The 144,179-nt window shown below is 38.9% G+C and overlaps 7 protein-coding genes across 15 annotated transcripts; 4 read left to right on the top strand and 3 right to left on the bottom strand.

The window, feature by feature from the left end:
• The first annotated feature begins 26,520 nt into the window (after positions 1-26,520).
• cacng8b (calcium channel, voltage-dependent, gamma subunit 8b) lies at positions 26,521-37,225 on the top strand. Of its 2 annotated transcripts, XM_053626055.1 has the most exons (5): positions 26,521-26,672; positions 30,099-30,323; positions 33,758-33,841; positions 34,477-34,617; positions 35,838-37,224. In XM_053626055.1, the coding sequence occupies exons 2-5, from the start codon at positions 30,101-30,103 to the stop codon at positions 36,665-36,667; spliced, it is 1,278 nt and encodes a 425-aa protein (XP_053482030.1). In that variant the 5' UTR covers positions 26,521-26,672; positions 30,099-30,100; the 3' UTR covers positions 36,668-37,224. The 2 variants fall into 2 exon arrangements, with proteins under 2 accessions (XP_053482030.1, XP_053482025.1); XM_053626050.1 differs by lacking the exon at positions 26,521-26,672 and having other exon boundaries at positions 29,803-30,323; positions 35,838-37,225.
• Positions 37,226-44,404: 7,179 nt separating this feature from the next.
• Positions 44,405-47,649, bottom strand: cacng6b (calcium channel, voltage-dependent, gamma subunit 6b). 2 transcript variants are annotated; one of them, XM_053632583.1, is made up of 5 exons: positions 47,385-47,649; positions 46,733-47,120; positions 45,790-45,864; positions 45,363-45,500; positions 44,405-45,121 (listed from the first exon to the last, which is right to left on the bottom strand). In XM_053632583.1, the coding sequence occupies exons 2-5, from the start codon at positions 47,088-47,090 to the stop codon at positions 44,901-44,903; spliced, it is 792 nt and encodes a 263-aa protein (XP_053488558.1). In that variant the 5' UTR covers positions 47,091-47,120; positions 47,385-47,649; the 3' UTR covers positions 44,405-44,900. The 2 variants fall into 2 exon arrangements, with proteins under 2 accessions (XP_053488558.1, XP_053488476.1); XM_053632501.1 differs by having other exon boundaries at positions 46,733-47,649.
• Positions 47,650-56,851: 9,202 nt separating this feature from the next.
• On the bottom strand, positions 56,852-74,774 carry u2af2a (U2 small nuclear RNA auxiliary factor 2a). Of its 2 annotated transcripts, none has more exons than XM_053626018.1 (11): positions 74,470-74,774; positions 73,821-73,971; positions 71,527-71,633; positions 71,129-71,280; positions 70,884-71,000; positions 69,019-69,157; positions 66,580-66,659; positions 66,255-66,377; positions 61,025-61,111; positions 58,641-58,892; positions 56,852-58,537 (listed from the first exon to the last, which is right to left on the bottom strand). In XM_053626018.1, the coding sequence occupies exons 1-11, from the start codon at positions 74,516-74,518 to the stop codon at positions 58,403-58,405; spliced, it is 1,392 nt and encodes a 463-aa protein (XP_053481993.1). In that variant the 5' UTR covers positions 74,519-74,774; the 3' UTR covers positions 56,852-58,402. The 2 variants fall into 2 exon arrangements, with proteins under 2 accessions (XP_053481993.1, XP_053482002.1); XM_053626027.1 differs by having other exon boundaries at positions 66,273-66,377.
• Positions 73,904-83,045, top strand: isoc2 (isochorismatase domain containing 2). Of its 4 annotated transcripts, none has more exons than XM_053626044.1 (6): positions 73,904-74,370; positions 78,270-78,394; positions 80,682-80,894; positions 80,986-81,056; positions 81,167-81,284; positions 82,784-83,045. In XM_053626044.1, coding segments are annotated over exons 1-6 (594 nt in total). In that variant the 5' UTR covers positions 73,904-74,369; the 3' UTR covers positions 82,850-83,045. The 4 variants fall into 4 exon arrangements, with proteins under 4 accessions (XP_053482019.1, XP_053482020.1, XP_053482010.1 ...); XM_053626045.1 differs by having other exon boundaries at positions 73,904-74,374; XM_053626035.1 differs by lacking the exon at positions 73,904-74,370 and adding an exon at positions 75,547-75,944.
• A 118-nt stretch (positions 83,046-83,163) lies between these two features.
• Positions 83,164-95,374, top strand: foxj2 (forkhead box J2). 2 transcript variants are annotated; one of them, XM_053626007.1, is made up of 10 exons: positions 83,164-83,616; positions 83,988-84,310; positions 84,453-84,527; positions 85,047-85,133; positions 85,232-85,342; positions 88,014-88,170; positions 90,473-90,697; positions 90,804-90,893; positions 90,991-91,359; positions 93,880-95,374. In XM_053626007.1, exons 2-10 carry the CDS (start codon positions 84,002-84,004, stop codon positions 93,987-93,989), a joined length of 1,533 nt encoding a protein of 510 aa, XP_053481982.1. In that variant the 5' UTR covers positions 83,164-83,616; positions 83,988-84,001; the 3' UTR covers positions 93,990-95,374. The 2 variants fall into 2 exon arrangements, with proteins under 2 accessions (XP_053481982.1, XP_053481972.1); XM_053625997.1 differs by having other exon boundaries at positions 90,792-90,893.
• Positions 95,375-95,600: 226 nt separating this feature from the next.
• On the bottom strand, positions 95,601-125,079 carry epn1a (epsin 1a). Of its 2 annotated transcripts, XM_053625976.1 has the most exons (13): positions 124,587-125,079; positions 116,874-117,027; positions 112,139-112,240; positions 111,722-111,880; positions 111,487-111,615; positions 105,558-105,678; positions 105,255-105,397; positions 104,362-104,433; positions 103,839-103,922; positions 100,277-100,535; positions 98,118-98,282; positions 97,033-97,281; positions 95,601-96,698 (listed from the first exon to the last, which is right to left on the bottom strand). In XM_053625976.1, the coding sequence occupies exons 3-13, from the start codon at positions 112,205-112,207 to the stop codon at positions 96,211-96,213; spliced, it is 1,938 nt and encodes a 645-aa protein (XP_053481951.1). In that variant the 5' UTR covers positions 112,208-112,240; positions 116,874-117,027; positions 124,587-125,079; the 3' UTR covers positions 95,601-96,210. The 2 variants fall into 2 exon arrangements, with proteins under 2 accessions (XP_053481951.1, XP_053481960.1); XM_053625985.1 differs by lacking the exon at positions 104,362-104,433 and having other exon boundaries at positions 124,587-125,078.
• A 6,446-nt stretch (positions 125,080-131,525) lies between these two features.
• sbk3 (SH3 domain binding kinase family, member 3) lies at positions 131,526-140,218 on the top strand. The gene is made up of 4 exons (XM_053625964.1): positions 131,526-132,035; positions 135,249-135,393; positions 137,616-137,818; positions 138,645-140,218. The coding sequence occupies exons 1-4, from the start codon at positions 132,030-132,032 to the stop codon at positions 139,416-139,418; spliced, it is 1,128 nt and encodes a 375-aa protein (XP_053481939.1). The 5' UTR covers positions 131,526-132,029; the 3' UTR covers positions 139,419-140,218.
• The last annotated feature ends 3,961 nt before the right edge of the window (positions 140,219-144,179 follow it).

Raw genomic sequence — 144,179 nt, 5'->3', positions numbered from 1 at the left:
TTTAATATTTAGTCAAATAGTAATTTTAGTATGAAGCAGGTACTGGGATTTGTTTTGGCATAAATATTCTTGTGGTATAAAAAGTAACATTTGTTTTGGCATTATGGTATGTCATTTATATTACTCAAACACTTAAAGTGGTGCTTGAAAGTATGTGAACCCTTTAGAATTTTCTATATATCTGCTGCTAAATATTATACCAGTGAATTCTAAAGGAAAATGTCAGGACATGGGTCTGTGAACTGAATCTCAAGAGAAAGTGGGTCATGCAGCAAGACCCCAACCACAAGTCGTTCTACCAAAGAATGGTTAAAGAAGAATAAAGTTAATGTTTTGGAATGGCCGAGTCAAAGTCCTGACCTTAATCCAATAGAAATGTTGGGGAAGGACCTGGAGTTCATGTGAGGAAACCCACCAACATCCCAGAGCTGAAGCTGTTCTGCACTGAGGAATGGGATAAAATTCCTCCGGGCCGATGTGCAGGACTGATCAACAGTTTCTGGAAATATTTAGTTGCCATTATTGCTGCACAAGGGGGTCACACCAGATACTGAAAGCAAAGGTTCACATACTTTTACCACTCACAGATATGTTATATTGGATCATATTCCTCAATAAGTAAATGACCAAGTTTAATATTTTTGTCTCGTTTGTTTAATTAGGTTCTTTTTATCTACTTTGAGATTTACTTTACTTTACTTGTGTAAAAATCTGATGATGTTTTAGGTCATATTTATGCAGAAATATAGAAAATTCTAAAGGGTTCGCAAACATTCCAGCACCACTGTAAAAAGACGCATTTATGTATGTACCGCCCCCTGGCGACTAGATCCACTACTGCAATTCTCAAGTCTTTTTCTGTGGCTGTGTCCACTGTCCTGTAACACATCACTGGCCTTGTGAATACACACAAACAGACAGACACACACACACACACACACCTCACTCATCATGTCCAGTCCACTATATCTAATGTACTAGAGAGAACGGTGTTTGTTAGATCCAAACAGTGTAAACAATTTAGTGATATGTCAGAGCATATGTCAGATCACTGATATTAATTAACTGTGTGAGTCAAAACAGGAGCTGAATGGATCATTTCTTTTCCTGGAACTGGCTAGGATTAAACAGCATATGGTATGTGCATGTAAGCATCATATTTCCTCTCGCCAAATGTGAACATATTTGCACCTGATGCTGGCACGATGACCTCATGAGGGCAGGAGGTGTGCAGAAAGACAGACAGAGAGAAAGAGATAGAGAGAAAAAGAGAGAGAGACCATTTTCTTTACACATGAAGAAATCATGTGGTTTCTAATTAAGCAGAGCAAACTCGTTTACCTTTGTGTGTGTGTGTGTGTGTGTGTGTGTGTGTGTGTGTGTGTGTGTGTGTGTGTGTGATGCAGTGCTTGATGCAGCGTATAGTGCAGTGCTGAGGATGGTTGAACCACTGCAGTCCTTTATTACAATGCACTGCACTGCGCTATGACCTAAGAGAGGGATAGCGAGAGAGAGAGAGAGAGAGAGAGAGAGAGAGAGAGAGAGAGAGAGAGAGAGAGAGAGAGAGTGTATGTATGTGTGTGTGGTGTTTAGAAGGAGTGACTGTGTTTGCGTCTATGTGTGCCTCTTATACACTGGGGCTGTTACATTAAAACATCAAAAAATATTTGTCTCTCTACTCTAGTACTGAGCTGCAGTTTACAATTGCCCAAGGCCACCAGGCAGGTCAATTGATCAAAGTGTGTGTGTGTGTGTGTGTGTGTGTGTGTGTGTGTGTGTGTGTGTGTGTGTGTGAGAAAGGTTGAGTGGAGCTCTCTATTCAACACCACCATTACTGCATGAAAGAGCTGTCACCCTGGATTAGCCAATCCCTGCTCTTAACTCTCTCTCTCTTTCTCTCTCTCTCTCTCTGTCTATGTGTGTGTGTGTGTGTGTGTGAGAGAGAGAGAGAGATAGAGACTCTGTGAAGGTCATAGTTCATTGCCAAACGCCACTGCAGTCTCTTCATATGTGACTTTAAGCATTTGACAGTGTGTATAATGAGCAGTGGGAGCTTATGTCAAGCGTTTTCTCCTTGAAAATGACGGCAGGGCGCCATCATTGCTACTTAACCTCATCTTCCTCTTCTCCTCCTCCTCCTCCTTTTACCCCCTCCTCCAGTCTGGATGCAAAACATCCTTTTGCTTTTTACAAAAATAACACTTCAAATAGCCTGACTTAGCAATAAAGGGAAACTGCTCCTGCTAGATCTGCTAAGGCATTCTTGAGACATCTGTCGCATTAATCCCCCCCCCCATCTCTCTCTCTCTCTCTCTCTCTCTCTTTCTCTGCGGAATTTGACTTCCTGTCACACCATCGCCATCAGAGTCAAATATGAAGCTTGTCCACTTTCTCAGTTGTGTTCCTTAATTTAGTGGTCACTACCAATAGGCTCATTGAGGATGATTCATTCTGATATTTAACACTCTCTCTCTCTCTCTCTCTCTCTCTCTCTCTCTCTCCATCGTCCATTCTAATAGATAACTGAGTACTGAGTTGTAAATGCGCATGAGTGTGTCACTGAGCATCGGATGCAGGAAATGTGAACGAACGAGAAACAGTTGCACGCGCGCATGCGCCAATGTCTCTTCTCATCGTTTAAGGGTTGTGATGCGACAAGTTGCTTACGTCTCTCTCTCTCTCTCTCTCTCCGCGGGCGGGGTGTACGCAGTCGCGCTGAGGACATACACACACAGACACACACACGTTAGCTGCGTGCGCGTGGAAAAAAAAAAAATTGTTCCAGTGACGCCAGGCCGCGCGCGCGCGCTCAGTGTCTCCTCCACACCGCTGTCCAATTCTAATGCGAGTAAACTTACTTCATCATTAGTGGCCGAGATTGGATCATCTCGCGTATAATCTTCCGCTATTTATTTCACTCGAGCCGTCAGTCTCTCTCTCTCTCTCTCTCTCTCTCTCCCAGTCTTCTCTGTTTCAGACAGCGACGTTCTTCGAAAGGGGGTAAGATCGCTGTTTTCGCCTATCCTCTAATAATTACAATCGTTTTGGGGTGATCCGGGATGTGGTTCTTGACATACTTTTTTTTTTTCTTTCGCATGCTTGTTCACCAGTGTAGAAACGCACCGTGCAGTATATCCATCACATACAAACTGCAAGCTTGCAGACTGTCAGTCACAGCGTGCACTGTGCAAAAATAAATGCTCCGACTAAAAAAATGAATGGACAAATGTGTATGTGTGTGTGCGCGCGTGTGTAAAATCTGCACGTCTGCACGTGAATCCGCGCGTCAAAGAGCCTTTTTAAAACCATGCATGCAAAATCAAGTCATTCTGTCCACATCCAGCGTCACTAATGCACCTCTATTACTAGTTTGTTTTCATGCTTTTCAAAGTCTGTTTAGTTCATTAACCAGTGTGGTCACGGAAGGAACCTATGTTTTAGCTCCATGCTGTGCTCAGAGCGTTAGAACGCATAATACCGCGCGCGCGCGTGTTTTGCTCTCTGATAGTAAAGAACGCAGTGCGGCTCGAACAGCGCAAAAACGCCACTCCAGTCCAGCAGCCGCTTCCCGCAAACACTACAGCGGCCCACTTGCGCTCTGCATACATCCCTTCATCACTTCATCATGACGTCAGCTTGGACCGTGCGCTTTAGGTGCGTCACGTGACCCAAGTAGGAACATGCCAGCTTGTCAAGGCCTTCTTCGTCCACATTAAGGAATCTAAATATTTAAATACTTATTATTTTTTTTAATGAACATAAGATGCTGAAGCACAGTACTACCTCACAACCTCACTGCAGCCATGTATTATACAGTGTTTAAAATGTCTTCGGGTATTTATGCAGTGTCGAACAAATACATTTAACAAGACCCTTGTAAGACCTTCCAGGATTTTGCGATCGCAGAAATTAACGCAAAACCAACCAAACGCTGCAATTATCAAAAAAATATATGTATCTGGAGGGGCTTGCAATTTTTCAAAATGACTGCAGATTTTCCGCATATTTGGGCTTCATGTGACGTCATCATAACGCGCATTCATTCAAGCGCTCTTCGAATCACATGCATTGAGCACGAGTACAGCTAAAAGGTCTCATTTACAAACGTCACTGTAAAAGACAGTGCAAAACACTTTCGTGCAATTGCAATTCCGCCAATTCAAGTCATTTTCGGTAAAAAAAAAAATGTAAAAGCACAAAAAAGTCATCAAATTTCATCGCAAATTTTGAAAAAATCAGCAGCAAAATCGAGCATTTTTGGCTGCAATAATCACAAAAAAATTCCAAGGGAAAGTACATCTGTACCTTAGATTTAAAATTAAGGCCCACTTGACTTGGCCCACTCACATTTATTAATATTTTTTAAGAATCTATTTGTATTTTCATTCTTGATATTTTGAATAACACTGGACATGGTGACAGTTCTTAGTTTAACACTCCGGCATTTGCACACCTCTGTTGTTTCCATTCGCATTTTTTTTTTCACATCATGTTTTGCCAGTTTCTCTTGTTGTGGAATGTGCAACTTAATTATGCTTTAGTCAAGCTGCTCTGTGATATGGAGCTAAAGAGTCCAATCAACAGGCCCTCTTCCCACTGATTTTTTCTACTCGATATACATAATGTACACAGTGAATGAAAAGGAGGAAGAAAATCCCTTAATCAGCCCAAGCATTATATATGCTTGGGGATGAGAGTTTGGATTGAGATCAGCTCTTTTCTTCTGGGGCAAATTTCAAAATAATGAACTCTGAGCAGGAAGTGTTGAGCAATCAAATGTGATTCCCGGTGTAGCTCAGGTGACAGTGACAGCTCTCCATATGTGCAAAGAACTCTGTGGGTGCTGAGCTCTGGTGGCATTTCGGTATTTAGTTTGCTTGTCATCCCTGGTTGAGATGACACAGTCTGTACCCTGAGTCCCCCCTGATATTCCTCCTGTCAGAGCATAGCAGCTCTACTGCAGTACTCTGATCAATGGTGTCTATAGAAGGGTTGGGTCGACAAGGAAACGCTCTGAGCTCCAGGATCATGTTTGTTAGCAGATTCTAACCTGGCATCTGGACATGACCAAACCTTTCTCTAAAGAAATCATGTTGCCATAATTCCAGTTCCATAGTTCTGTGGCTTAAATGTGAGAGAATGGTTTGTTATTTTGGTTTAAAATGCCAAAAACACTTTCAGTGACAAATGATGGTTATTACATACTCATAAAAGATTTATTTTGTGCCTGCCATTGGTATTTGCTATTGCTTTGATACAGTCTTATCCCCATTCACATGTCCTGTGGTTGACATTTCTAATTTGTTTGCTATCAGATGAACTGTAACCATAACAGTGTTGCATTAACAGAATATGTCAGACAGATATTGATCTGAAGATTCCTATCACAAAACCAAGATGAGTTCTTACATTCTGTTAATGTACACAGTGAATAAAAAGGGGGAAAATCCTTAATAAGCCCAATCATTCTAAGAAGTCTGGGGATAGGAGTATGGACTGAGGTCACTACAGTCATGCTCGAGTCTCTTTGTTCAAGGATTATTGTGTGAGATCAGACATTTTTGCTGTATTGGCTTCAGTGGTAATATCTTATGAAATCCCATTGCATAAAGAGCAGTGGTTCTCAACATGGGGTCTGGGGACATAAAGCAAAGTCAAAGGAAAGAGTACATGATTTTTTGTTTAAAAAATATATATATCTTGTTACAGTGGTGGAAAACACAACCCATAATTATAAAATGTATTAAATTGATTAAGGAGGTCTTACAGTGAGTAGCTTGTTTGACCGGTCACCATAATTAAATGGGTTTAATGCAAACCTCAATCACTCAAAACCAAGTAGGCCTTTAAATAATGTCAGCTTAGATTATGGAAAATTCAGGAATAAAAAGCATTATAGCTCAAATAAATAAGAAACAGAAAAATAAATTGCACATACTTAAACAATGAGCATAATATTGCCATAGTTGGATTATATGCAAAGAAGGTCCATGGCATTTGCTTTATATTTAAAAGGAACTCCTGATCTAAAGTTTCTCATGACAGACACTTACTAACACGTGCAGGCTTCAGTTTAATCGCTTTTGTCAAAAATAAGTCATCTTAGCAAGTGAAAATATCTTGAATATAGTTACATTTATCTAGTGTTTCTTATTAGAAGATTACAATAAAACAAACATAAGATGATTAAACCTATTTCTAGACATTATTACTCATTTCAAGCTTAAAATTAGTAAAATGATCTACCAATAGAACAAACTTGAAATGAGTACAAATGGCTTGAATTAGGATTCATAGTCTTATATTTGGTTTATTGTAATCTTATAATAGGAAATGCTAGATAAATTGGATTATATTCAAGGTGTTTTTACTTGCTAACATGTCATTTTTTGCAGTGTCTCTCTCTTTCTGTCTGCCTCTCAGCTTTAGTTCCCAATCTGAGAAATAGAGATCAATGCTTTTAATGTGGACATCTGTTTCTTTGCCATGTTTTCCAGATAAAAGCTCATCTACTTATTTATTAAGCACCAAAGCAGGGGAATAAGCGCAGCTCTTTAAGATGACTCAGCACTTTTGTGTGTGTGTGTGTGTGTGTGTGTGTGTGTGAATCTATATAGCAGAGAGAGATAAGAGTTATGACTTCCTTTCTCACGCATACACACTCACACACACACACACACACACACACACACACTTTCATATACCAGTTAGCCAAGCAGCTCTGATAATTAACTCTGCCACAGACCACAGTGTCTACAAGGATTGAGTTTCTCCCAGAATGAGATTTCTCTGCTTTAAATGAATTGAGACACACACACACACACACACACACACACACACACACACTCAACTGCGCAAGCACACACACGTTTGTCTTAACTATTCTTGTGAGGATATGACATATTAATGCAGCTAATTAATGCTACAGCATGCCTAGACCTAACTATAACCTCAGAAACTAAAAGGAAACTGTTTGGCTCATTAAGAGTTTTTTATTTAGCCAAATGTCAGGTATTACTATCCTTGTGTGGACATTTGGTCACCACCACATTTGGTAACATCCCCCCTCCCCCCAACACACACACACACACACACACACACACACACATTTTTCAGACATGGTTACCAAGACATCCTTGTAGAACACAAGCCATCTGGTAGTGAGATTATATTTCAGGCACACAAACAGTCAACACTGCTCTGTTTATTTTCACAGTATACATGGAAGCTCTAGAAGCATACAGTATATTCACCAGATATATACCACTGTTAATAATTAACACACTGTTAATGAATGTGCATATGATATAATGTATCAGTGGTGTCTCGATACTATTCATTTTCCATACAGACAAAATAAGCATTGACAAAATGTGTGCCTTGGGTTTCCATTTTCAGTTGATTAAAACATTCAACATTATAAAAGTACAATAACTGAAACATAGTAATGACACAGTGCTTGCTTGATCCATTCACACTCTTAGCAGCATGTAATGAAACAAAAGCTGTCTGGGAAACACATAGAATGTAATGAAATGAAACATGGCTCATTAAATATTAGCTCAGAACAACATTTCAGAAAAAGACCTGAAACTGCTAAAGCTTTTACAGTTCAGAAATTACAAATGGAAATGCATTTTTCTTCTCTTCTTTAACCCGGATTGAATTAGTCAGGGAATGCTGACTTAAAGCAACCGCAGACTGAGACAGTGTTTGTGTCTTCGCCTGTCATGTCGGCACAGATGCAATAGTATATTACTTTATATTTATTAATGCAATGATTAAGCTCAAATGTTTTTTATGCCTCATGTAATATAAGCAGCATTTTATGACAAATAGCCTATGTTATTATGCAATATGTTGAATGGATTGTTTGGTACACATATGTATAAAACCGAGAGCCTCGTATATGATATGATATGATATGATATGATATGCCATATGGTTACACCCCTATATGATATGCATGGATACTGAATGTGCAGGTGCTCTTGTATAAGATATTAAAGCTGCTAGATGTAATATCTGGGAATTTTGATGCACATTCTAGTGGAAACATGGCATTGCACATTATTCACATAAGAGCATTGTGAAACATGGGTTGTCTTGTGTCATTCTACACTACATGGATTAAAAACATCAAATCAGTGTATTTGTCACAGTTACTGAGTTCTGATGATTCTCCTTTAGCAAGAGCTTGTCTTCTATCTAGAACACTAGTGCTAGCTGGTTAATTTGCTAGCAGTGACTGTTATTGTGTATGTGAACCGCTGATGCTACAGCGTTAAGCTAGCTAACCATCTAACATTAGCTATCTAACAAAAACATAAGGATTCAAGCATACTTGAGCTGTCCACTGGGCTTTATGTATCTTGAGGTCACAACCCTTGTTGTATAGGCTTGGAAAGGCTTCTCCAGTATGATGCCGGAAGTTCTATAATAAGCCATACTGGAAATTTATGGGTGCGTTTTTGACCATACTTCTTCCAGGCGCAATGATGTCAGAGGACGTATCTGAGCTGGCATTTGAGCCTGACAGCCCTGAGTGTGGATTACTGTGACTCACTAGTATAGAATTCCCTGGGTGATTTACAGCAGCTCAGAAAGTAATTTTTCCCATTTTTTTTCTACTTACACACAGTGGGCTGTATTCAGAGTCTGTATCTTAAGAAAGCAACTTAAATCCAAAATTTATATCAACATTTCTGCAGGGAAAGTTACTCATATTCAGAATCAGGTTACACACATGCTTAAGTCAATTTTCTGGGCTACCTACAGTATTTAGATAATGCAGGTCGTCTGTGTGGTTCAGTTCTGCAAGGTTGCCAAATATTGCTTGAGTATATATGTGTAGACCACTGCTTTTAAACGCAAATCCTTGACATTAAGCATGAAAAAAAAAACTGGACTAAAGAAGCAGGTTCATTTTCGGTGCTGTCAAATGTAATATGATGTAACGTAAAAGCAAGAAACAAAATGATCCTATATTCTCAGGATCTGCTGATTAAACAGTCTGTTTCAGATTACATTCTTCTGATGTATTTCTGCTGAATTTGCTGAAACATAGTACTCCCTCCAACATGCTTTACAGCTGGGATGAGGGTTTGGGGCATATGCAGTGTCTTTGCATCAAACATCAAACATAATTATACAAGAATTTACAAAAGAGCTTAATTTTTTGTGTTCTGGGTTTTTTTGTGGTCTGGTAGCATTCCTTTATGTATTATATTGGCCTACAATGAGGGTCTGATTGATCCAATTTTGTTGATATACTGTGGTTTGGAACAATATTCAGATTTGATGTCAATGCATCAAAACAGGTATAATTTCAAGTCTGCTTGGATATGCAGTATATATAGATATAGTAGTGGTAGCTCAGTGGTTGTGAGTTCATATCCCAGCCCCATTAAGCTGTCACTGCTGGGCCCTTGAGCCCTTAGCCCTTAACTGCTCATATGTATAAATGAGATAAATGTAAGCTGCTCTAGATAAGGGTGTCTGCCAAGTACCATAAATGTCAATCTTGGATTGTTTTTTTGCTTTTCATTTTTGCTCTACCTGGCAAACATTCATTTTCTACATACTCTCAATGAGATTCAGATCACAGCTCTTGCATAAATAGCTTTCACTGTAACACTGGCTTATGGCCATTTGTTCTTCAGTCCAACAAGCCTCTGAGTCCCTGCTGCTGAGAAGCTGTAGAGATGCTATTACCATCCCACTTCACTGTAGGGATGTAGTTGGGTGAGAGACACCCAGTGAAAGATTTGCACCAAATATAACTTCTGCCATTATGGTTAAAAAAAAAAAAGTTATATTTAACTTTCCTGCCAGATTTTGCTATGTAAAATTGTGTGTTAAACAACAAACTTTAAATCCCTTGTTAGCTTAAAGCCCTAAAACTTGTTCTTCAGTTATATATCTTAAAACATGTTTTATTTATAACTACTGAGAAAACTAATAGGAAAAGTATGTAGAGGGGGGAACATAGATCTAGACACACTGGTGGGAGTTTAAGAGGTTAAAGATCTTCCTTATTGACACTTTTCATGAAAGTACTGTTTTGTCAAGTCTTCTGGAACATGAGTGATGTTCCTGATATTTCCTTATTGTCACGATTTCCCCTTGAAGCAGCGTGCTCTAAGCGCGAATGCACGAGCACCTGCTTTTCCGTTGTTGACCGTAATGACATCTGGACACGTGTGTTTTGTTTATGTTTCTGTCATGTCTCCTCCCTGTTCTGTCATTGGCTGGGATTTCACGTGGGTCTGTATTGCTCTCAGCTGCAAGCAGTTTAGACGCTGATTATGTCCGCATATATACCGCGCGCCTCCCAGCACTCAACGCGGAAGATTAATAATAATATGTTAGCGTTAGTTTAGTTCGTATCGTAGTCATAGTCACAGTTCATGTTTAAAGTTAGTTCGCGCTGGATTATCCGCTTCCAGTCCCTCGTCATAGTTCGTTTCTTGTTTTGTTTATCGACCTAGATTCCTGCCTTGCCCCGTGTATGCCTGTTTGCCAATCGCCTGACCTCTTGCATGTTTGTGGATTACGTTTTGGATCACGTTTTGGATTTGTCTGCCTGTCTCTCTTTCTAATAAACAACTGTTCATCCTGCACTTGCATCCGTCCTATCTCTGCACCGTCACGATTCGTGACAGAATCTTCCGCCCATACATGGATGCAGCACGAGGACGAGAGAGAAGTCACGCCACAGAAACCAGGGAAATAGTAGGACAATACCTCATCGGGGAACGCTCGGATTACTGGCCGCATTTTTCATCTGTGCAATTTCCCCAAAGGTACGCCGTTGAATTGCCGCCAGAGACAGCGGGATTGGGGAGCTACCCGCTGGAGTTCCTCTTCAGCTGCCAGGTGTATTTCTGCAGCTTGGCGTTTCCCAAGCCTACTAAGAGAGAGTGGATCGGGTTCCTGGTGTCCAGGTTTTGCGGTCCGGCCCGTGACTGGGTGGAGCAGCTGGTGATTGCTGGGTCGCCAGCCCTCCATGATGTCACTCAGTTTGCAGAGCTGTTTATGGAGGAGTTTTCACAGCCTGGACAACTTCGTGGTCTTGATTTACTGGGGTGGAGAGTCAATGGACAGCATTCAACCTCTATTATGAGGAGATGGACAGGGCAGTAACCAGCGATCCACTTCAGTTTCCGGCCAACGCGGGGGCGAAATCTCCGAGATGTATGACCGAGGGCTGCGGGAGAGAGACTCAGCTTCAATGTCCCACCTGCAAGAAGCTGGGCCTCCAGGAAGCTTTCCTCTGCTCTCAGGAATGCTTCAAGAGCAGCTGGCGGGAGCATAAGAAACTCCACCGGAGAGCCCGTGCAGAGACCCAGCCCGGGATCGACAGGGTGACCTCGGAGTGCCCGTCGGAGGTCCTAGCACCAGAGCCCCAGCCGGAGGTTAACCTGGCGACCTCAGAGCTCAAACCTGAGCCCCACGAGGTGGGCTCACCTGCCGAGCTCCGGCAAGAGGTCAGCGGGGAGGCACCAACACCAGGCTCTGACGTCCAAGTCCAAGTCAAGTCTCAAGCTTCTGAAGTCCAAGTCCAGTTTCAAGTCCCTGAGGTCCAAGTCCAAGTCAAGCCTCCAGTCCCTGAGATCCAAGTCAAGCCTCCAGTCCCTGAGATCCAAGTCAAGCCTCCAGTCCCTGAGGTCCAAGTCAAGCCTCCAGTCCCTGAGGTCCAAGTCAAGCCTCCAGTCTCTGAGATCCAAGTCCAAGTCAAGCCTCCAGTCTCTGAGATCCAAGTCAAGCCTCCAGGCTCTGAAGCCCAAGTCAAGCTTCCAGGCTCTGAAGCCCAAGTCAAGCCTCCATGCTCTGAAGGCCAAGTCAAGCCTCCAGGCTCTGACGTCCAGGCCAAGCCTCCAGGCCCTGACGTCCAAGCCAAGCCTCCAGGCCCTGACGTCCAAGCCAAGCCTCACGTCCCTGACGTCCAAGCCAAGCCTCATGTCCCTGAGGGCCAAGCCAAGCCTCACGTCCCTGAGGGCCAAGCCAAGTCTCACGTCCCTGAGGGCCAAGCCAAGTCTCACGTCCCTGAGGTCCAAGCCAAGTCTCACGTCCCTGAGCTCACGTCCAAGCCTGCTGATCCAGTTGACCAAGCTCTGCTGATATCTCAGCCTAATGACCAAATGCTGCTCACGCCCAAGTCTACCAACCCGGTCGCCCAAGTTCAGCCCACGCCCAAGACTACTGACACGCCCAGCCAAGTTCTGCTCACGCCCCAGTCTGCTGACACGCCCAGCCAAGTTCTGCTCACGCTCCAGTCTGCTGACACGCCCAGCCAAGCTCTGCTCACGCCCCAGTCTGCTGACACGCCCAGCCAAGTTCAGCCCACGCTCAAGACTACTGACACGCACAGCCAAGTTCTGCTCACGCCCCAGTCTGCTGACACGCACAGCCAAGTTCTGCTCGTTCCCCAGTCTGCTGACACGCACAGCCAAGTTCTGCTTGCGCCACAGTCTGCTGACACGGCCAGCCAAGCTCCGCCCACGCCACAGTCTGCTGACACGGCCAGCCAAGCTCCGCCCGCGCCACAGTCTGCTGACACGGCCAGCCAAGCTCCGCCCGCGCCACAGCCTGCTGACAGGGCCAGCCAAGCTCCGCCCATGCCCGAGTCTGCTGACACAGCCAGCCAAGCTCCGCCCGTGCCCGAGTCTGCTGACACGGCCAGCCAAGCTCCACCCGTGCCCGAGTCTGCTGACACGGGCAGCCAAGCTCCGCCCGTGCCCGAGTCTGCTGACACGGCCAGCCAAGCTCCGCCCATGCCCAAGGTTCACCTGGTGACCTCAGAGCCTCAGCCTCCCTGTTCAGCTGTGGACGTCGCTCAGCCCCCCTGTTCAGCTGTGGACATCGCTCAGCCCCCCTGTTCAGCTGTGGACGTCGCTCAGCCCCCCTGTTCAGCTGTGGACGTCGCTCAGCCCCCCTGTTCAGCTGTGGACGTCGCTCAGCCCCCCTGTTCAGCTGTGGACGTCGCTCAGCCTCCCTGTTCAGCTGAGGCCGTCGCTCAGCCCGCCTGTTCAGCTGAGGCCGTCGCTCAGCCCGCCTGTTCAGCTGAGGCCGTCGCTCAGCCCCCCTGTTCAGCTGAGGTCGTCGCTCAGCCCCCCTGCCCAGCTGTGGTCGTCGCTCAGCCCCCCTGTTCAGCTGAGGTCGTGGCTCAGCCTTCCGGCTCCATGGCAAACGTCGTTCCCCCCTACTGCTTCAAGGAGACCCACGCTCCTCTCCCTAGCCGCACGGAGACCCACGCTCCTCTCCCTGGCCGCACGGAAACCCACGCTCCTCTCCCTGGCTGCACGGAGACCCACGTTCCTCTCCCTGGCCTTATAGGGGACTTCGCTCTGCCTTCCAGTTCAGCTGGGGACGTCGCTCTGCCTTCATGCTCCGCCGAGGACTTCGCTCAGCCTGCCTGCCCGGCTGTGGTCGTCGCTCTGCCTTAATGCTCCGCCGACGACTTCGCTCAGTCTGCCTGCCCTGCTGTGGTCGTCGCTCTGCCTTCATGCTCTGCCGAGGACTTCGCTCAGCCCGCCTGCCCTGCTGTGGTCGTCGCTCTGATTTCATGCTCCACCGAGGACTTTGCTCAGCCTGCCTGCCCGGCTGTGGATGTCACTCTGCTTCCCTGCTACGCCGAGGACATCGCTCCGCTTCCCTGCGCCGCCAAGAACACCGTGCAGTTTCCTGGCTCTGCTTGGGACATTCAGTCCAGGGGGCCGGGTCCGCCAATGAAAGGGGATGACTCATGGCACTCCGGGAGCAGTGCCTTTGGGGGGGGGGGTTCTGTCACGGTTTCCCCTTGAAGCAGTGTGCTCTAAGCGCGAATGCACGAGCACCTGCTTTTCCGTTGTTGACCGTAATGACATCTGGACACGTGTGTTTTGTTTATGTTTCTGTCATGTCTCCTCCCTGTTCTGTCATTGGCTGGGATTTCACATGGGTCTGTATTGCTCTCAGCTGCAAGCAGTTTAGACGCTGATTATGTCCGCATATATACCACGCGCCTCCCAGCACTCAACGCAGAAGATTAATAATAATATGTTAGCGTTAGTTTAATTCGTTTCGTAGTCATAGTCACAGTTCATGTTTAAAGTTAGTTCGCGCTGGATTATCCGCTTCCAGTCCCTCGTCATAGTTCGTTTCTTGTTTTGTTTATCGACCTAGATTCCTGCCTTGCCCCGTGTATGCCTGTTTGCCAATCGCCTGACCTCTTGCATGTTTGTGGATTACGTTTTGGATCACGTTTTGGATTTGTCTGCCTGTCTCTCTTTCTAATAAACAACTGTTCATCCTGCATTTGCATCCGTCCTATCTCTGCACCGTCACGATTCGTGACACTTATGTCCTATTTTCCTTTGCATCCCCTGCTGTAAAGCACATCCTCCTCTTGTGATTGTGCACTCTTATCAACTAAATCAAAGAAGTCAAAGAAGTGCTCTTTTAAACCTCTATGTTCTTGTAAAGAAATTTGATTTCTAGGTTGTGAGTATAACACTGAATATAAATCAGTATATTCAATAGCCTTGCCTGTCCAAAATACTGTTCAATTAGACAGAAAAAACTGAAGATAACTAGATCCGACCAAAAAAATGCCTAGCTAATCCATTTGCTTTCTCAATTAATATTTAAGTACATAAATTTGTTAGTGGTTAAGATAAATATTATTTTAAGTGCTAATATTGGTTTTTATATAGCTGAAAGCAAAACATAATTCTTTTTAAAAGTTTAGGGGGCATGGGTCATTTCCTGGTGTAAGAGAGAGAGAGATTGAGAGAGAGATTTAGAGAGAGAGAGATTATTATTCCAAGTTGCACTTGATCAACGTACTTCTACCACGTTGACTTTCCCTTGAGTACCGAGAAAACAGGCAGCAGGAAGGTTGCAGGTACAGCCAATGTTGAACATTGCATTTTCACAAGTAAGGTGTTAGAAATAACACATTATAATCAATTTGAAGCTATATTTCATTTCTTTGTTTAAGAAATTTATTGGATCCAGTTAGTCGAAAGGAAGGATTTTCAATTAGACATCTATATCCTTAGAATATCAGATGATATCAAAAAGCTTATTTGACCCTGATGGCTAATTTAATATCATTCAGTCCATCATAAACTAAAAGCCTTACAAAGACATTACTTATTCTGATGTTAATGTGTTACAATACTTCAGGATTCTGGTATATATAAAGTTATCTACCTTCTAAATCTACAGTGGTGTTTGAAAGTTTGTGAACCCTTTAGATTTTTCTATAGATCTGCATAAACATGAAGTCCTAAAAGCAGACAAACAACCCAATTAAACAAATAAGACAAAAATATTATACTTTTATAATATTATGTAATTCATTTATTGAGGAAAATAATCCAATATTACATATATGTGAGTGGCAAAAGTATGTGAACTTCTAGGATTAGCAGTTAATTTGAAGGTGAAATTAGCATCAGGTGTTTTCAATAAATGGGATGACAATTAGGTGAGCACCTGTTTTATTTAAAGAACAAGGATCTTTCGAAGTCTGATCTTTTCAACACATCTTTGTGGAAGTGTATCATGGCACGAGCAAAGAAGATTTTGAGGAAAGTTCAGAAAAAGAGATGTTGATGCTCATCAGGCTGGAAAAGACAGACTGTGTAGAAATGGAGGAAATTTGAGACCATTGTTACCCTCCCCAGGAGTGGTCAACCAACAAAGATCAGTCCAAGAGCAACACATGTAATAGTCTGCGAGGTCACAAAGGAACCCAAGCAACTAAAGGTCTAAAGCAACTAAACGTCTAAGCAACTAAAGGCCTCTTTTACATTGGCTAACACAGAACACTGAACAACAATGGTGTGCATGGCAGGGTTGCAAGAAAAAAGTCACTGCTCTCTAAAAAGAACATTGCTGCCCATCTGCAGTTTGCTAAAGGTCACATTGACAAGCCAGAACCTTATTGGAGAACTGTTTTGTGGACGGATGAGACCAAAATAGAATATTTGGTTTAAATGAGAAGCATTATCTTTGGATAAAGGAAAACAATGCATTACAACATAAGAACCTTATCCCATCTGTTAAACATGGTGGAAGTAGTATGATGGTTTGTGCCTGTTTTTCTCCATCTGAGCCTGGACAACTTGCCATCATTGATGGAACAATGAATTCTGAATTATACCAGCCAATTCTAATGGAGAATGTCAGGACATCCGTCTGTAAACTGAAACTCAAGAGAAAGTGGGTCATGCAGCAAGTCAACGATCTAAGCACACAAGTTGTTTTACCAAAGAATGGTTAAAGAAGAATAAAGTTAATGTTTTGGATTGGCCAAGTCAAAGTCCTGACCTTAATCCAATAGAATTGTTGTGGAAGGACCTGAAGCAAGCAGCTCATATGAGGAAACCCACCAACATCCCAGAGTTGACGCTGAGGAATGGGATAAAATTCTTCCTGGCCAATGTGCAGGACTGATCAACAGAAATGTAATATTTTACTCAATAAATAAATGACCAAGTATAATATTTTTGTCTCATTTGTTTAATTGGGTTCTCTTTATCGACTTTTAGGACTTGTGTGAAAATCTGATGATGTTTTAGGTCATATTTATGCAGAAATATAGAAAATTCTAGAGGGTTCACAAACTTTCAAGCACCACTGTACCAATATTATCTAAATATATCAATATTTTAATGGATTATACAAACTCATTCAGGCATACTCAAAATTTAATTTAGTAAACAGATGGATAAGCATAAATAATTAATACAGCTTTTCCTGATGATGGTTATGATACCTGATTGATTCTAGGTATAGGTAATGGCAAGATACAATATACAGCTCTAAAAATATTCTGAGATCACAGATACGTGTAATATTCAAACTTTTATGCAAACTTTTTATTATGCTCTGAAAGTATTCTTGAACAATCTTGGAGGTTCTAAACATGTTTCCTTTGAGGGTGTTAAAAATGTGTGTTGATACAAGGTCTTGATAAATTGTATCATTAACTAATTAACTCTAATAACATTAACTAAAAAATCTAATATTAAACCGTTAATTGCAGTCAAATTAATATAAGCCAATCATGGCTTCATTAGTTTATATTATTACATTTCACGCTTTAACGCAGTGTGTAGCAATGTAATTACAAAGGGCCTGGCTCAGTGTATAATACTTAAATTGCACACATTCAGACCTTGAGACTTAAGTGCTATTGAGGAATATGCATGGAAGGCTTAAAGGCAAGGGCTTGTGTTTGAAGGTGGTGGTCTAGACGCTATTGAGAAACCCCATATTGGATGCTTTTACTCAAAAAAAATCTGGTGATTCGCATTTTCTGAATGGGGCAGCCAGTAAACTGACTTAAGCAGTCAAGTACATAACCTATCTCCGAATGCCTGTAACTTTTCCCAAGTCATTTTCCTCATTTTGTCCCCAGTTTGGTCTTGCCAGTTCCTACCCTCTAGCTAACTTGTCCCTATCACATAATATCTACCAGCTGGAGAGGGTGGGACAAGCATGGGCAATATCTACCCTGTTCTGCATACATGTGCTCACAGATGCCTGTGAGTGGCTAGTGTCACTGTCATTGACAGGGGAGAGACAGTAATGACATCCCAGTAATTACATCATATCCCAACCTGAGATCAGAGCCAATGCTGCTGTCTAGACTCCTGGCCAAAGATAGCTGTGGCATCTTCTTCTAGAAGAACAATAGGGCAAACACTTTTCTGTTGCCCCCCATGGAAATATTAACCTAACAACACTGAATAAGGCCCTAAGTGCTTCAGTGACCATTTATTGACCAGTCTTATAGTGAGATTGTAAAAATATTATTGTGTTATTTCATTATTTTTAGACGCATATAATCTGAGCTCAGTATGTTCGATCTGGTAAACATATACAGTATCTCACAAAAGTGAGTACACCCCTCACATTTTTTAAAAATATTTGATTATATCTTTTCATGTGACAACACTGAAGAAATGACACTTTGCTACAATGTAAAGTAGTGAGTGTACAGCTTGTGTAACAGTGTAAATTTGCTGTCCCCTCAAAATAACTCAACACATAGCCATTAATGTCTAAACTGCTGGCAACAAAAGTGAGTACACCCCTAAGTGAAAATGTCCAAATTGGGCCCAATTAGCCATTTTCCCTCCCCGGTGTCATGTGACTTGTTAGTGTTATAAGGTCTCAGGTGTGAATGGGGATCAGGTGCATTAAATTTGGTGTCATCTCTCTCACACTCCCTCATACTGGTCACTGGAACTTCAACATGGCACCTCATGGCAAAGAACTATGTGAGGATCTGAGAAAAAGAATTGTTGCCCTACATAAAGATGGCCTAGGCTATAAGAAGATTGCCAAGACCCTGACACTAAGCTGCAGCACGGTGGCCAAGACCATACAGCGGTTTAACAGGACAGGTTCCACTCAGAACAGGCCTCGCCATGGTCGACCAAAGAAGTTGAGTGCACGTGCTCAGCGTCATATCCAGAGGTTGTCTTTGGGAAATAGATGTATGAGTGCTGCCAGCATTGCTGCAGAGGTTGAAGGGTGGGGGGTCAGCCTGCCAGTGCTCAGACCATATGCCGCACACTGCATCAAATTTGCCTGCATGGCTGTCGTTCCAGAAGGAAGCCTCTTCTAAAGATGATGGACAAGAAAGCCGCAAACAATTTGCTGAAGACAAGCAGATTATGGACATGGATTACTGGAACGATGTCCTGTGGTCTGATGAGACCAAAATAAACTTATTTGGTTCAGATGGTGTCAAGTGTGTTTGGCGGCAACCAGGTGAGGAGTACAAAGACAAGTGTGTCTTGCCTACAGTCAAGCATGGTTGAGGGAGTGCCATGGTCTGGGGCTGCATGAGTGCTGCCGGCACTGGGGAGCTACAGTTCATTGAGGGAACCATGAACGAATACCAACATGTACTGTGACATACTGAAGCAGAGCATGATCCCCTCCCTTCGGAGACTGGGCCGCAGGGCAGTATTCCAGCATGATAACGGCCCCAAACACACCTCCATGGCAACCACTGCCTTGTTAAAGAAGCTGACGGTGAAGGTGATGGACTAAACCCTATTGAGCATCTGTGGGGCATCCTCAAATGGAAGGTGGAGGTGCACAAGGTCTCTAACATCCACCAGCTCTGTGATGTCGTCATGGAGGAGTGGAGGAGGACTCCAGTGGCAACCTTTGAAGCTCTGGTGAACTCCATGCCCAAGAGGGTTAAGGCAGTGCTGGAAAATAATGGTGGCCACACAAAATATTGACACTTTGGGCCCAATTTGGACATTTTCACTTAGGGGTGTACTCACTTTTGTTGCCAGCGGTTTAGACATTAATGGCTGTGTGTTGAGTTATTTTGAGGGGACAGCAAATTTACACTGTTATGCAAGCTGTACACTCACTACTTTACATTGTAGCAAAGTGTCATTTCTTCAGTGTTGTCACATTAAAAGATATACTCAAATATTTACAAAAATGTAAGGGGTGTACTCACTTTTGTGAGATACTGTATTAGCTTAGAGTTTGTACATGTTTGTAGTTTCTCCATGGTGCTGAATTATGAATTACAGTCCAATTTAGAAAAATTTAAATAGTTATAGGCAATGAAATGCCAACAGACCATAGACCAGTTCAGCTTTGGGAATTACATAAGCAAAAGCAAAGACCTGTTCATAATTCCGCACTAAAGTAATCAGTGTTGAACTATTATACTGGTTATTATTAAGCTCACAGTCATTATGGTAATTATACTGTTGCCTATGATAACTAGTGCAGGTTAGGATTATCTACCAAAAATGGGTGTTAAGTATATGACATGCCAGCGAATATAAACGAAGAAACGCTTCTTAAAAACAAGCGATTCATAACCCAGTGTCAAAATTAAACTGCATACCACAAAAGTGCAACCTTGTTCATTCTCATTAACCAGGTGGGACCTGTCCAGACACTTATCTATGCATAAACACCTTTATCTGTTCTAACAGAACAGAGTGCATTGGGATATATACACTAACTGAATGAGCTTGTACATGTCCAGTATCTCAGTGAGAGCTGTAAGAGATGTGAAAGAAGGGATCATCGTTTACATGGAGTGCCGAGGTTAAACGAAGGTCGGCAGCACCAAGCAACTGTGTGTGCTCTGCTATAGACATAGAGGAATCAAGATAAATAGCAAAGGAGGGGAGGACAGGAGGCGATGAGCTGAAGGTGACCGCATGGTAAACAGTACTGAAGAGCTCAGGTGTTGCGTCCTAATCCTGCATTACAGCATTCATCTTTTTGCCCTGCTTTATATCTCCCCATACACACACCAGGAGCGCTGCCTGTTAACAGGGTGTGGAGGACAAATGCTTCCTCCTAAATTCATCTAGACATTTGGAATGAAGGTTGTGTTATATGATATGATTTCATGGGTTTGTCCACCTGCTGTTGATGGCTTGATATTTTCACATTTTCTCTGAGCTTAGAATCTCTTAGAAACAATACATACGTATGTTGAATGTATGTAGGGAAGAAAAAGAGATTGATTAAGATTTGATTATTAAAAGCTACTGTTATTATTTTAATGTGATTCACTGAACAATTTACTGAATTCAAGTCATGATGCCAATGACAGGTACTAAGTTTGGTCTAAATACTGTAATGCATTAAGGATATATGATCGCCATCATGATCGCCATCAAATTCATGGCATGAATCGCCATCAAATTCATCCGTACTTTATTTGAGAACGGTCTGGTTATCAAAAGCCCTTGATAACTTTCTGCCAGTATGTTCTGATGATTATCTCTTTCGAATTTTGTAAAAATTGGATGAACGGTCTAGGAGGAGTTTGAAAATGCAGGTTTTTTGGAAAATTCAAAATGGCGGAAAATCTAGTAGGTTGAAAAACCATAGGGTCCATTTGACTCTGCTTGAGCCAAGGAATCAGGTGGAAAAATTTTGTTTCTAGTACTTATGGTTCAAAAGTTATTAGCATAAACATGAGTGTAAATTTTAGCTGTTGGTGGCACTAGAGGTTTTGAGATAGAGACTCCAAAACCGTTTAATGTTGCGACTGTCTGTGTGCCAATTCTCATAACTTTCCCACAAGCAGTTCTGTGGGCTGTCATAGACTGAAGAGCGGAAGAAGAAGAAGAAGAAGAAGAACAATAATAATAAAGAACACTAACGAGTACAACAGGTGCCTATGCACCTTCGGTACTTGGCCCTCAATAATAATAATAATAATAATAATAATAATAATAATAATAATACATCAGCTGTTGTAAATAAATTAGAATTAGAAACTGTTTCATACTCTTTCATAAAGGTGATGTAGGAGTGGTCAGTCTTGACCATGACTGTAGCAGAGGGTTTTGTTCTAATCATTCTGCTTCATTACTTCTATGAGTTGGATTATTAGAGCTTTAGGTCTCTAAAATGACACAATTTTGTCTAAATAGACTCCCAATTGTCAGTTATCATGAAAAATTGATTACTGTGCATGTTTTGACACCAGATATTTTAGATCATTTTTATAATTTCATATCCAGTTTTATGACATCCATTCAATGAAAGAGAAATGGGTGATGAGCACAAGAATCAGTCTGGCTGCCTTGGAAGACTTTTTCTTTCATCTTGTACCCTTCTGTGGATATAAATTCATATTCACAAACATGTGGAGTTTGCGGTTTTCCCTAATGCAAATCTATGTGCTTTCTGCAACACACAGATGCAGACTTCTTTGTAGTACAGTATGAACGTTCTGGGTTGTTCATACATATGCATGAAAGTAAGGTTCTGGAAGTGAAAGCAGGTGTTCTGCCTTATGTACACACTGTATACACAGAACAGAAAAACTGGGAGGTGCGTACACATGCAGGGGATGATGAAAGCCCCATTATACACACCGTCAGTCAGTGAGAGTGAGCAGGAGAGATTGTATGATAATAAAAGTGTTTAATATGTCTGTTTTTTAAATATCATTTTAAATCCAGGATGCCAGAAATAAGTTACTATTTTAAGAAGTATGTTGTTTTTTACTATTCTCCTAAAAATAATAGAAGGGTTTGGTATGGAAAATTAAATATTACATTTAGAATATTTTTACATGAAGCACCAGACATGAGCAGTGAAAGTGATGACATACAAGTGTGTGAAACAGTGTGTCTAGTACATTTCACACACTGTTATCCTGGTAAGATCAAGCCAAGCCTACATTTCATGGCACTTCATGGACTCTAAATTCTCTAAATTCTAGTAATGTAATTGCACCGCTTCATCCTGAAGAACAAACAGTAGAGTTGCTTCAGGTTTTTTTAAGGACCAATAAGGACATTTTCCCTTACGTTTATAGCTATTATAGCAGCCGTTTTATTAGCTACCATGATAGCTATAATTTATTGGAGGTGTAAAGCAATGCCAATATCTGTATCTGTTTAGTGCCCCAAATATTCAATTAAATTTTATTTGTATAGCACTTTTAACAATGGTCACAAAGCAGCTTTGCAGAAATATATCAATTGTGGATATACATTTTACATTTATAATTTTATCCCTAATGAGCAAGCCAGAGGCAACTGTGGCAAAGAAAAATTCCCTGAGACGACATGACGAAGAAACCTTGAGAGGGACTCATAGAGAACCCATCCTCATCTGAGTGACACCGGATAGGGCGATTATAAATAATTTCCAGTCTTTAGTGGTATACTATATTCAAAAAGTGTTAATTGTGTTAACAGGAACTTGAGTATGAGGCATTTCTGAATTGATGTCTGATTTCAACTTAAAGTCTGTTGCATCAAACTGAAGTTAATAACTGTTCAATGATGGAGACATGCGATGCAAACTATTCTTGGCAATTGCAGTCCTAAGGAAATCCAAGGAAGAACATCCACAGCCAACCTTATGGTTATTATTATGTGGTACCATCCACTGTAATCTCATGGGGATCTTTAGGCTGTCCATGTGGGGCTATCCTGAGCAGCAGTGAGTTATAATCATGTGACGAAAACTCCAAACAGAAGTAGGGCATCGGGATGGATCAGGCAGGTCCAGAGAGCAGAAGGAGTCAGGATCACTGGTACCTCAGGATAAGCATGTGTAGCTCGAGAGAGAGAGAGAGAGAGAGAGAGAGAGAGAGCAAAAAGAGAGGTGGGACAGAGAACAGATTATTAGGTATGCTCTTGCCTTGTAATGGTTGAAGAAATGTACATTGTGCGAAAATGTGCATTGTGTAATCTTCATTCATATCTGCATCTGTATTTAGATTTAACTGCCAAGTGGGTGTGGCCTAAAACAGAGATTTTTTTTTTCTTTTTAAATTACATATAACCCTTCCCACTATGTCTCTGGATACACTTGAAAACACACAAGTATTAATGTCAGCATGGTCTGTGAATTCTGTCTCTGACAGTTCCTCAACCTCTACTACATCACTCAGAGATGTACATAAGTTCATAATTTTTCTCCACTAGGGGCCGTGTTTAATCCTGCTCTCACATTTAGAATTTTTTTGTTTGTATCTGGCCACAATATTTTCTAACAAATTTAGTTGGTTCTATCTTCAAAAATGTAAAGAAACCCATAGTCCTATTTAAACTGCACTAATAGATACTAAGGATGCATGCATAGGAAAGCTGTAAATGCATCACACAGTGCCACACACAAGGTAATTAAAATGGTCTTTCTTTCTCCTGTGAGCTTGTGCTTCATATCTGACCACTTGCTCGTGCCCATATAATAAAGTAAAAACCTCCCGCTCATGCAAATTTTTGTTGCATCTGTCAGGATTTCAGACCTGTAGCACATGTTTAATCTCAACCAGATGCCCCATGAACCTATGTTTCACATATATGTTCATTACAGATAATGTATTCATATTCGGTTACAACCCTATCGTTTATAGATTTGTTTTTCCAACATAGTTTCTTATTTAGTAGCTTGAGTGCAAATATATTATTTCATCTTGTAACAATATATCCTCTGTTTACCAACTGTTCCGTCCAATTGATTCACTCTGTTACATCCAACCCTGAGCCCTGTGAAGCATCTTGGCCATAAAGCTGGTGGAAACACACTGGCACTGAGCACAACTTGTTCTAATTGATTGGATCAGGTATCATTGTGGTTCTCAGTAGCAGATCCTATTAGCACCTCTGTTTATGGACAGCTGAAACCAAACTCACTTCAGTGTATCAGAGCATACTATCTGCTCTGGATAAAATACATACATTCAGAGATACATGGCTGTATGGTGCTAGACAGTGAACCTCCTCCTTTTTAAAGTATTTGCATTTCGATTTCATGATAGCTTGCAGAATTATAGTGAACGCAATGGAGGAAACCGGAGTACCCGGAGGAAACCCCTGGAGTATGGGGAGAACATGCAAACTCAGTGCACACGGGGCGGAGGTGGGGTTTGAACCCCCAACCCCGGAGATGCGAGGCAAATATTCTAACCACTCATCTAATTTACATTAAACACTCCCCAGTTTTGCAACACTGTGCCAACATTTAGGAAAACATTTAGAAAAGGGAAAACATTTAGCAGGCTATGGGTGTTAGAGGTTGAAAAGAATATTTGAGAATAATAAATTGAATACAATTTCATATGATTGTATCATGTACGTTCCTTTCTTTATCGGTTCCTACATTAATTTCATACTCCAGAATTGTTAAAGATGGGTAAAAATAGGGTATACTTTTTGTATATACAGTTTTAGAAGGAAGAGTGCCAGTACAGTGATTTGGTGCGGAGGCTTACAATGCAGACAGGGTGTAACCTATTTAAGGGATGTGCCATATTGCATTATGAATTATTAACAACCAAGAACTGATTTGCATTATATCTGCCAAATTAAGTTGCTAAGTTATGTACACTGTGTCATTAAATGTCCTTGGGCTTTGCAGTTGTTGGGGGTTTTTTTGCGTTGGTTTTTTTTTTTGCACGTTTTGTGTGTGTGTGTGTGTGTGTGTGCGTGTGTGTTTTCTGATACAGGTTGATTAGCTTATATTAGTAGTGCTCTCTCTCTCTCTCTCTCTCTCTCTCTTTTTGTCTCTCTCTCACTCACACACACACACACACACACACACACACATGCAATGAACAACTATATACACAGTCCCCTCCGAAAGTATTTAAACAGCAAGGTTAATTCTTTTTTGTTTTTGCTATACACTGAAGACATTTGGTTTGATATCAAAATATGAATGAGACAATAGATCAGAATTTCAGCTTTGATTTTCTGACATTTACATCTAGATGTGTTAAACAACTTCCCTGATACCTTTGGTGTCAGACCAGCTCATTTTTAGCTGAGCAAAATTATTGGAGCAGATAGTCTTAGAGTAAATTAAAGTAAATAACAATATTTGTTTGTAAATAATATTTGGTTGTGTATTTCTTGCTTGCAATAACTGCATCAAGCTGGTGACCCACTGACATCACCAAAGTGTTACATTCTTCTTTAGTGATGCTTTTGCAGGATTGTACCTCAATATCTTTCAGTTATTGTTTGTTTCAGGGGTTTCTCCCTTCAGTCTCCTCGTCAGGAGGTGAAATGCATGCTCAATTTGCCATGAAAGCACACACTATGACACTAACACCACTATACTTGCCTGATGAGCTTGTATGTTTTGGATCATGAGCAGATCCTTTCTTTCTCCACACGTTGGCCTTTCGATCACTTTGGTAGAGGTTAATCTTGGTCCCAGAACTTTTGTGGCTCATCTGTATATTTCACTGCAAATTCCAATCTGGCTTTGTGATTCTTATTGCTGATGACTGGTTTGCATCTTGTGATGTGGCTGCTATATTTCTGTAGTTGAAGTCTTCTCCAAATGACCAACCTGTCCGATGTCTGGTTGTTAGTATACCGGTGGATTCTTTCTTTTTTCCAAATTGTTGCCTTGGCCATGCTCAGTGCTTGCAATGGCGCTGTCATTCTTTTCTCAGTTTCAAAATGGCTTGATTTTCTCCCATAGGCAGTTCTCTGGTTCTCATGTTGGTTTATCCTTTTTTATCAACAAATGCAGTCTTCACAGGTGAATCCCAGGGCTCAAACCAAGAGTGGACATTTAGACCTATTCATTGTTTAAACAATCAATCTAACAGGGCACACCTGGGCAATAAGATACACCTGTCAGTCACATGTTCTGATATTTTTAATCACTTGAAAAATGACTGGGCTCTAAAAAAATGTTCTAAGTTGCTTAACACATCTAGATGTAAATATCTGGAAATGAAAGCTGAAATTCTGATCTGTCGTCTCATAGTCATCTTTTGATCTCAAACCCAAATGTTTCAGTGTACGGCAAAAACAAAAGAATTGGCCTTGCCATTCCAATACTTTCATAGGGGACTCTATTCTCTATTTTTTTAAACAATTTTATAAAATACTTTTTTTTTTCATTCTATTTTTTTTCCTCTTTTCCCCTTTATTTTCAGACCATGACAAGTAATTTGAACAAATAAGAGAATTTGCACAAGACCAGAACCAGCGACCATCCTTTAGCAGACACAAGAAAGAAGACGAAGTAGAGAAAAGCAAGGGGAAAGAAACAAGTGCAGGGAGAACAGGAGAAGTGTGCGAGGACAGTCGATGGACGCTGCCCAGACCAAGGGGACAGCAGATTCTCATCTAGCAGGGCAAAGAAAGATTTCAAAATTGAGTCGAAGGATAGAAACTTGCCATCAGGTAAGCTTGAAGATGTAAACATGAATGTTCTTGCTTATTATCAACAAATATTTATTCATTATTTGATTATACACATAATTATATAAAATTGTGTTTTATTAATATATTTGCCATGCTTCATGTGCTGCTCCCATGTAACAACATGTTTTCTGTAGTTTCATGTAAGTTCTAGCAAGGAGCTGTATTACTTTCAGCTCCACTGTATGAATATTTGCCATAACCACAATATTTCACCCTGATATGGAAGTGGATGTAATTTCCATGAACCACACACTCCTATTCATTGCTTATTACTATTTATTGGCTAACAATATAGCTTTGGGTTGTGTTTAGTGTGAGTAACTTCAATACATATGCGAAATTATTTATATTCAGACTTATACTATGTGGTTCCTTAACTTGATTTTTGGATGGCCAATTCAGTTTTCTGAAATTAAGTAGTGCTTAAGTAGTACTCTCAGGGTATGTTTTGCAATTTTGTAATACCCTTAAGGTTGATAATTACACTTATAACTATGTGGTTTTATGTAATAACATTAGTGTGTTTTAAAAATAACTGTCTTGGGATTTCTACTCTGATGACTTTCTATTATGTTTTTTAAAATGGATTTAATTTCTTTTTACACTTGCATTGTCTTTCAATTGGCATACAATACATTGGCTTTCTTGGTCAATGCTTAGTAGTTCTATTTCACCATTCCTAACTGCCACGGGCAGTAAAAACCACCATGGTATCTTGCTATTCAAACTGCCCTACTCACCACTCAGTCTCTCACTGGGCTGAAGCCCCTCATGACTTTTCAGCATGCTTTCTAATGTGGAGTTCACCACTGAGCTTGCGAAGTTAGCTGGACTCTGCTAAAAAATGCTAACATGTACACTGTCTGCAGTTTATTTCACTGTTGGGTCTCCCTCCCTGGGTGCTACTGGTTTAGTGTCCCTGTGGCTAAGGTCAAGTGAGCCTCACACACTGTACTGTGCAGTGTTTGCACAGTTGTCTGCTACTTCAGCCACAGTTATCAATGCACAGTACTGGGGCTGGAGTTGGGTCTCTGTGTGCCCTCATTTTCCTCAGTGGGTAGGGTTTAATCATGGTGTCTCCACTCAGTGTTTTTCACATGACCCATCAACTAGTGGGCATGTGGCTAAGCACCACTACCATGTTTGAGTGCTGCTCAGAGACAGACTGTTACATTAACTGGATTACTCACACAACAACCAATGTTTAACCCTAATTTTCCCCATCAGGTTGCATTCCTCTCTGACACAGAAAGTTTCTTCCCTTTTGGACAGAAGCATGATCAAAAGAGTAGACCCCATTATTCAGAATTCAATGTACTTTCTCATTCTGAAGAATGATGATTCAGAAGACTGATTATAGTGATCGTTTGAGTGTAGATTTACGAGGGCTGAACTGGTTCCTCAAAGCCCTCCTTTTTTGCATGATAATCCTGTCAGTTATTCATGCCATAATACCAAAAAACTGGCTCAGATAAGTGGATCTGTACATTGCCTCATCATCCCACAACACAGATGCCTTTTGAGATCTGCAGTCAAAAAACAGGCATTCCAGTTCAAAGTTCAAAACCGTTCAAGACCTCATTCCAGTTCAAAGTTCAAAACCATTCAAGACCTCATTCTGGAGCCACAGGTGATGTCGAGATTTATGCAGATGGCCTGAGACATCACGATACTGCCATAGTTGGATGACTGGCTGTTATGTGCCGCTACCAATGAATAGCCCACTAATAACAGGCAGGTCTCTATGTACAGTACTTGCTCCTGTTGAGGATGCTTGCATCACTGATTTCAGCTGCAGTGGTAGTTCTCTTATGCCCTCTGGAAGAGACTTTCAGAAGTGGGTTATCAGGCTACAGCTAGACCCCTGTGGCTAGACCCACAGATAGAGATGCATCCTCTTCTCAACATGAGGGGCATGAGTCTAGCTTACTAGAGGTGCATGGCTTTTCTCACAAAATTGGGTCCACTTGGGAAGTGTGCCCCACAGAATAGAGGTATTCACCATGGATGCCTTCCTCACTAACTAGGTGTCATCTGGAGCACCAGTGTGAGATCAGAACACATCAACCATTGTTAGGAGATTGCAACTACAAATCCTAATGCTGCACCATTGGTGGTCAGGAACCAAGAGAGCAAAATTGGCTGTGCTCTTTGGTTGGGAAAGGAAGCATACTCTCTCCACCCTGTCAATCACAGCAAACTGTAAGTTCATGTAAGTAGAACAGTGTTGATTGGTAACTGTTTTATAATAGGGGAGAGCTGGCTGGTGGGTAGAATATGCAGGTAACCAAGTTGGGGAGAAAATGGGAGAAAATATATTTTTTTTAATTCTGGAAGTGAGGGCAGTGTATCTGGTCCTCAAGTTCTTCTTACCAGTTCAGAGACATTTCCAAATGTTGCTCCAATCACGACAGTCAAATAAATCAATCACCAAGGAGGCACATGATCAGATTCTGCTCTCCACCTTGCCCATTGTGGGACTGCACAATGGTATTGAACAGGATGCCGAACTGAAATGGGTTTCTCTGGAGTACTACTGGGACCAGATGGCAGCTATTTGATCTACTGGTCATCTGTCATAGAGAAAAGACTCTGGGCGTTCCACTGTCTAAACACAGAAACTGGCCCAACAGTGATACTGGACAAGTGACATCATCACAATGGCCTATAGGTGAGCAGGATATCCAGCTCCTACTGCAATATGCCACTCTAAAAGGAGCATCCTCTTCATATGAGCATTATATGTGCTGTGGCACTCCAGGAAGTCTGTTTTTCTCTGCTACCTATCTACCTGAGTGTCACATTGCACCTTTTCCAGGTTCTACATGGTTAACCCCACCCCTAATAACATGGTTTAAGAACAGCAGTAATTTTCAAACACCTTTCTCGTCAGTCCAATAGTGGGTGAGTTTCTCATTACATTAGGCATAGGTTATCCAGGTGATCCTCAACACCCATAGTGAAATAGAATTATAATTACTTACATGTGGTTCTATGGACACTGGATGACCACCAGAGGTTCCTGTCATTCAAAACTACTGTTGATCCAGTGGGAACTCACAGAGCAGGTTCCAGAGAAAGCTGTTGGAATCTATCCCAGTGATTCTCACCACGTCATGTGGATAACCAGTGCTCATAGATCCACAACGTCCACCACCTGAAATGGTTGCTATTGCTGCAACTAATAATTCAGTTGGTTCATTGTTCATCTTCATTTATTAATATTTCTGTTTAGAACTGTGTACAGAACTATGCCATGGAAACCACTAAAATTTATTTACTTTATGTGCAATTATGAAATATTTTACAATATTTCCCCCCTCTTGTTTTTTCTTTCTCTGCTATCTCCATGCTGCCGGCACTACCTCCCTTCTTTCTCTGGACTTTTCCATGTGTCCACTACAGGCATGGTGTGTGAGAAGGGGATCCAGATCCTTCTCACAATTGTGGGGGCATTTGCCTCCTTTGGCCTGATGACGGTGGCAATTGGGACAGATTACTGGCTCTACTCTCGTGCTCTGATCTGCAACAGTACAGCCAATGTGACGCAGGATGACCCACACAACAAGGACAAGAAAGACCCTGGAGCCCTCACACACTCAGGCCTTTGGAGGATCTGCTGCCTTGAGGGTTAGGGGCTCTACTACATATCTCTGGGATATGTAGTCTTTCAGATTGGAGGAGTTTCAGTGTTTATGTTAGATTAGCCAGAGATTTTTGGAATATGGGCAGAAGTATTTCAAAGAGGGTAGAGTTTTTGTAGCAGTTGTTTGATGGAGTGACGTACCCAGGCTGATTTGAAATCTTGGGAACAAAAATATGTAAAAAGGTTATTTAAAATAACTTGAGATTTCATTCATATTGGAGTATTTTTCAAACCAGAGACACCAAATTATGTGTTATTTATGTTTTGTACAGTAAATAGACAGTGAGCCATCACAGTAGGGCATTACAATTCTTTACAGAATGAAACAAGACTTTGGATTGCAACATTTTGGTTTCTATTATTATGACTTAATCTAGTGTACAATATTTGTACAGGTTAAACAGCATCCATGGACCTGTATGAAACCTGTATGTTTAGTTTCTAATGTAGACAGTAAGAGGAAAAGCAAGTGAAATTCTAATTAAAATACTGTTTGGGGGTTATCTGAAGAACCAGGCAGTCAAGGAGTGCAGAGTTGTGTTTTAACAGTGAATGTTCTCACTTAGCCTCACATCACATTTACTCTCCTTTCAGTCTGTACCCAGCTATTGTGCACTGCTAATTTAGCCGTATGGCTAATCTCCATAACAACAAAGCATTCAATTAAAGATAAGCTCTCACTTTGCTGCTGCACCTCTTTTTCTCTCTCTTTTTCTCTCTCTAGAGTTCTCTCTTTTGCTTTCATCACTTCTCCAATTTCTTCCCCTCTCCAAAACTCTGTGCAGCACATTTGTGTTTTTCTCTATCTCTGCAATTTTCACTATGTCCTTCTTTATTAGTCTTCTCTTATCCTCCTTCTCTCTGTAGATGCTGTATTGCATGGTTGGCACAGTTTAGAGGTCAAGTAATCCTCTATGTCCACAGGGTTTGGAGGCAAGATGGATGCTAAGTAGTAGTGCCTCTGAGATTAGGTGAAGTGGAAGGAGGACAAATTTGGAATCTGCATAATAAATGCCAAACCTTCTAACCGCTAACTCTTTCTGTCTAAGGACAGTGAAGTGTGGGGATACATACAAGACATATAACTTAGATATTCCAGGGGGAAAAAACATAATAACCTTGTCTCCTGTCTCTTGGTTTCTGTTAACACTAGGACTTGAGATTGGAGTGCATGAGGCAATGAGTTGCTTTCATGTGTTTTAGCTTATAGCTCAAAGCTCCCAGAGGACTGAGTGCAATGTCATGAACACACAGTCAAGATCTTATTTCCAATAAATGACTGGTGCTTTGGACAGAAGTGTCACTATGGATCAGCCATATAGCCATCCTGTCTCCAGAGAGCCACAGGATCTGTAAGCAAGAACCAAACTGGAGAGCTCAGTTTCTCATCCATGGGCTGTGCTGACTCTTTTCCCTTTTTGTGCCTCCTATTTCTTTCTTACAGACTAATGTCCATGAGGAAATTTTTAAAAGACAGAGCGGTGAATCGAACCCAAGACCTTCCCTCACACCTGTCCATACCTCCCTCCGTCTGTGTTTCATCTCTCCATCACACTTTCACTCCATTCATCACCACCAGTCATGGTGTCATCATATTGCGTCAGTCTGTGTGTCAGCAGTAGGCCCCCAGCACTGGAGCGGGTAGCTATCCAACTGCCTGCATGACTCCAGGGCTCCACTCTATGTGCATGTGTATATACAGTATTTGTGGATGAGTGTTGTGCAGAGTCCTGTGTGTCTGTAATCCAAAGCTCTGTGTTCAATTTGAGTGGAACATTCAACAACTGAGATCGTAGGTGGTGGGTTTAGTAGTTTGGTTCATATTTCAAACTAGACAAATGAACCATGTATAGATGCCAATGAATTTCTGGATTTATTTAAGGGACATGGATATTTTATGTTATCTGTTATCTATCACCCATCTCATATTTTTATGAAGTTAGAATGTTAATTTACCTATCAGTTGTATTTCCTGATTATCTGATTCAAGCAAAAAATATATATATATTTTTGCTTGTAAGCATTTTCCCTGCTGTAATGTGCCTGATTTACCTCATCATGTAATTACCATCATTAGATAAGAGCTGGGGAGTCATTGTGCAGGCTGCTGTTGGAATTGGTAATAACAGCCATAAACAGTATTGCTTAGGGTTAATTTTATAGTACTATGCAAGTTGAAAATAGCTATTGATATATTCCAATTTATGTATATTTTAAAAATGTGTTAACAATATTATGTTTAAATTGGCCTGACCAGGCATTAAAATCACCTGTCATAGACAATGAAAATTAGTGTTACCCATATTAAAAACCCATATTAAAATCATTATTGTTACAGTTAACCCATTAAACTCAAAGGACACGACTTACAGTCATGTGAAAAAATAAGTACACCCCATGGAAATTGTTGGCTTTTTTGACATATTTGGACAAGAAAACATTTGATCATCTTTGAAAGAGTGCCTGTTAATAAAGTTGATATACTTGATCAAAACCACAAGGAAAATTAGCTTTTTCAGTCATTTACTCAACAGAAATATTAATAGATGTGATATTCTTTTGAGGAATTTCTGCAATCTCTTTCTGATTGTAGAAGCATGCACTTTGACACCACAGACTTGCTAGCAGATCCTGTAATGAAATTTTAGGGTTCTTGGAGACTTCTTTTTGCATCAGACGGTCTGCTTTAGGGCTGAATTTGCTGGGATGGATATCGTTTAAAATCTGCACCATTTGGAGATTATTATCCCTACAGTGGAATGATGTATTTCAAATAATTTTGAGATCTTTTTTAATCCCTTCCCAGACTCATAGGCATCCACAACCTTTTTTCTGAAGGCCTTACTAGATCTTGGCATGATCACAACATACCTCTATAACAAAGGGAACACCAGACACTAGATATGAGAGGGGTATAAATAAGACAGGTTCCACCTACACACCTTATGCAGGTTCTAATCACTGGCCCCCAATCTTCAACACCTGATTCTAATTTTTACGGATTTTTATGGGGTGTACTTGCTATTTCCATGAGACTGATTTGTCCTTTCATTAATTTAAACTGTGAAAATTACTACTAATTTTATGTTTCATTTGGTAGAGTGTATCACCTTTATTAATAGGCAGTGTTTCAAAGAGGAACCAATGTTTGCTTTTCCAAAAATGTAGAAAAAAAACAATTTCCATGGGGTGTACTTATTTTTTTTTTATATGACTGTACGTTCCTCACTCTCAAAACTGGTTAGGTTGGTATAGACATTTATTAATCACATCAATTAATACAGGTCTCCTTCACTTCCACTAATAGCTATATGTGCTACTGTGTAATTGAAAGAGGAGATACAGAATTAGACATGTTAACAAATTAAGATATGTAGAGCAACAGCAACATGTTGATCACCTGTAGTCTTTCATGTAGGTGTGAAACGAGGGGTGTGCTCTCAGATCAACCACTTCCCAGAAGACGCAGACTTCGACCACGATGGAGCAGAGTACGTCTTGCGTAAGAGACATTCCTTCCCTTCCTTTGTGGTAATACAGTGAGCGAAAGTGAAGGGTGCTAAGGAGGATTATGTAAAAGAGCTGTAGCACAGGATATGCATTGTTTGTCAAATTTCGTTTTGTAGAAATCACACTAAATGCTCGTTAATGCTTAAAAGATAACAATCCTGTATTTTTTTGCAAATTGTGGGAAGTCTGATAAATGACTTCAGGGGAGCTCTGTCGCTGTTGATTATGGCTGATGCACACGCAAACACTCATACATGCATGCGTGCACACACATATTAGCTGGCATTCGATTGATATTCATGTCATGTCCTTTAGCTGTGCCAGCAAAGCTAGTCCCAGATGGGATTTTGGACTTTGGAGGAAAAACAGCTTCTCTCCTGAGGCTTTTTCAGCAGAAAAAAGATGAAACCACATTGCAGAGACATGATTTAATTACACAGAATAATTAACACATTTTTTTATATTCAGTTTGTCGTTGTTTGGACTGATCGTAAAGCTCTGTTTCACATCCCCCTCAACCTTGTGATCTATTTTTTGCATCATTTCTCTTGCTATATAAAAAGTTTACGTTTTCAATACCTAATTCAATCTTTGCATTCCCCCCTCACCATCTTTCTCCATCGCTAGGAGTGGTTCGGGCTTCAAATATCTTCCCTATTCTTAGTGCAATCTTGTTGCTGATGGGGGGAGTGTGTATTGCCGCTAGTCGCTTCTACAAGAGCAAGAGGAACATCATACTGGGAGCTGGCATTCTTTTTGTAGCTGCAGGTTTGGAAATCTTCTCATTGTTGGGGTCTATTTGATGTCTAGGTACACTGAAGTGACAATATTAGACACATTTAACTTTGATATATACTCATTGGCTGTTTTGGTTTGACTAAACCTAGTAACCACATCGTCTAAATGAGATCTGGTCAGCAGTGGTCCCCTTTCATTGATTTCTGTATAATAGGTTGGATACAGTAAGTAACTGTATACTTACAAATTCTCCTGTATAGTGGGTGAACCTGATAAAATGGCCATTGACTGTTTCAAAGGTTGGGATGATTACAAAGACCCTGAGTAAAGTCCAAAGAGATCCTAGTAGGGCTGTATTCATGACCGCCATTGGCAAGTCCAAGACCAGTCAAACCTGAGTCAAGACCGAAGTTTAAGGGGGTTGAGGCCAAGTCAAGATCAAGTCCAAATGAATGCAAGACCGAAACCAAAACCGAAGTCAAGGCTGATAAACCAAAACCAAAACAAATGATTTTCAAGGTGAAGTCTTCACTTCGACTAGTTAGCTTCATTAGTGCATTATGCCATGATTAGGCTATGTTTTATAGAGAAAGGAATTACCTCTTGTCAAACCTTTGTGCATGTGGGAAAAAAAAAACACAACCGTGATTTTTACAAACTCCCAGTTAAGACCAGTATTCTATTTAGTTAGACTAATGTCCAAGACTGACATAATCCAAATACAAATGCCAATAATACAGCCCTAGATCTTAGGGAATGAAAATTGTCCAGAAGAATGAAAAAGTCAGTTAGGGGCCCAGAACATTAACCTGTCACTGGAGCTAAAAATTAGTGTGAAAGAAATCTAGTGAAAAAGAAAGCCATTCTCCTAATATAAGTCCTTTACATTTGGATGAGATGGGATTAGTATGTGGTGTATTAATATAAACTACCACTTTTATCCTGTGCCATCCTGACATCCTGATCAGGATAAAATGGTGAGTGAATGGTGAGTCTCTCAAGGGGGACAAGTGGAAATGCACCCCATAGCAAAATAGCCACCAGGTTTTTCTTGTAATTTGTCGTCCAACTGTAACTTTTTTGTACTTACATGAGCTACAACAATCTGTGACAGTGCATAGATGCTTAATGGCTAGATTACACAGTATTTGCCTATATAGTTCATTTGTATCTGCAGAATTTTTTGCGTAAGAACAATCAACCCATCTGAAATACTCTAAAAAACCTGTGTTGACAAATTTCACCTGTAGGTTTGAGCAACATCATTGGTGTGATTGTGTACATCTCGGCAGCGCTAGGTGACATCTCTCCAAAGAAGGATGAGGATAAAAAATGGCAATACTCATATGGCTGGTCCTTCTATTTTGGTGGCCTTTCGTTCATTCTGGCTGAGATGGTGGGGGTGCTGGCTGTTAACATCTACATTGAGAAGAACAAAGAGCTGCGCTGCCGTTCACGCACCGACATCTTCAAGAGCACAACACATGCTGTGCTGCGCCTGCCTAGTTACCGCTTCCGCCGCCGCTCCTCACGGTCCAGTTCACGCTCTACCGAACCATCAAGAGGCTCACGGGACCCCTCACCTGCTGCTGCTGGCCCACCAGGGAGCAAAAGCTTTGGCCTGCCCCCCTCAGCACTACTTTCACAGGGGCCTGTCTCCGTTTCCACCCTGCCCAATCCACACTCACACTCCCGCTCACACTCAGCCCTACCCGGAGGTGACATCTCACTCTACACCCTGTCACGAGACCCCAAACTGAGTGCACTGGGGGCTCTGGGTGCACCACCTGTGTATGGCACAGTGGATCGTGCCACACTCTACCAGTTGCACAACTGCTTTCCCAAGGATAGTGGAGGAGGAGGAGCAACCATGATGATGAGCGGCACACTGCCATCTCTCAAGTCCCATAATCCAGCTGGAGTGCAGAATTCATCCAGTGGAAACTCGGCACCTTCATCACAACCCCCGCCATTCTCATCCTCTACAGTGGAGAGGGAGAGAGGGATGGGCACGCTTGACAGGCTGGCCAAGCCAGAAAGCAATTCCAACACGCTGAACAGAAAAACCACACCGGTGTAGTGAGAGACCAGAACAGAAGAGAGTGTAAATCCTGTATAGTGGAAGCTGAATGAAGGTTGTGTTCAAGTTAAGAAAAGGAAAAAAAAACTGAGAAAATATATGTTCCTTCTGTCTCCCTGTCTGAAATGCTATTCTGTTTCACTTTATGGAAAATGAGTTTCAGACAAAAATTGAACCAGTGACAATTCATAATAACAACTACAACATTCATTTAGTTTTATAACATTTTTTTTTAAACGTGAACTATGATCATTGGAAACTGTACTGTGAAGTTTACCCTTTTTTTATTTGATAGAAATTGAAGCGAGTGGTTGCCTAAGTGCACTCCTAGAAGGTTTGTTGTTGTTGTTATTATGAGAAAAACAATCTGTAGCGACTAGCTTTTTATGTTGGAAATGATTTTCAAGACATCAACTGTGATTCCGATACAGTGGATACTGCAGAAGCATGAGTGTCTATAATATGTATGAGAAAGAAAACATATTATTATTATTATTATTATTATTATTATTATTATTATTATTATTGTTATTATTATTATTATTTATTAATAATATTATTATGATTACAACTAGCATAAAAACAACTTTGTAGAAAGCATCTAATTTATTTTTAGAATTGATTTTTCTTTTCTACCATTTGATAACATAATATTAAGTGTTTATCCTAAATATTGTCTTCCAGTTCTATCGACAAAAGAAACTAGGAACTGATGGACTGAAAACTGCTGACTGAGTGTTGAAATGAAATTTTTTTAAATGAATGAACCATCCTATCATTATTTTTGTTATGATCATTAGTAGCTGTGAAAGTAACAGTAATCTTTATTTTGGGGCATTACCAGATTACCAGATCCCTCACTAAGACAAAGAGGGAGTATATATATATATATATATATATATATATATATATATATATATATATATATATATATAAAGAGCACCATAGATGTTCCTGTAGGACAGTGTATTGTAAAGTGACTTCTATCTTCTATCCAAAACTGTGCTTTCTACACGATTGAGGAGACCAAGAGATGTATGTAAAAAAAAAATTATAAAAAATAAAAAAATAAAAAACTTAGATAAAAATGATGGGTAGATCACATTGTGGGAAACGAATGCCAATGTATAATGTCATTATGCATAACTATATTTAAAGTCACAAGCAAGTGGGGCCAGGATGAGGCTTTTATTAAATCTGAGGGGCAGAAACTGTGTGAAGCTTGAGAAAGTACATATATATCTACAGTATATTGGACACTGTCCAACTAATGTCCAGATTGAATCAGATCGGACTTGAGTCCTTTGTGCCATGTGACCATGCCAGCATCCCCATGGCCAGGCTCCCACACAATGAACTTTCACTGTGCTGCACCTGATCCTATTAGACCTTTGACCTTTCTGCTTCTTCCAATGAAACATTCTATCACATGTAAACGATCTGCCAACTTCAATCTATATAAAGCCAACATGGGACATGGGATAGAGTGCAAAACAGCCATCAACAGAAACACACACACACACACACACACAAGCACACACAAACACATGCACACACACACACACACACACACGCACACACAAACACACACTCTCTCTCTCTATTGCAAATGGGTGTTTTTTTAAACCACTATAAAAATGCAAAAACTACAGACTACATTCATGTGAGCAACTCTAAACATGTAGTGAGAATAGATATATCCACACACAAAAAAACAGTTTATCTAAATGTGTGATAAACTGAAACACTGTATTGCACGAATTTTCTATATATAAAAAAACAACAACAACAAGACAATCTTGGTGTGATGTCATTTGTCTTTTGGCTCATGTTTCACCAGGAAGGAAATACACCACTACAGACAGCGTCATATGTTCTATTAAAGGGAGATATAGGGTGTATTTATGTATTTATATATATAAATACACACACACACACACACACACACACAGCTGGGATACAAGCTCAAGTGTCCACCTGAAGGCTCTGGTCTCATTCTTGTGCATTTTTTTTATTACACAAACAAATAAACACACACACGCACCCCGTGGAAATTGTTGGCTTTTTTGACATATCTGGACAAGCAAACATTTGATCCTCTTTGAAACAGTGCCTGTTAATAAAGTTGATACATTTGAACAAAACCACAAGGAAAATTTGAATTTTCGATCATTTATTCAGAAATATAAATAGATGTGTTATTCTTCTGTGGAAAAAGTAAGTACACCCTTGTCCTCTGAAGCTAGTATTGCCCCCTTTAGCGGAACTACTTCTTGTAGGCATTTTGCATAATTGTCCACAAGGCTTGCTGGAATTTTTGACCACCTTTTCATGTAATGTTCTTTCAGTTGCAAGGTTTCTTGCATGTACTGCACACTTTAATTTTCCACACAACATTTCAATGAGATTGACTAGGCCATTCCATAACCTTCAATTTCTTCTTTTTGAGCCATTCCTTGGTGGATTTGCTAGAGTGCTTAGGATGGCCTCATATTATCTTCAAGCACTCTTTGATATGATGCAGAATCCATAGTTGAATCAATGAATGCAAGCTGTCCAGTCCCTGAGGCAGTGAAGAAACCCCAAACCATAACATTTCCACCACCGTGATTCACAGGTGGTATGAGGTGCTTCTCTTGAAAGCTGTCTTTGGTCTGTACCAAACATGTCTGCGGTTACTGTGGCCAAACAACTCTATTTTTGATTCGTCTGTCCAGAGCACATTATTCCAAAAGGCCTGGTCTTTGCCTATATGCTCATTGGCAGACTGTAGTCTTGCAAAGGCTTTTTCCTGGCATGCTTCCCATGCCGGTCACATTTGTGCAATCTCTTTCAGATTGTAGAGGCATGCCAGTTGCAAGACTTACTAGCAGATCCTGTAATGAAATTTTGGGGTTCTTGGAGACTTCTTTTTGCATGAAACAGTCTGCTCTTGGGCTGAATTTGCTGGCATGGCCAGTCCTAGAGAAATTGATAATCATTTAAAATCTGCCCCATTTGTAGATTATGATCCCTACAGCGGAATGGTGTATTTCAAATAATTTGGAGATCTTTTTTTAATCCCTTGCCAGACTCACAGACATCCACAACCTTACAGAACTCTTTAGATCTTGGCATGATGACACTATACACCTCAGTAACAGAGGGAACACCAGACACTAGATATGAGAGGGGTATAAATAAGACAGGTTCCACCTGCACTCCATAAACAGGTTCTAATCAATGGCACCCAATCTTGAACACCCGATTCTAAATTTATGGATTTGATAGTGTGATAAATGTAGGGGTATACTTACTTTTTCATGTTACTGGTCTGTTTTTTGTTCATTTAAATTGTGAAAATTACTACAAAATGTCAATTTTATGTCATTTCATAGAGTGTATCAACTTCATTAATAGGCACTGTTTCAAAGACTATCAAATGTTTGCTTGTCCAAATATATATACAGTGCTCTCCAGTAATATTGGTACCCTTAGTAAATGTGAGCAAAGACGTCTGTGAAAATTTGTCTAAAAAATTCACAAAAATACTCTGCTCTCATGGACATCAAACAATTGCAAACAAAACACAGGTTTATCACACAAAATAATATTTGTTAAATATATTTGTGCCACAATTATTGGCATCCTATTAGTAAATACTGTTCTACCTTCCTTTGCCAAGATAACTTCTTGAGTCTTCTCCTATAATGCCTGATGAGGTTGGAGAATACATAGCAAGGGATCTGACACCATTCCTCCATATAGAATCTCTCCAGATTCTTCAAATTTCGAGGTCCACACTGGTGGCCTCTCCTCTTCAGTTCACCCCACAGGTTTTCTATGGGTTTCAAGTCAGGGGACTGGGATGGCCATGGCAGGACCTTAATTTTGTGGTCAGCAAATCATTTTTGTGTGGATTTTGATGTATGTTTTGGATCATTGTCCTGCTGGAAGATCTAACCACGGCCCATATTAAGCTTTCTGGCAGAGGCAGTCAGGTTTTCATTTAATCTGTTGATATTTGATATCTGTTGATATCTGTTGATATTTGATCGAGTCCATGATGACATGTATCCTAACAAAATGTCCAGGTCCTCTGACAGAAAAACAGCCCCAAAACATTAAAGAGCCACCACCATATTTAACCATGGGCATGAGGTACTTTTCCGTATGGAAACCTCTCTGTGTGCACCAAAACCACCTCTGGTTTTTATTGCCAAAAGGCTCTATTTTGGTTTCATCTGACCATAGAACCTGATCCCATTTGAAGTTCCAGTAATGTCTGGCAAACTGAAGACGCTTAAGTTTGTTTTTGGATGAGAGTAGAGGCTTTTTTCTTGAAACCATTCCAAACAACTTGTGTTGATGTAGGTGGCTTCAGATTGTGGTTTTGGAGACTTTCTGACCCCAAGACACAACTAACTTTTGCAATTCTCCAGCTGTGATCCTTGGAGATTTTTTGGCCACTCGAACCATCCTCTTCAAAGTGCATTGAGACAATATAGACACGCGTCCAATTCCAGCTTGATTCATAACATTTCCAGTTGACTGGAACTTCTTAATTATTTCCCTGATGGTGGAAATGGGCATCTGTGTGTGCGTGTGTCTGTGCGTGTGCGTGTGTGTGTGTGTGTGTGTAATGGATGAGAAACAATGAGGCTATACAATTGACTGTCATACACCAAGCAGACAGCAAAGAGCTCTGGGAGACCTGCAAATGAGAGGCGTTGTGCATAGTTAACACCTTAGGATAATATTTCTCACTCACATCAATTTTTATGTGCTCATATGAACCATGCACTAATTTTAACCCAAGTGAAATACAAAAGGCAGAGTGTGAGGGGGGAAAAAACAACACTCCTGTGTGCAAAAGATTTAATTCTCAAGCAAAACTATACAGTGAAGGCGACATATACATTGAAACAAAATAGGACCTCAAAAAAAGAGTTATTTTATATATTTTATATAACAGCGGAAAGGGTTATTAACAGGGTGAAAATGAAAAAAAAAGCTTTCCAGAGTGAAATATAAACACGTTATTTACAGCCTGTGTGTAAGGTCTGTGTATAATACAAAGTAAAAAAAAAAAATACAGCATACATCATTTACATGTCATACAGTAAGAACGTACAGAATACATTTTACATAATTTAAGAGAGAATCAATGTTCATTTCCAAAATATTCAAAGCCACTAATAAGCACTAATCTAGCATACTGTAGCTGAGTATCATGTATGAAGAGCATGTTGATTTCTGAAATCTGAAAGACTTATTGATTGGTTAAGAAATGTTTCATGTAATTTATATATTACATGCAACAAGTGGCATAAAATTTAGCTGAATGTTATAAAGCTGACACCAGCTTTGTTGAGCTGAACTGATTTTTGCTAACCCATAATGCATATTCATATAGCACCGTATGCTGGCTGTTAATGAAATCAAATGAGATTAAGATATGTCAGACCAACCAACACAATATAAAACTCCTTCAGCTCTTCTGTAACAGTCCCCCAGGTAGCTTGGTCTATGTAGTTTAGTTTTTTACTGTTTAATTATGAAACAGAATGGCTGCTGGGGAAATACTATGCAGTGCTGGCATAGAGACCCAAATACAAACAAGACAAAATTAACTGCTGAGAAGAGAAGCTCCGATTTTGTTTTTCCCATTTTTAAAAAAATTTTTTTTGACAGGGCAATGAATATTCAAAGAAAAAAACATAGCTAATATTACCATGTGACTTCTTAATGTACTCTCATCTGTGAGTCTGAGCTTTTCCTGTATGATCTCATTTCTTTGAACTTAATCACATCCCTTTGATGCGTCCCTTTACCCACAGCACTGACACACACTCTTTGACACAGACTGTGGCCAATCAGTAACAAGCATGTGATGTTCAATAAGGACATGCTGTTCTGCTTTAAGTGTGTTTTTGTGTTTCCAAATTTTCCATCATGTTTCCTGGGAAGTTCATTTTTACGAGTTGGGAAGTCATAATTACGACGTCAAGTGTGTTCAAGTCATTTTGGTCAGAGCAAGATGGTGATGTATCTCCTCTTAATTAACTATTAAAAAAGAGATTTTTTTTAAAACTGTACTTTAAGGAAATGAAAAGCATTGAATTTGCATCAGGTATGTTTTCGCTTTTTTATGCTTTTAAGCAATTTATGAAACTTTATCATTACATATTATATCGTAATTGTACAATGCTTTCATATTTTGTGCAGGCACTCGTGCAGGTTTGCTACATATACAAAACACATAATAACTGAAATCAGTTTCTGAGACTAGTAAACATTCAATTTCAACTAATTTACCATCAACTACAGACGTTGCATCCATTGATTCCACCATGTTTTCTTACTGACATGTCCCCAACTCAGAAACTCAGAGCTTCCTGAGAAAGAGTTTCCTACTCATAATTCTGACTTTGTGGTAGCATTCAACTCGTAAATACGATCTATCTGACATGACTTGAACGCTCCATAAAGCTGTTTGCTTTTTTTTGTTTTGTTCTCATGTTTTTAATTTTGCTTTTACAATTACATTTACATTTATGGCATTTTCTGACACCCTTATCCAAAGTGATTTACATATCTCATTTATATAACTGAGCAGTTGATTGTTGCTCAAGGGCCCAACAGTGGCAGCTTGGTGGTGATGGGATTTGAACTTATGACCTTCTGGTCAGAAGTCCAATGCCACCAAGCTATCACTGCCACAATGCTTGTGTTTATGAATTTATTGTCATGCTGCTGAATCTGCTGTTGCATTTGGGGGTTTGTTGTTGTGCTTATTGAATTTCTGTATCTGTTATTTTGCATTTACAGGCCACCATAGTAAATAGCTTTTAACCAAATTCTAACCAAAGGATATATGAGAGTGCTCTGAAGTTCTGAATTTTCCTGACAAAGCTTTCAAACCTTTCCAGACAAAGCCCACCACTTGAACCTGATGGGAATGACTACAGATGTAAAATGCAAAGAAAATGGCAGGTACAGTCAGGAGAATTTTCTATTAAAACCTGATCAAATATGAAGGAAAATGAACGTAACTTAAAATGATGCGGAATGTTCCAGAGTGAGAGGTGGGCCATCTTACTTAAAGCTAATGACAAGCATATGTAAATACTACTTATTAATCTTTCACCAAGCAATTTTTTTTTCTGTGAGCGTACTTCATTTATAAAATAAGGTCATTTGGAACAGCTGAAGTTTCACATGCAATAGATCCTAGCACTTTGAAGTAACCTAAATTTTTAATAATATCTTGAACATTACAAGTCAGCCATTATCAGCCATTATCTGTGTACTGTACGGAGCTAATGCTGCATTCACAATCTTTTGGGAACCGGAAAATTTCAGGCGATTTCTGAATGGCCCTCCAGCTCAATTCCCACTCTGAAATCAGACTTTCTCCAAGCTGGAGTTCTCTGATTTCATTTAACATGACGGTGCCAATAGGAAAAAGTAAGGAAAATATCTAGTAGTTGTTTCATGCTTTATAACTAGACTTGTTTTTATTTGTGTTTGATAATAATAAATAATTGAACTGAAATGAACAATTTTTTTAAAAGTCAAACTGCACACTGCCATGTTCTTTTAGTGCTATCAGTGATGAACCACCATAATATACATACATATATACATACACACACACACACACACACACACACACACACACACATATATATATATATATATATATATATATATATATATATATATATATATAACACTTCCACTTTTAAAATACTATACTTGTTATATTCACACAAAAATCAAACAACAAATTACTTTTTTCCAACTTTACAGTGGAAGTGTGTGGAGATTTTGAGATAAGAAGGAAGAACATTCAGAGTGGAGATCCTGGGCATCAAGAATGCAGCTTATGATGAAGATCATTATGTCCCTTAACAGTAACAGCTGACTAACAGCTGGTGTCTATTATCTAATAAAAATCAAACAACACAAGCTATTTTTCATATAGCTTATTCTAATGTTTCATGTAGCTTACCCAATAAAGTGGCCACTTAATTCAGCATTTTCTAAAATCTAATTTTGGTGTCAATAAATTGGCAGAAATCATACAATTTTATGTACCATTGCCAGTCGTTGCAACCTGTTAGTCTTTAATTCTGTCAGCATATTTATAAGTATTTATAAGTACATTTTTTTTATAAATATTTATAAGTATTTATAAGCATATTTATAAGTAAAAAAAAAATTAAATAAAATAAAAGAGTTCAGTTTGCTAGGCACTGTTGTTTTGGTGCATTATGCATTTCCTGAAAGGATTAAAGGGTAAAGAAAACAACAGGAAGAGAATGCCGCCAACAAGAAGGATGGCCCCGGCTGAGCCTACACATGCCACTGACCAGGAGAACTCATAGTGCAGAGGGACACTGTGATCACTCGCCAGCAATGCCAGTACTGATTGGTGGAAAACTAAGATGGACAGCAGGATCAGGATGCCTGAGAGAAATGTAGAGAAAGAAAGAAGCCAAAAGATGAGAGCAGGCATGAAACAAAGGCATAAGCATTTGAAACTGGTTGCAACTGGGATTACGAAACAAAGGGGGGAAAAAAGAGTGTTTTCTTTTCCTGAGAAATCTTTCTCATATTTACAGAAGCTTAAGTGGACAAACTTACACTTCTGTAAGGAATGTCTTCAGACATACAAAAAGTTATGTCAAATATTAAGAAAGAGGGTCACCTGAGATGAGGAAGCAGACAGAAGCAGGCTTGAGGAGGAAAGGTACACTCTTCGTGAGAGACATAATAATACACACGGAACCCATCATCATTAAAAACAAACTGAACACTGCCAACATCGCTGATGCCAGACTCAAATCTGAATCAGGGAGAGAGAGAGAGAGAGAGAGAGAGAGAGAGAGAGATCAAAATGTTCAAATATTAGTTATTTTTCTGTATAGTGTGTTGCTTGGGGAACTGGGAGATCTCAGGAGAGATGTTCCTCTTTTTAGTGCCTCTAAGACGAATGAGGAAGATATGGGTAAGAAAAGCAGACAATGAGTGTTAGCATGGGTCAAAGGATGGGACTGAAGATGAAAGGAAAGGATGTCAGAAGAGGAAGACAAAAAAGAAAGCAGTTACATTTACTTTTATATGTTGAAACTTACTTTTATCTGTTGTTTTCTTAAAAATAACAGCATTTTCTCCCGAAGTGTAGAACTTAAAATATGTGCAGTTAGACTCTGAGAAAAAACAAGAGGATGAAACACAGTTGGATCAACAGGTTAACTAGGTTTTAGTTAGTTAACTAAGGCATTCCTACTGCTAAAATAAATGTCAGGTAAAAGACAGGACTTTCTGCAGCAATCAAAGTTATGACAAATAAGGCCAGTGTGTGACATTTTGTTATGCTATTGTGTTCAGCTGTGTGGTTTTGTACAACCTATATAATTCGATCAGATTTCAAAATTCACTGTTGGAATTGCTATAAAATAAAGTCCACAGTGTAAATGGTGAGACTGGCAGTAGAAATACACTGCTCAGCAACCTTTACTATTACTTTCAGGTACATGCATACAGCTGCTCTTAGATATGCCTAGGGTAACTTAGGTTAGTGAAATGAAAAAATGATCAGAGCAACAACCTTATGTGACATTTTGAATTCATTATATACACGATACAGTGAAAATGAATGTGTTATATTTGCCAAGAAATTCTCCTCCAACTGTTCAGGTTAATTACCTGCTTACAGATAATTAAGCACGATCTGCAAGAGCTTGCTAACATCTGCATGCTGTTGCAAAATATGCCAGCAATGCAGACAGTATAATAATAATAATAATAATAGTTGTTGATATTATTATTGGTATTATTGGTATTATTAATTAATTTGTGTTATTCATATACATATATGTGTAGTACAGAAATCCTCCAGAGAAATAGTATCACATGTAACATAGGTTCAGATATAAATACTATCTAAGCATTTGATGTAACACACTTTTTTTCATGTGTGTGTGTGTGTGTGTGTGTGTGTGAGTGAGAGAGAGAGAGAGAGAAAGAGAGAGAGAGAGAGAGAGAGAGAGAGAGAGAGAGAAGCACACAACTGACCTCCAGGCAGCTCTGCAGGGCCACAACTGTCTCTCTCCGGGTCAATGTCGGACACCCAGAGTGTGCGTGTGCAGGCCTTCCACAGGCCATAGTGCACCAACTGACATGATTGGTTGTTTTGGAAGTGTTTGGGCTGTGCCAGTTCCACCCAGAATTCGGCACCCACGCCCAGCACGGTCAAAGTCACTCCCACAATGGCCACAAAAAATGCCATCTTGATCTTGCCCTCTTGGCCCTCAGTCATATGTGAGGATCTGGCTCTGGTTTTACTGCGCCCACCCCCTCCCCCAGCCCCGATTCCTACATGCCCACCCACTCGTGCATCATCTTCAGACTGCATGAAATAGTTAGACCACATTGTACCCGATGAATTTAACAGAGTTGAAGGCTGTAAAAATAAACAAAAGGGATTAAACAAATCCCTTGTAGAAAAAATTTAAGAATATAAAGATTTTAAAAAATAATAATAATAATAATAAATTAAGTGGGTTAAATTATAAATTAAGTTAGGTATGAGATTGATGAGAAATTGATATAAAGAATCAGAATGAAAATGTATAAAGGAAAAATGAATGAGGGATTAAATTCAATGAAAGGACAAAGTTAAGAGGTAAGCAGTGCAGTAAAGTTAGGGGAGATCAAACAAACTAACTAATGGAAGGATGAGACGGGAGTGAATACAAGAAGATCTTCCAGATCAGTAGTCACAGTCCTCATTGAAGAGACTGAAAGAAATGAAATAACACACTGAGTATTTCAGATCTTAAGAAGAATGAATTACATTATGTAACTCATTAATGTACAACTGATGAGTGACAAACTACACAATTTGACACACACACAAAATTCATGCTGAAAGAATGCTTTAAGAAAAATTATTACAGTTCATGTAGTTTTTTAAAAAGTTATTTACAGTTGATATAAAAAAATATATTCACCCTTGCTGTAAAAGTGCATCTTTTTGAGATGCAAAAAATTAAACCAAGATCTTTTCTGCCTTTAATGTGATATAGCAACCAACAAGTTATTTTTAACTGAAAATAACCTGGTTGCATAAGTGTGCATATTCTTTTATAATGGGGGCACGTGGCTGTGCTCAGAATGAGCCAATCACATTCAGACTCATGTTTGAACATGGGGTAAAATAAAGTAGATGAAGTAACAAAGTAATAATTATACAGCTTTCATCAAGGAAGTGATTCTGATTAGCCCCCAAATAAAGATCAGCTGTATCTGTTAGATTTTCTTGACATTATCTTGCTTTCATCCGACTCATGAAGCCATGGTCCACAAAGAGCATGCAAAGCATATAAAGGAACTCATTGTCAAAAGACATCGATCAGGAGGAGGAGTACAAGAGAATTTCCAAAACCTTAGTAAACACACCATGAAGACCACAAGTGGAGAAAATGGGACATCACACGGTCATCACCAATAGCGGGATGTCCCTTCAAACTTGATGAAAGGACAAGAAGAAACTTATTGGGGAGGCTGCCAAGAGACCTACAGCAACATCAAAGGAGCTGCAGGAATATCTGGAGAGCACTACTCACACCCTGCATGTGCCAGAAATCTCTGCTCTTCTTCACATGTCTGGGCTATGGGGTAGGGTGGCTAGACAAAAAAATCTTACTCGTGAAAAAAACAAACAAACATCCAATACCACCTAAAACACCCCAAACCATGAGGCAACACGATTACGATCTGATAAGACCAAGGTAGAACATTTTGGGCATAATTCTAAAAGATATATTTGCTGCAAAAACAAGGCAGCTTATCACCGAAAGAACACCATACCTACTGTGAAGCATGGTGGTGGCAGCATCATGCTATGTAGTTGCTTCTCTTCAGCTGGGACTGGGGCTATATTCAAGACTGAGGGAATTATGGATAGCTCCAAATCTATTTTGGCACAAAATCTGCAGGACACTATTAATCAGCTAAAAAAATGACCTTCAAGCACAACAATGAAAAAAAGGACAAAAAAGGTCAATTAAGAAATGGCTTCAGAAGATCAATGCTTTGGAATAGTCAGAGTTCAGATCTAAATCCTTTTCAAAACCTCTGGAATGACTTGAAGAGGGCTGGGCATAGAGATCTCCTCACATTTTAATAGATTTGGACCATTTTTGCAATGAAGAGTGGAATAACATTGCCAAATTATCACGTGCCTAGTTGGTAGACTCTTACCTAAAAAGATTATGCTGTAATACACGCGAAAGGTTCTTTATCAAAGGATTAGGTTATTGGTAGTGGTTAGGATATTGAACTTCTGATCTGAAGGTTGTGAGTTCAAATCCTAGCACTGCCAAGCTGCCACTGCTCTGTTGTATAAATGAGATAAATGTAAGTAGCTCTGGATAAGGGCTTCTGCCAAACGTCTAACAAACACTTATGGAACTCGGTTAGGTTGTTTTTTTCTTAAATGTTTTCAATTTGTATTCCACCTTAATTTTGCTGGTTGCTATATCACATTAAAGATGGAAAATGATCTGACATGATTTGTCGGTTTCTCTTTTTTTTTTATTTAAGATATCTAAAATCTAAAATATCAGATTTTTACAGAGGTATGTAGGCTTTTTTATATCCACTATAACTGTGTGTTACAGCAAAACGACTCAGTTATCACCAGCAGCATAACGTTTGTAATTATATTGAAATCACATGATCACCAGCCTCAACAAATTGGTAGGTTAGTGAGAAATTCCATAAAACAGGACACCACCTCATCTACTTAGGCTTGTCCTGTACTATGCAAGAGATGACTGGATAAAAAAAAAAACCTGACTTTGATACATCCAAAGCTTCCATATTTTATGCCTCTTTGATGTTCTCATCATATGCATCTAATTCAGCAAAACATGCAGCCATGATATGATGCCTGATACTTGGAAAGAACATAATATCAATAAGCCAATAATATCTTTATTACATTCACTTATTTTTGTAAAGTTTACTTCCAGTAAGGTGAAAGATTAATTCAGGTCAGACAGTGTGTACTATTCAATATTAAACCTGTTTGTGTGGCTTATCTCTACACACTGATACAGGCCAGTGCAGTGTGGAGATTTGTGGACTTCAAAAATTACATGTAATACACATAACTGTGTTAAGTAAGGAATAAAACATGACGGGCTGTGCTGTATAAATATAAAAATAAATAAAAATAATCAATGATAGGGTGGTGCGATGGCTTACCATACCAACGTTGATAATTTTCTGATAACAGCAAATTCTGAAGTGTTTTATTTCTCTAACACCACAATATCTTTTTGGCTTGCTCATTTTGAGAGGCTAGTGAAGGAACACCTGTTTATAGTTGTCAAAAAAATTATGTTGGTCAATCAACAGGTGTTCCTTCACTAGCCTCTCAAAATTAGCAAGCCAAAAAGATATTATTGAGAAACCCTCTGCAAAGCCCTCTGTCCTGAAAATTTTCTCATGTCTGAAATCTTAAAAAGCTCAAAGCCGATACACTGGAGACTCCTGGCAAAAATGCTAAATAAATGTCTTTTCACAGAAATCTTCACCGTATTGTTCAACAATTACTCACGTTTTTTCATATCAGTTTATGGAGCATCTACCACACTCATCACAGTCCCTGTATAAGCTGTTACTATAGGAATGGTAGCGTGTTAGGACAAGCACCTGAATCTAAATGAATTACAATCAGCAACACAGTCAGAACTGCTGTTCAACACCTTCTGACCAATCTGATTCGAGCTTTCAACAGTGCTGTGATATGATATTTGGATAATTTGGACAATAAACAGAACATTCTAGGACTAAATACTGGCAGCCACCATTCAACCTGACACATTCATTTTGCCAATTCAATTCCATGACTATTAATTAAACCATTAGATCTTATTGTTTTTTGAGAACTTACTTGTATTAATAGATGGAATAAATATCCATCCCTCTATTTTTTATATCGCTAATCCTACACATTGTCACGGGAAAGCCTGGATCCTATCGCAGGGAGCTTGGGGAACAAGGTCGGAGACACCCTGGTTGGAGTGCAAACCCATTGCAGGGCACAATCACACACACATTCACACACTATGGATAATTTGGACATACCAGTCAGCCTACAATGAATGTCTTTGAACTGGGGGGGCAGGATCAAAGTAACCGGAGGAAATGGGGAGAACATGCAAACTTTGCACACACAGGGCGAGGCAGGATTCGAACCCCCAACCCCAGAGGTGGGAGGCAAACATACTAACCACTAACCACTATGCCCCCCAGATTGAATAAATATCGGTTAAGGGAAATTGTGTAAAGTGTTACTACAACAACTCTAACCATTACCAACTAATGCAAAAACATGACACTTATAGCCATGAGACTAGCAGTGATGCTAAGAGCCAGACAGGCTTGAACACTGCAGAAACATTACTGAACACGACCATTCCAGCCATTTCTAAGTAAAATAGTTAAGAATGTATATACAGTCATTACAGAAAAGCTAAGCTAGAGAAGACAGGCCCAAGACAAACACTGAAACACTTACTCCAACACAGGCTAAAATTATCCCACACAGAATCTCCTCTTATGCAGAACGCATGTGTCTAACCATTACCCACTACTGCAAAACATGACACTTACAGCCATGAGACTAGCAGCAATCATTAACACTGGTATGAAAAATTCAGACATGCATTAGGCAAAGGTGAGAATTCGATCAAACTGGAAGACATTAAATAAACCAACACTCAAGATGGCTCAAGATTGTTTTAACAGTTTAACATGCAGTCCTAGAAGAGATCAATTATCATCCCAGTAAATATCATATGTCCCTATGTACGCACACACACGTTTATCTTTGTCAGGGTGTTCCTTTGACATAATTTTAATATTTGGACATAATTATTAATGCAGATAATTAATGCTTTGCATACAACTAAACCTAACCTTAAAAACAGTCTTCCTCCTGTGGAGCAGAACTATCAAATCTGTCAGATATTTCTATCCTTGTGGGGACATTTGGTCTCCACCAAGGTATAAAAACGCATTTCAAGGCACAAGAAATGAACTGCGAATGGAACAAGTGCCATTTCTTATATAATAGAATAACTTGTCAAAACACACCGTTTTCTAGACAGAATTCTATACCTGTTTCTGGTATAGTCTATAATGTTTCTCAAGAGTGGACGTTTTATATACACAGTAAGCCAGCTACTTTGGCCCTTGCAAGCTGACATATAAAAAACTACTCGTTTCTAACAACTACATACTATATACAGTTATATAGAAGCAACAGATTAACATGTACTTCAGCGCATTATTTTCTCATCGGTCAGATAAAACTAGATATTAGCAATTATAAAGTGTAATGAAAACTCTGACCTGTAGCCTGGCTGGGCGCAGCTCTGAGTATCAAATACATGAGGCGCCACAGAAAGCGGGCAATAGGGTGGGTAGAGAGAGAGAGAGAGAGAGAGAGAGAGAGAGAGAGAGAGAGAGAGAGATAAAGAGTGAGGGAGGGGGAGAGACAGGTCAACAGGCAGACATGTGTCTAGGGGTGGAGGTAGCATGTAGAGTAATGGTCTGAATCTGAGTTTGCTTTCAGGCTGCTACATTGTAATCTGTGCATATGAATTTTGGTCCAACTTTACGCTGATCCAGATTACACACAGCAAATGGGTAGTTTACTTGTACAAAGGAAAATTTTAATTTGAGAGTGTCAGTCAGCACACATATGTCTATAAGTGTGTGTGAAGATTCTATTTTCGACAACCACCTGTTAATGACATTATGAGCGTGGGAGTTACAGTTGCAGAGAGAGAGAGAGAGAGTGAGAGAGAGAGAGAGAGACAGAGAAAGCTGCTAGAGAACTGTTTGTGCAGAGAGAAGGTACAGTGGAGGAAACAAGTATTGGACGTGTCAATATTTTTTTCAGTAAATATATTTCCAATGAGGTTATTCATGTGAAATTTTCACCAGACATCAGTATTAACTCAAGAAATCCACACATATAAAGAATTCACAACAATAAAGACCATAAATAAAGTTATGTGTAATAAAGTGGAATGACACAAGAAAAAGGTATTGAACACGCTAAGAAAAAGCAGTTCTCCAGGGCAAGGTAAGGCAAGGAACCAGCTGAAATCTGTAAGTAGTTAGAAAGTAATTATACCCCCTATCTGTGCAAATTAATATCAGCTTTGGTTAGTAAATTGATGGTCTATTTAAAGGTCTATTATCCTCAAGTGGAACATCACTCTACAAGATTTCTGACCAGGAAATCAGAAGAATAGTCAGGAGAGGAGCCTGAGAGCCAAGTACCACTCGGAAAGAGCTCCAGAAACACTTGGAGGCAGCAGGTGCTATCGTCACAGAAAAAACAATAGGCAATGCACTCCACTGCTCATGCTCACCCCACAAGACTCCAAGGCATGTCGAAGCTCGTTTAAAGTTTGCTACAACTCATTTAGACAAGCCTATGAAATACTGTTAGAGTGTAGTCTGGTCAGAGGAGAGCAAAATTGAACTTTTTGGCTGTCATACTACACACCATGTTTGGAGAAGAAATGGCACTGCACATCCCCCTAAAAACATTATACCAACAGTGAAGTTTGGAGGTGGAAGCATCATGGTGTGGGGCTGTTTTTCATCACATCGTACTGGCAGACTTCTTATACTTGAAAGAACGATGAATGGAGCCCTTTACCGGGAGATTCTTGAGAAGAATCTGCTGATATCCACCAGGATGATGAAGATGAGACGTGGCTGGACCTTCCAATAGGACAACGATATAAAGCATACAGCAAAGAAAACTGTCAATTGGTTTCAGAGAAAAAATCAAGGCTTTAGAATGGCCCAGTCAATCACCTGACTCAAATCCAATTGAACAAGATATAAAGACAATATGTTTAGAAGAATGGGCCAAAATCACACCTGAATACTGCGGCCCATTAATTTCTTCAGACAGGAAGCGTCTTGAAGCTGTCATTACAAACAAAGGCTTCTCCACTAAGTGTTAAATAAATTTCTGTTAGCGTGTTCAATACTTTTTTCCTGTGTCATTCCACTTTATTACATATAACTTCATTTATGGACTTTAATGTTGTGAATTCTTTATATGTGTGGATTTCTTGAGTTAATACCAAAGTCTGGTGAAAATTTCATGTGTATAGCCTCATTGGAAATATATTTACTGAAAAAAAATGTTGACATCCTTATTTCCCCCACTGTATGCTTTAATTGAGAAATAGGAGAGAGAATAGGGCAAGGAAAGACTAACTGGGGGGAAAAGAGTACAACTTATCTCAGAGAACAAAGATAATATTCAAAGACATTTTAGCATAGTATTTTGCTGTAAAGAGTTTGAGATTTGACTGGTTACAGAGCCAGGGCTAGTAGAAATCTGGGGAAAAACTTACCACTGTATTTATTTTGCACTTTAACTGATTTTTAAGTATGTATATTTAAATTTTGGCATGCATACTTAAAATTCTAGTAGGCATGCTTATTTTTTAAGTATGCATACTTACAATTCCAGTATGCATACTTATTTTTCGAGTATGCATATAAACTTTGTGTTCATACTTTACTTGTGTGCAACTTAAAAAAAATCATACATATTTTGCACACTTATTGTTAAGTTTTTTTTTTACTGATTTGTACTTTCACATTTCTTTGCTTAAAGACTTCTATGTATCAGTAAATTAGGTAAACATTGCTTACTTAATTATTCCATATGGTAAGCTAGTTAAATTTTGCATACTTATTGTTTAGTATTAACTTTAGCTTGCTCCTGCTGCAGTGGTGAGTTGGCATAATAAAAAAAAAATATAAGTGGAGCATCCATCAACTGAAAGCACACTGTCGGAGTTAAAATTTAAAGTAGCATTTTTGTATAGTTACTTCTGTTTCTGAATAAATAAGCATTATGCCACCAAGTCTGTTTTGATTTGAAGGACAGAAGCTGTACTAAATGACGAATAACCTAAAAATCACAAATTTGACACTTTTATATATGCAATTTATTAGAACCTTAAAATAAAATGACAGCTAAATAGTGAAAAAATTGTAATAATTGTTGTAATTATACGAATTAATGACAATTTGCTAATAGTTCATCACCTGAATCTTTCTAATTGGCATGGGCCTCCAGTCAGTGTTGTTCGTGCGGAATTCATTCAATGTTATCTAGATGAACTTTCTACAGTGAAAAAAACCCCCGTTTATTTAAAAAACAGTTAGTTGAGCTGAGGCTCAAACCCTATTCACTGGTATAATAAAACTGCATGTTACCACTACATTGTCCTAGCGCGCATACAAAACCTCCTTAACTTAAATACTATAGTTATTGTACTTGTACTATGAGACTTGATCATGATCACTTTATATTTTACATAATCTTGTAATTAGAAACGTTTAAATTAGGTTTATCATAAGTTCTGATGAGAAACGTAATATTTTTATGTGAACCATTCGACCACAAATTTCATTTTCATTGTACTGTGTTCAGCTATAGTATTTTGTTCCATGCGCCACCTGCTGGTTATTGTGTGAAGCACAACAAATGAATTTAAATTCTTAGAGCCATACTTGCAGTATACCGCGTGATCACACGTGACGAAACGCGTGATACCTTAAAGGCCACATCTATAGCTCTAGCTCTGTAACCAGTCAAATCCCAAACTCACAATTTTTACAGCAAAATACTATTATAGAGGACTTATATCTCTGAAAATTTCAGGTTCGTGTCTGGTCCCCCACCAGAGATATTTAACCCAAAAGTGAGAGGAATTAAAGAAAATTGCACTTTCTCACCCCTTAAAAATAACAGAAGTCTCAAACCTGAAGTGTTTTCTAATTGGCATGGGCCTCCAGTCAGTGACATACATACTATACTTACCTAGGTATCCCGTAAAAATTAAGACTGAGACTTGAACTCTTCCCATTATAAAAAAATGTAACCGTGAACAATGTTGAACATTACATTTTCACTTAAGGTCTAAGACTAAGGAACATAAATGTGCAAAATGTTTATATATGTTCATGTACCTCGTAATGTACTCTAGAGATCAGTTTTTGTTCCAAGAAGCTAGGAGCAACCTGAGCCAAGATATTTTGGTTTATACATAAACCAAGTAAAAAATAAAAATAAAAACAAACAAATAAATAAATCTAGTGGTTTTGCAATGCCAATACATAGATGTATAGAGGTAATCACTCAAAATACAAGCAACAAGGTCAAGCAACCTGTATTGGACCACTTAAGATGGAATAACCCATATCAGTTAACATGAACAAACCATGAATTTCAACATTCATACAACATAGGCAACATCAACAAAGTTAGTAATGGTAGTATTAATGAATGCTTTTGTTTAAATAATTAACAAAAGGAGCTTAATAATTAACCAATGTTCATACCATCAGAGAGTAAAAAATAAACTCTAATAAACAATGATCAATATGAGAAAACACCTTAATACACTTGTTTGATGTGAAATTCAGAACAGATTATTTATACCTTGAGAGCAATTTTAGAAAATGTATCATCATTTATTTTTTGCAAATTTATGTACACTTACTTTTAGTTGTGGATTGAGGTGTGGTAGTAAGGGGCCTAATGTACGGCAAGAAAACATTCATCACACCATTACATCACCAGCAGCACCCTGAACTGTTAACTGAAGGCAGCTTGAGTAAATGGATACCAACTGTTGATGACAAATTCTGATTATACAATCTGCATGTTTCAGCAGAAATCAAGACTCATCAGATCAGGTGACATTTTTCCAATCTTCAACTGTCTATTTTTGGTGAACATGTGCTTACTATAGCCTCAGAGTCCTATTCTTAGCTGGCAGGAGCGGAACCCACTGTGGTGTTCTGCTGTTTTAAATCATCCACCTCAAGGCTTGCTGTGTTTCCTGAGATGCTTTTCTACTCACCATGGTTGTACAGAGTTGTTAACTGGGGGTACTGTAGACTTCTTGTCAGTTTGGCCATTGTTCTCTGAAGTCGCTCAATAGCAAGGTGTTTCTTCATGCAGAACTGCCGCTCATTGGATATTTTTTGTTGTTCGCACCATTCTTTGTAGACTCTACAGACTGTTGTATGAAAATCGCAGGAGAGCAGGTTCTGAAATATCTGGCACCAACAACCATGCTACGGTCAGGGACACCAAGGTCAGATTTTTCCCCTGTTCTGATGTTTGACGTGAACATTAACTGAAGCTCTTTGACCTGTATCTGCATGATTTTATGAATTGTGCTACTCCCACATGATTGGATGACTGGATATTTGTGTGAATAAGCAGGTTCACAAGTGATTCTTCTAAAGTGGCTGGTGTACATGAAGATTTGTTTAGAAAGGCTGCACTACAATTTTAGAAGACTCCAGAATTAGTTAAGAGCAGCAGCATTTACGGATTAACCATGCGTTTAAAATATAAACTCTTCTTTTTTTGGTTCAGAATCCATGAAAGATATCGTCACAAAGGAACAAGCCAATAGCATGAACATATGTTAAATTTACACAGAGCCATGTCAAGAGATTTCAAGAAGAGTCTTTGAGGACAACTTAAATTCAGTGCAATGTGTACAGACAGAAACGCTAATTTGCAGTTTGATAGGTTGATAATCAACTTTCATTTTGAGCAGCTTCCCAACTCCAGTCCTGAGGACCTGCTCCCAACACATCCGATCCAAGTCAGTGGAGGTGTGGAGGTTTAATAATGAGCTAACAAGCTTAATCTGATGTGTTGAGAGGAGGGAAAACTAGGCTCGGTAATCCAGACTGCAGATATGAACCACCGATTTCAAATAACCAATACACACGCCCATATATAGTCCCCCACCCCCAAGATTTTTTTATTAATGAATTTGAGAAATCACATCCTCAAAAAACAGAATACCAAAGAAAAGCACAACTGAAGAATGACAGAAACCAGCAGGGATACCCCAACCCTCCCACAGCTTGGTGTCCTCCATCTCTTAAAATTGTCCGAATACTAACTGACCCACTGCTGTTACACAGTCTGAAAGGAAGAGCTACACAAAATGATGCAGAAAGCCATTTGAATGATTATTAGACTTTATTATACCAAATGATTTTACATGGTCAATGGATGATATAACTCGCTCCGTTCCAAAAAAAAAAAAAAACAACAAAAAAAAGGCAGTAGATGTCAGAGGTTAGATTAAAATAATAAAAACAACAACCCTAAAACCAAATTTGGTTAGATCAAGTCAGGAGAAAATGTCTTACAAACAAAAAAGTCAGACGAAATAAAACTGAGGAGACATTTCTTTCTTGAAAAGAAAAAGGGGAAAAGACGATGGTAATAAACTTGGGATAAACATGTACAGTAGCTGGATCCAGTACTGAGATAGTTCTATATACAAAGAAAGCAAGTCACTGTGTGGTCTCTCACATTAACCGTGCTATTTATGCTTCACAGTCGATTTATTCCACCATTAAAGTCCAAACACAAAGAACTGTTTTTTTTGCTGAACAGTATAACTCCAAAATACTGCAAAGCAAGGAATTCTTATGGTGCGTCTTCTTTCAAGTCATGGTGATTTCAAATAATAATTAAAAAAAATTAAATGAAATCATGCTTTGCCCCTAAAAATCTCCTTAATCCATGTCCATGTAACGCTCTCATATCTCAATCAGGTCTCTCATTCTTTCTTTCCGCCGTCTCTACCAAAAGTCTCGGCTGTGGTAGGCGTCAGGATCGCAGTATTTGGTCACCACCACTCTGTTGGCAAATTTCCTGCCTGTTAAGCCTTGCATGGCTTTCTGAGAGTCATACACAGACATGAACTCCACGAAGATCTGCCAAACAGAGAGATATAAGAGCTATGACATGATGCGGGGGGATAAAGTTTTAATCCATAAAAGACACTGCATTTTTCTGCGCAAGTGTGTCTATATCTACCTTGCCAGTACCAGGCACCTCGAGGCCGTCTACAGGCCGCGGGATCTCGATACTCTTCACTTGGCCGTATTTGCTGCACTCGTCCCGGACGTCTTCTACGATCTCTTCGTATTCCTCGTCATCCAGCAGCTCCTCGGGGGACACCATGTTCATCAGACACAGCACCTCGGTGGGGATGCCGCCCATCTGGTTCATGGAGCTGTTCATCAGGCCAGGCACTTGCAGCGTCACTGGCGTCTGGTTGATCCCAGGCTGAAGCAGGAGGCATAATAAGAGGCGAGAAGGGAACAAGACAGAAACCACTCAGGACTGGTGTTATAGTCATACTACTCCTCTTCAAACAATTGGCATCCTTCATAAAAATAAGGTCAAACATACTATATACTATGTATGTATGCTGCAGCCAAACATGCTCAATTTTGCTGCAAATTTTTTTAAAAATTGCGATGCAGTTTTTTTAAGCATTTTTTTTTTTAACTACTTGAAATTGGTGAAACTAAAATTGCATGAAATTGTTTTGCATGGTCTTTTGCAGTGATGTTTGCTGGTAAATGAGACCACTGAGCTCTATTCATGTTTGATGCACATGAATCTAAGGGGGCTTTGACTGAATGTGATGAGGTCACATGACACGTCTTGAACCAACTGTGCTGAAAATGTAATTTCGAAAAACTCCTCCGAATATTGCCTGCAATAATAACATTTGCTGCTTTAAGATATAGAGACACTGATTAATATCCGGCGAAGCTTCCCTGCTGAGATCAGAAAGACTCTTCCTGTAATGTTTAACAAGCCTGGAGACACTTAAAGAAGGATCTTATTCAATGTCTCCATGCAGAACAACAATTTTTTAAGGATTTCAATAGGGATTAGATAATTTTGTTGCAATTATTTCCATTTTGATTTGGATGTTTGACATCACTGCTGAAACACAAACTTAAGGCTTAATCTCCTGGCAGATGCAACCAGTTTTTGTATTAAAATATCATTATGCCATTCAAAGACTCCTGGACCACCAGCCACAAAACAAAACCCCAAAGCATCACTAATCCTGCATGTGCATGTTAACTGTGAGTTTACACATCGAGTCTAATCTTGTTTTTTTTTTTTTTGCCACACTGCTCAAGTTGAATTAAAGCACCAGTACATGGTTGCAAATTTTAAATGAAGATGAGTTGACACAAAAGGTATATATTATATATATATATATATATATATATATATATATATATAAAAAATACAGAAAAATATATTTGTAGAGTAGTATATTTCATATCCAGTTAATTTTAATATATAAAAAAGTTTATATTATATATTACCAGTTTGATGTCAATGATGAAGTAGAAATGCTTTTGTTTGTGGTGGGTGAACGGGAGATTAAGAGGAGGTTTTTTAGAATTCAGTCAGTGTTGATATGAATTAATAACATTCAATAAGTTAAGAAATCTTACTTTAATCTTCAGAATTTAGTTCATGTGTTCATGCTAATTTGAGTAATGTGTTTTCTGTTCATGAGACCAGTTACTGTGAAACATCGTGTTGAAATGGAGAATAAAGTTTTTATTTGCATTTCCTTCAGAATTGTGGAATTAATTATGATTAATTTAAAAGAAGGTATAAAAGGCAGAACCACCACACTATCGATATCGGCCAAGATCACTCTGAATAATCGGCTATCGGTAGAGAAATTTAGTATCGGTGCATCTCTAGTGGGAACTGGCCATACTAATTTAGGGAGAAAATCTGAGAAAAAATTATTTGTTTAACTGCTTAAATATGTTTTGTGGAGCGTGATTGATGACAGATGTTACAAATACACAACCTCTTGTTTATATTACAGTGAAATGGAAAACGGACAAATGAAACAACCATGATCCCGGAGACTGAGAGCAATCAGAAACTGAAAATTTGAAAATGTGTTTGCATTCTTGAAACATAAGGATAAGGAATTATTCCAACTGTCGGAAAAGAAATGTTAAACCACTGTGTTTTTACGCATTCTCCTGAAAGGTGTCGATAATCTTGGTACCATAAATATGCATTTCCTTATAATAGTTTACATTGTATTGATTTGCAATATCAGTATGCTCAGTCTCAGGCATCTACATTGTCCTTCTGCACTTTGTCATTCAGTTGAAACTGGATTAGTACGGCTCCCACCACACAGTCACCATAATATTTACATATGTGGTGCTGTATACATCTACCACTGTATGCTGTACCATGCTACTGCAGGCACTATATTTAGTCTCACTGTTTGGATGGATTGACAATAAAAACTGGCATGAAAAAGAACAGAAGCACCAGGTAATCACGAGATCATCGCAATATCTACCAGAATATAGTAGATGAACATGGCTGCACCCAAACACACACAAACTCACCAGTGTAGTGTTCTTGGATCCGACACTGGCTCTCTGGACTAGGAGTTTCTTGTCCCCTAGCTGCATGCCATTGAGCCCAGCGATAGCCTGCATCACAGAAAAGTGGAGAGATTACAATGCATGGCACTTTGTACTTTCAATACCACAGGCCACTTTACATCCTAGAAAGTGTACACTATTTCTAGAGGACAATAATGGAACTGTCAATCACTTGGTCATGCTTCCTTGGTCTCTGCCTCTACACTGTCCAAGTCTACGTTACATCCTGCAAATGTATGGTATTTTCTGCTTCAGCAACTTTTCATTCAATTCTCCCAGCTCAAGTTCTGTGCAAGTTCTCAAAACTCTAGTTGTATTAAAAACCTGTTTGTACTTTCATTTCTAATGCAGGGTCTCTTGTCTAATTCCCCATTCTATGATCCTATCCATGAAAAACAGTTCAGGGCAGGGCAATATGACAATAAAATATATACAGTCGTGAAAAAATAAGTAAACCCCATGGAAATTGTCGGCTTTTTGACATGTTTAGACAGGCAAACATTTGATCCTCTTTGAAACAGTGTCTATTAATAAAGTCGATGTACTTGAACAAAACCACAAAATGAGCTTTTTCAATCATTTATTCAATAGAAATATCAATAGATGTGATATTATTCTGTGGAAAAAAGTAAGTACACCCTTGGCCTCAGAAGCTAGTACTGCCCCCTTTAATGGAAATAACTTCCTTTATGCATTGTGCATAATTGTCCACCAGTCTCTGATATCGGCTTACTGGAATTTTTGACCACACTTCCATGCAGTATTCTTCCAGTTGCAAGATGTTTGAGGGTTTTCTTGCATGTACTTCCTGTTTTAAAACCCTCACAACATTTCAATGGGATTCAAATCAGGGCTTTGACTATGCCATTCCATAACTTTCAATTTCTTCTTTTTGAGCCGTTTCTTGGTGGATTTGCTAGTGTGCTTAGGATGGCCTCACATTAAGCAAACTTTAATATGATGTAGAAGTCATAGTTGAATCAATGAATGCGAGCTGTCCAATCCCTGAGGCAGTGAAGCAACCCCAAACCATAAAAATTTCCACCACCATGCTTCACAGATGGTATGAGGTGCTTCTCCTGAAACGCAGTCTTTGGTCTGCGCCAAACACGTCTGCTGTTACTGTGGCCAAACAACTCTATCTTTGATTCGTCTGTCCAGAGCACATTATTCCAAAAGGCCTGGTCTTTGCCTATATGCATTACATTACATTACATTTATTCATTTAGCAGACGCTTTTATCCAAAGTTAGTCTTACAAATGAGAAAATACAAGCAAAGCGATATATCAAGCAGAGAACAATACAAGTAGTGCTACCATACAAGATCCATTAACTGAGTTCCAGAAGAAGCAAAGTGCGCAGAGTAGAGGTGTAAGTGCAATTTATTTATTTTATTTTTTTTATGAGTTAGTTAGGTGTTCACGGAAGAGGTGGGTCTTTTTTTGAAGACGGTGAGAGATTCTGCGGTCCGGATTGAGGTTGGAAGTTCATTCCACCACTGAGGAACAGTTAGTTTGAAGTTTCTTGAAAGGGACCTTGAGCCACGCTGAGTAGGAACTACTAAGCATCAGTCGCTAATCGAACGCAGATTGCTTGAGGGAATGTAAGCCTTCAAGAGAGAGTTGAGGTAGGAGGGTGCTGTTCCAGACAAGGTCTTGTAGGTGAGCATTAAGGCCTTGAATTTGATATGGGCGGCTACAGGAAACCAGTGGAGGGAGATGAAGAGGGGTGTGACATGGGTTCTCTTGGGCTGGTTGAAGACGAGGCATGGTGCAGCATTCTGAATCATCTGAAGGGGTTTGATGGAGCTGGCCGGGAAGCCCGAGAGTACCGAGTTGCAGTAGTCCAGTTTTGAGATAGCAAGAGCCTGGACTAGTATCTGTGTAGCCTGTTTGGTGAGGTAGGATCTGATTTCCTTGATGTTGTACAGGATGAACCTACAGGACCGAGCAGTTGTTGAGATGTGGTCTGTAAAGGTCAAGCTGTCATCGAGAATCACCCCAAGGTTCCTGGCCATCCTGGTTGGCTTGAGTGTGGTTAAGCCGAGCTGTACAATGAGGTTGTGGTTGATTGAGGGACAGGCTGGGATCACGAGAAGCTCAGATTTTGCCAGGTTGAGCTTAAGGTGGTGTTCCCTCATCCAGACCGAGATGTCCGACAGGCAAGCAGAGATGCGTGCAGAGACGGATGGATCGTCAGGCTGGAAGGACAAATAGAGCTGGGTGTCATCAGCATAGCAATGATATGAGAAGCCATGAGACTCAATCACCTGCCCTAGAGATGTAGTGTAGATAGAAAAGAGGAGTGGACCCAGAACTGACCCCTGTGGAACGCCAGTTGTGAGTTGCTGAGTTTCAGAAATACCTCCCCTCCATGATGCCTTGAATGATCTGTCAGAGAGATAGGATTCCACCCAGCGCAGAACCATTCCAGTGATGCTCACTGGCAAACTGTAGTCTTGCAAAGGCTTTTTCCTGGCACGCCTTCCATGCAGATCAAATTTGTGAAAATCTCTTTATGACTGTAGAAGCATGCACTTTGGCGCCAACAGTTGCAAGACTTACTAGCAGATCCTGTGATGATATTTTGGGGTTCTTGGAGACTTCTTTTTGCATCAGACGGTCTACTCTTGGTCTGAATTTGCTGGGACGGCCAGTCCTAGACAAAGTGGCAGTCGTTTGAAATCTGCGCCACTTGTAGATGATTTTACAGTGGAATGATGTATTTCAAATAATTTGGAGATCTTTTTAAATCCCTTGCCAGACTCATAAGCATACACAACATTTTTTCTGAAGGCCTTACAGAACTCTTTAGATCTTGGCATGATGACACCACACACACCTCAATAGCAGAGGGAACACCAGACACTAGATATGAGAAGGGTATAAATAAGACCACCTGCACACCCTAAGCAGGTTCTAATCACTGGCACCCAATCTTGATCACCTGATTCTAATTTCTCTGTTAATTTTCTGTTAAATTAAACTGTGAAAATTACTACAAAATGGAAATTTTATGTGTCATTTGACAGACTGCAACACCTTTATTAATAGGCACGGTTTCAAGGAGGATCAAATGTTTGCTTGTCCAAAAAAATAAATAAATAATTTTCCCACGGAGTGTACTTATTTTTCCCATATGACTGTATATTAAGACAAACTGCATTATGATGCACTTTTCTGAAAGTCTATAAGACTTTCACACCAAATCCACAGTTACTCACAGTACCAACACTTATTTTAATGTGGCACTAATATTATGGTGGTACTCACTTAGCAGATGTAAATACGGTGACACAATCATTATAAAAATATCTACACACCCCTGTAAAAATGGCAGATTTTTGTGAAGTAAAAAAACTAAATCATGTCAGAACTTTTCTCACCCTCAATGTGAAATTACAACTCATAAAAATGAAGTAAAAAACAATCAGAAACATTTTAGGGAAAATAGGGAAGAAAAAAAAAATTACAATAACCTGGTTGCATAAGTGTGCATGCCCTTTTATAATTGAGGATGCGGCTGTGTTCAGAATGAACCAATCACATCCAATCTCTTGTTCAAAAGTAATTATCATACAGCTGTCATCAATGAAATTATTCTGACTAACCCCACATAAAGACCAGCTTGCAAAGCATGTACGGCATCTCATTGTCGAAAGGTATCGATCAGGAGAGGCGTATAAAACGATTTCCAAATCGTTTGATGTACCATGGAACACTGTGAGCACCACAGTGAAGATCCAAGAACAGGACATCCCTCCAAAATTTACAAAAGGACAAGACAAAATCTTATCAGGGAGGCTGCCAAGAGACCTACGGAAACATTAAAGGAGCTGCAGAAATATCTGACAAGTACTGATCACTCTCTGCATGTGACAACAATCGCTCGTATTCTTCACATATCTGGGCTATGGAGTAGTCTGGCTAGACCATGGCTCTTTCTCACAAAACACATCCAGCCAAACTAAAATCACCCCAAACCACATGGGAAAATGTGTAATGGTTAGATGAGACCTTATAGCAAAAGGTATAATAATTCCAGTTTCAATGGGTATGTTTGGCACAAAAAACGCCACCAAAAGAACACTATATCCATGATGAAGCATGGTGGTGGAAGCATCATGCTTTAGGGATGTTTCTTTTCAGCCAGAACTGGGGCTTTTATCAAAGTGGGGGAAATCATGAACATCTACAAATACCAGTTAATTTTAGTGCAAAACCTTCTGGTGTCTGCTAGTAAGCCCAAAGATGAAAAGGAATTTCTCCTTTCAGAATAAAAATGACCGAAAGCCTACATCCAAATCAACAAAGGAACGGCTTAACCAAAAGATGATCAACGTTTCTGAATGGCCTAGCAAAAGCCCAGACCAGAATCCAAATAAAAATCTGTGCGGTGGCATGAAGCGGGGTTGTGCTCAGGAGATGCCCTCACAATTTGATGAATCTAGTGTGTTTTTTCAAGAATGAGTGGGAAAATATTGCCAATAGCCAATAGGCAAGTCAAGCTGTGCCACACTGAGAGACCAAAAAGACTGAGTGGTGTAATAAAATCAAAAGATGCTTCAACAAAGTATTAGTTTAGGGGTGTGCACACTTGTGCAACAAGGTTATTGTAAGTTTTTTATTTGTATTTCTTCCTCCCTAAAAAAAAGAATTTCTGATCATTTTTCACTTTATTTGTATACTTTGCAATTTCACATTAAAGGGGGGAAACGTTCTGAAATGATTTGTCTTAGTTTCTTTTTTTACTTCACAAAAACCTGTGATTTCCACAGGGGTGTGTAGACTGCTTATATCCATTGTACATACCATGGAACGTGAATACAGCTTTAAATATTGTGACGGGATTATTTTCGCTTATCACCTACTCCAGTTTAGTTTGCCAAATAGTGCACCTGACATTAATGCACCAAACAGAGTACATACTAGCAGCAGCTGAGGCCCTGTGAAAGCAGAAACATCAACTTATGTGGCAACACAGACGACTCATTCAGCCCCATTTCAAAGAGTGAATTTCTTCTAGTGCCTCAGCCTCTCCACAAGGTCAATAATTATTAACTATAACTATTCATAAATCTGGATCTTTTCTAAATACCGTGAACATTTGAACATTAAATGCGTGTGTAATTCAATAGATTTATGTGTGCACGATTACTTCATGTACGCACAAAATGCTTTATAAAATCACCTGATCGCTGATACTGACGTCAACGTATTCACAGAAGGCGTAGCCTTTCGAGAGACAAGTGGCGCTGTCCTTCACCAGGTTAAAGGCTTTCAGAGGACCAAAGGAAGTCAACAACTCCTTCACCTGAGAAATTACACAAGAGTTAAGTCACCAGTTATCACAATTAATCACCTCCATCCATTAGAACAAACTCAGTCAGAGTCAGAGCTACAGAGCGTGTTATAGTATAACTAAATTAAATAAAAGTTCAGAGTACAGAGAGATGTGTCCACATATTTAGCAACAGTGCACTGTTGCCTTGGCATTGCTGTGGTAACACACCAACCTGGTCGTCGTTGAGATAATTAGGAAGTCCGCCGATGAAGAGCTTATGAGCCGAGTCAGGCACCACGGTGGAAACGACACCTAGCACGGAGAGAAAGAGAGGACTGTATTATAATTATGGAACCCTAATTTTAATATTCAGATAATGCTCATGAACAGATATTCTGGCTAAAAGAGAGATAAAAACATATGTAATGTGATGTAATCAAGTCTAATTGATTTCCAGTGCAGTTATACTTTCTTCTTTTCTGCTGGGGGAATGTAATACTGTGACACTTATAATAAACAGAAATATTAAACAACAAAAGCTTTACTGCATCTCAACACAATAGCTCAGCCTGTAGCCCTACAACAGTGTGAAAGTCACAACTGCAACAAGTTTACACGTCTCTTAAAATTTTAACTTAATAAATCATAGTGATAATACATGTGTATAATGATCTGAAGGTTAGTACAGATGTGTGTGTGGATATTTAATAAAGTAGCTAATGAAGACACAGAAATGAATACTTGAACCTAGAGATGCACTGATGTATCTGCCAATAATCGGTATCGTCCGATAAAGGCAATTTTTCACGCTATCTGCCATCGGCCGATAGTTTTAAAAACATCCGATGATTAGGGCAGATTATATCCTGTCAATCAAAAGAGGGCGGGAAAACACATGGAATTCGTGCTGTGTGTACAGAAGATGTTTCTTGTGTGGAATTACTATGAATTGGGTGACTATGATGACAAAACTGCAGTTTTGTAAGCTCTGCATTGCTAAAATTTTAAACCGCACTGCAGCAGAGCAGAAGCAGTGCGCATTTCCATTGTGCATGTTAATGCAAGAGTGCTTATATATACATATATATTGCACAGAAAAATATATTTGTAGAGTAGTATGTTTCATATCTAGTTAATGTTAGTATGAGTTAATATCATCAACAAAAAAAACCTTTATATTATATATTACCAGCTTGATGTCAATGATGAAGTAGAAATGCTTTTGTTTGTGGTGAGTGAATATGAGGGTTTATGGAATTTAGTCCCTTAGTTCTGTTAATATGAATTAATAACATTCAATAAGTTAAGAAATCTTACTTTAATCTTCAGAATTTAGTTCATGTGTTAATGTTAATTTGAGTAATGTGTTTTCTGTTTTTGAGACCAGTTACTGTGAAACAACTTGTTGAAATGGAGGGAATAAAGTTTTTATTTGCATTTCTTTAATAATTGTGGAATTAATTATTATTCATTTAAAAGAAGGCATAAAAGGCAGAACCACCAAATTATCTGTATCAGCCGATATCAGTCTGATTAATCGGCTATCAGTATTGGCTGAGAAATTTTGTATCGGTGCATCTCTACTTGAAACTAAAGGAGCACACTGTACTAGAGTTTCCGTTAGCTGGTAAATACTGTTTTAAAAAAAATGTTAGCTAACATCAAAAATTGACGGACACATTGTCCGGTAAAAATATTAATATGCAGCAGACATACGTTAGACAAAGTACATTCACAATTACACACCTAAATAAGGTCTCTGTCTGCATTTTTTTGACGTTTGTCCTGTATCGTGTACTCTGATTAACTCGCATTAAACAGCTTGGTGTAGCCACCTTCAGGAAGAGAAGGTCACCAGACTCATGCACATCTCAATCTGCAGAGGAACACTGGACACGTTTGATTTCACTCTGGCAGCAGAACGCTCATGTGCCATGAAATATCGCAGAAAATAGTTATAAAAGCGAAGAGAGAAATTAGCGTGGGAAATTATAAGATTTTCGTTATTTTAATCTTTCTTTGTAAATGAAAATATATGTGGCAAACTGCAGTTTAATGTTTTGCTGCATCTTTCTTGTGTTTTGAAAGTTTGTTTTCTTAGATACTAATTCCACGACTGCTGTTTGTTATTTTGAATTGTGTGGAAAATTAAATTTTATCTTTCATTTGACTTGACTGTTTTTTATTACTATATCGCATATACTATGCATAGTCACTGAAATACTATGCATAAACACCGAAATGAGATGATCAGATTTTTTCCAGATTATCATCATCATTCCTGGACACGTTGGCTGGCATCAAAATTTCTTAGCGGAAACTCTGCTCTGTACAATAAAAAAAAATGAGCCTTAATCTGCAAACCCGAGGTTTGAGATTTGAGTCCACTGTATTTAAGAACTGCCCTCTGCCTAGTCTTTTTCCAATCACAACGCACACCTACTTGCACTCCACATCAGTGCTCCTCTCTATATAAAACTATACCCAGACGCAGCTTTTCTTTTCATATCATCTTACGGACAACATTTTCATTTTTGGCATAATGAATAGTCAAATTTCGTACTTGAAACTTTTTATTAATATTGGCTCGTCAAACATCGTGCTGAAATACCTATGAACATACCTAACTATGATAAGAACTGAAGATCAGCTGTGTGAATCATCACCCTACCTGGAACATAAACACTTGGGTTCTCGCTCATGCCTGGCAGTGGCTGATAGTCGTGCGGTCGGCGGATCTTCAGACTCTGTCCCTGGAAAATGATGCCATCAAACGCCATGGCCTGCGTCGTCTCATCCACCGAGCGGAACTAAAACAGAACAACTCGGTCTTCAGAGTACATTACAAAACACATTTCTATCTAGACAATATACAGTTGAGGTCATAAGTTTACATACGCCTGGCAGAATCTGCAAAATGTTAATCTTTTTTTTTTTTTTTTTTTTTTTAAAACATTAAGACGGATCATAATTGCATTTTGTTTTTGTATTTAGTGCTGCCCTGAATAAGCTATTTCACACAGGGTATCTGCAGCTATAAGCAGTTCAAATTTAATACTTTTTAATACCATATTCAAGACATTTCCAAAAAAAATGTTAAGACCTGCACGTCACTTCAATCATGCTACATGATACATCAGCTATAATGGATTGTGTTCACGCATATACATCCATTTCTGGGTTTAAGTAAACTACAGCAGGGTAAACTTCTATAGAGGGACATGGGAGACCAGAGCAAACCATGCATTACCATTTGCTCAAAGAGTGAAAGAAATAAAATCCAGTATTTCCTTTCCATGACTTTCCAAGAGAGGAGAAAAACTATATATAGAGATGGATTACAGCAGTTAGAAGAGAAAAATGTCAGATTTACATCACTCCCTCAGCAGCTGTATTAGAAACCCCCTCGTAGCAGTGTTTACCAGGTTTTCTTTTTGTAATTTAATGCCAGATTAATGTAACAAGTAGTGTTACATTTTTATAAAGAAGAAAATATATATATATAAAACATTTGCTATTTTGTAATATTACTACTGCACTGAATAATAATAAAAATAATAAAAAAAATTTATTTGTGTACAAATAGTAATATAACAACAGTAATATATTTCTGACTTAATTCACTTTTATGCGTTAGACCTTGTGGCTTTTATTTTGGCAGAAAACTGCAGGAAGACCTCCGTTTAATTGGCAACAGTTTATAACAGGTTATAAGTGACTCAAAATCATGGCACAGACAGAGATGAAGTTGTTGTGGAGTGGCAGTTACTGTGAACCGAGCTGCTCTAAAACTTCGAGCGCAACACAGTCACACGGCTTTACCATCTCAAAACAGCAACAAGCCAAAATAAAATCAAAATCTTTTTTACGGTGTTGCTTCGGTTGCATTTTTAAGACCTTTGAAATGTGAATTCAAGACATTTTAATGCTAATTAAGGCCTTATTTTTATATTAATAAATTTAAGACTTTTCAAGGACTCACAGACACCCTGTATATATACACCACACCTTTATATATAAACAGATGTTTATATATAGTCCACAAGACTGAATAATAACTGAATTTACACAAATTAACCAGTTCAAAAGTTTACATACCCTTGATTCTTAATACTCTATGTTGTTACCTGCATGATCAACGACTGTTTTTGTGTTTTGTGATAGTTGTTCATGAGTCCTTTGTTTGTTCTGAGCAGTTAACCTGCCCACTGTTCTTCAGAAAAATTCTCCAGGTCCTGCACATTCTTTGCTTTTCCAGCATATTCTGCATATTTGACCCCTTTCCACCAGTGACTATATGATGTTCAGATCTTTCTTTTCACACTGAGGACAACTGATTGACTCGTACACAACTATTACATAAGGTGCAAATATTCACTGATGCTCAAGAAGGCAACACATTACATTAAGAGCCAGAGGGTGGGGGGTGGCAGGGGTTTACTTCTGAACAGGATGGCCTAAAGGACCCCGACTGCATATATGAGTGCTTTAGAAACTTGTACTGTATTTATAGTGTGCTGTAGTAAGAAGAATTACCTCTAGGAAGGCAAAGTTCTTGTCCTGGTTGATCTGCACAGCAAGCACTGGGTTTCCCAGAGCCTGAGTCAGGCCACCCAACCTCATCTGGGCGTTAAAAAAGTCCATCATGGACTCCTGTAAAAGAGCCAAGAGACAGGAGGATTGCCATGACATTTCAAAACAGTGAAACCGCAAGTATCAAAGCAGGCAGGTTCACAGTGCAAACTGGTTCAGTTGCTATTATCAATGTGGATGATACTTGCCTCAGTCATGCCGAACGGGATGTTGCCTACGTAGAGCCGCCGAGCTTGACGCGTCATCTGGCTGCCCACAACAGGCACAGGACTCGGAGTCACAGCCAGACCCTCAGAGGTCATTGTAGGGAGCAAGGCAGTTGCAGGAATCTGGCCAGCAGCTGGGCAAAAAATTCACAGGTAATCATTCACACAACAAGTCTGCTTAGCTTAACACATTTACACAGCTTCACCGACCAGCATGCTGCACAGGTATCCATACTGTTCTGCACCGCGGGCCTTTACTTAATGGTACGAGTACTGATTCCCACAAATAATTCTTTATCTGTTATACATCAAATGTTTATCAAGAATATATATCATAGAATATTGCAAACACATGGATGTATTATTGGAGCGCACCCCACCTTGCATGGCTTTGTACTGCACGGGTGTGACGTGTTCGAAGCCAGGAGGAGGAACGTCCCAGTACTTTTTCACTTTGGCCTTCTTTTTCTCACGGTGTGGAGACCGACTGTAAGGAGCACACAGGTCTTTATTTAAAAAAAAAGCAAGCGCTCGATAGGATGAAAAACAGCAAATTAGCTTCCTAGTAATTCTTAAGAGACAGACAATGTCGCATATACAGTACAAGCACAGTGAAATTCTTGTCTTTGCACATCCTAGTTTGTTAGGAAGCTGGGGACAGAGTGCAGGAGTGCTGACATACAGCGTTCCTGGACCAATTTGGTTTAGTTCGATTTTGTTTCTATAGTGCTTTTTAAACATTAGACAAAGGTCACAAAGCAGCTTTACAAAAAGAAATAATAATAAAATCCAAGTGTAGATTTATATTTAGATCTGTAATGATCAAGCCAGATGTGGGAGTGGTAAGGGAAAAAACCCTGAACTGACATAAGGAAGAAACCAGATGAAACAGGGAGCCCATCGTCTTCTGGGTGAAACTGGACAGTGGGATTATAAATCATCATTCTGCTGTGACTGTATACCAACAGACTCCGACCCTGAAGACTTTTGTTGCGTCCCACTTCGCCTACTACCCATCCTAAATAGTAGGGCCGTACAATTAATTGAATATTGATCTCGATTACGATTTTGACTGCCCACGATTACATGAACATGATCAACTGCGATATTGACGTTTAAAGTTCGCCCTCCGCTCATAGAAAACTCCGCTGCAGATCAAATCAAGCGCTTCCTAAACTTGCAACCAGGCACAATAGAGTGGCGCAGGGATGACATAATTTTGTAATACCAAAACCTGGAAATGAGTTAGCATTTTAGCACTTCAGTTCCATCGTCCCAAAGTCAATGGGTTTTTTGAATGGGATTTTGGTTAAAACCCTGAAATAAGGTCTGTGGTGAACACAAGCTCAAAATATTTTCACGCTTTATTCTACGACGTAAAATACACCAGTAATACCCCACTTGTGATTTTTTTAAAAGCTTTTATGTGTATTGAAAAAGGCGGTTGCTAACAAGTTGATAAATGGGACTACAAATGCGGACATTAAACGTCATCACACCGAACAGGAAAACACTTTGCAGATAAACTGGTTCAGGTATGCAGTGTATAATTCCCAAAAAACCGTGGATGAAGATTCATCCACAGAGTAAATCCGTATTACGTTTATATTAAGTTTGGAAATGTTCTAGGTAGCTTGGTGAAAGTGACGTTGAAGTCGAGTGACCGTGGTGTAGTTCGTTTATAGCATACAGTTAGCTGTTTATTTCTGGAGATTGTATTTAGGCTTCAAACTTCATAAAAGTTGTGTTAATTTGTGAAAATGATCTTGATGGACAAAACGTGTTAGTATTGTAAACTTTTGTTCATCATAGAGCTTATTTTTTCAATAATCCAAAAGCTTATGTGAAAATCCTATTGGGTTTTTGTCGAAGGAACCAGTGTGATGAGAATTTCCGGGTTTCGGTACAAAATGATGTCATCCCTGCATCACCGCTCTATTGGGTGATGTGGCTGTGTCTCTCCTCCTGTAAACACTATTATTTCCTTTTCTGCATTCGCCTGAATTGTTTTCATTTGGTTGCATATTGTTATATTTGATTGCATATTTTCATTTGGTTGATGGCATTTCTATTTTTACTTATCCTATAATTTGGGTACAATTTTATTTATATTTTGTTTCTACGAGATGATGCACTTTATGGATCAGTCTAATTTGATGCAAAGATTTGTACACTAGCAGGAATGTAGCACAACATTGAGGTTAAAGCAGCGGTCTGTTTATTTAAATTTGAACGTGCAATAAAAATATGTTGTCCCTAAAATCAATGAATAATCGTGATCTCAATATTGATCAAAATAATCGTAATTATCATTTTGGCCATAATCGTGCAGCCCTACTAAATAATATCCGGGATTAGAATTAGTGTGTCCCAAATCATAGTATGTTGAAATGAGAATCCCAAAGGGTTGCCGGATTCCCTACTACATCCGCTAGATTTCCGAAGTGTGGAACCACGGACAGTTTTTCAGCTAATAAAGATAACTGCGTTGAAAGGATGGTCAGTGTGAGCGTCACGGTGTTTACAATTACAGTTCTGAGGTACACGTCTATAGAGCAGAGTAGTTTGCTCAAAATCCTAACACCTTGACGGCGTCAGGGCTTGAACTCATAACCTGTAGCCCAAAGCCTTTCCTACTGAGCTGCTTCTTCAAAACCGACACGCATCAGTGTACCTCCGCCTGTGTCTGCGGTCCTTGGTGTCCCCATGGCGATCTCGGCTTCCTCGTCTCTCTCGGTCTCTGCTCCTCCTTTTCCTGTCCCTCTCTCTGCTCCGGCTCCTGGTGCTGCTCCTCCGGTGCTGCTTGTTCTCTTTATCTCGGTCAGCTGTTAGAGCAAAAGCAGTGTGCCCAATGAGTTAACTATGGCGCCCATGGTTTCCTTGCAGCTTTCCAAAGCCCAAAACAACAATAAATGAAGAAAGCATAAGATTGGCATGTTGTTAATATTGCTGCTTACGTCTTTACTTGGCTCAGTGTTTTTGCTTTGAAGAAAACCTCTTTACGAGACAGTAAAGCGATGTAATGTCCAAGTCCATGTATGCAAATAGAGTGAGTTGCATTCAATTAGTGTTGGATTACAAAAAAAAAAAAAACAATTTAGTAAAGTCACAGAAACATCAGATGTTTACCATGTGCTGAGTTACAGTAATGTTATCTAGATCTCTAGCCTAATGAACTAGAAGGCAGAGTCACCTGCGCACAGCTGCAGCTTCTCCAGACACCAGTAAGTAAGTAGCAAAGTATTTGTTTTAATGATTATTATTATTAGCTGCTTTATACGTAGGGAATGTTTTTGTTTGTTTGTTTGTTTGTTTAATCTTACCTTGCTTGTTCTCCGTTAGCTGCCGCTCGAATTCGTCAAAATCTGACATTTTCCTTCTGCAACTCCTACACGAGTCAGAAGCGCTAGCAGAGGCTAGCTAGCAGGTGTTTCACTGCAAAGTTGCCCAAACAGTAAAGACGCGCACAAAGCTTGAATTAAAACACACTCCAACACAGCGGAACAGTGACTTTATAAATGCGCTCCAGCTCTAATCGCTGTATTATCCAGTAGAGGAATAACGCTAATGATTCCCCCAAATCCTTCGAGCGCCCACACACCAATACAGAGGCTAGCACAGTATCAGTTTTATATATGTATATATTTGAATTACTTTGACTTGTACATGTCCATTCGATCTTACACAGTCCCAGACTAATACAAGTAGGTCATTATTTGTATACACCAAAAAAAATTATTATATAGGTATATGTCAAAAATAAGACAGGCCTATAGCGTGCGCTTGCTAAAGTCCGTGGACATGCACAATCACTTCCGGGTCAGGTTCACGTTAACCGCAAAGGGCGATTTAAAAATAATAATAGTAAAAATATAGAGAGAAAATTTATCTAACAATAAGGTGCTTATAGTAAACTTTACAATCAATGCAAAAAAAAAAAGATATTAAGCTAACGTAGGTCATGTACTTGTTATCTACCTGGCTGTAAAATTATATATATATATATATATATATATATATATATATATATATATATATATATATAAAACCCAGAAATGGATGTATATGCATGAACACAATCCATTATAACTGATGTATCATGTAGCATGATTGAAGTGGCGTGCAGGTCTTAACATTTTTTTTGGAAATGTCTTGAATATAGTATTAAAAAGTATTACATTTGAACTGCTTATAGCTGCAGATACCCTGTGTGAAATAGCTCATTCAGGGCAGTACTAAATAAAGAAACCAAAATGCAATTATGATCCATCTTATTGTTTAAAAAAATTATTAACATTTTGCAGATTCTGCCAGGCGTATGTATGTATGTGTATATATATATATATATATATATATATATAACAGTTCTCTCAAAGGCATTTACAACATAGTTGTATTTTAACGTGCTCACCCATTCAACTAGTGGAATTTGGGATTCGTTCTTTTATTTTTAATTTTTTTTTGACACATCGAGAGACTGTTTAGTTAACACAGAGCTGGGTCAGATTTTGTAGCCGTCTGATTGAACGCGTCAGCTGTCAATCATAATATGAACGCTTTATTGGATAAGAGCGTAGGCGTGGCCTGAGGGGCGGTGTCCTGAACGTGGGTAATACAGTATCTGTGCTGAGAGTACAGCAGGCCTATACAGTCATATCAGGATTTATTTGTTCCAAACATTCGACGAATTGGACCAAGCTCACTGACTAATCTACAGTAAAAACCCCAGGACACTGTTGGTGCTCTGTCCTTAATCGAGTTTTACACAAAGCTTTGAAGACCAGTGGGAAGTTTAATAGTAAGTGCTGCCTCAAGGCTTCATTCACTTGCTGATCTGTGCACAAGGGTGTTTGATGAAAAACTTTAAACACAGAGGTGAGAAACTGTAGCAAGCTGATACATGACCACGAGATCTGACAGCCAGAAACTTCAAGACTGCACTTCACGCTGCAAATTACTTTAGTGTGAGCATGAATCATTTTAGCATGTTGTCTAAGTTCACAGAAGTGAAGGCAGGGACACTACAGGGACATTTATATATAGGGACTTTTTTTATTATTATTAATTTATTTATTTAATTTTTTCAATCAATAGATATCACAGTCAATCTTTTTCCAGTGAATTACTGATATTATTGCAAGTGTTTTTTTTTTGTTTTGTTTTTTTTGCATTGGAACTTGCATGTATTTATGCAAATGAAGCATTATCTAATTAAATATGTGTAAATCTGCATATTTTATAAAAAAAGTAGTCTTAGAATTAAAAATTACAAAGAATTTCCCTGAAAGTACATTCTTTAGAGAAAGATGTTTACAACGCAATTGGAAAAAAGCTTTTCTTTACTGTTTCATCAAGAAAACACCAGTGGCTGTCATAAAATAATAATAATAATTAAAAAAACATTTTTAATGACATTTTTAATGACATGTATCAGAATAAATTTTATCAAACACCAAACAGTAATCAACCAGGAATTTTTGTTTCTAAATGGGGCAGGCACTGTTCTGAACAGATCTTAAGAAATATGAGTTTAAAGTTCCCTGAAATGGGAGTTCCACTGAAACAGGACCACGTAGCATTATTCCCGCCATGAAACACCTAGCATTAATCAATGTGTTTGCATAATTTCCACTGAAACAGGACGTCATGGCAGGATATATCGAGTGGCCCCACACCCTTTTTTACATAGCCAGTAGCGTTTAGCGTACCTCACAGCCAAGAAACTTACAACTGTTGGGGGCGGGACACTTCAGATTCTAGAGAGCATTTGATTGGACAGAAGATCTGATGAGAAGCCGAAGTGCAGGTTAATGTCCTCTAAATTGTTGATCCCTACTGGTGGTAGAGAGAGACTGTACATTTTGAATGCATAGGCTATAATCTTCTAAATGTGGATTTTGTCATTGTTTTGGAGCACACTAGCTTTTAGATAAACTTAAGGCTGACATATTCATACTAAAAGCCACAAAACTTCCATTTTGATTTTATGGGGACTTTAAAGGTGCATAAGGTAAGATTTATGTGTGTATGTGTTTAAAGGTTTAAAGGTTAAATGGATGGCGTTGAATAAGATTTGAATATTTTTTTGTTCATTGAGCCCACCCCCATTTCCACCCATATACACAAAGCTCCACCCCCAAAACTTACGGTATTCCAACTAGGTATGGACGATATCGACTTAAAACTATATCGCGATATTTTCTGGTGTTTATTGCGATAACGATATCAGTGACGATATAAATATAGTACCATTCACTTTTGGCTACAAGTGACATCTGCATGCACTCTTGAGAGCCTCAGAAACACAAACATTGATCTAAAAGTAAAGCTGATTTTCTGTAACCGAACCAGATCCAGATTGTAGAGGCAGCTCCTCGTTTAGCGATAAACTCCTCCTCAGGTTTACGTCCGCCTTCTGCCGTACTTGTTTTCATGCTGCACGTGAGCAGCGAATGGGTCGCAGACCGTCGCACACAGAAATACGTCATCAACTAGGCTTTATCGTTATTATCGTGGGAAGACTAATTCTTATTGTGGGGAGAATCTCTACCGGTATATCGCAAATGATAAGATATCGCCCATCCCTAATTCCAACTAGAGTTTCTATTAGCAAGGACTGTCACGATATCATTTTCAAGCTCATTCGGACATTCAACTGCTTTAAACTGCTCTTTAAACATGCAGCTTCTCCTCATAATGATTTATGAGGACATGAAGGGGTGTTGGGGGCGTGTCTATAAAATGACTGACTAGAGGCTAATCCAAATACTTTCCAGACTTTCCAAAGACTTTCCAGACCAGGTTTTCAAACTTTTTTTTTTCAGCTACGTAATACACGTGTTTCGATACAATGGCTAAAATTTTGTTTTGTTTTGTTTAACCAAAATTAAAAGCTTTTTGATATATATGACATGATGTGATTGTGTCGCATGGGCGGAACTTAAACCTTATTCAAAGGTGCTAAGTTTCAGAAAAAGCGGAGGACATGAGCTTACACTAACAGTTAAATATCCATTGATTAAACAAATATCTTTTTATGCCATGTCACCTAAATGTCATCATGAATTGCATCCAAAATATAAATGATTTAACATGTCCAGTTACACCAAATGATCTCTTTCAGTGGCACACATAGGAAGGCTGTCATCCAAAAGCTCAGTGCTCTTCCTGTGTGATATGCAAGAGAAGTTCAGACCAACAATTTTCCAGTTCTCCAATATTGTGAGTAATGCAGCAAGACTTCTACAGGTAATTTGTCACTCAACCTGTTTTGAACATGCATGTGCAGCTTTTCACTCTTAGACTACATGAGGTAATACACTATTCGGTAACCCTTATGTTCTGTTTAGCTCAAACATTTAAGATTCACTAAAAAAGTTGAATGATATTTCAAATGATTTTATGATAAATTATTTATTTCATGCACTTTAGGAACTAAATAACATGAACCAAAACACCAAATTTAGCTAACAGCTAGTTTACACAACATCAAACAGCTAACTTTATATGATGTAAAATGTAATTACAATTTACAGGCGGTCGGCAATTAAGGTCACAGTTACAATAACTTAGGACACTAAAGAAACCTTTCTACTGAGTCTGAAAAACACGAGAAGAAAGATGTCTAGTGTTCCTGCTCACCTGTGTGAACATGCCACAGGCCTGCTTCAGGGAGGCATGAGGACTGCAGATGTGTCCAGAGCAATAAACTGCAATGTCTGTAATGTAAGACGACTAAGACAGTGCTATAGGGAGACAGGAAGGACAGCTGATCCTCCTTGCAGTGGAAAATTACATGTAACCATGTGTCCCCCCAGACGTGATTGAGAACTTGCAAATGCTTTGGTGGAAGAGTGGAGTAACATCTCACAGCAAGATCTGACAAATCTGGTGCAGTCCATGAGGATGAGATGCACTGTAGTACTTAAAGCAGCTGGTGAACACAACAGATACTGACTGTTACTTTTAATATTGACCCCAAACCCCCCCCCCCCCCACTTATTTAGGTACTAATTATTCCATTTCTGTTCGTTTACACATATATTTACACATGTTAAGGAATTTGCTAGAAATAAAAGCAGTTGAATGTGAGTGGAAGTTTCTTTGTTTTTGCTCAGTCTATATGGTTTACTGTGAATGATAGCAGCAAGTCTGTAAATGATACTGGTTGTTTCTGAAGATTTGACTTTTACTGCTTTCTGGATGAAGACACCTATATAACTTTGAAATACATCCACAAACATGACAGTAGCTAATTCTAAAAAATGATATCACTCTATGGCCAGTTTGGGAGCACTTGACCATCACAAACATATGGGGGTTGTCTGTAAACCATTGCCACAAAGTTCGAAGCACACAATTGTATAGAATGTCTTTATATGCTGTAGAACTGCAGTTTCCCTTCACTGGAACTAAGAGGCCTAAACCTGTTCCAGCATGACCATGGTGTATGAAGGCATGGTTTGCCAAGGCTGGAGTAGAAGAGCATGAATAGCCTGCACAGAGCCCTAACCTCATCCTCACTGAACACCTTTGGGATGGGCTGGAACGCTGACTGCATGCCTCCTCGGCCAACATAAGTGCCCTCGGTCATGCCCAAATCCCCACAGTCATGTTCCAAACTCTTGAGGAAAGTCTTCCCAGAAGAGTGGAGGTTATTATAACAGCAAAGGGGGAGTAAATCTGGAATGGGATGTTCACCAATGGGTGTGATGGTCAGGTGTCCATAAACCTTTGACCATGTAATGTAGGTAGCTACAATACCAGACTAGAGATATCTATTGCCGAGTACTCCTGATTATTACATCATGTTGGTGAAATGCAACGCTTCATTGGGTCACGCTGGATGTGGAGCCTAACCTGGGAACACTGGGCATGAGGCAGTAATAACCCTGCATTGGATGCCGGCCCATTCCACGGAACCGTGCACACATTCATTTACACCTAGGGGCAATTTAATGTAGAGGCATCACACCTTTGGCTTGATTTTGGGAGGTGGGAGGAAACCAGAGAACCTGGAGAAATCCCATATGGACACAGGGAAAACATGCACAGGATCAAACCGGGAACCCAGGAGCTGTGAGGCAGCAATGCTACTCACTTCATCACAGTTATAGAAATTGTGGAAAGATTTGGGGGCAAAAGGATTGGGGTACGGTGTCTTAATGGTTAGCACATTTTCCTTGCAACTCCAGGGTTGGGGGTTCGAATCCCACCTACATCGTGTGTATGTGTGGAGTTTGCATATTTTCCCTGTGCTGCATGGGTTTCCGCTGGTTTCCTCCCGCAGTCCGAAGACATGCGTTGTAGGCTGACTAGCATTTCCAAATTGTCTGTAGTGTGTGAATGTGTGCACTGTGATGGGTTGACACCCTGTCCAGGGTCTTCTGTACCTTGTGCCCCAAGTTCTCTGGGATAGGCTTCAGGCTCCTCTGACCCTGTCTAGAATAAGAGATATGCAAAATGGATGGATGGATGAAATTCCATACAATACCTAGTCCCAAGCCAGATTCACTTATGCTTTCCTCTGTTGCAGGCTTGTCGGATCCTGGGTATTCCCCCAATCTTGACTGAGCAGTACCCTAAAGGCCTGGGTCCAACTGTGTCCGACTTAGGCGCAGAGGACCTGAAGCCCCACACTAAAACCCGCTTCTCCATGCTAACAGAGAGCGTAGAGAACGAGCTTAAAAGCCTGGGGAGCCCCAAGCAGGCCATACTGTGTGGCATTGAGGCCCAAGCCTGCATTGCTGTAAATACTACTATATTTTTCTCTACCATAATTGATACATGCCTATGGATGCACAGCAGAGTACGAGTCCTTTCTCCCACTCTATTTGCAGTGTACAACATACGATCTTCTGGACAGAGGTATGGAGGTACATATCGTCGCAGATGCTGTCTCATCTCGGAGGTATCACAGTTCGTTTAGACTCCCTGCACTATTATAGCTTCAATGCAGCCTTCAGCCCTCTTGCATTAAACATGGATGAGCTGAAAGTGTGTGTCATGCCTGTTCCCCAGTCAGACAGACCGGCTGTTTGCCCTCTCACGCCTAAAGCAGAGTGGAGCTTTTCTCACCACCACAGAGGGCGTAATGCTGCAACTTGTACAGGATGCCAAGCACCCCAACTTTAAGGAGGTACTACTATCACTACACAAAACAGTACAGTCCTTTGGGCTCATATTAATGGCATGCAAAGTTGACAGCATATTTAAAATAACACCATTTGAAAGCCTTTGGTAAAAATAAAGTGTGATTAAAAACATCAGTAGATTTTTTTTTAGGGTCATTTTTGCTGTAAACATCCTCCAGCTCACCATTTTCCATGATCTCTCAGATTGATGCGTGCTGTAGCCAATCAGCAATGAGCATGTGACATAGGACCTTGCCTTTACATTCTGAGTTAATGTTGATGTGTTTCTGATGTTGCTGTTGTGTGTTCACATCTGTTGTTGTGTTTTTAGGTTTGCTTTTGTGTTATCAGTTTTGCTGTTGTGTTTTTCTTTTAGCTGTTGTGTTTTTGACAATTGCTGTTGTGTTTTTAATGTGGTTGTTGTGGTGTTTTTTTACTGTTGTGTTTTTATTTTTGTTGTGTTTTTTTGCTGTTGTGTTTTTAGTTTTGCTGTTGTGTTTTTAATTTTGTTGTGTTTTTAATGTGGTTGTTGTGGTGTTTTTTTATTGTTGTGTTTTTAATTTTGTTATGTTTTTAATTTTGTTGTGATTTTTTGGTGTTGTGTTTTTAGTTTTGCTGTTGTGTTTTTAATGTAGTTGTGTTTTTTTAGTGTTGTGTTTTTAATTTTTTTGTGTTTTTTTGCTGTTGTGTTTTTAATTTTGTTGTGTTTTTTGGTGTTGTGTTTTTAGTTTTGCTGTTGTGTTTTTAATTTTGTTGTTTAGCTGTTCTCTTTTTAATTTTGTTGTGTTTTTTGCTGTTGTTTTTAATTTTGTTGTGTTTTTTGCTGTTGTGTTTTTAGTTTTGTTGTTTTTTGTTGTTTTTAGTTTTGTTGTGTTTTTTGCTGTTGTTTTTAGTTTTGTTGGGTTTTTTGCTGTTGTGTTTTTAGTTTTGTTGTGTTTTTTTGCGGTTGTTTTTAATTTTGTTGTGTTTTTTTGCTGTTCTGTTTTTAATTTTGTTGTTTTTTGTTGTTTTTAGTTTTGTTGTGTTTTTTGCTGTTGTTTTTAGTTTTGTTGGGTTTTTTGCTGTTGTGTTTTTAATTTTGTTGTGTTTTTTGCTGTTGTATTTAGTTTTGTTGTGTTTTTTGCTGTTGTATTTTTAGTTTTGCTGTTGTGCTTTTGGCTTTGCTGTTGTGGTTTTTGGGTTGTTAATGGGTACAGGCCACTATAGAATTGTATGCACTTATGTACCATCCATTAATGTATAATCTTACTTGAATTAATATAAACTAGATCATATTTGACTTTTTTACATCAAATTTAGTGGTGATTGAATATATGCTGATAGGTTTTATGGAGTTTAATATTGTAGAAAGTTAGAAATCCTTTCTCAAAACTAGGGCATACTGTGCAGAATAACTGTGCTGGTGCTGGTTAGTGAATAAGGAAGTAAGTAGATATGAATGTTTTTGTTGCATGTGGTTATTGATGTGTCTTTGCTCTTGTTGCTTCTTTGTCTCTGCTCACAGATCCAGAAGCTTTTAGCACATCCTTCTCCAGATACTGGTCTCATCAACTTCTTCAGCTCCCTGTAGGAGGAACCACACTACACCATCAACAGATGTCTCATAGAAGAAGACGACAGTTTCACTAGTCATTGAATTATTTAGATTTTGGTCAGATTTAAAATTATGATTATTTTCTTTGTTTAATCTTTCTCATAGGAGTTAGAGAATGTTTTGTGTATGCATTGTTGTTAATACATGAATAAATGAAGATGGTCCATACAGATATGCATAGTCTGGTGATGTTTTCACAGTCTGGTGTATAAAGTGTTCGCTTTATAAGAGATCTACTTGTCCAACACACAAGTACAGGACAGTGGGCATTGTTGCTTTATGACTCAGGCCTATCGCGGTCCTCGATATAATTTCCTCAATAGCAGACAGAGTGGGTGTGGCCATGAGAGGTAGGAGGGGGCAGAGAGCGCCCAAATAGAGGCGTGGAAAAGGAAGAGAGGAATACTGAAGGTGGAGTGTGTGACGTTCTTCAGAGAAAGGGAGGGGAGAGAGGGAGAGAGAGAGAGAGAGAGAAAAAGGAAGAACTTTTCCAAAGACATTTTTTTCTTTCTTCTCCCCCTCTTTTTGGCTTAAACAAACATTACGGAGGGAGAGGTTAAACCTTCACGACGCCTTGCCGGGCTGTTTGGATGGGAAATGAACGACTGATAAACCGAAAGAGGAAGAGAGAAAGAAAAGAAGAAGGGGAAATAAACACTCAGGGAGTTGCTATAGTCCTGTGTAACAGATGACGGCATTAAAAATTGACAGCGGGAAGCCTGAGGCCTGTTGACAGACGAGAGGCAAGAGTTCCCTTTCTTTCTTTCCTTCTTTGCTTTATTTATCTCTGCTTCACTCAATCTCTGTCTTGCTCTTTTCTCTCTCTCTCGCTCTCTCCTGCTCAAACATACACTAATAACATCTGAGTCTAACAGGAAAGAATGTAAAACTATTCATCAATCTATAGGAACATGTCCTGTGCTGAACTTCTTTTGAGAACCCTTATTAAGTTTTGTTCATCTTTTTTTTCTTCCTAGCTGGGCTCTTAGCCCAGCTAGGAAGTCATTTTAGCAATTCAAACTTTGGATTCAGGATTCCTATTGCTGTTTATTCCATTGCATTATTTGGCTCAAATCAGAACCTTTCATTCTGCCTGATTCTCCCTGCACTGCAGCAACATCCTTGACCATGACGTCAGAGCTGGACTCCAGTTTGACCAGCATTGACTGGCTCCCGCAGCTGGGAATGAGCAGTCTCCGCTCAGGGAAAGAACGAGGGGAGAAAAAGCGAGAACGAGGAAGAGAACGAGATACACCCCCGTCCATCCCATCCTCCTCCCCTCCACCAAACTCCAAAGGGAAGCCACCACATAGTTATGCCACACTCATCGCAATGGCAATAAGCTCTGCTCCAGAGGGAAAGCTGAGTCTGAACGACATCTACACTTGGATTAGTGATACATTCCCATTCTACAGCAGAGCAGGAAGAGGCTGGAAGGTAGTGCAGAGAGCTTATATGCTTCAAAATAATATTCTATTGCTTATTAAAGTGTGCTGCATGCCATATATTTGGTGAAATTTGCAAACACATTTAGACTCAAAGAAGGTTTCTGCTTTTTTTTTTTTTTCTTTTCATGCAGAATTCAATTCGACATAATCTCTCCCTGAATAAATGCTTCCGGAAAGTTCCAAGACCACAGAGCGACCCTGGGAAGGTGATATTATTCAATATTAAGAATACAAAATGTTTTAGTGACTTCAAAAGGTGGGAGGGCTTTTTACTACTGTACATACAAAACAAAATTGTGGCGCGTCCCCCGGGCTCCGATAAGTGTGTGTAGTTTTTGAAAATCAATTTCTATTATTCAGTCCACACTGAGAATGTTTATTGATTCTGACTTTCAGCCACATGCCTTTATCTCTCTGATGTACATGCATATTTTAAAATTATTCTGTAGCTTTTAGTTCATGTCAAGCATGATTACATTTAATCTTACTATAGCTTAGCATTTTTTTTTTTACGTGACAACTAAATTTGATCAGAAATGAATTGTGCTTTCATAACCCCTGCAAAGTCGATTATCTTGAAACCATTGCTTTTAGAGACCCTAGTAAACAATTATTTGCCACTCTAATCGTTTATATCTATCTATAATTCATTTCATATAATCTTAGGCCCTTGAATATGAGACATAGTTTATAGCCAAGCTAAATGTTTCCGTCTCTGTGTTCAGGGTTCTTATTGGACGATGGATGGGCCACCTGACCAACATCAGGCTAGAGGTGCAAAAAGACCTTGTCCTACAAGTGAGGAGGAGATGGTAGAGTCCTCAGACTTTATTCATTTACTATTTTGTTATTGTGGAAAACAGACATACAGTAGGTGTTGTCTTAAGCAATGCATTTTCTACTACTGCAGGAAGTCCCTGAAAAATCTCCATCCACAGTGGACAAAACACATATCAGTCAAGCTGAGCAACTCCCTCTTCCACAAGAGATCAAAATTACTCTGTCTCCACCTCCATGCAAGGTACAAATCACCTGTGCTTGCAGCTTCTGGTCTGTACACTATACTTACTAGGAAAAGGTTAAAAAGGTTCAAGGACACATACAGGACCAGGGATGATGTACCAAAATAATCCAAATAAATAAATATAAATAAAAAAAAAGTTGATTAGCCAAACCTTGCACCTGCAGATCCGTTGTAACCATAACCCGATCACAATTAGCTAGCCCAATAATTTATAGCCTGAAGGAGGATCGTGCACATTCATGGCATTCTTTAAACACCATCATCAGTCAAACACTGAACATTTGTTCAGTTATAGATTGTAGTGAAGACAAACAGTGTGAAACCTTACTCTGATATTTTTTTTTTCTGTGGGAATCAGGAATCAGCAGCTTGTGCAGGTTCATTTAACATAGGAGCCTCTGAAAATTACAAACGGTCCCTTTTAGAAAGGAAACAAAAGGAGAATGAAAATGGTCTTGAGCAGCTAGCCCAGTGCATTAACCAGTGCATTAAGGGGACCCTTAATGTCCAGGATCCATAAAAAGCAATTGGAGATGATAATAATAGTCTAATAACAGTTTTATTGTTGATTTCAGCAAATGACGCATGTATGTCATTAGGAAATTTGATAATTTGATTCGGTATGAAAAATGGATGGATATTTACAGTGGGGAAAAAGTATTGAACGTGTCATTTTTTTCAGTAAATATATTGTTATATGTGTATATGTATGTATATATATATATATATATATATATATATATATATATATATATATATATATATACATACATGTTATTCCAGTTATTCACGTGAAATTTTCACCAGACATCAGTGTTAACTCAAGAAATCTGGAGCCCAAGAGCCAAGGACCACTCAGAAAGAGCTCCAGAAACACTTGGAGGCAACAGGTTCCGTCATCACAGAGAAAACAATAGGCAATGCACTCCACTGCTCATGCTCACCCCACAAGACTCCATTACTAAAGAAAAGGCATGTCGAAGCTCATTTAAAGTTTGCTACAACTCATTTGGACAAGCCTATGAAATACTGGGAGAGTGTAGTCTGGTCAGAGGAGAGCAAAATTGAACTTTTTGGCTGTCATACTACACACCATGTTTGGAGAAGAAATGGCACTGCACATCACCGTAAAAACACTATACCAACAGTGAAGTTTGGAGATGGAAGCATCATGGTGTGGGGCTGTTTTTCATCACATGGTACTGGCAGACTTCACATAATTAGAATTGAAGGAACGATGAATGGAGCCCTTTACCGGGAGATTCTTGAGAAGAATCTGCTGCCATCCACCAGGATGATGAAGATGAGACATGGGTGGACCTTACAGCAGGACAACGATCCAAAGCATACAACAAAGGAAACTCTCAATTGGTTTCAGAGAAAAATCAAGGTGTTAGAATGGCCCAGTCAATCACCTGACTCGAATCCAATTGTACAAGATTTAAAGACAATATGTTTAGAAGAATGGGCAAAAATCACACCTGAATACTGTGGCTGATTAATTTCTTCAGACAGGAGGCATCTTGAAGCTGTCATTACAAACAAAGGCTTCTCCACTAAGTATTAAATAAATTTCAGTTAGCGTGTTCAATACTTTTTTGTATCATTCTGCTTCATTACACATAACTTCATTTATGGACTTTAATGTTTGGATTTATTTATGTGTGTGGATTTTTTGAGTTAATACTGATGTCTGGTGAAAATTTCATGTGAATAGCCTCATTGGAAATATATTTACTGAAAAAAATGTTGACCCGTTCAATACTTATTTCCCCCACTGCATGTATTTAATATTGGTCTCAAATGGAATTCGAGCCCAAAACATAAAATTCAGCATGACCTTGTGGTTGAATCAAACTGTCAGGCAGTGGCGCTGGACTTAATACTGCTCCTTACTTGATATCCCTCAAAAAATTGCGCTTAAGTCCAAGGTCAGAATCACGCATAGAGTTTAGTCAAATTTCACCCCCGCATGCATAGCTCCCACATTATCTGAGTAGAGTAGAAGTATTATGTCTGCGATCTAAATACTGCATACAAGCTTAACTTACCTCAACTCGGAATACAGCCCTTAAAAATCTCGATTTTCGCAAATCTGTAACAACATAATCTGGGAAATCCTGCTTTCTGGAACTGACCCAGTGCTACTCAGAGCTTTCCCAATCTATGGTTACTTTTCCTCTCTTTTCTTCAATCCTAATAGCCTCTTGAAAAGAAACAAATAGACTTGGATAAAGAAAACAGAAATAGGTGCACAGGACCAGCTACACCAATCACCCTCTCTTGCTAGTTACATTTCTTACTATAGTACAGTCCCCTTCAAGAGAAGGGGATAAAAAGAAGTGGCATTCTCACATCTGCCACAGAGTGATGCGTTTCAAAACCAAACTAGGTTCTGCCGGGCCTAAAATAACTTTTTGCTGAAGAAAATGGTTAATGGTTAAATGTCAAACACACCTTTCAGGGTAGAGCTGTCAGTGTACAACACAAAAACACCCAAACCAGGACATTTTTATGATTCTTTACTCTCTCAGGAGTACTGTGATCTGAACTCAAACAAAAGATAGATCAATAAAAAAGATAGACTAGATTAATAACTATGGAAATAACAGATTTTTATTCTGGGCTCCAAATGAACCTGATTCTATTACGCATGTTTTCCCATCAGCGTCCACCTGCCCCATTAAATACAGCCCCTGCCCCTGCCACTGTCCCTTCAGCTGAGCCGCCGCTGCGTTTCTCCTTCGCCGATCTCAACCTGCCGGACCTCTACACTTCATTTCAGTCTCTCTGTCGCTCTGTGAGAGAGAGAGTCACTTCACAGTGTAAGTGAAGCATAAAAAACTAGATCAGTCCTTTTCCTCCTTTAGTTCTGTTCAGTTTCTCTTATTTTTATACAATACATTTTTGTTGATATGGCACAGCAGTGCAGATTTGTCATCGCATAGCATGTGGCTTGATCCTGAGTTCGGGTAACTGTTAGTGTAGAATTTAGCATGTTTTTCGTTGTGTCTGAGTGGGTTTCATCTGGGTTCTCTGGTTTCATCCACCACCTAAATTGCCCCTATGGTGAATCAGGGTATGAATGTGTGTGTGTGTGTGTGTGTGTGTGTGTGTGTGTGTGTGTGTGTGTGTGTGTGTGTGTGTGTGTGTGTGCGTGTGTGTATGATGCCCTGCAATGGATTGGCATCCCATTGAGGGTGTATTCCCACGTCGCTCCCAGCGTTCCCGGGTTAGGCTCTGGATCCACCAAGACCCTGACCAGGATAAATCAATTACTGAAAGTGGATGGATGAATGGATGGATGGATGAATGAATCTTCCTGAAAATAATCACTTTGGTAAAATCTATGTGTGACACGTCCTATGAATCCTGCATTCATAATGCATTATAAACAGCATATGGTACATAATAGCTTACAATGTCTAGCATAAGCCTATATAATAGCTCATAAGCATATAAGTATAACTCTTGCATTTTTTTACTTCATAATGTCAGGTTATAATGTATAACACATCACAATTAATTTGTTTGCCATGAACACACCATGCACAGACTTTTTATCTGTGCACACAAGTGATAATGCATTATAGCATTTGCAGTGTTTCTAAAAGTCTTTTTACTGTACCCATCATCACTTTTTTAAGTTTTTCAAAAGATGCCATTTTATGCACAGATACAGTGCTGTGAAAGTATTTGCCCCCATCCTGATTTCTTCTGTTTTTGTGTATATTTCATACTAACTTGTTTTAGAAATTAAAACAAAATCCAAGATAAAACAAAGGCAGTTCATGCTCGAAGAATATCTAAAACTATTTAGTACGGGATATACACAAAAACAGAAAAAACTAAAAAATACTTTTTCACAGCATTGTATTATAATGCACTATGTAATGTGACATTACAGTATAAAGTCATACACTCATGCTTTGTAGAATGTTGTGCATGTACAATAACTATAACTACTTGTGAGCATTTATACAGGTTTATGGCAGATATAATGTAAGACATAACACATTAAAATACATGTATAATGCTTCATAAATACAGGACTCGGAGGAAGTTTCAGAGGAAGAAAAAAAATACAGTGCCTTGCAAAAGTACTCAACCCCCTTAAAAGTCATTAGATTGGTCTGGATTACAAATGACACAGATTGTACCAGCCAGATTATATATATATATATATATATATATATATATATATATATATATATATATATATATATATTCTAAACCAATATGAAATTTGAAAAAATGATCTTAAATTCAAAATGCATTATTTGTCAGCAGATCTTTAATTTAAAAAATTAAAAATTATAAAGAAAAATGCTGCTTGCATAAAGTATTCAGCCCCCTTCAGATTAGTACCACCTTTTTATGCAATAAAATAAATAAATAATGTTGTTGGTTAACCGCAATTTTCAAACAGTTCCACAGATTCTCAGTGGGATTCAGAACTTGACTTTGACTCGGCTGCTGTAGAACATTTACCTTTTTGCTTTTAACCACTCCTGCACTGCATTGACCTTGATTTTGGACAATTTTCCTGTTCAGAGATAAAGTTTTTCATCCAAGCTTTATTTTTTTTAGCAGACTGAAGCAGGTTCTCTTGTGATAGCTAACTATATGTACATCCATTGTCCCTTTAAGTTTGACAAGAAGCCTAGGTTCTGAGGATGAAAAATATCTCCAGCGCATGATGCTACCAACACCACATTTCACTATAGGCATTTTTTTTGGGGGGGCATCTTCACTGGGTCACTCTCATGCTTATATATGGCTCTTTTTGAGCAGTGGTTTCTTTCTTGCCACCCACTCAGAATTCTCTTGAAGTGGTTATGTGGTGCACCTTCACTTCACTCTCCTTCAGAGTGACTGTTGGTGTCACTATGGCTTCCCTCATCAGTCTCTCTCTTGGTTTTGCGCCGAGTTTTGCTTGAAGGCCTTGTCTAGGTAGTGCATGGGTAGTATGATGCAGCTGAATAAAAATCGTGACAGGAAGAATATCTGACAAATCTAATCAATTCCAGGGGGGCTGGATATTATTGCAAAACCACTATACACAGAACATCAACAAGGCTTCTTGGTAGAACAGTAGATAGTAACACTAACTTTTGTTTCTTGCAGCGGATACCACCAGTCTTCTTGGAATACCGAGTGATATTGCACCGCTCCACACACCAACGCTGCCACCTCTGTCACCTCACCACTGCCCCAGCACCAATCCACCCACACACATGACCACTAGTATGCACATCGGTACCAACTTCACGCCTAACCTTAACCCGAGTTTCACTTCTAATCAAAACCCACCGGCTAACGCTGAGCCTGACAGACTGCTACATAACAACGGTAAGTGCAACAAAGTGTCCTTGTGTGTTTATTCCTAGCCATTTCTCAATACAAAAAAAAAAAGTCATAGTCTCTGTTTTCTTAATTTTCTCAGTTGTTCCTGCAGACTGGTTCAGTAATGCTGAGTCTTTAAGAGAGAGCTTCAGAATTGCCAACAGTTTGGACTGGTCTAATATAGATCTCACCAATCACCCAGGTCAGTTTGCCAGTAGCATTTTTAAGATAATATAAGGGGGAGGGGCAATGCATATTGTTTTGCATTGTATTTATATACAATTCCTTTTGCATTTCAGACCTGGTAGAGAGCATGCGTCAAGCAGAACTCTGTGATTGGGCGCTGGATCCAGCTCTCTTCATCTCGCTTTGTGATTCGCTCAACCGCTTCTTCACTCACAGGGGTATCATCGGCTCACAGACGGGCAGCCCGTCATCTCTGAACCCGTTAGCTTCACCTCTTACCAACATGCAGTCGGCTGCTCATCCACCTCTGTCGCATTTAACGCAGCCCTCTCCACTTAGCTTACCTCCCCAGCTCCCGCACTGTAGCGGTGGTCCACCTGTTCAGAGCCACAGGAAAACTCTGACTCCTCAGAGCCATAGTCAGAATTCACAGAGGAACCTTGAAACCCAGCCAGCTGCTAGCCAGCCTCTGCCATCCAATAGTAAGTCTATACACCGAGCTAGAGATTTGGTCACTTCTAGATGATTTGTAAGAACATCGGTACACCTGTTCATTCACTGTAAGCAAAGGTTCATCGAAACTCGACAGCTGAAGATTGGATAAAGACTAGGCAACGTTTTTCATATCTTCAGCTACCCAGTTTCAGTAAGCCTGTCCCCACTCAGATTCCAGTTCTTGGCTGACAACATTGGACCATAATGTGATCTTCTGCGTTTGTATCCCATCCACCTCAAGTTTCAGCGTGTTGTGCATTCTGAGATGTGTTTTCTGCTCACCACACGTGTAAAGAGTGGTTATTTGATGTACAGTAACCTTCCTGTCAGCTCAAACCTGTCTGGCTATTCTCCTCTGACCTCTCTCAGCAACAAAGCATTTCTTACCCATAGAATTCTGTTCACTGGAGGGTTTTCTTCTCACCATTCTGTGTAAACGCTATGGAATTAAATTTGTGCCAAAAATATTGAACATATTGAAAAATATACAGTATACAATGGGAAAAGAAAAACACTCTGAAACTGAAAACAGTGAACTCAGTGGCAAAAATGTAACACGGTCTTCAAGTAAACAGTGTTCTATGTTAACAGTTTTCTAAGCTTCATTTTCACTAATTGTAGTTTTTGAATGCGCTGCCTGAGTTTTCATTTACGCTCCGCAAGTTTACGCTCACCATTCTGGCACACGTCTCACGTGTGGGCGGGGCTTCACAGCAATTTACTCTCATTGGCTAGTGCAATTTGGATCAACAGCTCCCTGACCAGGAAGTAGAGACTTCAGTGTCGCAAATTTTGGAGAGCGTTCTGGATGCGGTTCTGTGTATAGTTAGTGTGTATAGTTAGGCTTAGTGGTTAGCACATTCGCTCACACCTCCAGGGTCGGGGGTTCGATTCCCACCGTGGCCCTGGGTGTGTGGAGTTTGCATGTTCTCCCCGTGCTGCGGGGGTTTCCTCCGGGTACTCTGATTTCGTCCCCCAGTCCAAAGACATGCATGGTAGGCTGATTGGCGTGTCCAAAGTGTCCGTAGTGTATGAATGAGTGTGTATGTGATTGTGCCCTGCGATGGACTGGCACCCTGTCCAAGGTGTACCCTGCCTCGTGCCCAATGCTCCCTGGGATAGGCTCCAGGTTTCCCCGCGACCCTGAAAAGGATTAAGCGGTATAGAAGATGGATGGATGGATTACTTCATAATTAATATCTGAGGTTTGGGTAGTATCATACAACTGTTTTTTTTGAGATGAGATCTCAGGAGCAGCACAGAGCGTCATTGTCATCGTTCTCCTCCTCAGCTGGACCAAATCTCACTAGCCAATGAGAGTAAACTGCTGTTGAGCCCCGCCCACACGTGAGGTTTGTGCTAGAATGGCGAACGTAAACTTCGAGCATAAATGAACAGTTTGAAAGTGTAAATGAAAACTCTGGCATCACATTCATAAACCATGATTAGTGAAAACGAAGCTTAGAAAACGGATAAAGAATACTGTTTATTTGAAGACCATGTTACATTTTTGCCACCAAGTTCAGTTTTCACATTCGGTGTTTTTCTTCTTTGTCCTTGTATAATTTTGTTCATTTCTTGAAAAGTTGCATTCAGTACTTTTGGCAGAAATTTAACTCCATAAAACTCTAGAGTGCTGTGCATGAAAAACACAGATCAGCAGTTTCTGAAATATTCAGACCAGCCCAACTGGCACCAACAGCCATGCCATTTACCCCCATTCTGATATTTGATGTGAACATTACCTGAAGCGCTTGGCCTGTATCTGTATTATTTTATGCATTGCACTGCTGCCACATGATTGGCTGATTAGATAATTGCATGAATGAGTAGGTGTACAGGTGTTCCTAATAACATTTTCAGTGAGTATATTATTTAACCGGAGAATTATTATTATTTTTTTTACAACGTTGAGCAGGATCCCTCTATAAATGTCCCCAACCTTATTAAACATTAAACAAGTTTAGTGATGTCACTAAGAATTTATTGTAAAGGTTGCGATCATTTTGAAACCAGGTTGCGATCATTTTTTGTAGAACGGAAGCATGCACTGCTTAATAATTCTGTGTTTAAAAAAAAAATGCCACAGTCCTAACATTTAAAATATCACTCAATAACGTCATCTTAATAATAAAATAAATGCGTTACTGTTTGATATTTATTTTTGCTTATATTTCATAGGGGCCACTAGTTATAGCAGTTTTTTGAGATCTGTTTGCAAAGTAAAATTCAATAAGGTGAAGACTTACTGCATTAAACCACTAGAAAGTTACAGTAAACAACCTACTAAAAATAATGAATGGTATATAATCATCATAGTAAAAAGAATTGAGATTTTTTGTACTGTTGATGCTTTTGTTATGTCTGTAGCATTAATTTTAACATATTGCAACTGACTTTTACACATTGGATCTTGCACGGGCTTTGAAATATCAAGAGAGAGGAATAATCTTTCATCCTGTGTGTTTCAAGCCGAGTCTAACGTTACACTGTTCTGTCATCCATAGCTATTCAAGCACAACCTTTGACACCTCGAAACCGACCCGCGATGAAGCATCTCCACAGCAACAGTGAAGAGATTCAGGATGACTTTGATTGGGATTCACTGATTGTGTAAATACTTCACGGATTTTGTGGACTTGTGGAACAATTTGAAATACTGCAAAGATTTATTTATCAAGATGAGAGCTTTTGTTTAAAATCTGAAAACAAAATTCAAGTATGTCTGTTGTATGAAGCGGCGGCCCGTCAATTATATATTAGCTATTTAACAAATCCTCATTCCAAACACCCTACATTTTAAATTCCTTTGAAATACTAATTACCTCTTCTGAGTGACCAACAATAGGAAAAACACACACACACACACACACACACACACACACACACAATATATTATATATATATATGAAAAAAATTGGGCTAGTTTAAAATGCTCTGTAGCTGCCTAGATCTTGTTTTGTAGCAAGTAACTGTAATTAAATCAAATACATTTCTACAAACAAAGGCAAATACACCAAACAGTATACATGATCTTAAATAAATCAAGACACCATTGACCATGAAAAAAATAAAACATATGTCTAAGGTCAGATTATTCTGTACAGGCTAAATCCTGTTTTTACACCCCCCTCCCCCAAATGGAAACAAAACATCCTTAGTTACTATTGAACAGCTAACATTTTTGCTTGATGCAGATATAGGCTTTCCAGATTAATTCAATATTTTGACTAGGTATACATTGTTTGTTTGTTTTTTTGTACTTGAAAGTTCTTTATATGTTAATGCTTTTTTTCTTTCTTTATTTCTTTTTGCTAAGCTCAGTAAATGTAAAGCTGTTAAGACTAATGGGTAGCTGGGACTCCTTCAGTATATTTTGACTGAATATTATGTACGAAAACAGTTAAATGTTGTCAAACGTCAATTATCTTCATTTTAGCACACTTCCGTTTGCAAATATCAACTTCTTGAATTTTACCTAAATAAATCAGGCATCACAATATTCTATGCCTTGCATCAAAATAAAAATCACAGCTGAAAAATTATTAGAAATGTGACTTTGTTGTAATGGAACACCCAAAACAGAAAAACCAAACACTTCCTTTTTTTTTTTTTTTTTTTTTACATTTATTTTTTCCTCCTCCATGTTTTGAAATGTGAATATTCACAGTCAACACCATAATCTTTTTGCTTACCCAGTATAAGAGATATCTTCATATATAAAATAATTCATCAAAAGTAAATTAAGAATAACAGCACGGATTGTTATTCAGTCCCCCAAATTTGATCATTTCAAATTTTCCCAACTGATTCATCTAGGTCACAATTTTAGAAGCATTTAAAGTCCACCCACCTATTTTTTGTTTCAGAAACATACGGGAAAAAGAGTAGGTGGGCGTTGCAATGTGAGAATAAAATCTTGTGTCCCATCTGACAGTTCTGACTAATGCTTCAAGTCACCAAAAAAAAAAAAATCTGTGAAAGAAAATGAATAAAAGGACATCAGCACTAAATACAGATGCCTTCATGGACAAGCACTGAAAAGTGTCACTGTAATGCAGACAAATCCCCACGGATGAGGTTTTATGTAATAAAAACACAGCGTTAGGGTACATGGACAGACTGGACACACATGCGCACAACCTTTCTGTCTTAACGCAGATGTGTAGAAGTTATCACTTCATCAGTCTGCAATGAAATGTCAGGGTAAAAAATGTTAGACCAGGCATCGCATTCAATGGCTGTATTTCAATGTTATTTTCCTCGGTTATTTGATCCCAGGAGAAAAGGGATAATAAATTAGAAAAAAAAAATTACACATTGAATTAAATTAAAAGTAATACACCCAGTTTGTTCAGAAATGTGGCTGAAATGCAAAGACGATCTGATCTCAGTCCAAGCAGTGGGAGTTTAAGCGCTCCTTCATGCACACTCCAAGTGTCACTACTACTTCTAGAGCAAGGTGTGGGTGATTCATTCATTCCATCAGTTTATTAGTGGCTAATTTCTCTCTGCCTTTCTTCTGTCATTCAGTTCTTCAATTTCTGTGCCATAAAATAATAATTTTTTTACACAACCGCACTGCCTGAATGACCCTTCGCACGCATTCATGCTCATGTCAAGACCCCCAAAACAAACAAGAACAAAAATAACTAAAATGAAACAGACCTCTACCTCTCCCACTACCTCTTATTTCTTAGAAAGCAAATTGAAATGGAATAAAGTTAGATCTGAAATGCTTTAAATAGAACGATGTACACACATTTTCTCGTGTCGCACACTGTGGTGATAGGGCAGTTTTTCAAGTGGAAAGGTCAGAAGGGGAACCGTGAAATTTCTCAGAGAAGAAATGGATTGGTGCTTGAGCCTGTAGCCCCACCCCCTGTCACAGATCCTCCAGCACCCATGACCCCGCCTACTCCTGATGGGCCACCCAATACCAGTGCTGGCTGAGCAACTCCGCCTGAGCCCATCAGCAAGGAGTTTCCTGTAGGGCCCATGGGAGAAATTCCACTGAAAGGCATTCCCATCGGACTGGACTGTACCAGTCCCATGCTCATGCCGGGGGCCACCATAGGGACCCCCATTCCTGGCATGCTCATACCTGGCTGAACCATTCCCATTGTAGGCATTTGGCTCAGCATAGGGTTAGGAGGGACAGGACTGGTACGTAGCTGGCTTAGACCAAGCGAGGAAGGCTGAGGGGAAATGGAGGCCATTGGGGTCACACCAAACGGGTTCGAAGATGAAGCTGGCGTTGGCGACACGCCCCGGCTGGAAATGGTGCTGCCTGGAGTGACTGCCACACCTGGTGCAGGTGAGGGGCCTGTAAGAAAATGAAAAGATAAAGCAGGCATGAGTTATTTATTAGAGGTGTCTGTAGTATGATTCAACATGTACACTACAGCCAAGCCACTGTTCACTGTCCACAACATATCAGAACATAGTTATGAAGCTAAACACAGTCTACACAACGTCGTTATGCATTTTCTTTAAAACTCAAAGCCAGCCTATGCCTGAAAACTACTTTTAGTCTTTTCTTATACTTACATCAGAAAAAAAACATACATCAGTAGTTTTTCTGACTGAAGTTGGACTAAATAAGCAAAAGTGCAAAACCACTGATTCCACAAACAAGTGTTCCCATTCTGAGTGCCTACTCTGTGACTGAAGAAAAGGGTTGTGAGATGAAGTCATGGTGGGAGGGGTCTGTCTGGGTTTGGGTTTCGATGATACGAGGGAGTCCAGATCCACCAGTGATGCGTTGGGCCCCAGGAACGACTCCGGCGTTTTCCGAATCGGCAGAGAGGAGCCGAGTGACGAGAGGTCAAATGGCACTGGAGAGCCTGTGCTTCCTCCACCACCTGCATCACTGCCTGTTACTGTGGAGCCTCTCCTGTCTGGATCTCCTGTAGGAAAGTAAGAAGTGAGTGAGGATGGGCCTGAGTGATAAACAGGAAGAGAGGATTTTTAAATAATTGATCAGTGCTGCCTCCCACACGCTGAGCAGGTAATAATGCATGAACATGACGTACTGAAGAGTGGAGGGGGTGGGAAGGGGGTTGTAAAGGGGCAGAAAGCATGAACACACGATAAGGTCTGTGGAGGTTTTTATTTTAAACCGAATACATGCCAGATTTCTGACCAAATTTTATACAGCCAATTTTACAACCGGTGTCAAAACACTGTACCAGTTTCCTCTGCGTGATAAATACCAATGGAAGCTTTATTGTCTTTTTTTTTGTGGGAGAACATGGGTGAAACTTAGTTTTGCTTAAAACAAATAAGCAAGAAATATGCTGAGCAAAGCACTGACATTTTGGATGGAGTAAAGTATGGGCTTTTTAAATTGGCAAGCCAGCTAAACAGGACGCAGTAGCCAGAGCAAACAGCTGGATCAAGCCGGCTTCATCATAAAAAAAACAAATTAAAAACTAATAATTAATTTATAAAAACTGGCTATACAGTTATCTTAGTATTAATATTTTATTTGTGAAAATCAGGAAATCATGGACACACTAGATGGCAATTACTATAAACACAAGGCTTAACAAGAGGAATGGGTTATACAGTAAATTAATCATATCCTCTGACAAAATGATGCCTGATTGGTCCATTTTTATTTATTATTATATGTTCAAAGAACAGTTTGCAATTGTCATTTGTCGAGTCCTAGAAGCAAGTGCTACCTGAGCAATTCCTCTTTCCTCCTTACATGGTTGACATTATGTGTTGTGATGTGTACCTGTGCCATTTGTGTATTTAGTGGAACCACTCCAGGGGTCAGAGGTCAGAGCATCACTTGCAGGGGCAACCCCTTCCCCAGCCCAGGGATCGGATGACCCTGAGAGTGAGGTTGGGGCTGCGGGCACGGACGGAGCCCAGGGGTCTGTACTAGGAGGGGTCACGGCTGGGGAGGACAGATGAAAGGATCAGAGGTCGAGAAGTACATGCATGCAGATTACAGTCACACAAGGAGTCGAAACTTTGATACATTTTGGTAGTTTTATTCGATTCTTGTAAAAGGGAAAACTAATGATAATTAATGCCATGTAATCAAGTATCATTTTTGCACTGCAATCAGTCCATACAGGATTTCGCTACAGTTTTGAGTGAACATGCTTTTTTTGTGTGGGGAAAACTACTTCAACTGGTGAAATTGCAATTGCACAAAATAGTTTTGCATGGTCTTTCGCAGTGATGATTGTTGGTAAATGAGATCTTTTAACTGAACTCATGTTCGACGCACGTGAATCGAAGAGGGCTTTGGCTGAGTCGTGATGACGTCACGTGACGCATTTTGCTATCACCAAATCCTGGAAGGACTGTGTAATTAAACTCCTCCTGTCAGTCAAGTAATACAGAGACAAAAATGCAAATGAACAGCGAAAGCTTTACTGACTGTGAGCTCGGTATTTCACCTGTAGCAGCACACTTGTGTCTGGTTAAAAATCAAACTTGTACTAAATTTTTAAGTACCACAGTATTTGTGGGAAGGATGCATAAAAATCTCAAATCTCAAAAGACAAAACTGAATGCCCCTAATATTGAGCTATAACTATATCTGATACATTTTTTGTCCATGACATTATTCCTCAGACATAATGACATTAGTCCTCATCTCAATCTTTGACTTATTGGCTTTGTTTAACTTATGAAGACGTCTGTAAAAAGAAAGCATTGTAATTTAGTGTTAAATCTGAATTTTGATTGTTCAATGACAGACTGTGTGTGTGTGGGGGGGGGGGGGGATTTTTCGCATCAAGAATCACAATGCTACACCAGGTATTTGTATCAAAGTCAGAATGATGGTATGGTAACAACAAAGGAACAGTAAACGCAGGGTAAACACACAAGGTGAAGTGGTGGACATTTCACTCTGAAGCTGAAATACTATGAGGTTCAAAAGGATTCTTTTACTCCAGCAAGTGACCAACTGTGGATAGTGAAAGCTAACAGGTACTTTCTCCAAGACATGTGAACACAGCCAACTGCATCTTTTTGAACTGCTGCTCAAGCTGCATCAGAGAGAATCGTAATGCAATCGGAGCACAGCTCTCTTCTGTTCGTCTAATGATTCTAATTCCATTATAAAACATGATGAAGGGAAAGTCCTGCAGTTTGCTGCTCATGTGAAGAATACAACAGATTGCTGTCCCATGCAGGGAGTGACATCTACATGCTAGATATTCCTGTAGCAACTTTTATTCTTGCTTTAGGTCTCCTGGCAGTCTCTCTGATAAGTTTTCTTCTTGTCCTTACATCATTTTTTGAAGGGCCGTCCTGTTCTTGGTATTGTCACTGTGGTGCCCCATTTTCTCCACTTGTTGATGATGGTCTTTACGGTGTTACATGGTACATCTAATGTTTTTGAAATTCTTTTGTACCCCTCTCCTGATCCATATCTTTCAACAATGAGATAATGTATATGCTTTGAAAGTTCTTTGAGGACCGTTGCTTCAGCGGTCAGATGAAAATGTGATGATGTAAAGAAAATCCTACAGAAAAAGGCTGATCTTCATTTGGGGGTTATCTTGGTTTCATTTTTTTTTTATACATCACAAAAATGTGGAATTTTAACAGGGGTGTGTAGACTTTTTCGATCCAGTATACTGTATACAGTAGTGATAATGTTATTGTGAGTAAATGAATAAAAATGGTCCGAAACATCACAAATACTGTTTAAAACAGCTTAAACAATTTAAATTACTGCCATAAAAATGGTTGTTGAAATGAGTGACACACTATGGAAAACACTACTCTAGCCTACTTACTACTTTAGTCTGCACTATTTTTAGTTACACCTGTAAGTCCTGGTTACCTCAGTAAGAACGGAAACCAAATTCAGCACACGTCGTGTCGCCCCGTCCTGTGAAGACGCGTGGTTACGTGCTCTTCACTCACCTGTAGATGCCCAAGGGTCAGAATTCACTGCGGGAGATTCCCCCCATGGGTCTGTGGGAGGGGCTACTGAAGGTGGCCCGCCCCCCCATGGGTCAGTACTGGGGGGAGAGGCAGGGGACGCTGCCCCCCAGGGGTCGCCTTGGCCCCAGGGTCCTGTTGAAGGGGCAGGGGTCACAGAAGGAGGAGGAGATGGACCAGTGGAGCCTGGAGCTGCTGAACCTCCCCATGGGTCTACAGCACTCAGCTCCATCAGGGAGGACTGAGAAGAGAGAGAAGAAAAAGAACAGCACAAGACTTAATCATGGTTCTGGAGTAGGGCTGTGTGATATGGCGATATCTTATATCGTCAAACGACAGAAAAATATTGATATTGATAGATACTGTCTTATATAGTCAATGACTACATTTACGTTGACTATGTTTACATGGACAGCAGTAATCTAATTATTGACCTTACTCTGAGTAATATAATAATGTGGTTAAGGTGTTTACATGAGTCGCTTCTAGAATACTCCTTTCATGTAGCCGTTTTACATGTTATAGAACATAATTAGATTAACGGCACACGCCATTACGTCACCGCGCTACGCCGTCTGACGTCCCTCCAGAATTTCACGTATCAACATACAGTTCGTCTTCGTTATGGTACCGTATACAGTTTGGGGTGTTTTAATTAAATTTTTTTACGAACGCTTCAAGTGCAGTTAATTATTTGTCATGCTGTACGTGCAAATAGATGACTGCTTGAAGCCGTGGGCTGCGTCCTAAATCCGCGTACTTACCGTCTATATAGTAGCCGAGATACATGTATTTTTCCCCACTACAGGCCTATAGTAGGCAAGTATGCAGTTTGGAACGCAGCCGTATTCTCTTGTTCGCTGTAAAATGTTGAGCACTGCTGTGTTTTCGTGTCCTGACGCAAAATGCGGTGAAAACTCTCACACGACGTTAGTGTGATTAAGGTGTTTACATGTCTGTAATACACGCTGATAATGCGACTAAAACAGGAGTACTTCACGTCTTAATTCAATTTGTGTTTACTTCGAGTATGACCTTAATCAGATTAAGGTAATTAAAAATTGCTGTTTACATGGTAGTTTCTTAATCACAGTATTGTCTTAATCGGGTGAATAGTGGATTATTGTTGTCCATGTAAACATACTGATTGACAGCAATAATCGAATTATTGACCTTATTCTGAATAAGAAATATTGTGATTAAAGTGTTTACATGAGTTGCTTTTAGAATATTCCTTTCATGTTCCTGTTTTACATGTTATAGAACGGAGATCGATTAACGGCACACGTCATTACGTCCCCATGCCACGCTGGTTGACGTTAACTCCGGAATTTCACGTATTAACATACAGTTGGTCTTCGTAATGGTACCGTATACAGTTTTGGGTGTTTCATTTTTAATTTTAATGTGGAACCTGTAAAAAGGAAGGTACTTCTGACGTTTTGACATGGTTTTGGTATAACAAATCAGACACTGACCAGAAAACGGCAATTTTTAAGGTCCAGACAAGAATGCATGCAGTTATTTTGTATACATCATTTGTTCTTCAGTCGTGATACATCGATTCAAGATAGAAATGATCGCTATTGTGAGTTTATCCATATCGCTCAGCCCTATTTTGGAGTTACATATATTTTGAATAACTAATTTGGGAGTAAATGTAGCTAAAAAAACCCCAAACAAACAGTAAACATAATAATTGAGTAGTATATTATGTACATTATTATAGTATTATATCACAATGCTTTTGAACTCTCAAATGTGGCTGATCAGAAGGTGTGGATCAATTTTCTATTTTCCACCAAGTCTAAATACACAGAAAGTTGCATTTTGCAGTTTCTCCACAACAACTTGCATTTTTGTCTTATAAACTTATAACGTAAAAAAGCCATGCCTTTAGCAAATAAATAATCACTAACAAATTGCTGTTACATTAACACCGGGTAATACTTGACGCATTACCCTGAATGTGTGGGCAGAAACAGCAGCAATGTGCACAGCTTTATTCACACACACGCCGATCTTATGTACATTTGGGGAATGAGACCCGACGTTCACTAGATGGCAGAACAGATCCAAAACATCCATGTATATCAGGTTTCCAAGGCAAAATATAACGTTTAGTGATTTTGTGTACAGCCACGTTAAACACACTGACAAGCTCTGTTTCTCTTTAAAACTTGCTGCCGTCTGTGAGATCGTAGTCATGAGCTGTGTCTCAAATAAAAAACACTGACCTAACATTCAAAAGTATTTACTAATCTAAAAGACTTGTAAACAAAACAGAGCTTTTGGTAGGTTTAAAGGCTACATGAGGGTTTTCAAAATTCAAATAATAACTGTAATAGGAAACCGCTTAGTGGTAATACTCAATAACAGTCTAGCACAGTACACAAGTATGCGGTTTGAGACACAACCATGTTTTGTTGATTGAGATGCAACTAGAGCACTAGAGGTCGAAAGACTGATAATTGATTGCTGGAACTATCGGTTATCAGCAAAAACCCACACCGATCGTTTTTCCCGGTTGCGGGAGCGGCTGAGAAGGGTCTGCAGTCATTATACAGTACGAGAGCAGACTCTAGAGGTGAAATATAAACCATCACTGAAGTGTTTTTTTTTTCCCCCCCAAATTCATTTTGGATGCATCGGTCATTTACAACATATATTAATATTTATATATCTATCTATCTATCTATCTATCTATATATATATATATACACACACACACGTTTTTAAGTACAGTACATTTTCATGGTGCAGTCAATACTGTTTATTTTTGTAATAAAAATTCAGCAATATTTTACTTTGAGTGTTATGTTTTCATTCAGTATCAATTTGAAAAAGTATCGGTTGATTCATCAGTTATCGGCAGGCACTGCTCAACTTGGGTATCTGTAAAATCCACTATCGGTCGACCTCTAACAGACACAGTATCACATGGTGCTATGTCACCATCACTATTAATGTTGGGATTGCGCCACGCAGATGTGTCACATTCATTTCTGAGGATGTGCACAAGAGACATGATCGAGCCTTTACAGCACACGTCACACCACATTTTATACCTTAAACACACTACATAAACGCGGACATAAAACATGGCTAAGAGTAAATGATCTCAAAACAGGGTTCAATATGTCCAAGCTGAACAGAGTGATGTGTGTTTATTGCTCTTTATTGCCATCGCTCTTTTTATGGCTCAAAGCTTAGGTTGCTTTCACATTTGAGGGTATAATCAGTTGAAAGGGTGTTGCCCATTGATAAATAATAGAGGGACAAAGTCCCCCTTATGAGCTATGGTTTGGGCTGTTATAATAATGTTTAACATAATTCTTAGTTGACCTAATCACTATTATTAGGTATTACCAGAAATACAGCAATAATTCTTGGTCTGAATGTGTTTAGAGTTTCAATTTTTTTTTTTAATTAAAAAAATAAAATAAATAATAATAATAATAATAATAAAAATAAAAAGCTTTTTGTTGCCATATCCTTTAACGACGACGACTACACATCCACTCACACACACTCATGTACACACCTCCTCAGGTTTGCCTTTCTCCCTCTTGCTCTCCTCGATGGCCATCTGCAGCCTTAGATCATCTCCCCGGCGCAGACGCTCCTCCTGTCAATCACATGCCATCATTACATCAGTACATCAGTAAACAAAGCACCAGGAAGCTAATGGGAAACATGTCTCATGAGATTTAAGGCAATATTTATATCAGATTAGGAAATAATTACAGTAGTGGACGGTTTAATGGCATGCTTTCATTTCTAACACAAATTAGGTATAATTACATATATATATGATTTATAGCAACAAACTTAAGTTCATCAACCATTGTAAGAGAATTCACTCAGTCTTATTTTGCGATTGAACTTGTAGCCTTTTCTTATTAACAGTTTAAACTGATTGTTCAGTGGAATTAGGCTGAAGTACATCGAGGCTCCATTCCAAATTGATCTTTGATGTGCGATTGAATGTATTTTGGAATGTGCACAAGAAAGCGAAACGGGAGCAGCTTTCACCCCCGGGATCTGGGTGACCCTTGATCCCTGACCTCTTGGTGAGCCTCCTTGCTGAGCGTGAGCGCGTAGCGGAGTTCTGCATCCTCCAGAGGGTCAGCACTAGTCTGGGGGAGAGGGGTAGGGGGGGGTCAAGGACAGGAGTGAGTGAGTGAGAGTGAGTGAGTGAGTGAGAGGGGGCTTATACAAGTTGAAGGGCCTTAGCTCATTAGCTATGATCTCTAAACTACTACAGAATGAGAGAAAGTAGGAAGTGAGTAAGAAAGCAAGTGCAGAAGTGAAAGTGGTTGGGGAGGGGATTGGAAACTAGTTAGTGTTAGGTAGAGACAACAGCAGAACAAGACTAAGGATGTTGTCAAAAAAAAAAAAAAGCCCTAAAAATGTCATTTGAAATGACACCAGCAAAAGAAAGCCAATAGTTTTATAAGCTTTATGTTCAGTGTCAGAAATAAAAGCTCGAGTGAAGCTTCCTCCAAACAAAATGAAATCGTTTTAACGTATAATTTAGTCTGCATTAGTTTATCCTTTTATGACTGAGCCTTACCTGCTTATTCATAAGGCTCTCTGACTACAGAAGAAACAAACAGTTTGAAATATACTGCTGCAGTAATACAGACTAGACAAAATATTCAATGTTTTACTTTTCATATTCAAATGGCATTTTTGAGTTTTTTTGCTTATTGGAAATATTTGCATAGAGACAATGTTCTGATCTCTTTCTGTAAAACATAAATGAAATCTAAAAGTTTATTTTATTATTATTATTTTTTTTAAACAAGAACTGACCTGCTAACTAAGATCTGTATTATTCATGAATCCATCTTTATCCATCAAGTGTTAAATCTTAATCTCAATTTATAAAATAAATATCTTGCCCGTTTTACCTGTTGCCAGAGGACGGGACAGCTGATTGGGTGAGTAATTTTACCTGCTCCGCTTCCTCCTTGCTCATGGCCAATGCCAGCTGCAGCTGGAGGTCCTCCTCCCCTGAGCTCTGTGGCCACGCCTGGTCCGCTTCCGCACCAGCACCCGATTGAAGTCCTAAAGTAGGAGCCGAGGGAGCCGAAGACGCTGGGGGTTAAACAGCTAGGCATTATGGCTTGAAAAGCATTCATTTTTTAATGTGGCCAAGCGTGGTGTTCTTCCTCACGCTGTGCTAAACACAAACATCGCCACACTTTCCCTTTTAGCATATGAAGCAGCTCTTAATGTCATTAGTTGTCTGACTCACCACTTGAGGTCTGTGCCATCTTCTCTTTGGTCTTGAGCGCATGGATCCTCTCTTCCCGTAGCCTTTCCTCATCTTTCAAAAGAGTCACCAGCTGCTTGGCTTTCTCTCTTACATTTACACCCTGAACACACACACATTTACATTTATGGCAAGGCAGACACCCTTATCCAGAGTGACTAACATTTATCTCATTTACACAACTGAGCCGTTGAGGGTTAAGGGCCTTGCTCAAGGGCACAACAGTGGTAGCTTGGCAGTGCTGGGGCTTGAACTCCTGACCTTCTGATCAGTAACCCAGAGCCTTTAACAACTGCCCACTGAGCCACACACTCTGTAAATTATTCGAACTTCGTTATTACATATTTTACTCTGACTCAGACACAATCTGCCTCTCAGCTCACAAACTGGGGCACTGTCATGCTCTGAAACTATGGACTTTTAAAATTAGGCATCCTGTATGAGTCACACACTGTGGCTTCAACATTCTGCATAATAGTGATAAAACACTTCGCACATATTGCATGAGGTATAATAAACATTTAAATGTAATCAAGTCCACACTTCCTCGTCTGAAAAAGCAGCTTCCTCTTTGTCTCAAATCGGGAGAGGCTAAAGGGCGTTTAAAAAACCCACTTCACCCAAGCGCGTCATTTTATATGAGCCAATACACACAAGTATGTTTTTCACTCATGTTTCTCTTTAAGACATCATGACCCAGATTATTCAATCTGGGTTAAAAACATCATCCCGGGAATAACACTTTGGGAAGTGGAAAACTCTGAACTCAAAAACATGTATGATGTTTAATTGTGTTACATTCTAATGCACAGCTTTTGTTTCATTATATGCTGCTAAGGGTCTGAATGCATCAGGCAAATTTTCAAACATTTGACTTTTATGCATGTTAGATGTACAGATGCAGTTGGAAGTTTACATACACTCATCATGGACACGAAGGTCATGGCAATATTGGGCTTTCAATAATTTCTTTGAGCTTTTCTTTTTCTGGGGCAGAATGATTGTACAACATAGCTCTTTAATAAATAAATAAAAATAAAGAAAAAAATAAACAGGTATTTGGTTCACAATTTTTAATTCACTTGGGGTTTTCTGTAATCAACACAGGACCCAAATTATATATACACAGGGTCAAAAATATACATACAAACACTTGGATTATTAATTCAGTGGTGCTGAAAATAGCAAAATGTCCTATAATTTGCCAAGACCAAGGCCTCTTAATTTCCTGTTCGTGATCATGATTACAGCTGGCAGCATCTCTGTACCAACATAGAAAGGGTTTGTTTGACAACACTCATTGGATTGACCAACACACAGTACTATGGGAAAGTCCAAGGAACAAAGTGCAGATCTGAAAAAGAGGATGGTGGATTTACACAAGTCAGGAATGTCTCTTGGAGTCATTTCTAAACAATAGCAGATTCCAAGATCAACAGTTCAAACAACTGTACGTAAAAAGTTATTGGGAAGTGTAGCCACTTTGCCAAGGTCTGGAAGAAGACCCAACCTGTCACCCTCAGCTGAGAGGAACTTGGTTCGGATGGTCAGTAAAAACCCAGGAACCTCCCAGGTACAGGCCTGCTATCAACTGGAAGCTGCTGGAACATCAGTGTCACTGTCTACAGTCAAGTGAGTTTTACATCGACATGGACTGAAAGGCTGCCATCCAAAAAAAAGCCCTTGCTCCAAAATCGACACTTTCAAGCCCATGTAAAGTTTACAGCTGATCATATGAACAAAGAAAAAGCCTTCTGGAGGAAAGTTTTATTGTCAGATGAGACAAAGATTGAGTTGTTGGCGACAATGACCAGAGGTATGTTTGGAGGAGTAAAGAACACTGTACCAACTGTTTAGCATGGGGGTGGTAGCATCATGCTCTGGGGCTGTTTTGCTGCCAGTGGAACTGGTGCATTGCATACAGTGGATGGAATAATGAAGAAGGAGGACTATCTTATAATTATTCAGCATAATAATGACCCCAAACACACATGAAAGCTGGTTGTGGAATGGGTAAAGCAGGCCAACATTAAGCTTTTGGGAGGGTCTTCCCAAAATCCTGATCTCAACCGTATTGAAAATTTGTGGACTGTATTAAGTCAAGTTAGGGCCAGGAAACCAACAAATGTCATTGAACTTTACCAATTCTGCCAATAAGAGTGGTCAAATATCCAAACAGAATTCTGCCAGAAGCTGGTGGACGACTACCAAAAGCGTCTACTTGATGCTAAGGGACATTCAACTAAATAGTAGGTGTGCTGTATGTGTATTTTTGACCCTGTATGTATAATGTTGACCTTGTGTGGACTACAGAAAACCCCAAATAAATTCAAACTTGTGAACCAAATTCTTGTTTTTTATTAAAGATATGTTATACAATCATTCTGCCCCAGAAAAAGAACAGTTCAAAGAAATTATTGAAAGCCCAATATTGCCATGACATTCATGTCCATGATGAGTGTACGTAAACTTCCGACCGCAACTGTACATCCTGTTACGTTGAATTGAAAATGGAAACCTAAGACACATATTCAGGCAATGCTTATTTTTGCTGCATGTACATCTTTACACCGAGAGTTGAGATGAATCCCTGAATCATAGTCAGTCTATCACAAAAACATGTTGTATAATACATACATTACTGCTTAAAAATGCTGTTGACATGAAACAGAAAACACAAAAAGTAGTTACATTTACTTATTTAGCTGATGCATTTCTCCAACAATAGAGACAACAATTGAAGGTTAAGTGTCTCGCCTAAGGACCCAAGCATGGCAGGTTGGCGATGCTGGGATTTGAACTCACAACCTTCTGACCTGTAGCTCAAAGCTTAATAGAGCTCAAAGTGTAACATTAGCAGACTGAAATTGGTCACATTAATTTGTACCTTATTTCACTTCTGTCATTGTTGCACTGCAACTGAAATGGGTACAACTCCATTAAAATATACTGTAGTATAAGCTCCCCAAAGGCTATACTGCACTATCTGACAGAATCATGGCATCTGGTTAAGACTCATATGCATCATAAAATATATCACTGCATTATTTTATATATGAATAATAAATAACACTCTGTTCCTTGATATGCACAGCCAATTTAATTCATTTGTACCATCACCTGTATACACTATGAATATATTGTTGTAGTCTACAATGTTTGAACTGCAGGAACAAACATACTTAAAGTTACACGATGTACGATTTTGGAATGTTGCTGATAGAAAAAATGTTATTGTGAACTACATACAGGTGAACATTTTCGAATGCAGGTTGTATTGTGTAGTGTCCCCACCTTGAACTAACAAAGAAATAAACACTCAATGAAAAGTCAGCAATTACCAATTGCCAATTACCACATGTTAACAGAAAAGATACAGAAACATAGGGGGAAATAAAGAAGAAAAAAAGCCCACACCAAAAGCGGAGGCAAAAGCCTTGATCGCTTTTCTATCACCCAAATGCACAAAATAAAGATAGACACACCAAAACATGCAAAACTTGACGACTTGTGTCAGTGTGCTATCTGAAATAATTTAGAGGATAAAAAGATGCAGATCTCTCTAAATTACACACACACACAATTACATCTGTGTATGCGCATCAGGATGAGTGAGAGATCTTTTTATTCAGTTGTGCTGAGAGACCTTGAGCAACTGGCTTTGTGGAGCATGTGAGAATGGCAGACGGAAAGTTTTACAGGCCAGGTTATACGAAAAGAGTTGCTGAAGCATTACTGCTATAGAAGTACTGAAACTCAAATACAGTCCCCTCTGAAAGTACTGGAACTGCAAGACCAATTCTACTGTTTTTACTATGAGTTGACAAAAAGTATATACTGCACAGAAAAATATATTTGTAGAGTAGTGTATTTCATATCCAGTTAATGTTAATGTATATAAAAAAGTTAATATTATATATTACCAGTTTGACGTTCAATGAAGAAGTAGAAATGCTTTTGTTTGTGGTGAGTGAATGTGAGACTAACAGGAGGTTTTTTAAAATTCAATGTTAATATGAATTAATAACATTCAATAAGTTAAGAAATCTTACTTTAATCTTCAGAATTTAGTTCATGTGTTAATGTTAATTAGAGTAACGTGTTTTCTGTTTATGTTCAGTTACTGTGAAACAACTTGTTGAAATGAAGAGAATAAAGTTTTTATTTGCATTTCTTTCAGAATTGTGGAATTAATTATTATTCATTTAAAAGAAGGTATAAAAGGCAAAACTATCGGTATCTGCCGATATCACTCTGAATAACCGGTTATCGGTATCGGCTGAGAAATTTAATATCGGTGCATTTCTAATATTAAGATCAGACAGCTGTCTATGGGAGAAGAGCAAGCCAATTTGAAGCTGAGAAAAAATGGAAAAATCTATCACAGCCATTGCACAAGCATTGGGCATATTTGGAATGTCGTGAAAAAGAAAGACATCAGACATACGGACATGGAACAGGTCAGCTAAAGAAAACAACAGCTGTTGATGAAAAAAACATTGTGACATCTGTGAAGAAAAACCCAAAAACAGGAGTTAGTGATATGAACCAACAACTTCCACAGGGGATTGTGAAGGTATCACAATCCACCGTTCAAAGAAAACTTCAAGTGCAGAAATATAGAAGCCATACCACAAGATGCAAACCACTCATCAGCCTCTACCAAAGTGATGGAAAAACCAAGTGTTGAGAAAGAACCAATCTGCTCATGAACCAAAGCTCATCTGTGAAACATGGAGGAGGTAGTGTCATGGCTTGTGCTTGCATGGCTGCTTCTGGAACAGGCTCACTAATCTTTATGATGAGAGCTCATGATGGCAGCCACAGAATGAATTCAGAAGTCTACAGAAACAATACGTCTTCCTATTTACAGAGAAATGCTTCCAATCTAATTGGGAGGAACTTTATCATGCAACAAGAAAATAATCCAAAAAGCACTGCCAAACACAGCAAAGGACTTAACCAAGTTGAAAAGTGGAAGGTTTTAGACACACCAAGTCAATCATCAGCCCAGTTGAGCATACATTTCACCTCCTGAAGAGGAGACTGAAGAACCCCCCCAACAGATATGCAACCAAAAATTAAGTGTTATTTACTTTAAGACTGATCTGTCTTTGTTCACCTAAACATTTGCCACAAAAGGTGCCATGTTCCAAGTTGTTTAACACATCTAGATGTAAAAATCAATAAACGAAAGCTGAAATTCTGATCCATCGTCTCATTCATCTTTTGATCTCAAACCCAAATGTATTCAGTGTATAGCAAAAGAAAATGGCCTTGCTGTTCCAATACTTTTGGAGGAGACTGTATACTGTTTGTCCTACTGCCCGGACTGTTGTAATTACAGACCCCCAACACCTCAATAATCCACTGCCATGTTTCATAGTGTTTATCAAGTGCTATTCCTGCAATGCACTCCCTGCTTTTCACCAGCCATGCTACCACAAACCACAAATTGCTCAACTGAGGCTTGGTCAAGTTGATTTTAACAACCACAAGAATGAACTAAACCGTCTAATTCTGAAACGGTGATGATCTTCTCCGCCTCCCTCCCCAATCCTACTCCATACTGTGCGGAGGTGTAATTACAGATGGTGCCATGGTTCCACTGACGTGTTCTACGCCATAAATGCATGCGATGCTGACTGAATTTACACAGGAAACCAATTACCTTAAAGCAGCCGACTCTGACAACAGAAGCATGCTGTTGGCTTGGTTGGGTACTCAGATGGCGTTCAATTGCTTTCCAAATAAGAAATGTTGAAAGATAAGCTTTTTTTGATTGAAATAAAGCGCTGTTCCACTACTTCTGGCAGCAGTGCTTACCAAAATATACAAGAATGAAGGATATTTATGCTATGCATGTGTGACACATCCAGTGTGAATTCCACCAACTGTGCATGTTTGTTACCTGGTCTTTTCCATCTCGGTCTATGTACTGAAAGTCTTTGAGTGTCTGGACAGCGTAGATGTTTTCCCTGCATTGCTGCGCCACTCTTTCTGAACCCGTCTTAATCAGATACTCCATAAGAGTCATAGCCTGAAAAACATGGAGGTCAGGTACACAGTAAGAGTGATGCAGTCAACTAAAAAAAAAAAGCTGACTCATTTTGTTATGGGATCAGTAGTTTACATGAGGTCCTGACCTTATACACATGCCTCCAGTTTTTCCCGTGGTCATTGAGTCTCTTCCACACCATGCTCATTATTTCGGAGAAGGCCACTACGTTATACGTCAGATCTGCAATCTCTGACATGAGAGAACTGGATGGACCCCAGGGGTCATTGGAAGTTGCTTCCCTGACCTGAAGGAGGATGAAATTGACATAAATTTAAAAAACAGATACGAAGTGATATGAAAAGCTCAAATCTTAAGATAAACTCAAATCTTTAAAAACAAGTTTGTGTTTATACAGAAGAAATTGGATGTTGTGGGTTTTAATTCCAAAAAATTTGAACTACCCAAACATCTACAGATCGATTTCAGAAGCAGAATGGTAATAAGGAAAGTGGATGTTTATTGGGGAAATGGCGTAGGGGGAAAAAAGAAAGCAACCTCTCACCTTAATCTCTGCTTCAGAGTAATTGTGAACAATATTCTTCACTTGTCGCCTTAGCGATGAAGTCGACATGGCAACAGGGTGGCTATCAGGTTCCGGTGAAAGCTGAGATATTGGAAAACAAGGTCTAAAAGATGAAAAACTTGTATACCAAGAAACATGAACAAAGACCATGAAAGCATGCAGTAACAAGAAATTACTAAAGTGATTAGAAAAAATTACTATATGCAAAGACTGTTCATTCATGTTAAATCATTTTTATAGTTAATTAAGAAAATCAATTATACATCTGGCACCAGTAATTCAACTGCATCCAGTTTAACAGTACAACATAATACAGAGGAGATGAGTCACATGCTAATCATCCAGAGATGTGGCTTTCAATTTGATATGTCTACATATTGATTTACACATTCAACAGAGTGCATAACAATATGCATAAAGTACTGCTTATGTTGTGTGTAAACATTTCAATTTAATTGAGCCCTCACTTCCTCGTCCAAAACAGCAGCTTCCCCTTTATCTCAAATTAGACGAGGTTAGAAAAGTTTAACACACTTCTCCTAGGATTTAAACATTAGTGCATTGACACCAGAGCCACACAAACGGCTGATTACAGAGGAGTTAAAACACTTCGGAAATAGTTTCAGTGAGAATTCATTTGGTTTACAATCAATCACGCAAGGTTTCTTCTAGAGCTGCACGATTACGGCTAAAATGATAATCCTGATTATTTTGATCAATATTGAAATCTCGATTATTTATCATGATTATTTTAGGGACAATATTTTCATTGCACTCTCTCATTTAAATAAACAGACCGCTGCTTTCACCTCCATGTTGTGCTACATTCCTGCTAATGTACAAATCTTTGCATGAAATTAGACCGATCCTTAAAGTACATCATCTCGTAGAAGCAAAATATAAATAAAATTGTACCCAAAATACAGGATAAGCAAAAATAAAAATGCCATCAGCCAAATGAAAATGTACATCAAATATAACAATATGCAACCAAATGAAAACAATTCAGGAGAATGCAGAAAAGGTAATAATGTTTACAGGAGGAGAGACACAGACAAATCACCCAATGGAGCGGTACAGGGATGACGTCATTTTGTACCGAAACCCGGAAGTTATCATCACACCGGTTCCCTCGAAAAAAACCCAACAGGATTTTCACATAGACTTTTGAATTATTGCAAAAAACAAGTTCTGTGATCAACAAAAATTTACAACACTAACACGTTCTGTCCATCAAGATCATTTTCACAAATCAACACAACGTTTATGAAGTTTGAAGCCTAAATACAATCGCCAGAAATAAACATCTAACCGTACACTATAAGCGAACCACACCACGGTCGCTCAACTTCAACATCACCATCACCGAGCTTCCCACAACTTCTCCAAACTTTATTTAAAACATTTTACATAATATAGATTTCTCTGTGGATGAATCTTCATTCACATTTTTTGGGGGGAATTGTGAGAACCAGTTTCAGGGCTTTACGGTAACAATTTCTTTACAATTACAAAAATTTAGGAGCACAGTCAAAAATTGTGGAGCACGGTTGAAGTTTAGGTTTTTATTTATTTATTTATTTTTAGAGATGGTAATGTTAATGTGCCACAGTATAACAAGAAAACTTGAGCTTGTCAATTATGACAGAATTTAGGAACATAGTGTGAACCATGACACATTAATTTACCTTCTGATAAACTAAATTTTATATTTTCAGTTAATTTTACAGACTGTATGCAAAAAACAACAACCATTAACCTATTCCAGCTTGTAAACAAATACAATAAACATCAATGTTCATTGTTTGAAGTCTGCTCCTCTTAAATATATTTAAAGCTATACTATTAGACATTTTCCACTGTCATGGTTCTGGGCTGGAGTCAGTTCTCGAACCGCTCTGTGTATATTGTGTATATATCTGAATAATCTCATATAGGATGTGATTAGGTGAGTTCATTTACCTGCCAAGATGCAAAGCACTTTAGTTTAATGGTGTTCATTAGGGATGCTCTGATCAGGATTTTTACAGCCGATTTCTTGTCACCTTGATCAACTGACAGAAATCTTTTTTTTTGTTTAAGCTTTAATCAGGAGGTCTGTCAAACAGTTAAATGTAAGCTCTCTGCTCATGGTCACTGGTAATTAAATTAAAATAATAGCAATGAGAAATACTGTTGGTTAACTGATAAATAAACAAGCATAAAATATTTATTTTTAAAGATCTTAAACAACAGAGTCCTAATTAAAAGTAGACTAACACAAAAATTATCCATATTAGAAAAAAGGCGAATAGCTTTCTAATGAAATAGCGAACTAAGCTTAATGTCAAATTGATATTAAATGCAATACATGGTAATTAAACATTTTCATTTATTTTATTTATATTTTATGAATATCTTTTTTTGTATTAAATGATTTACTTATAACCAAGCACATTTTCTGTCTTTACATTTTAGTAGTTTTATTTATTTATTTTTTATCAGTTGTTCCTTTTAGATCGGTTTCCCCATTACAGTGTGGGGGGATTAAATCAGAACATGGAAACTGGAGTTGAAATTTCCAGTGATATCTGGCAACCCTGAGTTTAAATTAAGTCAGTGCTCTAGTAGAGTTGGTGTAGGAGGAGAGCGACAGTGTACTGTATGTTTACAGACCGAACAGTTGCTACTCTTGATTATGATTGGTGAGGAATTATTTAATAAAGAAGTTTGAATTAAACCCACCTTGTAGCGTTAGCATTATTATTAATTTACTCCTCCCGACGCCGCTGTGTCTACACGAGCAGGTCACAGTTTGTGAGATTGGGAAGTTGAGAGAAGCAGATGATGTTCAGAGTTACTTGTCATCATAATGGCTTCTCTGCAGTATTTACACACTTGTTTGGTTGACCGAGGTGATGAAAAGCAGTGTGAAAGTAACTGTTGCGCGGTGTAGATGCATTTTGGACTTCCTGTAGTTTTTATTCCGATTGTATTATACAACTCCGAACAGATCACTCGCACCGGTGCAAATAAATATTTAAATAAATATTTGTTCACAGTCGCACAAAGCACTTTTCAGTCACAAATGCGAGTGAAATGGTCACATTGTAGAGCCCTGAGTTTATCTGCAAAGTTTTTTCCTCTTCGGCGTGATGAGGTTTAACGTCCCCGACAACCTCTGTAGTGTCATGATTTCCGAAGCTAACAGCTCGAGTGCTAAAATGCTAACTCTGTTTCTGGGTTTTGGCACTACAAAATGACGTCATCTCTGCGCCACTCTATGCTGATTGGCTGTAAGTGTAGGAAGCGCTTGATTTGATCTGCAGCGGAGTTTTCTATGAGCGGAGGACGAACTTTAAAACAGCAATATCGCAGTTGATCACGTTCATTTAATCGTGGGCAGTCAAAATCGTAATCGCGATAGATATTCGATTAATTGTTCAGCCCTAGTTTCTCCCGCCCAACCCAACCCCATTTTTCGAAACAAAATACTGTCTGGCCTCTATTCCATTTACTATTTCTACATTTGCTTTCTTTGCTGTGTTAATAAGTACATTCTGATGAGATTCATGTGACAGCACCTCCTAGATGGTACGCTCATGTTGTGTGCAAGTATTACACTGGAAGTTCACTGCTGCAGATAAGAGGCTATTCTCAGCAACGCAGAACACAAGGTTCAAAAGCATGTCTAGGGCTACAGTGAGCAATGTGACTTTCACAGCACAACTAGCTAAGAGCAGAATGTGAAATAAAGAAGCCCTGTGCCTGAGAGAAAGCGAAAGATTGGCCAGAGACCTAGTGTTTCTTAAGACACGTTTAATTTTTTTCATTACATGCAGCTTAGAGTCTGCAAGCACTAAACAAACACTATCAATTATTGGACTTTTATAATGTTCAATCAATGTTCAATCACAACTATGTAACAATGTTCAAAAGCAATTGCAAACTGTTTTTGCACTTGCGTTTCCTATTCGTGGACACATTAATTGTGACATAATTCAAATGAAAATGCAACGTACAGCGTCTACCAAATTTCAAATGGAAACGCAAAGATCATTTGCAATTGCGTTTCCCCTGCCTTGCACAGAGAAACATGCCAATCGGGGCTGTGGGTGGGAGTATACTATGGGGCGTGTTTGATTCGGAAGTGACGTCACTCACAGTCGGCGATCAAGAAGGAAAACGTGCCGTGCAGGCGATTGAGCCGGTGCTTTATTTAAAGAAAATAAAAGATAAAATCTGTTGCCATAAAACCACAGATTTTGGAGCAACACTACTCAGTGTTGTTTGTTGATTTACAAATTTTAAAATGATTTTAAATGATTTGAGTGTGTGTATCAGTACTTTTTTGTACATTTTCAGCACATTTTAACAATACCGTAATAATACTGATAAACGTGGTAGTTTTGGTCATGATAATCGTGATATGAAATTTTCATACCGTTACATCTCTTAATAGTACTATATATTATATATAAGATTTTAGTGCATATATCTGCCATCACTATATTTAGAAAAAATAATAACATTTTTAATTGATCACTAAACTGCTGAACAAAATGACAATATTCACGATGATGATAATGACACTGGTGAAGTTAAAGTTTTGTTATGGTGACTGAAAAAGCACTGCTTCAGCAAAGACTCCTGCACTATCAGCAGCTTCAGATAGAAGACTTCGCCAAGTGTGGCAATGCAAATGTGATGTAAATGTACACTAGTGGATCTTTACCTATGCACGTCAGTCTCTCCGTCGCTGTGTGCGTGTGTGTGGGGGCGTGTGTGTTTGGTTTCAGGGCCAGGTGCCAGAGCTCTTCAGCTTGTCCGCTGCACTAAACCTCCGTGTGGCCACATCAGGACCCAGAAGATCTGGGGAGAATTAAAAACTGCAGAGAAGCACAGAAAAGGAGGATTAGAGAATGAAAAGTCAGTGTAACAGTAAGTAGGCAGGAAAGAAAACTATCTGCCTGTTGAATATTGCAGAGCCGCACTGCCTCACTGCCCCGCTGATTGGCTACTTGCCAATGATTTAAAGCTTGTTCTTCCCTCAGAAGTTCATTGTGCTTGACTCAGTCTTATCATGGGGGAATTTCTAATCTCACTACGTACCCTGTCCTGGCATTTATGTGTACATGCTGCAGTACAGGATGTACAATAAGCCTTCCTGCTTTACATAAATATATCTGATAAAGATCATCAAAATGCACTTGACTCTCCGTAATCTCACTCAGACACTAGGTGCTTTTGAAAATTGGAGAAATCTAGCCTAGAAAGGAAAACCAAATTGAATCACTAATTATTAATATAGATTAAATTTTGATAGTTTTAATGTATTACAGGGTTTTCCTTAAGCCAAATGAACATAAAGGCATTTCTTTTCATTCAATCTCAAACATGAAAAAAATTTATAGATTTTCCACTATAAGTACAATAAGTGTTGCCAGCTTTCTTTCACAAATACGGATAATTTCTTTTCACAAATAAGGATAGTTGAAAACAACATGGAAAATTGTAATAAAAATAATAATAAACAACGTAATAAAATTTACTTTGAATTATTTCAATCCCTCCAACCATGCCCTCTGAACCCACACACAGCACTTAATCCTTCTGAAAACCCTGTATTATATTTGACAAGTAAGTGTTTGATTACCATAATAATCATCATCAACAATTATCACCACATGTTATCGCTAATCTTAATTAAAAAGCGTTTCAATATAAATGAACTCAGCATGAGGGGGGTGAAAATAAATAAATCGTTACTGGAAGTGAATTAGTTTTCCACACTCGTGTGTTCTTATCCGCTCTTATCTACGATCGGGTTTCTGTCTTCTTATTGCTATACGCTGTACGTGGAACGAATGGCTTGGTTTCTTGTGTTCATTATAAAAAATCTGAGTGAAAATCTTTCCTCAACAATGTCTACATTACTTATCTAGTTATATTTGCAAGAACTGAAAGAGAAATAACAGAGTAAGAAAGCAGTGAGGAGTGTGGAGAGGAGAATGTCAAATAAATAACTGCAAACAGTGAAAATGTATAGAAACATAAATTTATCGCAATCAAACTGAGATACTGGTGAGCTTAGATACATTTGGCTAATTAGCATTTACAAGCTTTTCATTCATTTGTTTTCTCTCTCAACAATAACAGGTACCAGTTATCAACTGCCTAAATCATTGCATCTAATAAGTGCTAAAGAAATCCAGGATTTTACAATCGCAGAAATTAACGCAAAATCAAGCAAACTTGGAGGAATATTGGGAGGAACTTGCAATTTTTCAACAATTACCGCACATCTTCTGCAGATTTGAGTACAGCTAAAAAGGTGTCATTTACCAACAAAAACATCACTGCGAAAAACTGTGCAGAACAATTTTGTGCTTTCGCAGTTTTGCCAATTCAAGTAGTTCAGCAACATAGAGCACAAAAAACTCCACAAATTACATCGTAAATTTTGAAAGAAAGAAAAAGAAAAGAAAAAAAAAGTCGCCGCAAAAATCAAGCATTTCTGGCCGCAACAATCACAAAAAAACTCCATTTATCAGTACGTACAGAATTCCGTGAAGTTCAATATGGAACAAGGAAATAAAACATGCCAGGGTGTGCTTGTATAGGAAAATAATCAACAACAGGATGGTGGGATATCGAACAGGAAGGGTGTGACTACCCTGATTTTGCAACATGTTTTTATTCCACTTATACATCGTCAATTTTGCAATGATTGCAATTTTGTAGTAAATAAAGGCAGACATGTAACGTTTCTCTGTTAAACATTTTAATGTCATGGAATGTCTGTGAAACATGTTCATTCCTCTAATAACTCGCATCATAACAGCTAAAAACAGTCCTTCCCTTATCAATGCCTCTTTTCTCTCTTGCAAAAAAAAATACAAATAAAATGTAGCTTTCCAGGTTGCAGAGAAAACGCAACACCCTCTGTCCTGAAGACTTTACAGCTTTATCTCTAACTGTCAGAAGATACACGCTTTCAAAATGTACAGTCTCTCTCTACCACTAATACGGATCAACAATTATGATGACATCACTCTGCATCACTCTGCATCTCATCAGACTTTGTCTAATCAAATGCTCTCTAGAATCTAAAGTGTCCCACCCCGAACATTATAAAAATCCATGGTACTAATCCTTAAGTATGGCTTAGACCGGGCAGTGAGGTGAGCTATACACTACTGGCTATTTATAAAGGGGGGAGAAGCCACTCGATATGTCCCACCCTGACTTCCAGTTTCAGTGGAAATTACGTCAACACATCGAAGGCACTTCACGGGGACTTTAACTACTTCTGAAGCCTAATGTGTTGTTATATTGTTGGTTGGTTAATAACATTATGAAGTAAAAAAAAAAAGTCAAATGGAAATTACAATTGATATGAATTTCAAATATGAATATTTTAATAATGTGTTAAAGTTGCAAAATGTAAGTGAGACATTAACCACTTTTGTGAGAATTAGCTAGGTGATATTTATACCCAGTAAATTGATCTCTCATAAAATAACACAGGCGCATTTCAGCTTCAGTCTCACACAACGGGCCTCAATTATTGCTTGGATATGAACGCATTTATTCGTAAACTGTTCGAAGATGCATTTACACAAGACGTGCGATATTCATGACAATCCAGAAATAAAAAAACCCATTCGTAATCTACGAGAGCTTCCGAGTTTGTCTAAATTTACGTATAAGGAGACTTACTAATGTAAACCTCGGCTGATCGACGTCAAATCGTATAACTGGTGACGAGTTACTGCAGCTTTATATACACATTATACTGTCAAGTTCTAATCACTCAGATGTTTCAATTACACGCACAGATTTAATAAACGTGTTGTGAAACTCATTTCTTATTAATGGCTTGAAAGGAAGCGATACAAAACAAATCCGTAACTTGAAAACAAATAAGATTAGCCGTTCAATTACGACAAAAGTAATGACAGGGTATAGAAGGAGGAAGAGTTCAGCCCTGTCCATATGTACGCAAAACGCCTCAGGAACACCACTGAAAGCCATGTATCGAGTGTTAGAAAAGAGGAAACACACCAACACGGCTAAAAGTTCATTCATCCATCCATCTTCAGTAAGCGTTTTATCCTGCCCAGGGTCAAGATTGGCAAAACGTTTGAAAAAGAAAAACATCAAAAACGCGGATTCACGTGGCCTGATGATGAGGTGGAACTACTTCTCTACTTGGGTCTTATCCAAAACCTTGCAGTGTGCTTTGTAGCAGCGGAGCAGTGGATTCAGGAGTAGCACAGCTTGCAGCACATTCTGCTGCTTCAGCACAAGGGTGTAATAATAAAAGAAAGTGAAATTAAATTGCAAACCAAATTACAGTCCATAATGTAACAACCTAGACGGTCATCACACAGTGAATATGCCCAGGTTGACGCTGTGACATCAGTGTTTTGAGAAGCAGATGTTTTTACCGTCCACACGAAAACAGTAAAAACACAAAGAAAATACAGTTGCCCAACCAGCCAGTGACCCACTGACCGCACCAAACTGCTGCATTCTTCATTTGTGATGCTTTTCTAGGCATGTACCAAAGCGTCTTTCAGTTGTTGTTTGTTTCTGGGGGTTTCTCCCTTCAGTCTTCTCTTCAGGAGGTGAAATGCTGATCAATTGGGTTACGGTCTGGTGATTGACTTGGCCAGTCTAAAACCTTCCACTTTTGCCTTTATTGAGTTGGCAGTATGTTTTGGATCATTGTCTTGCTCCATGATGAAGTTCCTCCCGATTAATATGGATGTATTTCTCTGTAAATTGGCAGGCAAAATTTTCCTGTAAACTTCTGAATTAATTCCGCTGCTACCATCATGAGTTACATCATCAATAATGATTAGTGATCCTTTTCCAGATGCAGCCATGCAAGCCCATGCCGTTACACTACCTCCACCATGTTTCACAGATGAGCTTATATGTTTTGGATCATGAGCAGATTCTTTCTTTCCCCACACTTTGGCCTTTCCATCACTTTGGCAGAGGTTAATCTTGATTCCAGGACGTTTGTGGCTCGGCTGTGTATTTCTTTGCGAATTCCAATCGGGCCTTCTGATTCGTACTGCTGAGGAGTGGTTTGCATCTTGTGGTATCGCCTCTGGACTTCTCTTGGTCTTCTTTGAACGGTGGATTGTGATACCTTCAAACCTGCCCTGTGGAGGAAGTTGATGATGTCACTAACTGTTTTGGGGTTTTTCTTCACAGCTCTCACAATATTTCTGCTTGAGATTTTCTCCCATAGACAGCTCTCTGGTTTTCATGTTGGTTCATCCTTTTTAACAACAAAAGCAATCTTTACAGGCAAAACTCAGGGCTCAAACCAAGAACAGACATTCCGACCATGTAATTAATTAAACAGTCAATCTAACAGGGCACACCTGGGCAGCAAGAAACACCAGACAGTCACATTCCAATATTTTTGACCACTTAATTTGGTGGGTTCAAACACAAGGTTAACACATGTCTAACACATCTAGCTGTAAATATCAGGAAATGAAAGCTGAAATTCTGATTTACTGTCTCAAATTGATCTTTTGATCTCAAACCCAAATGTCTTCAGTATACAGCAAATGAACTGGCCATGCTGTTCCAATACTTTTGGAGGGAACTGTTAATACAGCCCTATTGTGTTCCTTTATCAGAGGGATGTTTGTAATAAAATTTTACACATCTCCTCGGTGATAAAACAACCACATCCGGTCAGCAATAAAAGTTACCACAACAGAACTGCATTTCTAGCGGGTTGTATTTCATATGAATTCAGATCTCTGCGTTACATGATCACGCTCCATTCGCAACATGGCATCCAAGCAGTCGAAGAGGCACTGGAGAAGAGAAGAGACGCTGGTGCTTATTTCAGTTTGGGGCAAACTAAGGTTCCAGCAACAACGTGAAAACACAATAAAAAAATTATCAAAGCATTCGTAAATCCATTTTTAGTTTCACGAACTGGGAAGTGACTCATATCTGACGGCGGGTCAATCGTACAACTGTTACGAGACTAAATATGACAAGCAGCTGTTTATTATCTGCATAGAAAATCAGACAGCTTCCGCCACACACTCAATACCGAAAAACGGCTAGCACAATTTTCAGATATAGCATTGTTACAGCTCTCAACTGCACGAGTCAATAAGGCAACATGTTCTACTCTTGCAACCTGCACTGTAGCTACAGAAATAATCTCTAAACATATCAGTCATGAAAAATTATACTGGCATACCCATGTGCATTGCTTGTTTTTTCCTCCTCCTAACCCCCCCCCCAAAAAAAACACAACAGTACGTAATTCAGCCTGTAATTTTCTTAAACGAGGACAGACACAAATAAAAACAAGGCCGATCCAGATCCGGAATTATCCCACAACCCCATGTAAATTTCATCCTGTTCAAATAGAGGTAACGTTTTCAAAAGTACCAATACACACGTGGACAGGGCTTAAGTGTATGCCTGTGACAGCCAACACGCTGAATCAGCCGAGTTGCATTATGGGAAGATTTCTCTCACGCCATGCTTAGGGTGCGCTCTTTCCCCGTTTAGTCGGAATTTTGTCGTCTTCAGCTCAGAGCTTTTTATATTTGTAGGCGTGAATAAATGCAAATCAGCTGTGCTGTGTAAATTTTGAGGGAATTTTTATTTTGGAATGACTTAGGAACACATTCCCAAAACTTCACTAAGAGACTCATAAAATCAATCTGTACAGGATTTTACAGAGAGTTTCTTTTTTTGTGATTTGCGTGGCCAAAAATGCTCATTTATGCTGCGGTTTTTTTTGGCAAATTTGCGATGCAAATTTTTTTTGTGAATCGGCGAATTTGCAATTGTGCGAAAATCAAACATCATTTCGTAGTGATGTATGTTGGTAAATAAGACCTTTCAGCTTTACCATGTTCGCCGCACGAGAATCGAAGACTGAATGACGTCTTGGCCCAAAATCTGCGTGAAACCTGTGGCAATTTTGAAAGATGGCGAGCGCCTCCCAATATTGCACCGTTTCCTTGACTTTACGTTAATTCCTGGGTTCGAAAAATCCTGGGGGGGACTGATAAAGGAAACTCAATGACTGTGTAAAGAAGAAGAGTCATCCAGTATTACTCTTTCATTCAGAATAGCAGGAAACCAAGTGACCACCTAGATTCAGACTCAAGGTCAAACTGTCACATTTGACGCCACCTTATTATTAACATGTCCTTCATAAAACATCACATTACAATCTACAGAAACCGTACGTCTACATGTATACTACACCGTGCTCAATAGATATACCTATAGCTCTTTATTCCTATACTGTATGGACCCCAAATGTCTTTAGTGTTTAAATGACAAAAAATGAATCACCCAAGGACTTCAGTGAGGTTTATAGAAAGAAAAGAAAAAAACACAACAGCAGCTTAAACGTAACAAGGATCCCTGTCCTGTGTGAAACGACTACAGGACTGATTATAAGGAGTGGCAGATGACACACTGTATAAATAATGATTGTATAACACTGAAACCCGATAACAGCTCCAAAGTCGAGCTGGCAAAAATCAGAGCAAAGTCCCAGAGGCTTTAGTAAATTATCAGTGCACTGATAGAAAACTCTTTTCCCATCATTTCTGCTCAGGTCCGAACTGAAACTAACATCAAACTTGCGAATAAATCATCAAATCACAACAGGACACGAAGTTATCAAGCTAACAAGTGGCCTCGAGAAGCAACAGTTGATTAGCAATGAGCTTTTTTTTTTTTTGTAGTAACCGGAGTCAATTTTTCTACGAAAAGTGAACGCTCGTTAAATAATTAATAGCACTAACAAATTCAATAAATATTATTATTATTATTATTATTAATTATTGGTCATTTCGGTAAGAGTAACACACGCCTAACATGCTAACAAGAGCGCCCAACATTAGCTAGCCATCTGATAACACACAACCTGTCAGAAGACCAAACAGAAAATAAACTCGTGACAAAATGTATTTATAAATAAATAAATAAATAAAAATATTAAGTAAGTAAATAAATAAATAAACGATACGAATTCAGAGATATCTTGTAAAATGACATTCAAACAGTGGCTGCTGGTGTCTTTTGACAGCCTGAAACCGCACAACACACCCTCCTGACTTTAGCCAGCTAGCCTCCCACCCAGATCTAACTAACCGAACCAACCAGCTAGCAGCAAAAGAAAATAAAGAATGTTAGCCAAATACAGAACAAAGTTACCTCACTTAAGGACAGCGGGAGGAAAAAATGAAATAACTTGCGAGTTAAAAAAAAAAAAAAAAGTAAAGTTAAAAAAAAAAAGTTAGCCGTCACCTTTCATTCGGTCAAGCATACCTCTCCACTCAGAGTTAGCGAGCTTAAGATAAAGTCATACTGGCACTGTCTTATCAGAGGGGCAGCGCGCTAATGTGTTAGCTTAGCACACCCTACTTACCGTTCAAATCTGGAGCCGTCAGGTTAAAGACATCGACACGTATCGAGAGGAGCGAAGAAATAAAATAATCCGTCACAACATTAATTGAAAACGAGCCATGTATGACCCCGGTGTTCCGGAGATATGCAGCGGTAAAAAAGCTGGGGCTCGGTGCAGCGCTAACGAAACTTAGCAGTTCTTCGTGCAATCAGAGTCAAGGGCGGAATCCCAAATAGCTCCCTGCTCCACTACGCAATGTGCACTACACAGCGCACGAAGTAAACGGCTTCTACGCCCTATATAGTCCACTACAAGTCCATGACTGAGGTATTTGGGATTTCGCTTTGGTCGCTTTCTAAAACCGCATGCTATCTTACTAAATAGTATGCCGAAGATATTACGCCAGCTTTAGCAGCGTACTGTTTAGTAGGGCAGTATGCAGCTCGTCTTATTTTTGTGATAGTGTCACTTGATAATAACTTTCTTTAATGTGTCTCGTCTGTCCAAGATTCATAATTTAAAGGTACTGTAACGTTACCATGCAAACGTTGACCCTGGTGTTGCTTGATACAAGGAGATGGCGGCACTTCCGCTTCCTGTCTGTGAAGCCCAGCAGAACCAGCCGCACCCCCTAGCATAAGAATGCATGTAGATCGAAACGTTCAGTGTTTCTATTATGGGATGTGAAATGTCTTAGCAAATTAAGACACGCAAGCAATTTAGATTTTTTTTTTAATGCTGTTTATCCTGTTTTTGTTTGTTATTTAGAATGAATGGTTACATGGTTGGCAGCTAATAAGAAGACTACTACCCATAGTACAGACAATACTTTTAAATACATATACATTAACTATTGGTTACTATGGGCAGTTTATATGTAGGCATGAAGGAACAACAAATAAATAACTGGAATAAAGTTGGCTTGACGTTGGACGTTAGATATTCGCGGATATGCGGAAATTAAGGGACCGTCTCTAAAGTTACATACGACATTGTTAAACACGTTTCTAACTTCAATAGCATTTGAAGGGAATGATGTACAGTCAAACAAACAACTGTAAAGTGTTCATCTAGGTGTCAGCTATAATGCACATCTCTTAGATTTTTGATATTTAACAAAATAAGCTATTAAATCATATGTAAATTAGATATGAATTTCACTACCGAATGGGGTCATACACAAAATAGCCATAATTTAAAGCTCAATACCATTTGAAGGGAATGATGTACAGTCATGAAGCCAACTATAAAGTGTTCATCTAGGTGTCAGGTATGAAGCACACCTTTTAGATTTCTGATATTTATTAAAATAAACTATTAAATCACATGTAAATATTGCCATGAATTTCATTGCACAATGGGCCCATACACGAAATATACCATAATTTAAAGCTCAGTAGCATTTTATGGGAATGATGTACAGTCACACAATAGGACATCTATTTATTGAAGAAAACCATTCAATCTAGTACGGGTCATTTTGACCCCCTTTATGCATTCGTGAAGGTTTTTTTTTTTGGTTCATGCATTGTAGGGTTAAATATCAAAAATCTAAAAGGTGTGCGTCATACCTGACACCTAGTCGAACACTTTACAGTTGGTTGTGTGAATGTACATCATTCCCTTCAAATGCTATTGAGCTTTAAATAATGGTATATTTTGTGTATGAGCCCATTCTGTAGTGAAATACATGTCTAATTTACATATGATTTAATAGCTCATTTTAATAAATATCAAAAATCTAGAAGGTGTGTGTCATACCTGACACCTAGATGAACACTTTCCAGTTGGATTTGTGATGGTACATCATTCCCTTCAAATGCTATTGAGCTTTAAATTATGGTATATTTTGTGTATGAGCCCATGCAGTAATAAAATAAATGGCAATATTTATATATGATTTAATAGTTTATTTTGTTAAATATCAAAAATCTAAAAGGTGTGCATCATTCCTGACACCTAGATGAACACTTTACAGTTGGCTGTGTGACTGTAAGTCATTCCCTTCAAATGCTATTGAAGTTAGAAACGTGTATAACAATGTTGTATGTAACTTTAGAGACGGTCCCTTAATTTCCGCATTTCTGAGAATATCGAATATCTAACGTCAAACCAACTTTATTCCAGTAAATAAATATGCAAGGTAGCCTGTTAAATTAAGTTCTTACTGTACTTTAGCTTAGCTTTAGTTTAACTTATTTTGCCCAAATCTGATATTTGTTCTTCGGGGTTCTCTGGTTTCTTTCCATCTCCCAAAAACATGGTTGATTGGCTACTCTAAAGCCTCTAAAGTCCCCAGATGTGAAGGAGTGCATGCATGGTGCCCTGTGATGGACTGGTGTACCAACCATGGTGTATTCCCCCCTGCTGAAGAAGAAAAAACAACAATAGAAACCATCAGAAATTCTAATGGTTTCCACTACAAATACCATTATAACAGTATTATAATGTTAGCTGATGGTTTATATACAAGTCATCAGCTAACCATTAAAACCATTACCATTACTGGCCCTGAATGGTATCCACTAGACATAGCATGCCACCAGTAGAAGACAACAAATTATCAGTAAATATCCACAGGGACCATGACACATTCTATGAGGGTTTCTATTTATTTATTCCTGGGATAGGCTCCAGATCCACTGCGTTCCTGACCAGAATATAGTGGTTATTCAAGATGAATGAATGAAATCTTGTATCTGGATCCTATCCAAAGAAGATCAGACTGCAGTCCTAAGCATGAGGGAAACGCGGCAATAAAAACATACCTTACATTCTTCTAAAACTAAGGGTAATTATGATTGTAGTCAAATTATAGCTCCAATATCTTGGACTGTTCTGTTCTTTCTAATTCAACATATCTGATCCAACTCATCAGGTAAAGCTTATTATAAGGCCCTTCATAACCTGATCAAACAATTGAAACAAACTGCAGTTAGGATAACCTAGGAGCAGAGCTGAGCTTCATGATACATAATGAGCTTCATGAATTTGTTTATAAATAATTTATATAAAATATCAGAAATACTGTACACTAGTAATTGATAATCCCAGTTCTGTGGACCTTGCACATTACTGATTCAACATTTAATCACATTATAAAGCCACTTGTGGATATGGTGTTCTCAAAAACTGAAACTGAGAATCTGTGTTCTACATAAACCATTCAGGCTAGCAGGCTGTCTACTACTCATGTAATGAAAGGTTAAAGCCATCTAAAAATAACTCCTCATAAGTAAGCTTGACATGAACTGATACAATCTATTTCATTCACGCCTGTTAACTTCCAACAATCCTAGGGGCTGTAACTATAACCTATTATTATGCAAGGTGTCTGAGTTATGAATATTTTACATAAGCACCTTCTCTTATTTGCCTGTACCCATGCACCATATGCTCAAGTGTCATCTGCTGCTGTAATACACATCATCCACTTAGAGGCAATGCCCTGCTTCATGTTAGGGACCTCTTCAAGAAACCAACACATGCTATATTATATTGAACACACATATACTGTATGTTATTAGCGGTTATATGCACTCATTATAACAGTGTTCTATTATTTTAATGGTGCATATTCACCCAGACAGAAAACATATACATAGGGATGTAACCAAATACGAATTTATTATATACCCAGGACTGGGATCCTGCAAGATGCGACTAAAAAGTAATGCAATACTTTCAGATCAGATTTGAAGTCTACAGGATGAAGAAATATTTCACTAACCTGAATGTGAATAATGCGTTTACAGCAATGCATACAGTGTTCAAACATTCATCACGATTTGAAAGAAAAAAAGAAAATAAATGAAAAAAAATACAACTTTCACATCTGGCCACACCCTTTATGAGTTTAAATCCAATTGCAGATATGACTATTTGGAGGACTAAACAGATACAGATACAGATAGTGGCACTGTGTTACACTCTTTATATGAATGATGGTTAAACTCTCATACAGCCCTCACGTCAAATTGACCCATTTATCATTTTTGATAAAAGCAAAAATATAGAACAAGTCATTTTGTCCAACTGAAACTCTGTGGCTTTGGCTAATTTTCAAGTACAAGGGGGAAAAAAATTAGACACACATCCTACACCCCTCCTACACATCTACATCCTTTATAAGGTCCTCGGGTCAATCTGATCTTCAAGTACTAAAGAGTACTTGAAAACAATCAGGTTTTCATAAATATGAAATTATAACGAATTATAAGTTATAAATTATAAGTTCATGTTATATAAGTTAATTTTGTGTTATTGGTCTGTATGGAGTATTACGAGTCTATCAAAGACTTTTCACCATTGTAAATTGCAGCTGATGGCAAAAAATAGGAAGCTTTGCCATGAGTGCATACAAAGGACAAAGGACACTAAAATGCATGTACCAATTGCAGCAAGTATATTTGCAATGCACACACTGTTCATCATGTTTTTGTTCATCATCTGCTGTACAAACCGGCGTGCACATTCGAATGATGTTTGTTTTTCCAGTACTCAAGTTCATTATTATAGTTCATCTATAGTAGACATAAATGCAAACACATTCTGTTTTAGCTGATGTTATTTCAAAAGGATGTGATTCACTGTTGTGTAAACAAAACTGAAATAAAAAATAATAAACAATGCACATTTGATTTGGTGTTTTCTATTTGTTCTTTATAGCTGACATTTGTTTTGTCATATACAATACTACTTTGAATATAATAAGATAGAGAAAATACAGGCTGTGGCTCAGGTGGTAGGGCGGGTTGTCCACTAATCGTAGAGTTGGTGGTTTGATTCCAAGCCCATGTGACTCCACATGCTGAAGTGTCCTTGGGCAAGACACTGAACCCCAAGTTGCTCCCGATGGCAAGTTAGCGCCTTGCATGGCAGCTCTACTACCATTGATGTGTGTGTGAATGGGTGAATGAGACACAGTGTAAAGCGCTTTGGATAAAAGCGCTATATAAGTACGCCATTTACCAAACACAGTAGTTATCAATATTCATGAAAACCTGGTTTCATTTAGGTTTTAGAAGTAAAACATGATTAATGCTGCAGATGAGTTGAATCATTGCTTATACCACACAAAAGCATCATTGTTAAATGGGCTCTAGCAGAGGTCAATTTCAAATATTAACCAGATTTGTCATCATTACTGTTCATAAGGAAGTTAGATAGCATGTTTTCATGTTGGTGGTGTTTTAAACCACCCCCCCCCAGTTATGTCCTGAGTCAATCTGACCTGGTGAAGACCCCCAGTAGGAGCAAAACATGAGGGCTGCACGAGGTCAATTATTTAAAAGTATGCTTTCTGCATGCTCTTTAAAATGAACAGTGCAATGTTTCTGAATTTTGGCTCAGAAATGTTTTCAAGCTGAGAAATTATGCACATTTCTAGATATTACTGGGGTCTCTGGACAACAACTGGAAAACAATACAAGAAAAACCTTTTTTAAAAAAAAAGGAAACAATGTTGTTTCAGTAGTGAAAGTGTATTAAATGGCCAGAGTATGTGGAGTGATTTGAGAAAGGCTGGGGTTTGAAAAAACAAAACAAACAAACAAAAAAAAACAGAAGCAAAATCAGTGTGTGGTGGAATTCCCATTGTGTGGCAAGATTGCGATTGTGATTGTGATTCAACTGCGATATCAATGCCAATTCCTACCACAAATATTTATCACCATAAACAATAGTGTACTTTTCATTGTGTTTATTTAGCACTGCTTGGGATAGTTCACATATGGTATTTACACCCAAAATATTTCTATCAACATCATGTAACAATTGCTAATGACTCTTTACTTTATGATTTAGAGGATTAGTAAACACACCAATGCTGCCATGGCCACTTGATGAACAATACGCCAGCTGGAAGTAGCTGCATGGCCACGGTTGTGATAACAGGGACTGTTTGTCTTGTGTTACATACAGTTGGCCAAGTTTGTATCATGGGAAATCCATTTGAGAAGGTGAAGGCAAAGGGGTTGCGACAGGCAGTGTGAAAGCTGGCAGATGTGAGAGGAGGATTTGGTCCCAGGCCAGGAGATGGCTGTAATGAAACATTAGGTGAAAGTATCAGCTGTTCGTTTTGTCAATCAAACCAGTGGCAGAATGCTTGTGTTCAGCTGAGTCGATAGAGTTGATAGCCTTAGGTTGCAGTGGTAAGCCTAATGCCAAGAAAAACATTTGTATGCCTTACGTTCTTCTAAAACAGGGGGTAAATATGAAACCAGTGGAATGGAGACAGATGGAATTTAAATGCAGAATTTGATGACTTACATAACTTTATACTGTATATTGTTCTTTTCTTGGAGTTTGTCTTCACCGAACACTGAACTGAAAAAAGCATTGAAAAATTACAAACATGTCATTGTCTAACATTTGTCATTGTGCTTAGCCCAAATACAAAATGGATTATATCATCTTGCATTCCTTGCATCATGTTGCATTTCCTTTATATTAATAAAGCAAAATAATAAAGCAACATTTGTTTACGATTCAAAACTGTAGGTCATGGTGTAAGTCTTTCTTTTTATCATAATTTTTTTTTAGACACCAGAGTTTTGGTGTAAAAATTTGCTCATTTTTTGCAATATTGGTGCTCAAGGAACACAAATTAAGTCCTTGCACAGTGCATTCAAGTCAAAGTTGAAGTATTGTTAGTATCGTTGTAATGTATTGTTAGCGTATTTAAAAAATATTAATGTTAAATATATGTATATATATATATATATATATATATATATATTTTTTTTTTTTTTTTAATGAAACTTGAAAGCATCAAAATTTAGGTGATTCAATTTGAGTGTAACACTAACATGCTCACACTGAACCTGGAGAGCAGTAGCCCAAGTCTAATTAGACTTTCTCGGGGGAAACATCTTCTTATCTATTTCAGTCATGCTTAATCAGGAATGCTGTTGATTAGAACTCAAAGCTAAATCACTGTGAGGAATTCACTTACTAAGACTTAAAGGGCGAGACAGGAGAGAGTGAGAGGGTGACATGAAAACGGAGGGGAAAATTTGAGAGTGGATTAGGAGAGTAAGACAGCGAGTGTGTGAGAGTCATACAGGGACATGTCATAGCTATGGTGCAGAAAGCAGCCAAGAGTATTTAGAGCGAGAGAGAGAGCCAAGCAGTGAAAGGCAGCATGAGCGAATGGGAGAAGTTGTGGGACGGGTAGGGCCTAATGAGACACACAGATCAGCAAGCTAGTGAGTACACCAATCAAAGGCCTATAAAACCGCACACACTCACACACACATGCTGGATGCATGGTGCAACAGACTGGTAGGAGTAGACACTCAGACACTTGTAGTCATTCCAAAACGTAGCTGATAGCTGTACATTCACAGAGGTCCACTGTACTCACATTTAGATAGTAGACAAGGGTACCATCCTATACAAATGGACAGGACAGAGTGAAGACGTGCAAAGATTTTCTAAGAGAACTTATCTGGCTGTTCAGCCATGTCTGTAAGTAAAATCCTCTTTTGCAATTATTGTAACACTGAGACCTTGGTATTTAAGGGTCTGTCTCCCATTCATTCTTAACCCTTATTTCTATTTGTTGTTTATTTGTTTTAGACAGACTAGTAGTAGTAGTAGTAATCAGTTTGCAGTCCTAGCCAGTAACCAAGGCTGTATATGAATGAGTGAATTGTTCAAAACTGATCTGAAAGCTTGTAAGATCCTTTACCTCATATAAAAAGGGTATTTAATAAAACACTAGCATGTGCAGTAGACTTGATGTGAGAAGAAAGCAAATGATATATTAATAATTAAATCACAATGATTCTTGCCATACCAAAGCATGGCCAAGGTGTTACAAAGGCATCACAGTGTGTATACCGGTGGGACCTGCTGTGCCTTATATTACAGGGACAAAATGCCAGCAGGGTCAGCAGCATGTGATGTTATGACAGGTGCACTGACACAAAAGTGAATGTGACAAAATATAAAGGACACTAACAGTTTCTTATTGCTTTGGTTCTAAACTTTAGCAAGTCTGATTCAGTGCAACGTATTTATTTTCAACCACATTTATAACAGAATCAGAAACGTTTCAGGGTACCAGGATATTTAAGAGATTACCAGATTACCATTACAACTGCTATGAGGATAAAATCAAATGAACAATAAGGATAGTAAGAATAATCAATCAGAAATGGTTTTTTTTAAGTAAACCTTTTCGTAATGAATAGCCTGCATTAAACACTGCTGAGTATGCATTTCGCTCACTGAAGAGAAGACAGAAGGCAAAATGTTGCTGGAAAAAAAAGTAGGAACTAAAAATGACTACAGACCTTGCAGTGGATCACCAATGAAGATACCTATGTCTATAGACATCAGACAGTCATCATCTTGATCACTTTAATTGTCAATTTGACCATTTACATATTTGTATTGTACTAATGTATGATATTTTGTGTAAAGTAGTTCACTGCCTTCTGTTTTCATGTTAATAATTAAAACTAGTTCAAATGCACCGTAAAGGTAGTAAAGGTACTTTTGCTTGTCACTGAGGTGGTGATTCTATAGCAGCTGTCTTCAAGGGGATGTCTTTCATACTTTTAGTTTATTTCTTTTACCTGGGGGAGTGAATGTTTAATATTTCATAATAATAATAATAATAATAATAATAATATGGAATCAATTATAATAATACACTTTATTTAGCACTGCTTATATCCTTTTTGCTCAAATTACTTTAAAGTGAACAAAACAAAAGGTAGTCAAACATAAAATAGTAAGATTGGTAGATATGTAAAATTAAAATAAAAGTACCACTCCAGTAAAAGTATGGGACATAATAACATATGGTTCAATTCTAAAGTTAAAATGTTTTGAGCTATTACTATATTATTTTGTTTTATCAGTAATAGATGGAAACCAATGAGTGTTTAATGGTAATGTGTTCCAGCGCTTTAGTGCATAAAAATAAAAGGCTGCTTCACCACTCTTTTTAAGTTTCATATGGAGTGGAATATGGAGAAGGCTAGCACTAAATCATCTTAAACCACGAGTTAAGGTAATTAAGTTTATCAGACATTCAGAGATGTATGGGGCACTATAACAATAAAAGTTTGAAGAACTAGTAATAATGTTTTTATTTTAGTTTTAGAGTGATCTAAAACTGATCTAATATGATCTAACAGATCAGTGAGTTTTCGGATCATTTTCTTGGTATCTTGTAACGAGAGCTACAGTCTCACTTTTACTATATTCCTTAAATGATCAATTTTACTAAGTGAGCATCCAGAACTACACCATGCTTCATCACTTCAGCTTTGGTCTGTAGAACCTGCTTCCAAGTCTGTTTAAGGTACATACCATAACGCTCAGAATTGTGTCTTAAAGGTATTCAACATTCACATTTCCAGGTGAAAGAAACATAAAAGTACAAAAAAGACTCTCTGCATGTGTGTGGAAGAGCTATGAAGCTAGTGGAAAGGCATTAACATGCTTTGCTAAGTTTACCAAGCTTCTGGGCTTCCAATAAACTACACATGAATGTGTGTGTATATATATATATATATATATATATATATATATATATATATATATATATATATATATATATATATATATATATGTGTGTGTGTGTGTGTGTGTATATATATTTATATTTATATATATATACACACACACACACACACACACACACACACACACACACACACACATTTGTAAGACACAGCCATATTAAATATACTGGAAGAAAGTTAGTGATCTAGCTCATTAATAATAATTTTTAAAAATCCACATGATCTGTAACAAAATGACTCTAACAAATGCTACCATGCCTTGCCAAAAATTTACCTGACTCTACAGTAAGTTCTGACCTTCCAAAATAAAATGATTACACTAGAAGATGAGTGATCTAGAATCAGCTTATGAATAAAAGAAAATAAGTATCTTTATCAATATTGACAATTTGTGAAGTTTGACCAGGTCAGGCTGATCTTGAATCTTATTTTAGATCTCAGAGAGCCAGCTTGCATGGAAAAGGCAATGGGTTACGGGATGTGCATCTACGTTTGGCAGTGCATCAAAGGCTACTTCTGGAGACTTCCTATCAACAAGGGAAAAATGGCTTGCATTGCCCACTTCACACAACCTAGCAACACAGAACACACTTCGTGTCTGCAGTACACACTACAGTCTCCCATAACACTCATTCAAACTCGCTAATAACGAAATACCAGTTAAAGCCATCCAATTAGACAGCATGCTGCTTGTGTGTGGTCTTTGGGGAGCAATGCAGCTGCATAGAGTTATTAGACACTGTAAGGGATATGGCGGCATGGCAAACATCCTTAAATGAACAGTTATCAACCCATATGTATATATACAAAAGACTTCTACTTAGGAAAGGTCAGCGATAAATATAGTCAGGTTTAGACAATGAGTTTTATGTTACATGAAGATTAGAAGAATGTCTGATGACTGTTATGACTATTTTGAGCAGCTGTAAGCATTAATAGTCTACTGCTATTGTGTGTTCCATGTTCTCCGCCTGATTGACGGTACAGTGTAGCAAGCCAGTTTACTGACTGACAGGCGGGAAATCCTATATGGGCGTACACACTTAAAGACTGTATGTTTTTTCCCCCCCACGTTGACGTTGTCAGACCAACACCTTCTGAGAACTGACACAGAATATGTGGTGTGTTGCTTTGTTATCAGGACGCCGCACGAGATCTGGATGAGCTGTGCTATCTCACAGCTCAGTGTATGACGCCGATGGTGACCTCAGAGCATTTTCGAGTAATCAAGAAGCTTGGAGAGGGGTCATACGGGAAAGTCATGCTGGCTGTGCACAAAAAGAGAGGTTGGTGATACAAGAGAAAACACACCACTTTGTAATTCTTTAAACCAGTGATCACCAACGTTGTTCCTGGAAATCTACCTGAAGACTTTAGTTCCAACTATAATCGTGCCCACCTGACCATCTAATCACTGTCTGAAGAAGTTATTGATCAACTAAAACAGGTGTGTTAGAGTTTGATTGGAGATAAAGCCTACAGGAACGTAGCTCTCAAGGAAGAAGGTTGATGGCCACTGCTTTAGACCATGGGTATTCAAATAAAATTGACAAATGTCCAGTTATATAAAAGATCCTTGCTTTCAAAGGTTTGAATGACTGAATGTTGACAATCAGTTATCTTTTAATGCTTCACCATTAAGGATTAGTTCATCACTCTAAATAAGACTGTGGGAAGCAGTTGTGTTTTGTTTTTTGTGGTGCTTGGGGGTTAGTTTTTAGCAGCGCCACAGACACAACAGATGAGTGTTTTGAAGATAGAATAAACACATACTTCCCTGTGCAATTTGTTTTTGCCATAAACCTTTTTCAAACAATCCATGTTGTCAGTTCACTAATCAGAAGAGAGACGGTAAACAAAATGAAAACTCTATAAACGTCTATCCATGATGTCTTTGAACTAATGTCTTTAGCCCTGTTTCTGGTCTGATGAACATCCTTCAGCTTAAAATGTACATAAATGTATGCATTTGGACAAACCTCACCAGAGGATCTGCTACCATGCTGCTTCATGTTTTGAAATCTACAGGGTGTCACAAAAGTCTCCATATATAGGGGATTATGTTTGCTAGCACCACGTAGGTTGTCCCTTATTCAGTGGATGTTTGTGGACGTCCACTTCTTGGTTTGTCCGCAACACTTCCAGTCTTTTTGAATTTGTTAAGTTTGGCAACAGTGTTGTGTGTGTGATGCGCTTGCCATGTTTCCTCTTAAAGTCCATTGCAACCCTGTGACAGAGTCCCGATCCAGCCACAAGAATGATTTCAGTACGTTCTTCTTTTGTCAAAGGCATTCTTAAAGGCTATCTGAGAAAAAAAAAAATGTATGAAAACTTTTGGAAGACATCCGACTTTTGAGATACCCTGTAGAGTCGCTGAACTACAGCTAGTCTTTCATATGTTTATTGTCTCTACTACAGTATATTTTCAAGTAATTCAGTTCAATCTGCTGAAACACTGTGTCAGTTGACCCCTGGTTTAGAGAATATGAAGAGCAAATAAAAGTTGTTTGTTTGAACCTTTGTTTTTTAGGTAACTGAAGTAACTCTCTGTTTTGACCACATAGAGATGAAGCGTACTCTTAGCACAAAATAAAAAAGATCAGAACATTTAATTCATATAGTCATTTAGTCTGTTAGGTTTCACAGATGCTTCATCAATGGTGAAACAGTGCATGTTAGGATATTAATAATGCAAAAATAAAAATGTTATCAGTTCAAAAGTCAGTCATTCTTTCTGAATGTCATATAAATACTCTTGTATGTCCATCCCTTGCCTTTAGAACTGCATAACTGCCTCCAACCTTTTTGTGTGTGTGTCCTGCTGGATTCAGCTGTTGAATCTTCTCAGTTTTAATATTACATATCTGATTGCTTGGTCAGTCTTTGTCTATTCTCTGACACATCTGTTATAACTGCCAGGTCATGCATGCCTTTTTTAAATTAGGTCTGGAGACTGAGAGGCTAGGGGGGCACAGTGACTTAGTGTTTAGCATGTTTGCCTCGGACCTCTGGGGTCGGGGGCTCAAATCCTGCCTCCACCCTGTGTGCACGGAGTTTGGATGCTCTCCCTGTGCTTCGGGGGTTTCCTCTAGGTACTCCAGTTTCCTCCCCCAGTCCAAAAACATGCATTGTAGCCTGATTGGCATTTCCAAATTGTCTGTAGTGTGTGAATGTGTGTGTGAATGTGTGTGTACCCCGCCTTGTGCCCCAAGTTCCCTGGGATAGGCTCTAGGCTCCCCGTGACACTGTAGGATAAACAGTATGGAAAATGGAGGGATTGATGAATGGACTGAGAGGGTCAAGGTGAAATTTATTCTGTTTTGACTCATGTTTTGGCTATTGTCTTGTTGCAAGATCTTATTTTTACATTTTAGTTTTTAAAGTAAAATGGACAGTAAATCAGATATTTTTCTTCTTTCAGGCAAAAACCTTGGGGTGCTAAATTTCATGACCAGTTGTAAATCATTGTATGATTCAAGGGATAATCTTTGATCTCCTTGATCTCCAGGCACACCTATGGCACTGAAGTTCTTCCCTCGCTGCTCTACAACTCTCCACACCTTTCTGCGTGAATACAACCTCTCCCTCTCCTTCTGCACTCATCCCTCTCTCACACGTGCCCTTGGAATCTTTTTCTCTACGCCATCCCACTATATCTTCGCTCAGCAGGCTGCTCTCTATGGAGATCTCTACGATGCTATTGTGTCAGATGTGAGTTAAACTAAGCATGAATAAAAGCATGAAAGCTAATAGGAGGCCACAGTGGCTTAGTGGTTAGCACATTTGTCTTGCACTGCTGGGGATGGGGATTCAATTCCCCAGGTATTCCTCCACGTACTCCGGTTCCCTCCCCCAGTCCAATTGTAGGCTGAATGGCATCTCTAATTTGTCCATAGTGTGTTAGTGTGTGTGCAATTGTGCCCTGTGATGGGTTGGTGCCCCGTCCAGGTTATCCCCCGCCTTGTGCCCCAAGTCCCCTGGGATAGGCTCCAGGAAATGAAAATGGATGGATGGATGGATGGACATGAAAGCTAGTTGTGTGTAATTTAGACTCTGCTCAGACTCAGGTTGCATTTTGTTTCGCTTATTTGCAAATTCTCCTTAAGCATACCCTAAGACATGTGGAGATGAGTTAGTGTTCTGATGTTTTCTAACACAGATATACCGCATCTAAAATATCACATATAAAGATTGACATTAGACACATACTATAGTGATGTAATTACATTAAGATGAATAGCAGCGCTGAAAAATTTCTTCAGGGAGGATAGAGGCCAAGGCACGCACAGGCATATGCGCATGGTACATGTGTTCTTCCACCACAGCAAAAACACCTGGTCCTGTCATCAGCCCACTGCTATCTGAGGACACACTAGTACTAAACAGAGGCCATACAGAATATTGAATTTCCAGGATTTCTCTAGCTGAATTTTTTATCTGTTCCTCTCATATTATGCATTGCTTTCTCTCTCTCTCTCTCTCTCTCTCTCTCTCTCTCTCTCTCTCTCTCTCTCTCTCTCTCTCACTCTCTCTCTAGGTGGGGGTGAGTGAGGTGCAGGCTCAGAGTGTGATGTCCCAGTTAAGTGGTGCTGTGTCTTACTTGCACTCCCTGGGCTTTGTGCACCGTGACATTAAACCAGAGAACGTGTTCCTGTGTGCTCCAAACTGCCGCTGGGTCAAACTAGGTGACTTTGGTCTCGTACGTCCTCACGGAACCCAAGTGCGTGCTGTCTGGTACGAATCCCCTTTCTGCGTGCCTGAGGTTGAACAGGCCAAGAGCAAGACAAGAAAAAATGCAGTAAACCAGCAGAAAGAGGAGACAGAAGATATCTGGATGCCAGTGGAGCCCAGTTTGGACAGTTGGGCCCTCGGGATCCTCACATACTGCCTGCTGACCAGTTGTTTCCCATGGGAGGAGAGCACATCAGATGACCCAGGTTACCACCAATTCTGTAACTGGTTCAACAATGTTAAAGGAAAGGAGGAGGGTGAAATGGGACAGAACAAGCAAACTGATAGCAAGAAAAGAGGAAGGGACACTGGAGGGGACGAGGCAGCAGTGGCCGTACCTTCTCAATTTGAATCTTTAAGCACTTTAGCTCTCACTTTGCTCAGGAGACTGCTGCACCCACTGCCCTGTCACCGTGCCATGCCTGATGAGATCCTCTCCTACCTCGGGGGACCCTGGCTTTTGAAAACAGAGAAAGAAGAGAAGAGGAGACTGCAGGAGGCACAGGAGGAAGCCAGGAAGATACTAGGTGGAGGAGGAGTGGAGAAAGACATAGAGATGGAAAGGAAAAGGGAGAGATAGAATGAGGGAAGCTGCTGTCCAAAAATATATTTTATACTGACAAGTGTTTATAGTTTGGAATATAGTTTTGTCATCATACTGTGATGTGACTGTTTTGTATATGAGTGAGACATGCTGATATATAAATATACATATAATGATATAAAAATATGAATATACATTATAATCAGATGGTTTATGGAAATGCACTCTGCAGAGTTGCTATGGCAACTACGTACTAATTCTATGTACTAATTAATTGCAGTAACACTCAATTTAGGTGATCCATTTCCTCGCACCGCCAGGGTTGGGGGATCAAATCCTGTCTCTGCCCTGTGTACATGGTGTTTGCATGTTCTCCTCGTGCTTTGGGGGTTTCCTCCCCAAGTCCAAAAACATGCATTGTGATTGGCATTTCCAAATTGTTCCTAGTACGTGAATGGGTGTGTGAGTGTATGTGTGTCCACCGTCTTATGCCCCGAGTTACCTGGGATAGGGTCCAGGCTCCCCGTGACCCTTTGTAGGATGAACGTTATAGAAAATGGATGGATGGATGGATGACATGTTGACATTTGGATGTTATATGATGTTCAAAAAGTGTATAACCTCACGCATGCTGAAATTGCACAAGCTTGTTTATCTCTCTAAAATGTTGCAAAGGAACTGACGGATACACCACCTTCCATGCACACCAGATAAACAATAAAAATATGACTATGGCAGGAAACATAATAAGCGTGTTAATAGTGAGGAATTTACAAGCATGCTTAACATGTAAACTGACTCTAATAAGGTTCCTGCTGTAGACACCATTGCTGAGTGCAGCTAATCTAGAATTACTGAAACAATCAAAGACAATGTCTATTTTTAATTATGGAATTTTAATATAAATGGGAATTTTGAGATTCTAAAAAAAAAAAAGAGATTTATTTTATATTTTCCTGAATATAAGCTTGTAGTGAAAAATCTGTTAAATTCTGTGTGTAGCAACATGAGTTTGTTATTAAATGTTTGATGTATGTAGTGCAACTTCATTTACTGTATGTCGACAATGTCTGAGGTGAAATGTTCTAATAAAAAGGTTTTTCTTATTTGGTACTGTCACGCATGATTAAACACTACCATTATAAATTCAAATCACTGAAAAAAAAAAAAATAGTCCATGAAGACATGAAAGACAAATCCTGTCTAGGACAATGTGTGACAAAATGTTACTAAACACAGCTACGCAGCCAAGGTATCAGATTAATGTTGCTCAGGGATTTAGTGGCTCATTTCAGACATGTGAAACCAAGTCCAATTCCTCAATTCCTGGCCTCAATCCATCAAGCTACATATTCAAGCTAAACTCACATCCTGTCCCTTCCCAAAAGCCGGTGACTCCATTACGCAATTTTGTTGTTGTTGTTTTTCAGAAACACTGTATTTCTTTTTACAGATAATTTCTTGATTCTGAACCAAGCTCTTTTGGCAGTGTCTCTCCATCAGCGCTGCAGTTCAACGAGAGGTGCACAGCAAGCCTCGGTGGAGTCGCTTCTAGAAATAGTAACAGCCCCATCTAACACTGTCTAACACATCAGCACCTCGTACTGTCCTGCCCTGCACTCCCTCACACTGTCACAACCGTCTGCTTTTCCAGCTCACTCCCTCCTTCATTCTTTCATGCACTCATTTATTCACGTCTCTTCATTGCTCACACGGAGCATGGAGAACTGTCAGTTCAATACAGTTACCTAAAGCTTCAGTCCAGAGCAAAGCACAAATCTCAGAGGTCAAATCAACAGGCATTACTTCTCTCTCACTCTTTCTCTCTTTCCACGCTACCATTTAATAATGATCTTTCAAGACCCTATTTGATTATTTTAACTTGACAGCAAAAAAAATAAATTATATATATATATATATATATATATATATATATATATATATATATATATATATATATATATATATATATACTAAATAGCTTATGTTTCTACATTTTAAACAAAAGGTTTTTTTGTTATGAGGACCTCCAACCCCCAAGTTGTGTTTCCATAAACATTGTATATATTTGTAATACTTGAGATATCTAATTCATATATTCCACTATGTTCCCAGAAACACTGGAATACACTGGAAAACACACACACACACACACACACACACACACACACACACAGGTAGAAATGCCAGTACTGTCATCATGGTCTGTGAATTCTGGCTCTGACAGTTCCCCAGGGCCAAAATCTCACTCATGCCATGTTTTCAAATGAATTTTATGGGCTACATTACACAAGAGATTCACCCTTTAAGTTCAGACTTCCAAAGAGGCTTCAGCAGTATGTGTCTCTTTTAACGACAGTTTCTTTTATAGATCCAGTTACAGTCCCGTGAAAAAGTATTTTCCCCATCCTGATTTTTATTTTATAATATTTTATTATATTTACTTTATTATATTTATAAAAAAACATTTCCTGTTTTTATACCTCATACTAAATTGTTTCAGAAATTAAAACAAACTTTAAGATCAAACAAAGGCAACCTGAGTAAACACAAAATATAGTTTTTTAAATGATAATGTTATTTATTGAAGCAAAAAAAGTTATCCAACACTAACTGAGCCTGTGTGAAAATGTATTTGCCCCCGTAGTTAGCATTTATAGTCATTGGCTGAATGAGAGAAGAAAAGACCTTCGAAAATTGTAATGAGAATCAAACAAACATGTAAAATGTAAACATGACTTTAACATGTCATTTTTTTTTTCTTGGGAATGTAATTAAGTAAGTGTACAAGTATTCGATTTTACTGACACTCAAGTAAAATGGTGCACTTATATAGCACTTTTATCCAAAGCGCTTTACACTGTGTCTCATTCACCCATTCACACACACTCATGCACCAATGGTAGCAAAGCTGCCATGCAAGGCGTTAGCTTGCCATCAGGAGCAGCTTGGGGTTCAGTGTCTTGCCCAAGGACACTTCGGTATGTGGAGTCATGTGGGCTGGGAATCAAACTGCCAACCCTACGATTAGTGGACAACCCGCTCTACCACTTGAACCACATCCGCCCCAAGTAAAGTATTAATATACCAAATTAATACTTAAAGTATAGTAATGAAATAGAATTACTCAAATAATCTCTACACCTGTTAGAGGACCATCACTCTGATTTTAAAATCTTGGCAAGTAAGAACTCTTGAGAAACCCTTTTTGTGTAGTGTTGAGCAGTTTAGCAATGAAGGCGCAACAGTTGCTCTCTGGCAGTCCATTGATTTGGACACTCAGCTGCACGGTCACTGAACAACACTTTGACCACTGAACCTTCACTGGCCCTAAACTATAAATTGTATTGTATGTGCTAAAGCTTTTGGAAACTCATTGTGCTGCATTGCCACAGTGAGAAGTTCTATAGAGCTAGATCTCTCTAGGCAAGATCAAGAAGTATTATCACCACTGGAGATCAGACCTCAGTAGGTGATTACTGGACATCCATAGGACATCCAAAGATCTAAAGATGGCACCTGTTATACATCAAATTTGGGATGTAATTGAATGTCATTTAAATTGGTTATATTTAACTTTCAGCTATATTTAACATTCACAAGCTTAATGCAACTTGGATGATCACTTAAGCCCTTAAAATTACATTCCTCAATCTGGTAACAGCACACTTTTCCTATTTGGTTTTCTATAGTTACTATACTATATAATATGCTGTAGGATGAATAACTGAATAATAAGATGAGAATTACATACAACAGCGGTCTCATTTTTGTCCTTTCCTTTCCTTATATGGTCATTGTTTCCTATACTTAATACACTGATAATGTTTTTTATTATTATTGTACGTTGAACAGCTTGTGAAAAACCAAGCACTTCTCTCAGTTAAGTATCCAGAAAATGTGTCATGCTATTACACTCTGCCTACTCAGAGATGCCATGGATTCGAATACTATCTCTGTGAGACAGGCATGCTTGGTCAGTTAGCTTAGCTTCCATGTCTGCTTTTGGAGGTGTAAAGGCTGTTGCTACTTGGTTCATGGTTTCTACTTTGTTAGTCCACCCTTCTGCTTCTTCTAATCTCTTTTACTTAGTTCATGGTTAATGTCAGTTCATTCTTGTTTGTTAGCACATCTGAAGTCCCTGAGTTTGTTTGCAGGATAACCTGAAATTTGACCTGGAAAGCTGTTTCAGCTATGTTGTAGTGTCTTATCGTCAAAGTTTTCAGTTGTAGACATGTTTTCTAGAAACCTCTTTAATCCTTATTTAAAAATAGATCTTGATGTTTTACTCGATGCCTTTTTGAAGCTTGTTTCCCATAATTGTTACTGCTATCTGAACATATCTGAATGAACTGAAAGTCCCCTTTTTGAATTGTTTTCACCTGTTACATGTTATCCCTGACTTGTTTGTCTATTTATAGCTCCTGTGTTGCCAAAGTATTGCATCAGTCACATTGAGATCCAAACCTCTGCATATGTTCAGTCATTCTCTGGTTTTGTCATCTTCCTGCTTGTCTAGACTTTGATTATGAATAAACCTTTGATAACCATAGATGCTGTGATTTGAGCTCTGCCTGGTGTGCTGTTGGATTAGCTCTATCAAAGATGTTTATGATATGCACTTATGGTCTGCACTTCTTCCTCAAACACACACATAAACGTTACAGATGCAAATAAACGATATACTAACATTAATAATGTTGGTGAATAAAAGAACAATGCTCTGAGGACTGGAGACAAGATGGATGACAAAGAATAAGATATATACAGTGTGTGTGAATACATGCAAGCCAAAAA

This window comes from Ictalurus furcatus, chromosome 1, assembly GCF_023375685.1.
Source record: "Ictalurus furcatus strain D&B chromosome 1, Billie_1.0, whole genome shotgun sequence".
Lineage (NCBI taxonomy): Eukaryota > Metazoa > Chordata > Actinopteri > Siluriformes > Ictaluridae > Ictalurus > Ictalurus furcatus.
This window is presented reverse-complemented; position numbering and strand designations above follow the sequence as displayed.

What these genes read in the sequence shown, in the direction of transcription:
- cacng8b (XM_053626050.1), top strand. Translation starts at nt 29,945, where the DNA reads ATGCCATGGAAACCACTAAAATTTATTTACTTTATGTGCAATTATGAA. An exon ending in GAGGATCTGCTGCCTTGAGG is followed by an intron (nt 30,324 to 33,757) that starts GTTAGGGGCTCT and finishes TCTTTCATGTAG; the next exon opens with GTGTGAAACGAGGGGTGTGC. An exon ending in CATTCTTTTTGTAGCTGCAG is followed by an intron (nt 34,618 to 35,837) that starts GTTTGGAAATCT and finishes TTTCACCTGTAG; the next exon opens with GTTTGAGCAACATCATTGGT.
- cacng6b (XM_053632501.1), bottom strand. Translation starts at nt 47,090, where the DNA reads ATGTGGTCTAACTATTTCATGCAGTCTGAAGATGATGCACGAGTGGGT. An exon ending in TAAGAAAACAACAGATAAAA is followed by an intron (nt 45,501 to 45,789) that starts GTAAGTTTCAAC and finishes TCCCTGATTCAG; the next exon opens with ATTTGAGTCTGGCATCAGCG. An exon ending in TGTCTGCTTCCTCATCTCAG is followed by an intron (nt 45,122 to 45,362) that starts GTGACCCTCTTT and finishes CATTTCTCTCAG; the next exon opens with GCATCCTGATCCTGCTGTCC.
- isoc2 (XM_053626044.1), top strand. An exon ending in ATGCAGCAAGACTTCTACAG is followed by an intron (nt 78,395 to 80,681) that starts GTAATTTGTCAC and finishes CCTCTGTTGCAG; the next exon opens with GCTTGTCGGATCCTGGGTAT. An exon ending in GATGCTGTCTCATCTCGGAG is followed by an intron (nt 81,057 to 81,166) that starts GTATCACAGTTC and finishes CCTGTTCCCCAG; the next exon opens with TCAGACAGACCGGCTGTTTG.
- u2af2a (XM_053626018.1), bottom strand. Translation starts at nt 74,518, where the DNA reads ATGTCAGATTTTGACGAATTCGAGCGGCAGCTAACGGAGAACAAGCAA. An exon ending in GCAGTACAAAGCCATGCAAG is followed by an intron (nt 71,281 to 71,526) that starts GTGGGGTGCGCT and finishes TTTTTTGCCCAG; the next exon opens with CTGCTGGCCAGATTCCTGCA. An exon ending in AGAACTTTGCCTTCCTAGAG is followed by an intron (nt 69,158 to 70,883) that starts GTAATTCTTCTT and finishes GTTCTGTTTTAG; the next exon opens with TTCCGCTCGGTGGATGAGAC.
- foxj2 (XM_053625997.1), top strand. Translation starts at nt 84,002, where the DNA reads ATGACGTCAGAGCTGGACTCCAGTTTGACCAGCATTGACTGGCTCCCG. An exon ending in GAGCAGGAAGAGGCTGGAAG is followed by an intron (nt 84,311 to 84,452) that starts GTAGTGCAGAGA and finishes CTTTTCATGCAG; the next exon opens with AATTCAATTCGACATAATCT. An exon ending in CAGACTGCTACATAACAACG is followed by an intron (nt 90,698 to 90,791) that starts GTAAGTGCAACA and finishes TAATTTTCTCAG; the next exon opens with TTGTTCCTGCAGACTGGTTC.
- epn1a (XM_053625976.1), bottom strand. Translation starts at nt 112,207, where the DNA reads ATGTCGACTTCATCGCTAAGGCGACAAGTGAAGAATATTGTTCACAAT. An exon ending in ACTCTGAAGCAGAGATTAAG is followed by an intron (nt 111,881 to 112,138) that starts GTGAGAGGTTGC and finishes ATCCTCCTTCAG; the next exon opens with GTCAGGGAAGCAACTTCCAA. An exon ending in GCAAGGAGGAAGCGGAGCAG is followed by an intron (nt 104,434 to 105,254) that starts GTAAAATTACTC and finishes CCTCTCCCCCAG; the next exon opens with ACTAGTGCTGACCCTCTGGA.
- sbk3 (XM_053625964.1), top strand. An exon ending in GGCTGTGCACAAAAAGAGAG is followed by an intron (nt 135,394 to 137,615) that starts GTTGGTGATACA and finishes CTTGATCTCCAG; the next exon opens with GCACACCTATGGCACTGAAG. An exon ending in ACGATGCTATTGTGTCAGAT is followed by an intron (nt 137,819 to 138,644) that starts GTGAGTTAAACT and finishes CTCTCTCTCTAG; the next exon opens with GTGGGGGTGAGTGAGGTGCA.